The sequence below is a fragment of the Ambystoma mexicanum genome, chromosome 6p (genome assembly GCF_040938575.1).
Source record: "Ambystoma mexicanum isolate Mex_15411 chromosome 6p, UKY_AmexF1_1, whole genome shotgun sequence".
NCBI lineage: Eukaryota > Metazoa > Chordata > Amphibia > Caudata > Ambystomatidae > Ambystoma > Ambystoma mexicanum.
This window is the reverse complement of record NC_090935.1, coordinates 76,082,690-76,226,868: the sequence shown is the minus strand read 5'-3', so window position 1 is coordinate 76,226,868 and position 144,179 is coordinate 76,082,690. Positions and strand designations below refer to the sequence as shown.

The 144,179-nt window shown below is 43.6% G+C and overlaps 1 protein-coding gene across 1 annotated transcript; it reads left to right on the top strand.

Annotated features, from left to right (window-relative positions):
• Window positions 1-54,999: 54,999 nt before the first annotated feature.
• LOC138510673 (vomeronasal type-2 receptor 116-like) lies at window positions 55,000-133,954 on the top strand. Its single transcript, XM_069626453.1, has 7 exons — window positions 55,000-55,754; window positions 60,316-60,368; window positions 60,772-60,831; window positions 72,332-72,576; window positions 92,271-92,488; window positions 98,534-98,667; window positions 133,053-133,954. Exons 1-7 carry the CDS (start codon window positions 55,000-55,002, stop codon window positions 133,952-133,954), a joined length of 2,367 nt encoding a protein of 788 aa, XP_069482554.1.
• The last annotated feature ends 10,225 nt before the right edge of the window (window positions 133,955-144,179 follow it).

Below are 144,179 nucleotides of genomic sequence, written 5' to 3'. Positions count from 1 at the left end.
GAAAGATATTAGATGTGATCTATGGCTGTGATATGGTGCAGTGGTTGTGGCTAGGGCCTAGAGTCATGGGTATATAGCCTACGGCCTACGGCCTGTGGCCACTCACCAAAGACTATAACCCCTGGCCACAACCACCGCACCATATCACACCCATACTACCTTATAACTTCAGTACTTATATCTTCGGTCTTGGGTGCATGGCATTCGGCCATGCACCCAAGATGCTAGGTTGTGCACACAACCACTGTATCAGATCACACCCCTGATGACTTATAACATCCGTGCTTATATCACACCCATTGTGGCTTATAACTTCAGTACTTATAACTTTGGTCTTCATGCACCCAAGACTCTAGGTCATGGACACAACCACCACAGTATATCAAACCCATGGTGCCTTATAACTTCACTCCTTATAGCATATCACACCTATTGTGGCGTATAGTTTTACTACTTATGACTTTGGTCTTGGGTGCATGGCCAACACTCTAGGTCCTGACCACAACCACTGCAGCATATCACACCCATTGTGGCTTATAACTTCACTACTTATAACTTTGGTCTTGGGTGCATGGCCTTATCACACCCATTGTGGCTTACAACTTCACTAATTATAACTTTCATCTTGGGTGCATGGCCTTCGACGCACATCACACCTCACTCCAGCCAATCGGCGGACACATCGCATATCCGCGGACATGATGCCAGCCCATTTCCCAATTGGAGTCCTGCCCGCGGAGCGAACAGGGGAGTGTCTCCGCGGAGACACTCCCCTGTTCGCTGTAGATATCACTAAATTGTTTAGACCTACTTTTTGGTCATTTTATAGAAAACCACTGAACGGATTGTCACCAAATTTACAAAAGCATGCTTTCGGGACCAAGTCCCTGCTCCTGCTGCAAATTTGGTGAAAATCCATCCAGCAGTTCAGGCTGTAGGCATGCACAAAGTTTTTCCCCCATGCAGTCTATGGGAAAAAAAGACTTTTGGGACCACCCCTATAACTTTTCCCCCCCTGGACCAAACCTCACCAAACGCTTTGCAAAAAATGTCAGATTGGGCCATGTACTTGTTTTGCAAAGTTTGGCGAGGATTCGTCCAGGGGGAGCGGAGTTATAAGCTCCCCAAAATGTGTTCTTCCTATGGAAACAGCAACTTACGTGGCTGTGTAATTCAGTGAAAAAAAAAACTTTGTTAAAGGGACATTATGGTTAAGTTGCACTACTCACACCCTATCACCTTTACTGACAAAATTATGACAGTCCTATTAAAAACCTATTCAATTCACTGATACAAAAACATTGTTAAAGGGACGCTATCGTTCAGTTGCCCTTGGAAACACCTATCAAATTCAATGCAACAATCACTTCAAAGGGACTTTGCAGTAATAAACTATCCATACTATGGTTACAAGTACAACTGAAAAACCCCATAAATGTGCAAGTTATGTTAAGCTAAGCAACCACTAACACCCATGACATCAAAGATGACATCACAAATGTCATTAATGATATCACTGATATTTATTGTGACTCAGTGCTCTGTAGGGGAGAGCAACTTCACAGTGCTTTCGAGGCTTTGGTCCGGGAGCATGACAAGGAGTGTCCCCTACCCTAGTAAGGTGCACCTACCATCTTTCACTCTCCACTTGCATTTTCATATCCCTGTGGTTGAGAGCTTTTGCCAAACCTCCCTCCATTACTTTCCTTCTGTAGTGTGTCTTAAAACAACAGGAAACAGGCAAAACAATCAGAAGGAGAGGGAAAAAGGCACTTTTCAGAGCCACCTTTAAGTGTTCAAAAATAGAATTTCAGTGAAAGCTTGCAGGCTGGCCCACAGCCTATAAGCTCCGCATACATGGTGGTGAGCAATGCGTGGCACCATGCCATCCAAAACATTGCACACATTCCCAAAATGAAGTGGTGGCTCTGAAAAGAGCCTTTATGTGATGTTTTTGTTTGTAAGGTTGGTAGTAGTGAACACCCATTGGGGAAATGCTTGCTAAACTTGCAGCAAGCACCACACTGCATTTTGGATATTACGTAGGAACAGCTCATTGCCAGCATTAGTCAGATGAACTCCATCTGAACGAAAAAGTACTACAAAACATAATGTTATCATTGTGGAAGGAGAACATGCCAAAGTCTTGCAGAAAGGCGCAAATAGCCTTGTTCACATTGCGCTGCGCTTTCTCGGTTTGTGGCCCACATGCGGAATAATGCAGCCACATCTGTCAGCAATGCGAGAAAAAATGATCTGCAACTTTGGAAACATTTCCATGAGGTGGAGAAATGTCTCCTTCATGGCAAACTTCAGTGAGCTGCTGCTAACATGTCCTAAACAATTGCCTCCACAATGAAGAAAAATAATGTGTGGGTGATCAAACGTCACCAAACTGGCACAAAGAGGACCCACATGGAGCCACTTCATCCCACGTATTGCATACCAGTGCACATCGACATTATGGAACCCAAAGTGTGCAGCCAGTGCACAGCGTTCAGCATAAACCTTTAACCTGTGGATCGGCGAGTCGTCCAAAAGCCATAAAGTCTGCCTACTGAACGGCACAGCCATAACCATAGCCACGTACACTCCTATTAGCAGACACACCTTCTTGAACAATCTGTTTTTACACAGCACACCCATGAAATGTTATTGACCAATCCACATGCCTGGACAGTACCATTTCCATGCCAGCTACCCTGCAAAACCCCAGACATATCACGTGTGCACCTTCAAATGCTATGGCTTTCCCGAACATTTTGTTGTGTTTGGGGAGGAGGGGAGCGGAAACACATTTGAAGCAGGATAGAGAATGCCCTCTATGTTGCTAGTTTCAAAATCTTTTTCCTTTGATATGTGTAGGGGATTGCTCTATGCTTGTGCTCCTTATATTTTTACACAACCTTCTGTAAAGTACCTTCTACATTGTAGAACACAAGACTTTCAATGGGGGCAAAACAAAAAAAAATCAGCCCCATTGATAAATGGCACATTAGAAGCACTAAGGTTCTCATGGGCACAGAAGAACATCCCAGCATGGAACAGAAGAAGCAGACATATAATGATGCGATAATCTGCAGTCCCTTTTCCATGGCAAGCACTTTAAGAAGGACAGCATGTAGTATGTGTGCTTTCCGAACTACCTTAGGGGCCGTGCCCTTGTAAAGCAGGGATATGCCTTCTTCCCATTCCAGTAGTCTTGGTGCAGCACTCCCTCATTGGCTACTGTTAAACGGTTACAGACGCATCCACCAATCACATCCAAGATTTCTCCATCGAACGCTATCATCTCTCTTGAACACTTCTTACTAACCGTTACACATGCACAGTAGAAGTGTCCTATAAATCAAAAGCACCTGCACTGGAAAGTATTGTAAAACAATCTACGAGTTCTGCAGCCACATTCATCGACACCGCCACCCATCACCACATCATGCAGGTACCACAACTTTTTTCACAGTACATTTGCAACTGTGTTATAAGTCTATCGCACCTTGGTACGAAGCACTAAGTGTCCAAAAAGTAGTACAAATGCATACTGCCATTTGTCCCACCACCTACCATAATATGGCTTCTACCGTGGTAGGTGCTGCCACTGTTCTCATTTTCCCATACAGCCATTGTTATATGCAAACGGTTACTCTATGCTTGTTTTCAGTAAATTGTATGATGGTCTCCCCCATTAGCACACCTCCTAAAAAAAATCACACAGAAAACGATCACTGAAGGTATCCCACGAAACTAACCCAAGTGCATACATTGCATGCATGACAACAGCTTGCCTGCCACATACCTTGCACACTTTGTAGATTGCAACATTACTGAATACAGAAAAACATGTATGTGCGCATGGACAACAGTACCATTCATAAATGTGCATATGGAAATGAAAAACCGAAAGCAATTGCTCCACTCATGCAGCAAGGACATACATGTAGAAAAGTGCATTCAAAAACACAAAAACATTCTCTTTTGCAATCTGTACATATTTCCCAACCTTTTTCTCATCCCTCCACAATGAGAAGGACTCAATTTTATAAGTGTATAGTCCTACAGCAATACACACACTTGCTAAATAGGACGTCATACAATACACTTTCAAATAACCCACCTCTCCCTTACCAAACATGGTGATGCTCCCAACTCCCCATTCACATGCTCACCCATCCATTTACACACAGCCACTTTCTCTTCCTGCCAAGACTTTTCCCTACACTTTGGAAGAATGTATTGTACAAATGCAATTAGCATGCCATTAGCCAACATATGTTCTTACCATCTTCTTAAACAGGTGCAGTACCCACCTCTCTCCCGAAAGCCACTGGCATGTGCAATGTAAACTACAACCTGCAATAAACCTACTCTCACCAAGCAGCAAAGTAAGTACTATACCATCATAGAGTTTTACGTCTTACTGTGAGAGTGCACTATTCTTCCATTGAAGAATACAGATTTGCAGCAACCCACCAGTATGTACTGCATTGTTACTTGGGACACCTCTGCAGGTGCTCACTGTTTATTATGTCATTACCATTACACTAATACCCAGATCATAAAATCATGTCCCCAACCGAAATGTAGAGGCCATTACACAGTCACACACTTCCCATTTCAACATCTCCAAACCCACACTTCCCTTTCTTCTCCAACAGGTACCACACAATGCCTACCAAACAGCAACCTTGTAGGAACCAACACAGACATAGAGCCACACAACCTAAAAGCACAGAAATTAGCCATCCACTGCAAACACAACGTGTACAGATAGTTGCAAGAGAAGTGCAAATACAGTCATCAACCAAAAGGGATGGACTTACCAGTAAAGAAACTATAATTCCTCTGGCAAAATGTGAGATTGAAAGGAAAACCAATACAAAGAGTGCAACTCGCACTACTGCTAACAGAGCGTGTGCCAATCGTAATATAACCATAAGCAAGCATTCCCAAAAAAGTATTTAAAAAAAATGATCCAGCACAGAGTCCTTCAGAACCTCCGACATAGAGGGCATACATCACATGCAACCGTGAAAAGTTACTTCAGAAAAGTAATCTTGGAAGCTCTTGTAGACAGTGCAATGATCGTAAAATGAAAATTGTTTATAATAAGTTTAAACAGAATGAAACCACTAACAACATTAATTGGTAAACAACTTCGAAACAAACGCAATTTCAGCATAGATGCCTTTGGCCAGATCTTTCCAGGTGAGTGGAGTCACACCACCACCACAGCGTCTATACTTCAATGAAGAATCATACAAACAAGAGCAAAGCATAGGAGTAGACAAGGGTATGAGAAGATACACAACACCATAATGGAAGAAGATACAATGCTTTCACAAATATCCCCATAAAACTTAGACTCTCCATTCCACCAAACCAAGACGCCTCACATACAAATGGCCTTGCACAACCATGTGTAATGTTTACCGATGCTCATTCAAATATTTGCAGCAGTTCCTCAATCTCTATGTGAAAGGCAATGAGAAAATAAAAATAAAAATACTGCAAAGTATGGACTACTGTCCAGTGCACAACGCTGCAGAAATACAAGGACATTCCTTAGCCTGTATTTCTGGACCTACTTGCAAAAGCACCTTCCACCATATCAAAATGTTAGCAACCCACCATTCAACTGTCAGAAATCTTCTTTACAAACCGTACTATGCAAGAAGTCCAGCTTTAGCACTGCAACATTTAAATGATATTTTCCTACATGGTACAGCCAAGCAAGTGCTTCAAGAAATAGAGCACATCGAAATTAAATATTTTGGAACTGAAGAGCGCTTACAAACTCCAGCATTTTCAGACAACAGCAGTGACATCATTGCAGATGTCATGTTTTTGTGTCACACATACAAAAAAGAAATACTAAAGTACAAAAGCACATCTGCTGAAATGTCAAACCTTGTATGTTTGTGGTGTCTTAGAACTTTCTATAGACAGAGCACCAAAATTATAGTTATAATGCACAAAATAGAGGACAATGAGGAACCCCAAGGGTTTCAATTAGCTCTGTACCTTACAGCTGAAAACAAATATGAAATTACTAACACCTGCATACTGTGCACATACTGCACTGCAAAACTAGACAATAACCAAATGCCTTCATGGGCAATCAGTAATAATTTGGAAGTATTTCCATTCCCAAACACACTGCAGCAGCTTAATTTGTATGAGAACATTATAATTCAAACAGTGCACCCATTTCAAGCAATAATACGACTGCAACCAAAAACCTCGCCTCCCACTGAATTACTAAGAGGCATTTGTGGGAAAGTAGTTTATTTGCCATTAGATCTGAAAGAAAATGTAGACACTCTACACATGCAAAGGCCACTAGACGAATCTTTGATTATCTTCCCCCAGAAGCTCACTGTCTCTCTAAACTGGACTATTGCAACAGCATCTTTCTAAATCTGCCTGCTTCTACTCTGTGCCATCTGCAACTCATCCAGAACAGGACTATGAGACTTGTTCTTGGCCTCAAGCCCAGGGATCGTATCTCTCCAGGACTGAAATCTCTGCACTGGCTCCCAGTGGCTGCGAGGATTAAGTTCAAAAGCCTGTGCATCGTCCACAAGGCCTTCTGGGGCCTGGGGCCTCATTACATTCAACTAGCTCTTCCTAAATATCTTCCTTCTCGAGCTCTTCACTCATCTGCCTCCAACTCCCTCAGGGTCAGTCACTTCTCCAAGCAAAAAGTTGGAGGTAGATCTCTCTCTCGGCTGGTGCCTCCCACTGGTACAGCCTCCCTGCTTTCCTTAAACTTGAGCAGAACCATCTCCGGTTCCAGAAACATCTCAGAACCTTTTCTCTTTGCTTCTGCTTTCTCTCTTCCTCTCCTCTGCTGACCTCCTGGCTGATACAGGCACTGTACTGGACACCCTCTGATCCCGGGACCAGGTCCCTCTCCCACCAGAGTCACACACCTGCACTGCCGACCTGGAAACCACCGCACTTGGAGACTGTCCTGTATGTCTACAGTCCCCCACCAGACCTCGATAGTTTATGTCTGCACTTACACATGCACTTGCCACATGCTGGCCACTTTTTTACTTATTGTTATTATCTATTGCCATCCACTGCACTTTCCCTCCTCCCTTCCCATGCACTTGCTCGATCTGAATGACAAATGACCTAGAAGGATCGTTGTATCTCCCCCTTATTCCCCTCCCTTGCCTCGTCGCACCTTGAAACACTTGTGTATCGGCTTGTTATAAATGCCATATCATATCATATCATATCACATCGTATCATATCTTGGTAAATGGTGTACCTAAACATGACAAAAGAATGTGGCAGCAACAAGTGGTCTTAAACAAAGTTAGAGAAGCCTTGCAGTCCCTTAAAAAAAAACAATGAATACTACAAAGAAAACCTGAGAGAAACTACTGAAATCATTCAAGACTCCTCAACAACTGGACAATTTCAACATCTAGATCCTACTGCTGCCTCGAATATTTTAGATCACGATACAATTTGACCACTGCACTCCAAAGACACCATGGACAATGCACTAGAAACATATCAAATGTGGCAAGCGAAAGGAGCGCCAATCAGTATATGGGAAAAATGTGTAGAAGCACAAGCCTTTTATCTACTCTTCCCAACTGGAAAACGTGGAATATATGATAAAAGATGTACACAAAGTAGTTGTACACACATTGAAACTGGTTCCCATTTTCAAAACATGTTGGCTACACAGTTACTTCAAAAGGTGCAAGACAAGGATGAAGTTTTACAGTCAAGCATTACAAATTTCTTGGCAAACATGCATGGTACAAAATAATAGTACTGGTTCCGATGGCACACAGATGTATGGTGTATGTAATGCAACCTTGGCCCACGCACATGGTTTGACACTTTAAGTTGTGCAGAGTATTCATGGGAAGACTTGACCAGTTTCCTACGCATAGCAAACAAAAACAAAACAGACGTAGACATAAAAACACCAGGAGAACTGTGCTCTCTTGGTCCTGTAAATGTTTCACAGTACTTCCATCATCGCTTCCTTGCCATGCTGCACTTCATTTGCAATAAAGCACTTCCTCCCCTCTGAGAAGTACAGCACTTTTTTTGGAGAAAGGAGTATCACGCCAGAGGAGCACTGCACATCTACATGCTTCTGTGGATTAAAAATGCTCCTAAATTTGGTGAGGACAGTGATGAAACTGTTTTGCAGTTCATTCACAAATATGTCACTTCAGAAAGTACACGTAGTGACCAACGTGCACACATTTTGCAGTTCCAAAGACACAAGTATGGCAAGTACTGTTGCAGCAAATATAAGAACAGAGGCAAATACTACACTAAATGCTGCTTTGGTTTTCCTAGACCAGTTTCAGCAACAGGGCAAGTAAACAGCTTCATATCTTCCATTCGACACAGTGTCAAAGGGAAATCTCCTAAGAACGCATACATACATACTATATAAACAGGAGCAAAGCATCAAAGTACATCAATGATTACAATGCAATAATTGCCCTCTTTTGGAATGCTAATGTTGATGTACAGTACATAACAGACAATTCCACTGCAGTTGGACGATATGTCACAGCATACTTAACCAAAGCAGAGAAAACAGAGCTCAAAGACCTCTGGGATGACATACCATCTGACAAAACACTGGCACAAAAAGTGTAAAGCTGTGGCATAAAAATGTTGTCCCATAGAGAATGTGGCTGCTACGAAGCCACAGATCGTTTCACCGGCATTGCCTTACATGAGAAATCTGAAAACATATTGTGGCTAAGCCTTGGTCCTGCCGCATCCAGAAAGCAGTACTAAAATTGTACAAAGACATACAAACAATAGCCAAAAACGATCCAACAGTCAGTACATTTTGGAAAATAACTTACTCTCCTTACAGGTGCGGCGTAAGAAGTTGCGGTTTGTTACAGAATAATGCCTCTGGTTGTTAATCAGGTAAGTCTATGGTGGAGAGGTTGTATTTGTTGGCTCTCTCGGCTCACCTTATGTTTCTTTTGTCCCCTAGATGGTAGAATTCGGCGGCGAAAATGATGGAGGCTGCGCTGGATCGAAAAATGCTGTGTGGACTGGTGAGTATGGCGCGGCTCTGCAGCTGGTGATGCGACGCGTGTAGAATAAAGTCCTTTTCAAGTTCGAAGATGTGATGGATCCGGAATTCAGGTAAGGATTGAAATAATATCTGTTTTCTAACCTTTCCTTCTTTCCTTCTTCTTTCTTCTATTGCTAGGAGCTCTGGATTCGAGATGGGCGTGGCTGAATACTGGATGCTGACTGCAGGCACGATGAGCGTTACGCTGCTGGATGCAGAATAACATGAAGCATGTGCTGCTGTTTGGGCGTGGTTTAAATAGTCTCCAAAGTAGTTCCAGGTAAGAAGTCCCTAGAACCACACCCGAGTAAATAATAGTCCCTGTAGTAAAATAGTCCCATCCAGGCCTCACTTTGGCTTGGATTCATATGCAGCATGGTCTGCATGAGGTAAGTAAAGTCTATGAGCCTGGCGCCTAAGGCACCAGAACTGAACCCAGACATCCCCCAGCGGGGCTGCTGGGGTTTTATTAAATATCTGGATGCCTGCTCCCGGGGCTGATGGGCTTGATCCGGATGCCCGGGGGTAGGCATCATCACAGCCCGCACTGCTGGGGGTTGGGGTGCAGGGGGTCATGAGTGGGGGCCTTCTGGCAGGTGCCCCGCACTGCTGGGGGGTTGCGGTGCAGGGGGAGGACATGAGTTGGTGATCAGTAGTGCAAGCTGACATGTGGCTTGGCTGGAGGACATGCCCATGGTGGATGGGCTGCCTGCGGGACATGACCAGGGGTGCAGGCTAGTCCCCTGTGGTGTGAGCTGCCTGCAGGGGCCATGGAGGGTGTAGAGGGAACACCTGGGAGGACCCGCACTGCCAATTCATGTGTAGGACTCCCTTTGCACCCCAGTAATACACGTACCCCACTCGCACAGGCCCTTTCGCGTGTGAAACTTCCAGCGCACCCCAGTAATACACGTACCCCACTCGCACAGGCCCTTTCGCATGTGAAACTTCCCGCGCACCCCAGTAATACACGTATCCCACTCGCACAGGCCCTTTCGCGTGTGAAACTTCCCATGCACCCAAGTAATACACATACCCCACTTGCACAGGCCCTTTCATGTGTGAAACTTCCCGCAAACCCCAGTAATACATGTACCCCACTCGCACAGGCCCTTTTGCATGTGAAACTTCCCGCGCACCCCAGTAATACACGTACCCCACTCGCACAGGCCATTTCGTGTGTGAAACTTCCTGCGCACCCTAGTAATACACATAACCCATTCTCACAGGCCCTTTCGTGTGTGAAACTTCCCACGTACCACAGTAATACACGTACCCCACTCGCACAGGCTCTTTTGCGTGTGAAACGTCCTGCGAACCACAGTAATACATGTACCCCACTCACACAGGCCCTTTCGCGTGTGAAACTTCCTGCGCACCCTAGTAATACACGTTCCCCGCTTGCCATGCTGGTACAGGGTTAGCGCAGCCCTTTGTGCTGGATTGGGGATTTTGATGGCTTTTCCCTGTGCGAGGGGCGTTCTTGGGGGTGTAACTGGCGCTGCTGCAGGGTCGCTGCGCCACTGTGCGTCACGGCTGGTTTTGGTAGCTAAAATCCATGAATACGCTGTGCGCGGAAATGGATTTTAGCACACGCGGCTGGCGCAGAGAGTCGCACGCGCACACTGTGTGCCAGCTGCGTGCCCCACTTGTGCGCTTAATTCTATGAATTACCCCCTCAGTTTGTCAACATCCAGAAGTTAAAAAGATAGAACGCACAACAACTTGATTCTTTCTTTTCAAATGCATGTATGCACACAGAGAACAGTTTTCTCTGTCGCTAGCTCATGTAGTAACTATTCATAAATCGCAAGGCCTAACCTTAGAGCAAGCATTGATTGACATTGGCAGCACAGTCTTTAAAGAAGGCATAAGTTACATAGCACTGTCAGGGCTACATACACTGGAAGGACTATATCTAGTCAATTTTAATGCAATTGATGTCAGCGCTGACATTCCTTGCATCAAAGAGTACAATACACTATGTGCACTGTACACACCCCATTTGAACAAATACCCTGATCCTCACAAACCCAAAGGATTCAAAAGAAAGCTAATTTTATCAGAAGTTATGAATGATTTCACAACAGTACCACCAAAGAAATTGAAATCAGCTCATACCACACCAACTACCAAAAGCACAGAGAAAAGGAATAAAAATGGCAACACATAACCAACACCAACTACACATGCACAGACAAGTGCCTCTTCAAACAAAACAGCTGCATTTCCTTCAAAATACTCAGACACAGAAGTACCTGGTCCATTCAAATTTTCCAATGCAACAGGTGTTATTTGCTATGGAAATGTAACAATAAATGTTCTATTCCAAATGCCAGCAATTCTTGAAAACATGTATTCAAATGGCTCTGAACAGTTGTGTTTACAAATGATCGTCCTTCAAAGAAATGTAGTAAGTAATCCTGACAACAGTTACAGTGTCTCAGGAAAAAGGCAGGAATTTGACTACTGTGTTGGAATGATGACATTCACGTTAAACAGACAAGTCGGTCCACAGTAATTTTTAATTTACTTACTTCAAATACTGGAAAGGAAAAACATACTCATAAACACAATCTTTCAAATTTACTACATGAGGAAACATACATGCAGTATCTGCAACCATATCGTTGAAGAACAAGTCCCTAACAAACGCTGTGTGTATTTACCCATACCCAACTGTGATTCCATTCCATTTCAGCAACTGGTGCAAAATGTGTACGTCATGCAAATCTGATAATCATTCAACACTAAATATGCACTCCCATAGTCAATATGTAATTGCAATGCTCTTAAAATACAATGCAGACGAAACCACAAACAACTGCAAACGTACTGCCTTAACACATGGGCAGGTATCACTTGGCAAGAAAATCTTCACAACAGTAGCCATAATCTACCACACATGAGACACAACCAGTGCAGGCCACTATGTCGCATACTCATACTCATAAAGCAATACTCATGGTGACAATGTAATGATACTTCCATTACTCTAAAGCAGAGATTACCTGCAAATCGTGTAAATGCCTACTTAACATTCTTGAAGCCAAAATGTAGTCATTGATGTACAAACCGACAATACCCTACTCCCCAGCACCCACAGGTACCTTTGTAATTGCACAAAAAAAGATTTACCTTCTGCACTATGGACCGGAAACAATGTACTAGACAGCAAGTATTGAAGAAAAGCATTAAAGTATGTGTGCAGCAATTTTGTCCCCACTGAACCCAATGAGAATACGCAGACAAACAATACGTCAACAAAAAAGACACTGCCAGTATTTTCCATATGATACCCAAAACAGAAAGAACTATATATGAGGGTTCAAAACTATCCTCATTAACCTCTGACAGCACCAAGTACGCAAATGAGTCAACACCTGTCTAAAAATACCCATAAAAACTCAATACTATCAGTATGTAAACCCATAATGGTACACCACCACTTCAGAATGTAGAAAAATGTGAAAGTAGCAACAGGAATGCCCAACCTTCTAAACATACCCTGTAGGAATGGCACACTGTAAACAGTTAGAATATGCCACTTGGTATCTAACTGTAACCAGAATACTACAATGTTACTTGCAGCATCAAAGCAACCCAAATCAGCCTTGAGCAACGACTGTGCTACAAACATATCCTCAAACACTTCCACAGTATGAACATTTGCAGTGCGCCAACAGGTACGTAACTGCCCTCACAATTCTGCACCACCACGGTACAATGGCACAATACTTGGAAAACAACACAAGCCACCAAACGCGTAAAGATACAGTGCTACAAAAAGGAAGCAGCCAAACATTTTCAAAGCATCAACTGCTATGTAAGGGCACCCATACTACCAACATGAACAGATCACAACTTGTAACCCATTGCAATTCCTCCTACTTCAATAGCACACCTTTACAGTTGCTATAAGCTCTGCAAACATCACAGCTATTCATTGAGCACCATAAGGGTAAAGAAATGTAGAAGTTTTCCTTTTAATCCAGCATGGATTTTCTTTTCCCACAGGCCCAATGAATATGCAAAGAAACACAGGAACTGCGCACATTGCACAGTACACTTGTTCAAAGCATAGTACTTATGAAGTACTAATTATGAGGGTCCACAAAGTGAATACATTTATCCAGTCTTGTGGATTGGAAAGTAAGGAAATACCTGCTCTAACATGTTATGTTCTCTTTTCCCACAATAATGCATCAACGAGTACTACAACATTTCACATCCCATACACAATAAACAGCACTGGCCCTCACAATACAAAGAGTACCTATGAAATTACTGGTATCATACTTTACTATAATATCCATAGTGTAATGTGTGCACATATTTCCACCATCCAGAGAGCAATGCAACAATGTACACTGCACACCTATATTAAACTACGCTGCTTGTGACTATGCCCTACACGCTTCACTACACCCCATACAGGGTAGGGGCTACAGCCATGCCCTGAATATTGTACACCCTTCCCACAACTACCCCAGCACAGTACACCCATGAATACAAACATCTATCCACTTACCACAAACAGCACACATAACACAGCCACCTACCCCTAACCCAGTGCAATTCACATTGCGTGGCATTACTTCCAAACAATAGGTAACCTCTTTCCTAAATACACTGCTCACTAAGCCTATAATACGTCAACACAATCAATACACTATTGCACACTAACCTGCCCGATAATCTGCACAATCACAACAATGCAAACTGACATATACATCCATATGTCTTACGTAATTGTCCTATGTGCTGCAACTTTTGCATCCTCACATACCACTGGCACCATGTACACCAGTAGGTCATCATTATTGTTATGTGCACCATGTTAATAGGACATATAAAACAGAAATTTAACTGGAACACATGCTACATAGCTCAGCAGCCATATTTCACACTAAACGTTACTCTTTTCACTTTCACACTTCTGCTTCACGTCCTCAATGTTTAATTGAAACACCATTTCCAAACCACACCCCCCTTACAATGTTTGAAGAAGGCATGAAGTAATTGCTTTTCTTTGCTGAACAACAGCCCCAAACATCTTCATGTTGTAAGACACCAAACTCCATATGATGGCCCAGCCACCGACATATGCGGGCCCATCGCGCACACAGTCTGCCATTGTACACTGTTGCCTCGTAAGACACTGCACATATACATATTCCTTAGGGACTGTATAGATACATTTTATATATGTTGCCATATGTGCATTCAGGGCAGCTTATCTATGGCATCATCACCCCTCCTTGTACAATATTTTAACTTCAACGTAACAACACTACCAACATTCAGCGACACATGGTAAAAGAGAAACACGTTTGTTAGGGAGAATTCTCCAAATGGCTAATTTCCATTACCTACTGAGTCCCTCAGCAGCTTTGCTGGATTTTTAGGATTTTTTTTTTCACCATGTTAAGAATGTGATCCTTTTTTCCCACTCTTACATGTGTTTTGCTGTGTGTGTTTAACATGTTTGTGTTCATAGACTGTGGAGCTTCACCTACTGCATAGCCATCATCTTTTTACTGTGTGTTACACAGCACTTACAGTGCAGTGACACAGGGTTGTTTTTTTCAGACTTCCCACTCAGACTCCCTGTTCTGTGACTGACTACTGTCTCCCAGAACATGTAAAGTTGCCATTGACTTTATTAGTCTTTTTAAAACACATACCCAGTACAACCTATTTTACATAGAGTGCTGGAAAGGGTTAATAGTTATCCCTATTTGTCTGTCTCTCATGGAACATTGTTTTGTTCCCTATTCATTAAGATTTGGCTGGCAGCAGTGGTAACTACCAGATTTCTCCTACTGTGGTTATATTAAATAGCCTTGGTATTAATTTAGGCTATCTTGGTAGCCTCAAACTTAAACCCGCTGGACTATATCTGTTTTCATTTAGTTTCAGCTGGATTTATTCACCATTTCTTTTTGTAAAAGTCTTTCTCATGATTTACTCTGCGTGCCAAACCATATTTGGTTCCTTTGTTCACCATCCTGCACAGAAGCCCTCCTTAGGGGCCTGAAAGTCTGGGTAGGAAGGATGTGAGGGAGGGGCTTCAGGTCCCCTGCCATGGGTTCTCTTGGTAACCCAAGTCCAACTTCTGAGTGATTGGCTAGGTGAATGTCCAGCCAGGACAGCCACCGTGAGGTGTGATTGACAGCCAGGCTGTGCGAATGGGGGAAAACTGCATATAAAACAGGTCTCTGGGACTGAGAAGGCAGAGTTGCCACTGGATCGAGAGAACCGAAGTGTAGCTAACAGAAGGAGACCCCTACTACAACTGAACCTCTCGGTGAAGCCCTGCTGCAGGTCCGAATCTTCAGACTTCGACAGCAGGGAAGATCTGTAAGGAATCTTCTCCCCTTGAGCTGGTAGGATCAACCAGTTCACCAAACTGCAACCCAGGCCTCCCTCCTATGGTTGAATTTGCTGTGCACAGCTACAGTGAACCACATAGCTAGGAGGACCAGACCCTGCTAGGGTTTTAAGGAGAGCACCTTTTATGTGTTGCTTTGCTCTGTTACTGGTTTCTTCCCTGGGCAGTGCAGGGCCCTCCAGTCTTCCTAATCCGTGTCAGTCTAACAGTCGCTTCAGGAACCGTGAGCCTGCAGGACCTGCCAGGAACGTCCGCCTCAGCTACAGCCTTGATCTCCATTTAAGCTACTGTTAAAATCTGGTTGTGCTTTTCGTCCGACCGCAGTGAAATTGTTTAAAATCTTTCGCCAATCCGAGGGCTTTTCCATCTCTATTCTTTAAAGTAACTTTTCACCTGACCAACTTCGTTCTGAACTCTTGGCAAAGACTTAACCGTGAACTACCCTGAACTGTGTGATCCTCTTCATAGACTTTGGTCCATTGACTTTGGGTCAGGGCCCTTGCTTTGATTTCCTCACTGTAGTTCCTTTTTCTAGGTTGCTCCGCTTACTTACTTGTTGGTGCTGCTCAACTCTTGCCTAACTTTGTCTTTCCCTCCCTTTTAAATTGCTGGAGTGCCATTTTGCTCACACTTCATTTTGAGCTTAACTTGTCCAGAATCTATTGGAGGTGGTGTGTAGTGTATTAAGATTGTGATTTTTAAACTGCTTTACCTTAGTGAAAGGTTTTATAACTGATGTGTAAACAAATGTATATTCTTTTACTCAGAAACCTTGAGTCAGTGTATGTTTGAATCATAGTAATTGCTGTCCTTTGTCTAACTATTGATACTGCTCACTTTACTCTTGAGATAAATGTGGCTGCTCAGCCACCGCTACCACTTTACTGTGTAGTACAGGCTTGTACCAAAAGTGAATCTGTACCGTCACTTGTAGTCTTAATTGTGTGTGGTGTTCCCAAAGGGTACTTCATATAATTCTGCCTAACAAGGTTGCCGCCTGGATTTTTCGGCCATGGTCTCCGAAAAGCAAAACCTAACATACCATTCCTTCAACACAACAAATGCGCAACAGCACAACACAACAAATGCTTAGTAGCGGAGCACACCACATGGGTAGGATACAGGAACTGTGAAGACAACAGTTTCTTGTGAGATATTGAGGGACTTAAGCAAAGAATAAGTCTAGGGGAAAGGAGCACAACCCTAGCATTTGGAGTCACATATTTTGGAACTGTATTTTGTATCAATTTTTTTATCAGTGAGACTGGGAACGTTTCTGTTGTTCTGAAAGCACAACACAAGAAAAGAACATCATTGCACAGTTATGCTATATTATTAGTGGTAGGGACAGTAGTAGGTTTTTGGACAAGGCAGTGACAGGCGTTTTAGTTTTGGACTTCCTGACAATTTCATTAGATTCCTTTGAGGCAGGGAAACTGCTCTTAGATTTAGGGATAGAGAAGCATTTTTCCAGCCCTCTTACTATCAATGCAAGTCTAGATCCAAAAACATACCAGCATTGTGTCTGAGCCTTACTTCTGCACCCTTACACTTGGAAACAGGCATTTGCAAGCAATATTAATGATAAATAGTTATATTGGTAAGGATGTGTTATTTATATAGCGCTTTTGCCAAAGTGCTTTTCAATCAAAATATTTACATCCAATATCACACAATTGAAGTTGATACTAATTTATCAACTTTGAAAAGTTGAAACGGTGAGTTGTCCTTACCAGAACTCAAACCTGTGACCTGCAAATCACACACATCACTGCACCGAGTGCTCATCCCATTGAGCTATCTCACCAGTTCTATTATCGAAATATGAAAAGCAATATGATAAGACAACTGTCTAGGGTACTGCAAGTAAAGATTGGGACAAATAGCAATTTAGAGCCAGTTGGAGAAAAGTAAGTACAATATTAGAAAACAATTAAGACACTCACAATTGAACCTGGGTCAGGTCCCTAGTTCTTAAGCATTTCTGCTTGAATGCCCAAATTTCACCAGTTCCCCAATATTCACTTTGCAGAGAGTTAGGTGGATTTACTATGTTTTGTTAGGAACAAGAGTTGTCAAGGTCAATGGTTGCATGTAAGTGTTCCAGAAACTGTAAAAAAAAGTTAAGTAAAGTTCTTGAAGGCTTCTATCCCAATCTGAATTAGGTATGAACACTCACCCCATTAATCTGATTTCTTCATCAACACTTAACCACTTAAAGGGTATGTGAATCTGCTGCGCCCACTTACCTTTTGGCTTTGTTTGGTTGAGGGAGGTCCTAGGCCCACAGATGCACAGGTAATTTTCATGGTCAGATTTAGGACTTGCTAGATAGCTGTTGCAGGATCTGATGATACAGTGCAGCAGAATGGACAACTCAATACCCTTAGAACGACAGGATGAACACCTCCATGGATCAGAGACCTCAGGAAAGCTCCAGCATGTGGAAGAACATAGATTGCAGCAGTGATCACTGCAATGCGGCAGATGACAGGTGTTCCTTTTGGTGAAAACAATGGAACAAGCCCTGCATGGCTTCTGAATGGTCACGGAGGCTGAAGCTAAAGGGAAAAGTGTCTTGTTCCAGAAGTTGAAGATCTGCAACGTTACGGTTTTGAACTCATAATGGCGACTGGTGCAGCAAGGTGCCCAGGAGATATCTGGTCAATCCACCAAGTTGTGCAGGTAAAGACTCATTAATTACAGGCTGTTTCCACTCGTCTAGGGGTCAAGCACCAACCAGGGCCTAGAGAAGAACAGAAAGGCTGCTGGAGTCCTCCTTCTATCCCGGATGTGTGCTGGAGTTGTTCCCAATCCCACCAATGTTAAGGATCTGCACCCGCCAAACTGACATGGATAGTCCAATCATGGAAAGCCTCTAACAAACAAATCTGCATAGCAACAGACACACTTAGGCTAGCCCCGCCCCCTCACTTTGCCCGAGAAAGCAGGATGTTTGCCTGGGGAATGGATTTCCATGTATGGCCATTCTAGACATCAGAAAGAAGGCCATGGTACAAAATGCTAAAATGCTAAAGGACAGGCACACATTTTGTGGCACCGACTTTTTAGAGAGTATATGGTACTGTAAATGGCATTATGCTGTAAAATGCAAATGCAAATACACAGTCAAAAAATATCTGCTACCATCAGCCCATCTTGGACACATTGGGCCTCATTAGGACCCTGGCGCTCCCGTAATGAACGGTGCCGGTACGGGACCGGCACCGTTCATTACGGGAAGCCCTATTACGAGGCCTGCTAGCAGGTCCCGCTTTTCATGTCTGGTCTGACCAGAGGTGTAAAGCGGGACCCGCTAGCAGGCCAGGATGCTAACAACGGGCCCGTCACTAACAGGCCCATTGTTAGCATCCTCCCCATTCCCATTGAGCCCTATAGGGCTCAAATGGAAATGGGGATTCATTTTTACTGGGTGCAAGAAAAGGGAAATTACCGGGTCCGCCAAGGTCGGCATAACCCGGTTATTGCCCTTTTCTTTGACCCAGTAAAACATAATTACCGTGGCAGCCGTGTCCTTAATAAAGGCACGGCTACCACCAGGGTCTTAATGAGGCCCATTGAGACGGCAATAGAAATGTTGCGAAAGGAAAATGTCTAGGGACACAAATTATTCCCAACGCACTTCATGGTAAGGTGTGCGTGTTCATTGTAAAAATGATTAACATTCTTTCATTAAGGGAGATAAGGTCTCCAAGTTCTGGTAGGCCTAGGGAATGATACATCTCTCCATAAGAAGTAAGCAAAGCCAAGGTAAGTAAGGCTGTTGGCTTTACTAACCTCCAAAAAGTCAGGTAAGCATGAAGACCATAGCACTGAGGACTGTGGGAGGAAGTAGCAAAAACAACCCATTTCCTTTCGCCCCTAATTATTAGTTGCCTCTGCAAGTGATATATCATGAAAGCGGCAAGTGGAAAATGCTGCATGCGGTAAAACATTTATATTTACCCCAGCTGGACTTTTGATGCAAATGTCTTCTACAATTCCAACCCATAATTGATTCAAAACAAATTGTATTTGTCATCAATCAGTCAGTCTTTATTAGGAGGTGGTTTTCTCCATTAACAGTTAAAACCACACAAAACAAGTGTATAATTAATAAATCCATGCTGAAAACCATAGGAAATGACAGACAGTGTACCAAGCAGTGGCCTGCCTTGATATAGCTCATGCTACAAATATGTGTAAACTGTTCAGAAAAGGTATGTAATTGCAATTCAGTATAAAACAAAGTGCATCACAATAAAACAAGAAAGGGTTTAAAAATTCCCAACCAGGTCAGGATAGCTTGTACAAAACAGTACAAAATGGCTGATATTCTAAAACGATCCTGTGTTACAGTAATCTTTTTAATCTAGCGGAGAGACTGTTCCCAATCTATTGTCCACTTTAATGTTCAGCCTTGTCATCAGTACCAATCTCCTACATTCTGCAGATTTTGTATTACACTAGCAAAGGTACCCATTCTCCTAACGCGTTCTGTAGACAGACATGATAACACTCTGTTCAATTGTTGAAAAACAATGATCCTGAATGTTGTTGTTCCGATTTGCTTATCGCTTGATGTGCTTTGCACACTAAGGTAAACTGCACTGAGAATGGGCGTGTGTGACTGTCTAGCATACACCGGAGCAGGGGTTGAGGGGAGGATAGAGTTGGTGTGTTGCTGCATACTGGGACCCACTTTGCTCTCTCCTCACCTGTTGCCTCATCCTGGCATGTGTAGATTATTGCGGTGCATTGCAGCACAATTATTCCCGGAACCGTGCATCCTATGACCTTGAAACATGATGAGACCTCAAGTTTTGCTCCTCATGACGGGATCGGTCCTTCTACGACCATATTGGTGTTTTGCCAATTTCAGGCAACTGTCTCATGTGTGAAGGTGCTGAATTCAGGGGTAAAGGGTGGGGTGTCCTAACGTTATGTAGCCAGTCACGTCTGGAGGGTCCTAACAGATAACTATGCAACATTTGGTGCAGATTGGTGACACGGTGTGAAATTGTATAAGGAACAATGCTTCGCCGAGCCACAAACCTACAAACAAATTTAGAGTTTTGCTGGAAACTGGGGAAAAGGGTGGGGTGTCCAAATGTCATGTAGCAAGTATTGTCCAGAGGGTCCTAACAAGTAACTATGCACAATTCTGTTCAGATTGGTGAAACAATGTGGATTTGTATTAGGAACAACTTTTTGCCACAAACCCAGCTACCCTCAAAAAATCACTTTAATGAATATATATATATATATATATATATATATATATATATATATATATATATATATATATATATATATATATGCTGTAGCGTCCATGTAGTTATGGTTAAGTTGGTGTTTCCATAGGAAGAGCATTTTTTGGGTGGCTTATAACTTCGCTCCCTCTGGACGAATCTGCAACAAACTTTGCAAAAAAAAAGAATGTGGCCCACTCTGAATTTTTTTGCAAAGTGTGGAGAGGTTTGGTCCGGGGGGGCAAAGTTATAGGGGGGTCCCAAAACTTGTGTTTTTTCCCATAGACATAATGGGAAAAAACTTTGCGCACGCCTACAGCCCAAACCGCTGGACAGATTTACACCAAATTTGCAGCAGGAGCGGGGGCTTGGTCCCGAAAGCGTGCTTTTGCACATTTGGTGTAAATCCGTACAGTAGTTTTTTTAAAAATGACCAAAAGGCAAAAAATGTGTGATATCTCCGTTCGCTCCGCGGACAGTGCCCTGATTGGCCAAGCGGCTTGCGCGATGTCCGCGGACATCCAACGTGTTCGCTGATTGGACGGGGTGAGGTGTGGAGCGCGTCAGATTTTTGGTGGCGCCCGACATCTTGCATTCGCAGACGACCGCGGAGAGCGAGGTGAAACTTGGTTTAAAAATTGTATTTAGTGGAGTGTGTTGGTGTGTAAGAGTGTTTGGGGAGGGTGGGGGAGTATGAGATAGGTGCAATGTTGTATTTTTTTATGTGCTAGACGCTTCTGTTGTGTTCGATTTGTCTGCGGACAACACGGCTGTTCTGAAATGTTTGTAAATAAACAGAATGGATTTGGTGTCAAGTTGAAAGTGTTCGAAGAAGACGCGAGGGGTCCTGGATTGTTCGCAGGGGTTGTCCTGAAGACGTTGCCTGTATTGTTCATTGTCAAGCTGAAAGTGTTCTAAGAACACTTGTGGTGTCCTGAAATGTTCGTACATAAAGAAAATGGGGGTGTCCTGATGACACTGTCCGTATCGTCCTCTGGCAAGTTGAATGTGTTCTAGGAACTTCCTTGTGTCCGCGGACATTAAAATGGTTGAAATGCTTGAATCTATGGGTGTGATATGCTGGGCCATTTGGCCATGCACCCAAGACTCTATGCCCTGGCCACAAGCACCGCAGCATATCACACTCATAGTGGCTTATAACTTTGAGTCAAAAACAAATTTATAAGGAACATTGTTATAAGTCAGTTTGGGTCTGATATGCTGTGATGGTTGTATTTATCATGTTATACTTACTATTTGGTTTAGTAACGGGAGTCCATGTTTTTCTTGTTCATTTCTGTGAATAAAGAAAATAGCATGTTAGTATTAGTATTTTATAAAGACTTATTACATTGTACAATCACATTTTCTTTTTTTTGACCCTCATATTTAGTAGATAACAAACCAGCGTACTGTGCAATTTGCTCAGTTTCTGTGTTTGTTGCTAAAATCATTGGGTCTGTGGGAGAAAAACAATCCATGTTAGATTAAAACAAAAACGTTTTCTGTTATAATACAGTTTATTTGTTTGTTTGTTTTCAGTGTTTACTTGTTTCTGGATAATGCTTTATACATTGGATTGTTCCAGTTTTTGGGAGCAGTAAGATATTAGTTATTTGTTTGGATATTGTAAAATTTTGGAGCAGTTAGATACCAGTAGGCATATTCTAATTGTTTATTTTTTTATATAATTTCGTGGTATTGCTTTATCTATTTGGATATTTCTGTTGGGGCAGTTAGATACCAATTGGCGTATTCTTACTGTCTATTTTTTGCTCTATTTGAGTGGTATTAATTTATCTGATTAGTTGTTGTAGCATCTTTGGGCAGTTAGATAGCTTTTGGAATATTATGACAGTTTATATTTTTTACTACAAGTGTACTTACGGTTTAAGTACAGTTTAGTTATCAAATTTTGGTTTTAAGAACATTAAATAAGCGTTTGTAAGATTTGCTGGTAATCTCTGCTTTAGAGTAACGGTACTATCATTACATTCAAACCATCCACATTTCTTTCTTAATAAATGCAGTGTAGTGCCCTGAGTTGGTTGTGGCTCTTGCGTGGTAGATTATACCTATTGTTGTGAAGGTTTCCCTACCAAGTGATATTTGACCATGTGTGAATCCAGTGAGCTTGCAGTTTTTTTTTGTACCATCTGCATTTTAACGTAGAAGCGTTAGTATTACGTATGTACTATGTGTTTGTATTACTAACGTGGAGCGATTATCTGAATTGCAGGTCGAACATAATCTACCGTGGTTTGTACAAGTTGCTGAAATGGAACGGATTCACAATTAGGTATTGATATATACACAAAGCGCTCATTGGGGATTTGTTCTTGTGTCACATTGTTGTAGTGAGTGCATGTATGTTTCCACATGTATGAAATCAGGAAGATGTCATTTATAGGTATGTTTTTGTTTTCTAGTACTAATAGTAAGTACATTAGAAATTCTTGTGGATCTTCCTGTGAGTTTATAGTGAATTTCACCATTCCAGCACAGTAGTCCAATTGTTGTCTTATTCCATAAACACTAAACATGTTGTCAGGATTCTTTGCTGCATTTGTGTGAAGTACTAACATTTGCAAACACAATGGGTCTGCACTGTGTAAGTAAATGTTCTCAACAATTGGTGGTAATTGAAATAGAATATTCATTGCTACATTTGCGTAGCAACTTACACCAACTATATTTGAGAGTTTAAATGGACCAGGTAGTGCTGTATCTGACTGCTTTTTTTGGAGTTTGTCTTCCTTCTTTGAAGAAGTACCTGGTTTACTTTCCCTAATTGATTTTTTTTTGCTTGTGACACTTGATGACGTATTACTTTCTTTTACTCTCATTGGAGGATTTGCAGTGACATCCTGTTGCTTTTCTGTTTGATTTATTTTTCTTTTATAATGTTTTACTTTTTGTGGAACAGAATATGTGTTTAGATGGGGAGTGTATAGTGAACAAAGTCTATTGTATTCTAAAATGCAAGGAATATCAGCGTTTATTTTACTTGCATCAAAGTTGATTAGAAATAGACCGTCGAGTGTACGTAAGCGTGATAGTGCTATGTAGCTCACGCCTTCTTTAAAGACTGTGTTACCAATGTCTATCATTGCTTTGTCTAGGGTAAGACCTCGTGATTTATGAATGGTGACTGCGTATGCAAGAGTTAGAGAAAATTGTTCTCTGCATACATACATGTCTTTGAAGAGAAAAAATCGACTTGTTGAGTGTCCTATTCTTTTAACTTCTGAAAGTCAACAACTGTACCCAGTGCTCCATTAACTCCTTGGTCCACGTCAAGGTAACGTTTCTGCATTACTCTGCAGTTTAAGGATAATTTCAATATCCAGCTGTGTTTGAGATTGATGTTTCTAAACTATTTAGTCTTGCTGTGTCTTGGTTACACATGGGTAGTGTCATTCCATGTACATCTAGTTTGTCTGTGGCGCTAATTTCCATTATTGGTTGCAATTCTTTACTTAACATGATTTCATCGAATTTGAAACAGCTTGCAAAAGAGTTGGCATTAAGGCCATACAATTGACATTGTTGTGGGCTAATTGTTCCATAACATCTGTAGCACATGCATTATCACCATAAAGTGCATGAATGTGCCGGGTTTTCAATATTGCTTCTACTTCTTTAGAAAGTATAGGAAATCTGACACTTTTTAAGATGTTGGCATAAGTGAGATCTGCAGATTGGCGCATGTTTTCTGTTAATTCTCTGTATTGGAAATGTTGCCAAAGGTTGACATTTCCAATGCTGCCAACAGTTTTATGGCAGAGTTTGTGTCCTAATGTTTTAAAAATAGGCTCACCTTTTACTGGTGTCAATTGAAGAAGATCTCCAAAAACAATAATGTGTTTTCCTGCAAAGAGCTCTTGATAGTTTGTTTTGAGTACTTCCAGTAATCTGAGGTGAATCAAAGCCAACATTAGGTTGGACACCATGCTCACTTCATCTATTAGTAGCATTTCCATTTGTTTCAATACTCTGCGTAGTTCCACTGCAGAAAGTTTGTAATAATCCAATTTGTTTTGGTGTTCTACTGGCAGGAGTAGTAATTGGTGTAAAGTGATACCACCTATGTTGTAGGCAGCTAAATGTGTGGGGGCAGTGACAACAGCTGACAGTTTGTTGTTTGTCAATTGTTGAAGGAACTTACTGATAATTTTGATTAGGAATGTTTTGCCAGAACCAGCTTCACCACTGAAATACAATAGTATAGGTTTGTAATTTTGATACGTGCATTCTTTGTTTTCATGTTGTACACCATGTGCAATTTCTTTTGTTACTTCTTGAAAAATGCTACGTTGCTCATTTTTTAGCTTTCATTGTAGTATAGTTAAGTCGTCTTTATCTTCATACTGACACATGGTGTTTACTACGTCTATCATAGCTAATTCTGCCTCATTTGTTATTAGTGGGTCTCCCAGTGGTTCCTGGCTTCCTGTGACATAAGGTTGACTACTGTCCGGAGTGTCCTTATCTAGTTGGGCCTGGAGTTCTTCTTCGTGTTGACTGTTCATTGTGCAACATTGTTTTGTACTGTGCAAGGTTTACATCAGTTATACTGCTTTCATTTGCTTTGAAAGCGTCTTCATATGAGTCATAGTTATCTAGCATTTCTTCTTCTTTTCTCCATGGTTTAAAGAGTTGTAGCAGGGACATGTAATATACTTCTTTATGTTGAGGAGTCTTTAATGACAATTTGATTTTGGTGAGTTTTACTAAGCTGCCTTTACAGTTTGTCACTTTGTATTTACAGTTTTCTTCATCAGGTTTTATATTATTTTTGTATGTGTAGTTTTGGGCATGGTATAGACTCATGGTTTCCAAAGTGGTACTCCTGTTTGGGTAGTATGTGTCCAATAAATTATTTTTTAAAATGTCTTGGCTGTTGTTTCTATATCTTCATAAGATTTTAGAACTCTTTTTCTAGATTTAGCTGGGCCATACTATATTTGCAGATTTACCATACAATGCAGTACCAGTTAATCGATCAGCTGCTTCATAGGATCCACATTCTCTATGGGACAGCATTTTCATGCCCAAGCTATATCATTTCTGAGACACTGTTTTATCTGATGACAGGTCATTCCAGAGATCTTGGAGCTCTGTCTTTTCTGATTTGGTTAAGTATGCTGTGACATATCGTGCAACTACAGTAGAATTGTCTGCAATGTACTGCACGTCTATGTTTGCATTCCGTAAGTGGGCAACGATTGCATTGTAATCATTGATATATTTTTCTTCTTCTTTTCTTTTTATGCAATATGTATTTTTAAGTGACTTACCTTTAACACTATGTCTAACTGAAGACATGAGGTTGTTCACTTGACCTGTATTTGTAACTGGTCTAGGGAAACCAAATCGGCATTTGGTGTAGTATTTCCCTTTGTTTTTGTATTTGCGACGACAATATTTGCCACATTTGTGTCTTTGGAATTGTAACATTTTTGCATGAAGATCACTATTTGCGGATTCTGATGGCATTTCACAAGTGACATATTTTTCAATAAACTGTAAAACAGTGGCATCACTGTCTTGACCAAATTTAGGAGCATCTTTAATCCATAAAAGCATGCAGATATGTGGTGCTCCTCTGGCTTGGTATTCTTTTCTCCAAAAAAAGTGTTGCAATTCTCCAAGGGGAGGAACAGTGTTGTTACAAATAAAATGTAGCATAGCAATGAAGCGATGGTGAAAATATCTTGAAACATTAACAGGATCCTGTGAACAAAGTTCTCCAGGTGTTAGTATATCTATGTTTGTTTTGTTTTCGTTTGATATGCGTAGGAAAGAATGTACATTTTCCCATGCATTTTCTGCACAACTTAATGTAACAAACCAAGTGGGTGTGCCAAGGTTTCTGATCATACAACGTACATCTCCATGACGTCAAAACCCGTATTCTTTAGTACCACGCATATTTGCTAATAGATTTGTAAGATTTGCTTGTAAAACCTCATCTTTTTGTTGAACTTTTTGTAATAGTTGTGTAGCTGTCATATTTTGAAAGTGTGATCCTGATTTTAATATGTGTGCAACTCTGTAACTAAGTTGTTAGTTCACTTTCAAAGAGTAGGTGGAATACGTCTTCCACATTTTGTCAAAATCTGGGATCTTCAGAATACATTCGTAATGAGCGATATTCTGATGCTGATATTTGCATAGGTCTATCATTGTATCTTCCTCCTTTGCCAGTAGGAAAGAGTAGAGGAAAAGCACGTGCTTCTATACTTTTTTCCCATATGCTGAATTTGTGATCCTTTTGTTTGACACATTTGGTACGTTTCCAGTGCATCTTCTATGGTGTCATTATAGTGCAATGGATGAATTGTATAATGGTCTAAAGTGTTTTATATTGTTGCAGGATCTAGGAGCTCAAATTGACCAGCTTCTTGTTTTTCTTGAATTATTTCAGTTGTATCTTTCAAGTTTTCTTCAATATTAATTTCTTTGTAATATTCATTATTCTCTTTAAGATATTGCAGGGCTTCTCTAACTTTTTTAATTTTTTTTTGCCTTTTGTAGGTACTCCATTTACCACGATAATTAAATATTGCTGCACATTTTCTTTTAGATCTAATGGTAAATACACTACTTTTCCACAAATACCTTTTACTAATTCAGAAGGAGGTAATTTTGCAGTTTTTGGTTGAAGGCGTATTATTGCTTGAAATGGGTGCACTGTTTGAATTATGATGCTCTCATATAAATTAAGTTGTTGAAGGGGTTTTGGTAGTGGATATAATTCCAAGTTATTTGTGATAGCACATGAAGGAGTTTGGTTGTTGTCAAGTTTTGTAGTGCAGTAACTGCAAAGTATTATGGGGTCAGTTATTTCGTATTTGTTTTCTGCTATACGGTAGAGAGCTAATTCAAACCATTTAGAATCTTCATTGTCTTCTATTTTGTATGATAGGTCTACAGTTTTTGTGTTACTTTTATAAAAAGTTCTGCGGCAACATACACACACATGGTTTGGTACTTCAGCTAAAGTACTTTCACATATTAGTATTTCTTTTTTGTATGTGTGTAGTGAAAGGTTGCCATGTGCAGATTTGTTTCGAAGTTGGTTTACAGCTAATTCATCTTGTAAGTGGGTTTCACTTCCAAAATATTTTGTCTGGATATAATTGATTTCTTCTAATAGGTCTTTTGCTGTACCATGTAGAAGAATGTTATTTAAATTGGCTAGTGCTAAAGCAGGACTTCTAGCACAGTACAGTTCATACACTAGATTTCTTATACTTGCATAATGTGCTGATATCCTTCTGATATCATGGAAGGGTGTTTTGCAAGTAGTTCCTGTAATATAGGCCAATGAATGTCCTTGTAGTCCTGTGTACTTGCGTACTGGACAAAGCATCCATATTGTGCAGTAGTTTAATTTTGATTTTGTCTTTGCTTTTCACATATTGATTGAGGAATTGGCGTAAAGACTTGAACATTTTTTTGGGAATGTTACACATTGACGTGCATGGCCATTTGTACACTAGATGTTCTGATTCAGTTGAAATGGAGGGGTAAAATCTACGTTTTTAGGGCATATTTTTGTAAGGAGTACTTCTTATTAACTTTTTCATAACCTGCTATGTATGGCAATTGTATTTGTTTGCTTTTGTTTGTAGGCTTCTTCATTAAAGTATGGTTCTGTGCTTGTAGTGTGACTCCATTCACCTCCACAGATATTTAAGAAGTTATTTCTGTTGACATTTCGTTTATTGAGAAGTCTTTTTTGTAATTTAGTTATTCGTTTTGTTAGTGGTTTCATTCTGTTTAAAACTAAAATAAATAACTTTCTTTTGAGAAGAAGTGCACTGTCTATCAATGCTTCTGAGATTACTTTACTACGGTAGGTTTTAAGGGTTGTGCATGATTTCTCTCCTGTTTTTATAAGATTTTGAAGGACTTTGTGACGGAACATTTTGGCTAAAATACTTTTCTTGGTATGCTTACTTTGTACTATATCAAGATGTATAGAAGAAGTTTTATTTGTAGTGATAGGTGATTTTCTGTTAATTGTTTTTTGGGGTGTTTTACTTTTTGATAGAGGAGGCAAAGTTTTTGTACTAGAAACTTCTTCTGTTTCACTACATGACTGTATTAGCTGTTGTGTTTCAACTTTTTTTTACAAATTCTGCTATAGATGGATGTTTATGTTGGAGAGTTTTCTTTTCATTTGCTCTACTTCTGCGTTCCTTTCTACGGAGTTGCTTTTTTGGTAGGCATGCTTTAGGGTCTGTTGAAAAAAATACAGAGGGTATGGGTTGGGGTGTTCTGCAATGCATGTGTGTTGTGTGCATGAGTGTTTGAGTGAGATGATAAAGATGTGTGTAATGGTGTGTGATTGTGCATTGGGAAGTACAACTACTAGGGATGGATATTCTTGAATTAATGTTTTACTAAACTGGGGTTCAGATGAAAGAAAAAAGTAAGGCAGTGGTGTGGAGAAGTATAAATAGTATATCTAAAGCTATACAATTGTAACAGTTGTTTCTTCTACAACATATATATTCTAGCGGCTGAGTTGGGTAATTTGTGTAGCAAAAATAGGAATTTGTGGGCCATTCTGCCAGTAAATCACTGTTTAAGATGGGAGGAGTTTTGGTCAGAATGGTGCAAAATGTCTTTTTTTAGGCACAGAAGTAGCATAAATTAACCTTAGAGTGTGTTTGAGTAATAATTCAAATATTATGGTAACAATCTACTTACTTTTTTTCTAAAACGAGCAGTTTGCTTCTTAGTTGTTCTTTGTAATTCAAATTCGGCTGCTTATTTTCGGGAGAATGGTCTTCACTGCAATTGTAAAAGAAAGAAATTAGTAATTCGGTTTGTATATAGCACTGTTTTTAATTTAGACATAGATTTTTCAAATTGAAATGCTCAGCGCCTTCCTCAAAACCATTAAAACTATGTTATGACTAACTGTAGGAAAGAAAATATCTTTACCATGGCTTGTCAAAATCATAATGTACCACTGTATACCACTATTCCTGTAACTAAGCTTTTCCATGTAATAGTGAGTCCATATGATAGCCTGATTTTCCACGTAAGAGGGAGTCAATGTCAAAGCCTGCTTGTCCTGTATAAATATAAGTAATTATATAAACTAAAAAAATTAAAACCAAGTAGGTGTTTGTACAAATAATATTCTTTGAGATTTGATGATAGAGTGTGCATGTAATTTTGTTTGATCATGTGTAGTCTATATATTTTATTTAAAAAATGTTAGTTTAACATTATTTGCGTGTGTGTGTGTGTACGAAGAAATTAAACGGTATAAAGGTTTGTAAGTCACAGTTCATTTTAGGAGAATGAAAAAATGATCATAGATTAATTTTACAGATTATACAAGGTAAAAGTCGGTTAGAAAATGTGTTCATGTACTGTATAGAAAATATGCATACCTGTAGTTTGTGTTCATGCATATGGATATGGACGAAGCTGCAAGTAGAAATCTTGGAGACCTGTCTAGTATTTCTCGTAGATCGTGCTTGCCAATGGTATGAGACTTGTAGTCCGAGAGATTCACCATACATTTGCAGTGCTGATCTATGATGATGCAGTTACATGTAGAGGTGTTGGATTTGATTGGTGGATGGTCCTGTGATTTCTTAGCTACATCCAATGAGGGAATGGCACATAGAGTGAAGTGGAAATGGTAGAAGGGCTGTCCAGGTTACGATATGTTCGCGGACATGGCAGTAGTTCTAGGACACTGTGTATTACATTCGGGGAATTTGGGGTGGGGAGGCATGCAAATGAGATTGAATGTAGCAAGGGATTGGTCAGTAAAGTTTAGTGAGTGTGTTGTGCTAGGAGAGGTTTTCTCAAATATTCTTTTTGCTGAGAGAAGAACAGATAGCTATGGCTGAGTGTTTTAAAAAACAGATTGTGTGGATTTTGGGAGACTCGTGGATACATTGGTTGAAGGTACATGCAGAAAGCTGTGGAGTATCTATAGATCTTGGATTCCCACATGTGGAAGTGCATTGGCATGGAGTACGTGGAATGAAGTGGTTGGACTTGCTACCTCTCTGTGCTACTTTGGAGACAAAGCATCATCCAGACATAATTGTAATTCATTGTGGAGGGAACAGTTTAGGACATGTGTCTGGAATTCTTTGCAATTTGCAATGAAAGAAGGACTTGGGAAGGTCATGGACATGTTTCCAAATTCTCAAGTATTTTTTTCACGGATTGCGCAGAGACAAATGTGGCTGCGTTCTTCTTCATTTGGTCCACAAATGGAGAAGGCAGGGCGCAATGTCAATAAGGCTTATTGTGCTTTTCTAAGAGATGTTGGCATGTCCTCTTTTCACAATGAAAATATTATGTTTCGTAGCACATACATTTTTCGCAGAGATGGAGTCCATTTTACTTATGCTGCCAATCAGATTTTTCTGAGAAATGTACAAAATGCATTGCAACCTTTTTTGGAGTTACAGCATCCATTTTGTAGTAGGTGTTGAGCATTCAAAGTTTTTCAAACACAAACAAACACCACCAAAAGGCTCTTTTCAGAGCCACCACTTCCTCCCAGACAAAACTGCAATGGTTATGATAGGGCAGCACCCCAAAATTTTAGATGTTCGCGGACTGTCCGAGGACTTCTAAAAAATACACAAGGCCCTGCTTCATTTATTTTCACTTCTATTTTTAAACTGTCAAAGGTGGCTCTGAAAAGAGCCTTTCATTTATTTATTTTTATATATATTTTTTGAGGTTTCTACACAAGACACACTAGGAGAGGAGGGAAAGAGAGGGTAAGGGGGAGATACCAACCACGGGGACAAGAAAGGGGGGGTGGAGAGAGGAAGATGTAGAGTGGGCCTTACTTAGGTAGTGAGCAAGTCTTCTTGTGCTCTGAGACCAGAGTCTCAAAAGCACTTTGAAGTCTCTGCCCCCTGCAGAGTACTTCATCACAGTACATACACACAACTGTGACCCTCGCTGTCCCACAGGAGTGTTGCTTGTGGTGACAGGATCGGAAACAGAGGATGTAGTAGAGGAAGTCAACCTACTATGCTCAACGCAAGGTACAACCTTGTGAACGGCCCCTGCGTCGAACAACTTTAGGTGTTGCTTCATAGTAATTGTACCAAAGCTGTACGAACCAGGCATCCCGCGACTCAGTACCATTTTGCACTGGTTGCAGGTGAGTTGGTTCGCATGCGCCTTCCTCTTCATCCTCCTTTGCATCCTCACTCCTGTTCCCCTCTTCAGGCCCTTGGGGAGGTGTTGGTGGTGGAGGAGGTGGGGGTGGGGGTAGTGGTGAGGCAGACGTAGCACCAGGTGGCAGTAGTGCAGCCATGGATGCCATCAGGTTTCAGAAATAAATCTGGAAAATTGGCAGCAGAAAGGCACTGTGTTATGTAAGATAGCCAGCAACACAATGAGGATGAGCTCTGGGTTATGGCCTTATAGGTGTGCTTGTGTGCAGTTCGCAGACACCCATGCTGTCCGTGGACAGATCAAACACCAAAAAAGGTTCAAAAAGTATGTAGAAACACAGGATTACTGACTGGGACTTGTGCTATGGTCATTTATTATTGAAAAATATTGTGGATTGCCTGAAAAGGTAGTTTTAAATTGTTCGGGGACACAAACAGTGTCCACAGTCAGAACACACGGTCAGCGTGGGCGCGGTCACATGATAGCTTCGCGAAGGGAATCGGTGTCCGGGACACCAAATGCACATGAACTGTTTTGCGCATGCGCGTTGGTGTTCTACGGACACTGTTCGGGTCCTGAAATTAATTAAAAGTGTGACACAAGCGAAACGAACAGTTACGAACAGGCGTTTGTTCTTAGAACAGTTTCAATCCGCTTGCATACAATACAGACAGGCATAGCGTCCTCGGGACACCCCCATTTTGTTTATTTACAAACATGTCAGGACACCGCGTGTGTTCTTAGAATAGTTACAACTCGCTTGCGAACAATACGGACAGTGTCCTCAGGACAGCCCCATTTTCTTTATTTACGAACATTTCAGGATATTGCCTGTGTTCTTAGAACAGTTTCAACCTGCCTATGAACAGCACGGACAGGTCTAGCATCCTCAGAACACCCCATTTTGATTATTTACGCACTTTTCAGGACACCGCGTGTGTTAGTTTGATTACAGAGATCTCGGACACCGAATGTGTTCTTAGAACAGATTGGACTTGTTTGCGAACATTACAGACAGGCATAATGTTCTTAAAACATCTCCATTTTGGTTAATTGCGGATATCCCGGACATCTCGTGTGTTCTTAGAACAGTTTCAACTTGCTAGCGAACAGTACGGACAGGTATAGTGTTCTTAGGACACCTCCATTTTCATTTCGTCACAGACATTCTGGACACCCGTGCTGTCAACGGACATCTGAACTGCTTTTTTTTTAAAATAAAACAAGAAATGAATTAGGACACAATATAATAATTTTACTTCATCATATACGGATGTTAAATTTATGACAGAGAAGGTGAAGCAGAAACTGAGACAAACAAAGGAGAATTGGGGGTTTCAAGAGGATTCATATGAGGTGAAGAAGGGATGGAAGTCTCATCAAAACGTTTTGGTTAATGGAGAGGGTTTGGGGATAATTGACTGGGATATGGTGAGGGGGGACAGGTACATGTGGGACAATGGTATCTAGTTTTTTATTTCAAGTGATACTCCACAAAAAATTTTAAATTGTTGAAATTTGCCATGAGTAGGTCCATTTTTTCTTCCATGTGCTGGAGAGTCTTATCCAATATTTCTTTTTGTTTGCTATTTTCAATGTTTGTATGGTATGTACAAAAAACATTTATATGTTTAATGTATATATAATAATAGTTATTAATTGGTTTATATAGAAAAATGTCTACCATTAGGTTCACTATCTTCAGACATTTCCTCATGTGGGAAATGCTCCTCTAGCCACTCCAGCGTACTAGACATTTATGTGAGAAAAAAAATATCACTTTTTTTGTATCTAATACAGAAAGTTTAGAAAAAATGCAGTAAACTTACTAGCTTCTGGTAAGGTGTGTTCTTACTGGTCTGTAGATCTGCTGTTGCTCTTAGTTGTGGAGTTTCTGTGAGGTAATCATGTTGGAAGCCTGTCTTTCTTCTTTTGGTATATTCCATTTTAGAACATATCTTATTTAAATGAATAGTTAATGTGTTATATATATGGGTTACACTTCTTATGTATTACTACATATAATGTGTGTGTGTGTGTGCCGGTTTATGAATGTGTACAAAGTTCATATGTTATGATAAAACAATTAAACATACCCCCAGACTTTTTAGGTAGTGTTGCTGTTGTCCGCATATGTCCGCAAACATAATAAGAGTTCACAGACATCATATTCAGTAGAGGGGGTTCAGTATGTTCCATGTACATAAAGTCAGAGATATTATTTTTAAGTTGTGCTACTAAAAACCTATGAAATTCAGTAAATAATACTTTGTTAAAGGGACGTTATGGTTAAGTTGCGCTACTAAAAGCCTATGAAATTCATTAAAAAAACTTTGTTAAAGGGACGTTATGGTTAAGCTGCACTACTAAAAAACCTATGAAATTTAGTAAAAAAATCTTTGTTAAAGGGACGTTATGGTTAACGTGCACTACTAAAAACCTATGAAATTCAGTAAAAAAACTTTGGTAAAGGGACGTTATGGTTCCAAGTAAAACCGAAAAACCTCTGAAATTCGCCAGTTATGGTAAGCTAAGCAACCATAACTTGCACCACCACGGTGCACTGCTGAGACTAACACCCAGGACATCAAAGATAACATAACATCACAAATGTCATTGATATTTTGGGGGACGCTCATTTTCAAGTCTCCTTACAAAACTTCATATGCATACCCATTGGCCTGGCATTAATTGAGTGTTAGGGCTGTCTGCCTCAGCAGTGTTTGTATCAGTTTCATTTTCCCAATTAACAGGTGGTGCAACCTGTTTTGCTATGCTCCTTACTGCACGTGTGAGTTGTGTCAGGTAATCTTTGAACTCCTCACCCAATACAGTGGCTGTTCTATGTGCATCAGATGCTCTGCTAATTGGAGATATTGGGGTTTGCATGTGACTCCATGTTACTATCCTGTTAGCAGACAAGTGGTGGTGCTTACTTGGCTGTGTACATAATTGAAACAATGCCAGGGGTAGGCAGTACTCCCAATTTTTCTTAAGGGTCTTAAACAATTTGACAGCCTCCCTTTAAGGAGACCTTTGATTTTTTCGACATCGCTGTTTGCTTGCGGGTGATAAATGGAACATAAGGTGTGTTTTATCCTAGCAGGGATGTCACTTCCTTGAATAGTTCTTTTACAAAATGTGTCCTGTTGTCGGAGCGTATGATGTCACAGATGCTCCATCGTGGGAAAACCTCTCTTACCAAAAACTTTGCTGCACATTTCACATATGGGTAAGCACAGGGTCCTGCTTCCACCCAGCGAGAAAAGGGGCAGACCACCACAAGAAGATATCTTGCTCCATTGCACCTCTCTCCCATGTCTGCATAATCAATATGCAGTTCATGGAAGGGTCCGATTGAGCGGGGCAATGTTCCTCACAAAGTTCTCAAAGTTATTCCAGAGTTGTATGTTTGACATGTTATACATTCTACTGTCAGCTGTTATTTGTTACTTTGCTGAATGTGCTTGGGAGTGCAACTGCTGAAAGGCAATCTGTAATAGCTCCAAGGGCATCACAACCTTTCCTGTGCTTTCTTTTCGCCATAGGAGGTCTGTCGCTGATTGTGTGACCCCCTTTTTAACCACATTTCTTGTTCTTCTGTTGGGGCTCTTTTCTGTAGATCTATTATTTGTGAAACTGGCATGGAGTTATATCCCACCTCTCTCTCCTCCTGTGCATTTCTTTTTAGTACATACTGTTTGAGGCTTTTGAAAATATGCTGCCTGTTTCACAGCGGCATCTACTGCCGTGTTTCCCAATGATATGACATTATTGTTATTAGTGTGGGCTTGGCACTTCAGTACGGCCACTACAGAGGGTTCTGCTTCTGCTTCTACGAGTTCTATTAGGAGTTCTGCATGCTGCACTGGGGATCCATCTGCCCTTCTGAAACCTTTCCTTCCCCACCTTGACAACCCACTGTGTACTGTTGTGGCCATGTATGCCAAATCAGAATACATTGTCACTGCATACTCTTTTGCCGCGTGTAATGCTTCAATTAATGCTACAAGTTCTGTGCTGAAAAATGCATTGGTAACCATTTCTGTATGATCGTCTCATACTACCCATTGTCTAATCTCATAACTGCTACTCCGACATGTTTCTCCCCTGTCTCTGGTCAAACTGAAGCTGATCCATCCACAAAATATACCTCACCTTCCTCAAGTGCGTTCTCGTTTGCTTTGGAAATGTTGTCACCCTCCCCCTGGTATGTGGCACAATCATGATTATGCATGTCCTACACTGTGCATGGCTCTGTGATGAATGTGGCTGGGTTTACTGTTTTGCAGCACACTATGTGAATGTTTGAGCTAGAGAGTATAATTGTATGCTGTTGCCCTTTGCGTGGTGAGTGAGGACTTTGTACTCTCTAGTATTGCGAATAAAGAGTGCTCAGCAAACATCTTTACTGAGCACCCCATCACAATGGTGGCACTTTTTTCAATTGCAAAGGCATCGGCTGCGAGAGCCTGTTTGCATGCAAAGTGACCGTGCATCATAGCGTCTAGTGTGCTGCTGTAGTAGGCCATGATTTGTACCCTAGGGATGTTTTTTGTGTCAGGACTGCTGTCATAAGTTTTCCATCACAGTGTGAGAAAATGGTAAAATTCATGTTCATAATCTGGGGTAGCTAGAACTGGAGCAGTGGATATTAGCTATTTTAATTCGTTAAAGGTTGTGTTCATCTCTTGTGTCCAGGTAATTGCTGAGTTTTCTTTCTGTGCTTCGTTTAAGGCCTGCAATAAAGGCCTTGTGTATGCTGCGTCATTTAATATCCATGCTCAGCAGTAATTGCATATGTCTAGAAACTTCTTCATGTCCTTGACTGAAGTCGCTCTCACTGCTGCTGCTCTGTCTGGGAGTATTTGTTTGCCATCTTTGGATATCAATTGTCCTAAGTACAGGACTTCTGTTAAGCAATACTGCAACCTCTCTCTATCCACCCTGTACCCTTATTGTGCCAATAGATTTAAAAATGTGATTGAGATTTTTCTGCACTGTTCCTCACTTTCACCACATATTAGAAGATCGTCTACATATAGTATTACTGGGCTTTTGACATCAATGTTACCAAGATCTTCACGTAGTATTCTGTTAAACATGCTTGGGCTCTTGCAGTGTCCCTGGCTTAGCCTGCATGCTCAAATATTTCACCCACAGGGTAAAGGCAGTCAAGTATTGTGAGTTTGGATCCAGTGGTAATGCATTTTTCAAGTCTACCACTGTGAAGCATGTGGCCGATTTTGGAATGCTGCACAAAATGGATGCAGGATTTGGCACCAGGGAAAAACTCCTTCTGTACGATGTTGTTAAGTGGACGGAAGTCCTGTATCATCCTCTAAGCCCCGCCCTTTGCTTTTTTGATAGAATAAATGACCGTATTACAAGGGGAATTTGGTGTCACAATGATACCCTGTTGTAACAAGGCATGTATGGTCTCTTTTATCCCCTCTTCCACTTTCTTGACGGGGGTATTGTTTCACTCGGGGTAGCACTGCACCAGTCTTGAGTTTTATTTTAACAGGTATTACTTTTTGTAAGAGCCCTACATCATGGGATTGGTTGTCCAAATTTTGGCAGGCACCTGTTGAATGTCTTCATCAAAAAATGTTGGGGGTGCACTGACAATAGCATGAGGGGATTTGTTACTTGTCTGTGCTGAAGCATTATGTTGCAGGGCATGCAAATTTCCATTATTATCTCTTCATCATTGTCATTGTTTGCCACTCGCATCCATGCATGTCCAAGCCTATCACTGCAACACTTTGAGCTGACACTTGCACACCATGCAAATCTAGGGACAATGTGGACCTAGGTACCACCTCGGGCAGCCACGGGGCAGAAGACAAAATCAGAAGGCACTCTCCATTCTTGTTGTGTTATCTCGAGAACTACTCTTGCAAAAACCTGTATTCCATACACAAACATGTCACCATCAATAGGCACGCCCCGAACAGCTATTTCATTTGCTGTTGTGTTGATTAGCAGCATCACTCTAAGTGGTCATTTTCCCGGTGTTGACCACACTATACCTCTATCAGTAAAAGAGATTGTCATGTTGAGCTTGCTAAAAACATCCCTACTCTGCAAATTTATTGGTAAGCTTTTATGGTACAACAGGGTGCTCGCACTTTCTTCCCACCTACCGTTATTTACAAATCTTTAGTCCATGGAACTGTGATCACAGTCCCAGAAAAACCTTGCCTCTCCAACTTTCGGTCCGACAGCAGAAACCGGCCTTCCATTAGACACGATTTTTCTGCCCGAGTCCAAATAAAGATGAACTGTCTATTTTCTATCTATGCCCCTACCAGTGATTCCTTATCTGGAAGTAGGGTACTTGACAGGATTAGTCACGTAAGTGCTCTCTGTGGGCCGTCCTAGTCTGGATGTGTGTTTGTCCCTAAGAAAGAAAAAACACTTTCCCTAACCATGGTCTTTCCCCTGAATGATGCCGGTGTGCCATTAGCAGTGGTAGCAAAAGGGTTGCTATATGTGTTTATCATTTGGTGCTGTTGCACTAATCACTGCTGCATTCCTTGTGGCAGTGCTCTCTGCTCTTGTGTGTGGTGAGTGTCAACATGTTCCTCTTACCTGTATCCATCCATGGGTAATCCATAGGGGCTACCCGGGTGGGGGTGACCATACTGCTGCTCATTATTCATCCCGGTGCATTTGGATAGTACGCCATGGAATGGACGCGACATTCCCTCACGAAGTGGCTCCATCTACCACATGACCAACATACTCTATGTCCCCCCTCTGGGTCCCTGTCCTTCGTACCCTCCTCTCTGTTGTCGGTACCCACCTCTTCCAGGTCTTCCTTGCCACTGGGGCCCTTCATACTGCTCCTCTCCAGCCCATTGCTCTTGTCTGTTTGCTGCCCAAGTGGCTGCCATTCTTGCTTGTATTAACACTGGCCCCTCCTCGCCGTCTCGGTGTCTCTCAGTGGGGAGGGCGGCTGTTACTGCCGCGACCTTCACCAATTTATTTTTGACAAGTTTTGCTTTGTCTGCTAATCCTTTCTGTGCAATTTCCTTCTCACTTTCTTTGATCCTTCTACAGTGATGTACTATAACGCTCTGTATTTCTGGCCAATTCTTTGGCTTCTATGCCAGCAATTTTATCAAGGGCCTTCTGTACCTCCTTCAGGAGGCCTCTTTTGATAATAAAGTAAAAGATGGAGGTAGACTGGTCCCAGGCGGTATCCATCTCCGCCCTCCACATATGCTGAACTCGAAGAATGCATTGTGCAGCATCTTCATCGTCCCTGATTGTGCATTGCATTACTGAGTGTAAATCAGGGGTGTCAGGGAAGGTTCTCAGCTATGCATCCCAAACCTGTGCCCTCACATTATTAAATGAAGCTCCATCATGACGGTCATACTCTACTGTCACTCCTGGGAACCCTGCCTTCACCCACACTCCATTTCGCTTGGTTGCCCACTGCTGACACTAACAAGCTTTTGACATCTCCTATTGCTAATTCGACCCCTGCAGTGTTCTTATGAAGGGCATATATCCATTTACTCACACCCCAGAGAGCGGGGGTAGCGTCTTTAACAAGTTGGCTTTATCCATTAAAGCCCAGGGTACGTAGTGGGACCTCCCCTTTCCTTTAATTAGCTTTGTTCCTTTTTTCTTTGCTAGCGCAATTTTCCCTGTACTGTTTCTCAACCTTCCATGTCACCCTTCTTCCTCCCCCTCGTCACTCGGTAGTGTTTGCCGCAGCAGTGACATGCCACCTACTCTGGCCCCTGCTTCATATTCATCAAGGTCACTCCAACATTCCTCTTCCCTGTCAGATGTCACACTCACGGAGTCTGGCAGTCAGTCCAGTCTGCCCAGAAACTCTGGTGGCTTAATTTGGTTTTCCTAGAGGAGCTTCAGCTACTGTGTTCCAGTCCTCTTTCTTTGGCAACTATATAGAGCATCTTACCACGCAGAGCGCGGCGCGGAGTCCGGCAGTGAGTCCAGTCTGCCCAGTCCGCCTCAGAGCGCCCTAGAACGCTAAAGACGATGGAAATGTCTCCAGGTGGTGCGGAGACACCACAACTGGGCGTAGGAGCACACAAGCAAAATCGTCTACAACAGCTACAGAAGCAGCACTCCAAATCGGGAAAATGCAAGGTAAGCGAGCAATGCCTTATTACCGATGTGCTGCTGCGGAAAGATGACTCGCAAGCATTTGACTCTACATCCTTGGAGAATGCGTGCTCGCTTCCGAAAGGAATCGACGAAAGACTGTGTATCACACAAGCAGACATGACCGATACGTTGGCGGTATCAGCTGAATCTGCTGAGGCCGAGGCTGAGGTTGTCGAAGCCACCGTCGACTACTCAGCGCACGCAGGCAAAGCGGCTCCTGCCACTGAGGTTATTGTCACTGAAATCGATGCGGCTCACCAATCGATTGCAAAAACTCAGCTGCAGCCAACATTGAAGCCAAAGTTGACTTCTGATTTAAGTGCAATCACGGAACATCTATTACAATGTGAAAGTAAACACTTAATGTGTGAACCGATAAATCATCCCCAACTCATTTTAGAAGACCCGTTGGGGCCTCCTCCTACAGCATATTTAGACGCATCAGAAACTTTTTCGTTTTATATAGCTGATGCCGACCTGCTGGCAATGCGGTCCCCGTCAGTTGGAAGCCTGAAAACACCTGTATTGCAAACTTGTCCCAAGCAGTCTGACACATGACAAAAAAAATGTGGCACAGCATGGTCACATTAACACACAGGTACACCAAAAAATTACTACGCAGACTATATTGGGGCTTGACACCCAAGTGGGTGCTTTACAATTGAGTGCTACAGAATTAAAATTACCATGCACCTCAAATAACGATGTCGGAAACGCACCGATCAATGAGAAAAATCCACCGACATCTTATGCATTGGAAATAAAAGACAATACAGTGTCTTTGCTAAGACCGCTGCCGACTTCTAATACAAGCACTTCAATGCCTCATGATATTGCTGCTCGCGAAGCATGGCTGACTGCCCGCCTAAAAGCAGACTTTAATCTTATGCGTGAACGTCTAAATGACAGTTTTTTAATCAATCACGATAACAGGCGAACCCCAGCCTGCAAAGTAAGCACCCAGCGGAAAGAAGCAAACCATCTATTCCACAAAGCTGTAGACCCGCTTAATCCAAGTGCAGCAGAGGGTGCTTTCAACCTGGACGTGCTGGATGACTCCCAGCAAAAAAATCAATGGAAACAGAGAACAGACAAAGAAAATTCTGAGGAATCAGAACTAGGTCAAAATGAATACCATCTTTCAGGAAGAGGACAGTTTGAAACTGGTGCAAGTAAAGCAGTAGATAAATACACAAATACGAAAGGAAACATGTCTATCGCAGCTGGAATTCAGATTTATAACAATGTCCTAGCAGCAACATCAATAGCACTAATGCCATTCATGAAACTGTACGAAACACTGAATGATACAGTATGAGATCAAAACTCAATTTTGGCACTGCTAAACAACAAATTGACGGCACTGGAAAAATGTAATGAGCAGCTAAGTAGTCGTTTAGACTTAGAAGCTGCATCCACACACCAATAACAAGAAGGGAGTCCCATGAAAAAATAGATCTTGCTGAGGCTCTTGTGGAATGTACCAAGTGGATTAGGCATAATGTTGCTGTTCAACCTTGTGGCAACATAATGAGAGAGTCTTGTACTTGCAATTACGACAACACCGACCAAGGCACGAAGCCACCCACCAATGTGCGACTTGACCATCTTCTGTTGCCATTTAATGAAACCGAGCTAAAAGCTGCAGAAAAAGAGATCAGTGGTTCAAAAATCATGAGTATGATTAATATAACCAAGAAACATGTAATCGTTCCCACCTCCGTCACTGTGACAACCAATGAAACAAAATCTACAGAAAGCTCTTCAACTTTAACAGATGCCCATATCACCACAACTACAAACAATGTGGCAACCTCTGCAAATTATGGAACAGCAGCGACTGATATGAATTCAATTTCGCCGACTGGTTCTTCAAACAATGTAACATTAACAGAAAAAAAAAACTCTTTTGACATATTCTCCGGAACGGCAAAATCAATAAACTTAACAAAGACTAGGGCCATGCCGAAGGCAAAACAATCTAATACCTTGAAAACATCCAGGAAAGGTCCGGCACCAAAACGACCACGTACAAATGAGGCCAAAAAATTCATAAGGAACATGACCACGCCTCCACGCCCTGAAGCAGTAAAAGCCCTAACAGTGCCAAAAAGATCTGATGACCAAATCATTGATAACAACCAATCAAATGATAAAGTCGGCAACCTTAATGAAACTTCAAAACGTAGACGTGACGACATCAGTCCATCTGTTGATGATTCAATAGATCTTTGTGATTTATCTACTTATACAGTTGATGAGGAGAATGAACTAGAAGGCGACTCACAAGCGAGGGGTGATCTGACAAAGAAAAGTGATGGGACAAAACAATTTACCTTTAATGAGAGAATTGTGCAACATGAACGTTACCCATTGGGCCCAGTCGGAGTTCGGTCGTTGGGACGCGAAAAGGATCAAGCAGCGTTTTCTAATGACAGATCTGATACACAATGCAAACGTTCCAGAGCGCCTGAAAAGCCAGCATTGAAACTGAACCCTAAATATACAAATGCGCAAACGAGAAATCTAAATCAACAAATCACTCAAAGCAGAGTTGAGCAACATATGCCAGCTAATGGAAAACATCTTAGAAGACATAAACAAAATAAATCTAAATAGAGCCAATGTGATGAGATTGCTGCATAACGTACCTGCATTGCGAAACATCCGATCGGATGATATCGGAATTGTGGAATACAAAAACGAATCAAGATCGGACTGGGTAATTCTGCATATGAGGTCCAAAACTGTAGCGAGATCACTACTTGATGCAAAGGATGACTTATTGTTCTTTGGCTTCAATCTAACAACTGCAATAGAACAACAACCCTCTCCTAACTTGACCATCGAAAAAGGCCAGCACCAAATGTCGAACATTACAAAAAGGGAAGTTTTGAGGAAGCAACTTAAACATCCGTTGACGTATGCCACTGAGACTATCAGACGAAGAAGCAACGTATAGGATGAGGCAGGGTCAAGTTGCATGACCCAATTGTTAACGTCATGGAACACCAGAGGTTTCGCCCATTTATTCCAAGAAGGAAAACCCCAAGAAATTAAAAGCCTGTTCATCTGCCTGCAAGAAACTTGGCTCAGAAAAACGCCTTCTTGCGACGGCTATACTATTTATCCAAAGGAGGCCGGCAAAAATCAAATGGGCCGTCCTTTCTCTGGCTTACTTGCAATGATAAAAAATTCCTTGGAATGGGAAGTGATTGGAACCCAAAATCCGAATTTATTCGTACAAGCGATCACTCTTCAATCCTCAACCCACAATCAACAGGGAAATAAACAAAAACAACAGCTTCTGTTGTTAAACACCTATTGGAATCCAGCAATTATTTCTGACGTAGATTACCTGACGTCAGTAACTATGCAGATAGACAGCTGCTATACATTGTTCGTCACGCCACTCATACTAATTTGTGGAGATTTAAATTATACTATTTATATTCGACAAAACAAAAGAACGTAATCTGAATGACATGCAAAACATTCCAACTGAAGGTTCTGTTCGTGGTACGAAATGGGCCTATGAATTAGCAATACTAAATTGTGCACTGTTGAATGGATGTACCAGAGGTGACATTCCTGCCGCTGCAACGTGGCACCGCAGCGGCATAAACAAAACCCTAGATTACATCTGGCTGTCTGAGAATTTACATGCTCTAATCTCAGACCTACACGTGAAAAAATCCTCCACAAGCGACCATAATGCACTTATTCTATCTTGGCATACAAGCAACACAAGAATTCAGTCAAGTTATACTGCACAACTGGACTTTAATAATACTCAAAACCGGTTGCGAATAAACAGTAAGCAGATTGACACATTGACATCGGATTTTATTCACACATGTTCTACTAACCTATATGTAGAATATGCATCTCTACTAAAACAGTATACCAAGACAAATAAGAGGACAATCAGAGATTACACCCATCCCTCTAGTCCTGAATTATGTGAATTAAAAAAATCATTAGCTAGAGATTTGAAAAAACTGAAGGCAATTGGCGGCATCAACTTGTCACAGCAAATAGCCACAAGGCGTCAACGGTATCGAAATTGGATACATTCTTTTAACAACATACCTGACCAGGAACAAGGAGAATTAATGTTGCGCCTCCTAATTCAAAAAGACAGCACTAACATATGGAAGATAATAAATAGTGGCCATTTAAAACAAACAAACTCTCTAGCCAATGGTGTGAACGCAGCCACTTGGATGAAACATTACAACACAGTATTCAACAATGATAAGGCCGACGACATTCAAAAGTCCATAATGGAAGCGTGCAACTGGGATGTCTTTGAATCAGTTGAGGAAATTACACAAGCAATTCAAAACCTGAAATCATCACAAGCTGCAGGCCCCGACCGGGTCTCAAACGTCATGCTAAAAATGAACAAAGGAAAGTGGGTACAATTCATCAAAGTCCTATTTGACCAAATTGCCCAAACATCAAAGATCCCTGATTCTTGGACTAAAGCGAGCATAGTCCCTGTGTTTAAAAGAGGAAATCGAGAAGACCCAGCAAATTATCGGCCCATAGCATTGCTAGACACTATGGGGAAGATATTCGCAACATTCCTGCAAAAGAAAACCTCAAAATGGGCAGAAAAGAATGTGATCTATGACGTGAGACAAACTGTGTTCACTAAAGGTGTCGGTGTAGAACTCAATCTGCTGCTATTAAATCTGGCTAAATTAGATGCATTGAAACATAAAAAAGATTGTTTTGGGCTTTCAATGATCTAAAACAAGCTTTTGATAGCATCAATTGCAACCTCCTGTGGCAGAAACTGAAGATGTGGGGCTGCCCAAACGAGCTACTATCACTGTTGATGGCTCTAAACGCTAATACTAGCATTTGCGTGCGCCTAAATGCAGAAGGCGAATTATCAGACGAAATAAAAACCACAAATGGTGTAAAACTGGGTTGCCCCCTTGCAGCCCTGTTGTTTAAACTTTTCATTGCCGATCTGCCTGAGGCTCTTTCACTAACACAGTGTTTTCCTCCGAAAATAAATGGAACTCATGTAAGCCATATAATCTATGCTGACGATGTAGTGTTGCTCAACAGCACCGACATAGGCTTACAAAGAACACTGGCAGCTTTACAGTCCTTCTTAACGGCAAACCACCCATTGATAAACATGAAGAAATCTCAAGTGATGGCCTTTGGACGAACACTAAATCAAAAAAAGCGAGATTCAACTGCAAAATAGACAATGGCCCTCATTACGACCCTGGCGGAAAGTGACTGACCGGAGCGCCACAGCGTAAATAGCGTTTCCGCCATTGCACGAAGGAGCAAAGTGCGGCCCATTCCGACCCATCGGGCACGAGCACCACGCCATGGCGGAAGTGCAAAGTCCGCGATGGCGGAAATGACCCCAAAACGGCCCACACCGCCGCCGTACGGCGCCCTAGGTGCAATACCGCCACCCCTCCTAGCGGTCACCGCAGTGTGCGCCCACCGGAAAGTACGGTGACCGGAAATATACGGAAACGGAAGTTAAAACATGGGCCCGGAACGGGAAACATCCCGGCGTACACCTATAAAAACACTAAAACCACACCACCACTAAAAACACTACCCCGAGACACACCCCAACCCGTCATCCACCCTAGCGAAACCAAGAAAAATGGGAAAAGTAGCGAAGAAAGCGTGCGACCGCAAGCGGCAGGTCCACTTCTCCCGTGAGGAACTCACCGTGCTAACAGAGACCCTCCAGGAGAATGCTGCTGTCGTCTTCTCGACGCAAATGACCAGAACGGCACTTGCAAACAAGAAGACCATATGGGCTCTTGTGGCACAGCGGGTAAGTGCGGTGGGGACCGCACCCCGCACCCCACAGCAATGCCGCAAACGATGGGACGACCTGCGGATACGCGTCCGCAGCATACTGTCTGCCAACCGCAACATTGCCACAGCCACCGGGGGAGGTCCTGAATCACCCATCAAGTTGACCCCCTGGGAAGAAATCTGTGCCTCCACCATCGGAATGGAGAGCATAGAGGGAGTCGGAGGGATGGAGAAAGGAGTGCAGACATCCGAAGATTCAGGTAGGTGGCCCAGATAAAACAATGCCAAATCCACACAGTCCATCCATGTGAAGTACCATGCGTCCACATAGTGCAACAGAAACACATGTCCAGGAGAACGTCCACACACATCGGCCTGATAGCGCACGTTAAAACCCACAATAAATACATAAATAATTAAAAACCCCTAATACACGCACTACACGTGCAGCAGGCACACCCAAACTGCAGGCTGCCAAACAACTGCACCCTCACTCCACACACAAATGAAAGCACCTCCAAGGCCCCGACCCAAATCACCCTCAGGTACCACCCCAAAGCATGTGATACAATGCCATTCCAATTCCCACAGACCCATCAATAACCCTCGCCCTCCTTTACTCCACCACAGGGTCCGATCCAAACGACGAGCTACAGGACACCCCTACCAGCACACCTGCAAAGAGGGCCAAGACCAACGGCCAGAGACCCTCCACCTCAGCTGCACGCATCAAGACACGGCAGCAGCACAAATCAGGTGGCAGCACAGAGGAGGGAACATCAACAGGCACCCCAGCAGCCAGCATGGCCACAACACCACCACCACAGGTCCCCCCAATGGATGCCACAGAAGGCACTGCCTCTGGTGGCAGCAGCACCATAGGTGACACCCCATTGATGGCAGCATGCTCGGACACAGAAAACGGGGATGTCGAAGTCAGATCCATCCATGACCTGTCCCAATCCCCCTGTCTGTCCCATCCCGTACAACATGAGGATACCACGCAGGTGCAGCCACAAGACGACGACTGGCCATCCCCCACAAGCCCTGTGGCAAGGCAACATGAGGACAACAGCCCCTCTGTGACACCCCCGCAAATGGCCATGGCCCAGCAGAGGCAACAGTCCCTCGACAAGTTAATCGTCCAACAGCAGCAAATGGCCACACTCCTCAAGGACCATGCCGAAGAATGTGGGGGCACTAAGGCAGACATAGAAACATCAACTGAGACACTTAGGGCAGAAATGGAGAGAGGTACAGAGACGCTAAGGGCACAAATGGAGAGTAGCACCGAGAGCCTGAGAGTCCAAATGGAGAGAAGCACCGAGAGCCTGAGGGGGGAACTGCATGCGACGTCCAAAGACGTATGTGCCGAACTTGCCGCAGTGCGCCGTGTGCTCACTGAGCTCTCGCAAACCCTTAGGGACATGCATGGACGTGAGCAGGCAGAGACATCATCCGTTGCAAGTTCCGTCCAGGGCAGCCCCCAACGTAGATCTGGAAGGAACCTGCGCTCCACAGGCAGGGGTGCCCCTGATACCCGCAGAGGGGGCTGGCAATAGCGACAGCCCACTGACAATGAGCATCTTTGGACACTGGTGTTCGGGGGGGAGGTAGGAGGGTGGAGGGGGTGTGTTGGGCTCACTTGGGTGGCGGGTCGATAGGGTGTTCAACATGATATCACATATGCCATAAAAAGTGCACGATCAACCAATGAGATGTGTGGACATTGATCTTTGTGTACTAGGCCATCATAGGCGTACAGTCCATATTGTGCATGTCCCAGACACACGCAGTGCCACGAGTCCCGTGTCCATGTATCAGCCACCAGGCGTGAGTGCTAGAAGCATACATCAATGAGATGCTGACGAATGTCACGGGCCTCCGGGGCCTCGCAGACTCCATGAGGTGCTGCCACATCCCCCCCTCATCATGACCATCATCAGGTGCTTGCAGTTCTGCGTCAGGGGGCATGGGCACATTTCTACGTACGCACATGTTGTGGAGCATGACACATGCCATCACCATCTTTGCAACCTTCTCATGGCGGTACAGGAGTGCCCCGCCAGACCTGCTGAGGCAGCGGAAACGGGTCTTCAGTAGGCCGAATGCCTGTTCTATGACTACACGGGTACGTGAGTGGGCATGGTTGTAGTCCTCCTCATGCTGGTCCCGTGGGTTCCGGACTGGTGTGAGGAGCCATCTCTTCAGTGGGTATCCAGCATCACCTGTATGTGGACGAGAAACGTATGATGTGGAATGCCATTGATACGTACGCACACCCCCCGCCCCTTCCTGCCAGGTCATTGCCAATTCACATACCCCACATCATCATGCATGTAATGAGACTCACCGAGTAGCCAGGATCTGTTCCCTGCGTGTCGCTCCATGTAGCGTGGTATTCTAGAGTTCCTCAAGACCATAGAATCATGGGTTGATCCAGGGAATCGGGCACAACAATGTGTAATGATCCTGTTGGAGTCACACACCATTTGTACATTCAGGGAATGAAATTGTTTCCGGTTGCGGTACTGGGCCTCCATGGTATGTGGGACGACCAATTCCACATGGGTGCAGTCGATGGCACCAATGCAACCCGGTATGCCGGATAGTGCATGGAATCCCACTTTTGTGTTGGTAATTTCCTGCTCCGAGCGTGGTAGAGAGATGTAGTCGTCTGCGTGCTGCAGGAGGGCATCGAGCACTTGCAATAGTGTCCGTGAGAACAGTGGCTGAGAAATGCCGTGCAACTGTCCGACTGTGTGCTGGTAGGTGCCTGTGGCCAGGAAGTGGAGTACAGACACCACCTTCAGTAGGGGTGGGATGGCGGTTGGGCTATCAATCATGCTGACAAGGTCAGCCTGTGTCATGTCCACAATGGCGGCTATGGTGTCCCGGTCCAAACGGTAGAGGGTGTGGATCTGCTCATCAGTGAGGTTGAATGGATGTGCTCGGAGGCGTGGGATTGCGGGCTGCCTGCGTGGTGGTAGTGGCTGTGCTGGCGGCCCTTGCTGGCCCTGCCTTGGCCTCCTCCTCCTCCTGCGTCTCCTCCATGCGGCTGGTTGTAAATGGTGTTCGTCTTCTTCTTGGAGTCGGAGCACTTGCAGTGCTATCAGGTCCCCCAGGGCCAACATCGCGAGTCCTGCCGGTAGCATTTCGGTGTGGTTGTGGGAGGAGGCTGGCTGTGCAATTTATGTGTTTTCAGGCTGTATGGCCTCCACCTGTGGTGATTAATTCCACCTGTGCAAACTGCTCTCCCCTTTGGCCGAGCACGTCCCGCGCACAACGCTGCAAATCGGGGAATGGTATCTTGCTATTGCAATCATGTATTTGTACCCGATGGCCGTGTAAGATTGGTTGATATGTTCATTCTGCTGTGGTCCCATTGTTTCCCATGCTATCTGTGCAGTCGCGAACAGACTTGTGAAGGGTCAGTGGAACGTAGTACTCGAGTAACGGTGGGCCCTCATGCATCACTGTACCGAGTTGCCACGACGGGCGGGGCGTCCCATTTGTGGGTGAAGGCAGTTGCCATTTTCACACACAGCCGCACTCGATTGAATAATTAGTGATTTCAAACGGCCACAGATGCCTTTTCGACGTGATGTTGCAAATGAGGAATTCGAAGGGCGGCGCTTTCGGTTTCCAGCTAGCGGCGAGGAGATGCCCACAGGTCTGACTGCAAATATAACATTCTATTGTTCAGTGTCCTTGAGACAGGGCCCATGGCGAGGGAGCAATGATTGATATGAATAGTTTGGGATGCGCAATAGCTACGTGGGAGATGAGGCCGGCCGTTCCCAGATACATGTTACTTCACAACACTGGAATTACGGCCTGGGGCACTGTGGATTTAGCAGGCTGCATAACGCACAGACTCAATGGATGTTTCTAATGTCATGTGAGTAAATAATCAGGCGTTTTGGTCCCGGGATGGGGGAATGATGAATGGATGCATGGGCAGGTGATTTGATACAGAGTTTGCCATGTACAGGGCTTCTCGGGATCTTTCCGCCTCACCTACGCTATGTGATGCAGGGCTGCCTTAGTGGGACCATCGTCTATCTGGCCTTGTTGAGCCCTCCCTGTCTCGAGGCGCACTCAGACACTTGTGTCCATGCACGTTGACATTCCCATCTGATGGAATCTGTTTTGACAGAAGCATGCACAGGTACACTCATCTGTGATGGTGTTTGCACCTCGATATAGATGGTTATGAGTCGCAAGTGGTTTTGGGGTGGTGATGATCCTTTTGAGTGGGCTAGCATGCATATGGCTGTGGATTTCGTGTGATCATTGAAGTGAGTTGTTTGAATGTAGTTCTGATGGCCATTCTGTTCTTTTTCTTTTCTTTTGGTTGACAGGTATCTCCTCCCCTTTTGCCACTGCCATCTGTATGCCACTCCTGCAGATGGGGTTTACTCCCGACACCTGCTGCTTCGTGTTAATCAGTGGAGCAGCATTACGATCTTATGGGACGATCGCCAATGGCCCACATGCCCTTACGCAGTACTGGTGGCTCGGAGCAACATTTCGGCCTTTCAGCTGGACTAGTGCCTCCCCATTGGGACGGCCCTGCGGTTCTGTGCGCTTCCATGTTGCCTTTTCGTACGTGATTGTGGCTCTGTGTACCATGGGGGAACAGGGCGACACACAGGTAGTGGCTGGTCATTTCTTGCGGATGCAGCCCACGATGGTGATTAGTGCTTTGGAGTTCATGGCCTGATGGCTGTATGGGCTTGGTGACTTTGATGTGCATTAAATTTCTATTCTGATTTGGCCCGTGTAGCGTTTTTCTTTGCAAGTGATGTGGCATATGCCGATTTGGGGGGCGATGTGTTGTGAGGAGATCTGCATTGTGTTCCAACTTCGGGGTTTAGTTGCGTGGTACTGTGCTGGGCGCGTTTGCCTACGAAGCCCAGTGAGGTCAGGGATGGGGGCTGCCAATATGACTGTTTGAATGTTGTCATGCTCAGGGGCGGGGGATTGGGTTTTGTGTAACAGATGCCGGTCAGCCAGGTGGACTGGTGGAATGATGTGATTCTCGGAATATTGCTGGTCTCAGGTGCCTGTGTTAGCATGCGTTTCTTGGTAGGGGACTGTGGTCATGTCCATTGGGATGGCTTCTGTATTCGTGCCATCTGTGCCCTGCAGCTCCCATTGGCACCTCTTGTGTTTCTTTTGTTCGTTGCCATGCATGGGTGACTTGTACATTTCAATGGTTGCATTGTGACTTCATTGCACCTACGGGGAGTTGTACTTTGTGGGCAGGGAGCGGTGTACAGGCACTCAGTGGGGCCGTTTACGGTTGATTCGCGATGCCGTGCTTCTCGCCATGGCGGAATGGTACATTACGCCATGCCTGATGGCGTTAGGTACATGTCCGCTAGGGTCGGAATTGGCGTACCCTTGCGCCATGGTGGTGTTTGCGGTTTGGCATGGCGCGCGCGCGCGTGCTTGGTGCAGTTAGCGTTGGCGTTCACTACGGTGTCGCTAATGGCTTCGTACTTTGCGGTGACGGGTCATAGTCGCACCGAGCGCTATTCGATGGCGGTATTGCATTTCCGCCATCGTTTTTCGATTTCCGCCAGGGTCGTAATGAGGGCCAATGAGTTACTGTCCAGAACAGATGCCACTCGATATTTGGGCGTCTACTTTAATATATCTATTAGAGAATGGAATTGGACCAACGAAATCATCTCGCGCATACGAATGTTTGCCTTGCAAGGATGAAAACTGCACACAAACTACGGGAAATTTTCACTTCAACCAGTGGTAACTTTTTACCTGCAAAAAGTGACACCAGCAGTATGTTTCAGCAGTGAAACAGAGTGGAACATCAGTGCAAGCCTCTGGACACAACTAGAGGGCTGGTTTTGGCGCAAAGTTCTCCACCTGCCACAATGCATCTCAATGGTGGCATTGAAGCACAAATTGGGTCTCGACTCCCTACATTCCATAGTACTGTGGAAATCCATTGCATTGTTAAGGAAAATTAGATTATCTCCAGCATCACAGGCATATTCAATCCTGGCAAACAAGAACTATGACACATCTGCCTCTTTAATAAACAGCTGGGAAGAGAAACTATTAGACATTTTGGAGGAAGCAAACATTAAAAATGTCTTTGGTCATAAAGATACCGCAATTGGCAAAAGTCAAATTCAAACAATGGAAGTGGATTAAAAATGCGGAAAAGCGAGTCGCATTAACCTCAGGAATAGATCTTGGCCTGAGTGCGCAACAAATGGGTGTACTGCCAAAGTATTTGGCTAAATTTCCATCTAACTATCACCGGAATCAATTCCTGCGGCTACGCCTCAACCTTTATAACACAAAGAGCGGCTGATGAGAATAAAAGACCCAATAACTATGAACGATAAGTGTCGCTTTTGCAAGAAGGAGCCTGAATCCGTAAAACATCTAATAATTGAATGTCCGCAGATCAACGGTCAACGTTCCCTGCATCTTGAACGTTATGCCCCTAAAAATGGCAACATGGCGGAATGGTGGCCCCACCTGATTATGGGAACAAATGTGCAGCTAACCTGTAACGTGATTAACTTCATGGACAAGATACTACCACGACAATTGTAAATACTCGAACTCTTGACTAACCCACGCCTGCAAAGTGGAGAAGTGCAATGCATAATGACGTGGGTTGTGGGAATGGGATTGGAAATGGGAATGACAAAAAGTTTGTTTTCTTTTACAAAACTAAAAGTCTATAAAAAAAAATAAAAAAAAGATGTCACATTTCCTTGTCCCGTACTCACCAGCTGGTCTTCTCACACTACTTGTATCACCTTAACGAGTGCACTATCAATGTGAAATAGGAAGTCCCCTGACTTCCACTCATCCTCTGCTATACACGCGGGGGTATTTGATGAGGACTCTGCTGCTCTGAGAGCGCTCTGCCAATGATACAGGAACATCACATTTTAACCACAATACACCTCATCCATGACGAATTCTATAAGTGTTACTTGGTGCCACTTCATTGGCTTATTTGGATGGTACAGTATGGAGTATGGTGTGACGATGCTGTTTGATTGGCTGGTGCTGAACTTGTTGCTTCTTGTGGCATGGGGGTCAGCTGGGATCATCTAGAAGGGGTGAAGGTCAGGTTGAGTCCACATAGTTGATTATTGACTAATCTAAACTTCACAGTGACTACTGACATGCAATAATTGATGTAAAACATAAAATGTATACCAGAGTGTAGGATCAACTATAAATTGTGCACATTCCTGACCTAGGCCTCAGCCTCAGTGGGGGCAGGGGCTTATCTGAAAGTGTCATTCTAAGGTTTATTCGCCTGGTGCCTCATGGTTCAAACGAGTCGATTGATAGGTGTTAGCCTATGGAGAATATATGATCATGCCGGAATAGTTATATGGTGCCAATCGAGGGTGGTCCATGGAGAAGGATCCCACCAACTGCTACATGAAAGGGATGCAATGGAGCGAAGGTTATACAGGCAATAATTCCTAAAGGTGGGGGCCGAAGGAACAGGGGCATGTTTTGTGGAGATAGATGAGATTTGCGTGCTAGGCCCCAGCCTGGTCACACACAGGACAGTGATCTCAGAGGAAGGAGAAGAATACAGTGTTAGTTTGCAACAATTTGTGCCCAAGCTTCCGTGAGAACTGGACAGCCGTGGTGCAGAAAGGAGAGGAGGAGGAGGGGGTGCTTGGGCTTAGCTGTGTGCGGCGCTGGGAGCGGGGAGAAAGAGCTTATTAGCAATCTTCGTGCAGCCTAGTAAAAAGATAGAGTTGGGAACAACACAAAGATGGAGTCCGGGGACGTACACAATGAGGTTGCTATGCGTCAGTAGCCCGTACATAGGGACGTCTCCAGCAATTTAATGAGCATAGAATTCATTTCATATGGAATATAGGGGGGATAAAAGGACCCTTCCTCCATTACAATTTTCCATTTTTAGAGAAAAGTGAACCTAGGTAGCAATATACCTCAACTACCTCAATCTGTTCTCTCTTAAGTGCCCAATAGTATCCAGTTCTACCTTTCCCAAAGACCAGTACCTTGGTCTTCATCCTGTTCATCTTTAGGAAATTAGCTGTTAAATATTCCTCAGAATAAGAGAGCATTGCATTGCAGCTTTCCTTTCCCAGTGCCAGATCAAGTAAAGCTGGCTCACTGGCAAACAATGGGCTCCAAAGTGGGTGCCCTGCAATGGAGGGGGCTGCGGGGGTTGACCTTAGATCCTACTACCACACAATCAAAGTCAGGAAGAAGCACCATAAATAGCAGTGGGGATAAAGCACACCCTTGCTTCACCCTCTGGTGTGCACCCTCCTGCCTGCAACATCCTACTGGAATACAAGGTACATACAGATACATACTTGTCCATCAGATGGGTTGAGCTACTTTATGCAGCACCGGTGGCCATGGTTAAAACGGGAAGGATAGTTTCGGGCCCCTGGGATATCCAAAGAGGGACCAGACAAGGATGTCCGCTATCACCCATGCTCTATATATTGGGCCTGGAGCCGATAGCTATGTACATTAGAAAACAGTTTTTTGATGCTGGAATCACAGTGGGAGGAGTACATCATGTGGTGTCACTGTACGCCGATGATGTGTTTTTATACTTACGGGACCCGCATCTGAATGTTCCGGTGGTGTTGGACATGCTGGAGAGGTTCAAAAGGTTTCTCAGGGATATCTTTCAGCAGGGATCCTGCATATTCCTGCTAGCGGGACTGGCGGGGAAGCCAGAAAATGAGCTCCCAGAGGTGGGGTTCAGGCGGCAGGATCATTTAGATACCTGAGAGTGAACATTTGGCACACCCCGGGTCTGATGCATGAGGATAACACTAAATTGGCATTAAAGGGGCTCAGAAAAGCTACAGGGTTTTGGTCCATACTCCCGCTATTGGTGATGGGCAGGGTAGCTATAACTAAAATGATAGTTTAACCGAGATTTTTGTATTTCTTTCACACTATTACATCCCAGACTGATTTAATCACATTGCACGCTAGAGAAGCTGTTGAGGGAGCTACTGTGGGGCACTGCGAGTCATAGACTGGCTTTATCCACTCTGTCGCTGCCATATAAGGAGGCAGGGGTCCTCAGGGCAACTCATTCATGTGGCCAAATGGCTGGCAGAGGAGGTCACTTCGGAAACAAGGCTAATAGAACGACTGGTGGCTCCTGCGCACCTGAAGGAAATACTCTGAATGTGACCCTGATGATTGTGACTCTGGGTAAGAAGGTTTGGAGCAGGGCTCTAAAACTATCAAAAGCTGACTGTCCATATTCCCCCGAGAGCCCATTGGCAGCAGAGGTCTGTGCAAACAGGGAGGACCTAGTAAACATGAGACTATGGGACGGGTTTGGTGTTTACACATGGGGCGATGTTTACGAAGAGGGGGCTTTCACAGAATTCGAGTCCTTGACTGAAAAGGATGGGCTGCCCGGAGGTCAATTTCTATTGTACTACAAGATCAGAAATACAGCGAAGGACACTTGGAAAGATTGTCCAGAAGAACCAGAAATAGATCCGGTGCTGACGGTATTACATTATCTCGGGGATGGGTGGAAACCAGTGTCTAGGATCCATAACCAACTAGTGAACAAACCCAACCCCAGAGGTAGAGCAGTGAAACATAAATGGGAAACCGATATAAGCATCGACATAACGGAAAACAAATGGGCCAGAGCCCTGGCATATCCCCGAGTGGTCTCTAGAAACACCAGATTTAGTTTGATTCAAGACAAAGTTCTATACAGGAGACATATGACCCCGGGCAGAATCTCTAAGTTTAATAGAAAGGCTACCTCACAGTGCCCTGCACATGTTTTGGGCTTGCACAAAGACACGCTGCTTCTGGAGCAAGATAGAAGAGGCTTGTAAGAAAGCTAGGGTGGTGAGATATGAATGGACACCGAAAGAATGTCTCCTGGGAACACTCCCGAGGGTCAGTAAATACAGACACGTAATTAAAATCATGGACATGGCAAGTATATTAGCAAAAACATCCATTGCAATGGCGTGGAAATCAGCGGTGGGCCTCAGTATGGAAGGTGATACAAGAGCATTAGACGAGTGCTGAGACTAGAGTGTGGGGCGAAGGGGTCTCCAAAGCTGTGGGTGAAGCAAGCCCAGCATACGAAGCATGGAAGGCACTAATTTGGGATATGTTCCACTCCCCGGACGATAAACCCCTGTGAAAACAAGAGAGTAGGACTCTAGCCTGCATCACTAATTCGGGATATGTTCCACTCCCCGGACGATAAACCCCTGTGAAAACAAGAGACTTGGACTCTAGCCTGCAGCAGAGACATCCCTGCTTAAGAGCTGGTCAAGTGACCCAGCCCACCCCCCCCAACACGAGAAGCGCTGTTACACTATTGATACCTTACTATCGCACTTGCTGAAGTACTGAATCATTGGATAACATGTGAAGACCAGTTGGTTAAATGTTGTTTGTGTATGTTCACAAGTTGCATCATATATGTCATACACTATTGGTGAATCATACCATTTGTTGTAATGCCTAATGAAAATGCCAATAAAAATATTTTAAAATAAAAAAATCAAAAAAATCACCAGCTGGTCCCACTGTGTCACTATATGCTCCAGTTCATTCCTCTTTAATAGTTTATTGTAATTCTTCTTCAATTTAAATAGCCACCCTGCATGAGTGCTCCTATCCTTGGCTGAATTGAAGATTAGACTATTCGCAGTCCTACACTCCCTGTCAAACCAAGCAGCATCCCTTCCTCGAGTGGGTTTGGGACAGTGTGTATTGCTATTTGCAGGGCCATGTTTTAAGTGGTGCTAGGGTGTTCAAGAAAGGTCCCCATGATCAAAAAAGAGAGGGGGGTGTAATAAAATATATGGGAGTGTTTTAACTGTTGCAAAAATGTATATAATGTGTCAATTTATAGGGTTCAATGAGACTTCAGTTCATATGGCTCAATAGAGTCATCTATCTGCTCCCCGGACGATTGCACAATAAACCTGCTTTACTTACAAAATGTGCACTCGCTTCTGAGGTGGTAGGCCCATATTGGGTTAAGGTGATTAGGGGCCTGGCCATACAAATTTGGCAACCATGAAGGGAGCATAGTCTTTCTGAGACTTTGGGGGGTCTCCTGTCCACACAACTCGGCTGCTGTACTTCTCTGCATGGACCAGTCTTCTGTGCACAGTGAAAAAGATAGGTATGCAGGCAGAATTTTGTTTACAGGTCCATCTGTTCCCTGTAGGTGTGGTGTTGTGGCCTAGCTGCGCAGGATGACTTGACAAAGCACCACATCAGAGCGATTCGGGGTCACGCGGGTGCACTTTTGGGGGGTAAAGTGTTAGGCAACGTTTGTATGCACACAATTAGGACTACAGGTGTAAGCAAAACCAACCTTTGGTATAAGTCTGTACCACACAGTTTTTTGTTAGTGAGCTGAGCAGCCAGGCTTATCTCAATAGGGTATGTGAGATTGTAAGGTTGTTAAACAAAGGTCTACAATAACAAGTATTCAGACAGACACTTATATTTCTTGGTAAAACACTTATTGATTTATTACACAATTATTCATAAAGCATTCACTGAGTGAGGCAATCAATATCACACAAAAATGATACTACAGTACTGATTACTAAGCAGTTGAGCTCCATTGAAGTTGGAGCAAAATAGTATTGAAGTAGGAGCAAAAAGGCATAAGTTGATGAAACGAATATTACACAGTTACTTTAAAACAGTGCAAATAGTTGAGTCCACCAGAGGAGTTGATTCAATGCAATAGGTAGGCCAAAGTCAATAGGCTAGTGTCTTGTATAAGTAAAAATGGTTCAGGTATGTAAAACGGAGAAGTCTTTGCCACGGTCTTAGAAGTAGTTCACGGAAGAAAGGTTTGTATGTCGGGTCACAAGCTGACTAGGCCTGCAGGTTGCCAAAGTTCAACAAACTTTCACGGTGAGAGGTAAGCTCTCTCGGTCGGGTTTTCACAATGCCTTATATTGAAGAAAAAGATGCAGCTGAAGACTCTGTTCATGGCAGTTCCTGTGGATCTCGCTGTTCCTGTGCCTTAGTCGTGGGGACAAGAGGAGGGACGTCGGGGGACTCCGGCACTGCATGGGATAGATCACAAAGCTGGCAAAATGGTAAATCTTTGATTCCTGTTGCTGTTCTTCAAGCACACAAGCTGGTGTCCTTCTCCCTGGTTAATCCTAACCAGCTCTGAGAATGGTATTCCGAGTTGATTGGTCCCACCAACACAAAGGAAGAAGTCATCCTTGAAGGGGCTTCTCTGTTGAGGTGAACTTGGCAATTTGGACCTGCAGCAGGACTCCACCGGGCAAACCATTGGTCCAGTAGTTGCAGCAGCTGTCCTCTTCCAGCTCGTCTTTGGTTAATTCGCTCCAGTGGTCGACTCTGCTTTTCAGTCCAAGAGACTTGCCTTTTAAACAGTTTTCTCCTATTCATTCCAGCCTAGCTGCTACTCACCCAGCAGGGTGGCTGTCCTTGCTGGACAATCAGCCAGCCATTCATGCCAGAGTACATTTGGATCTCCTAGGAGACTAAGCACAGGGAGTTTTGGGCACCTCTCTCACTTCCTGCCCACCCCAGACACTCAGGCGCCAGATTCGGTCTTCAGTCCTAAAGCCCGCAAAAGGCATAAGAACAAACGGACCAAACCTGGTTTGGCGCACAGAGACAAACTCTAGGAGGACCTTTCCAAAAGGAAATGTCAAAAAAAGAACACAGGACCTGTTTAAACAAAAGGGGCTCAGGCTCCATCTTGAAAAACATGGCTCCCATGATTTTTAGCTACCGGTATTCGCGGTTGGGAAAAATCATGGTAGTTTGTTGTAAAACCACTGCCACCTGCCATTTCTATATGAAAGGGTAGCATTTGACTGTTACATGAGTTTCTAGACATAGGGGATATTAGGTAACCCCTCCAGCACACTATTGTAAGATAGTTTGTGCTGGGTCTAGGAATTTAAAAAGACTAGTAAAGTCAATTTAACTTTACATTCTCTGGGAAACAGTAGTTTATCCCAGAGAAGGTATTTAAACCTTGGCACAACCTAAAAGGCTTCCCTGTGTCACTGCACTGAAGGAAACTGAGCTATAATGAAAATAGGAGTAAAAGATTAATGTTTCTTTGATTTAAGGGGTTTGGTAAGGGTACACTTGGAGTGCATGGGTGAAGTTAGTTAAGGTTACAGAGGTTGAAAGGGTGAATGTTTTGGAGGAGTGAGTGAACTGTTTTGCGTTGTAAGTCCTTTGCAAATATTTTTACCTGGTTTGTTATTTTAGAGGCGTGATGTGGTATTCCACCCAGCACTGCCATTGTGAGGTTTGTCCTGATACCCTTCAGTTTGCTTGTCTGGTTGGCTGGAGCCCTCACCTAGTGGTGGGGAGGTATGTTATGAAAAGATCAACTGTTTACACTTTCCTCAAGTATACCCTTGACATCTTCATACTGGATTGACTATGCAGGTGCAGCTGTTGCCTCCCTTTTCTTGGTTAGTCGAAGTAGTCAAGGGGAAACTTCCTGTAATCATGGAAAAAGAGAGTGTTGTTGAGAAGACTGTACTAGTGATGATGAGAGCATTGCGCCCCTCCTGTGCTGGGTCTGTGGCTCAGTGGACTAATGCGTCCACTACAAGGACATGTGTTTGACTTCATGGTTGCTGGTTCGAATTCTGACAGTTTCACTCACCCTGTCACCCTTCCGATGTTGATAAAATGAGCAATATTATGTTGGGTAACAATAAACATCTGTTATTAGCGCTAAGTTGATACTTCGTGGGTGAATGTGTGCTTTACAAATGTGCCTGTTATGTTTTGTTCAAGTGAAGGAGATATCTTGGATAAATTGGCCGTTGTGTGTTTTTTGATAAGGTGATCTCTTTGGATATGAATAAGAAGTAGAATTAAAACAAGAAGCTGAGCGAGGTGATTGTGGTAAAAGTGAGTACAGTGAGTGTAACGCTCACCTGATTCCCACGGAGGCGCTGGTCCCGGCTGAACTGTTATAGTCTCTTCAATTGAGAAGCGTAGAGCTCGGATGACTCTCTGGAATGGGCTTCCTCTTATTGACCATCTGGCTTGCAGGGTAAGGTTTCTGCAGGCGGAATAAAAAAGGGTTAATGACCGTTTGGCTGGACTTCCTCCTCACTAATCGCCAACTCTCCGAAAGTCCAGTGTCATGGTGAGCTCTCACCTTAGGCGTATAAATGCTGGGCTCTCCATCCTGCGACTCATGCAAGGGTGCGTGGGTTCCAGTTACGTCACTGGAGGTCCTCAAAGTCTTTTGTGGCCTTAGAAGTGGCACAGGTGCTGAGATGCCAAAAGGTGATGCCGCCGTTACTGCACGAGCGGATGCCAGTAGGTATAACGAGTTTATAGTCTTGAAGAGATGGACACCTTTAATGAAGTCTTTTCATTGTCTTTTTCAGGTGCCTGGATGCTGAGGGCGTGGTCACTGAGAGGGCGACACATGCGGTTGTACGTAGGTATGGGAATTTCAATGACACCTCAATAACGTCCCTTGTTTTCTGTTTTCAGGTCTTGAGATGTTGCGGGCGTTGTTCGTCCGTTGCCGTTGCACGTGCGAAGTACGTGAGTATAATGATCTGTGACCTTATTATAGCACCTCTAACAATGTTCTTTTCTTATTTGCAGGTGTCGGGACCTTGCAGGCTTTTTCCCAGTCGCGGATGCACGTGGGCAAACACGTAAGTGTTAGGCTTTCTTGCAGTCTTTAATGGCACCTAAATAATGTCTTTTCTTGTTTTCAGGTGCCGGGCTGCTGCGGTTGAAGAGATCGTAATACGCGCACAAAAGCAGGTAAGAAAAGTAAATGCGGCCGCCTTCACCCGATTCCTACTTAACAATGTTCTTTGTCTTGACAGGTGCCGTAAGGTTGCTGAACAGAAGGCCGCGAAGAATCCGTGAAAGCACAGATGGATCAGGTAAGCGAGCGCGGCTGCGAACGTGTTGCAACTTGCTAACCTAATGTTTCTTTTGCTTGCAGGTTCTGCCGGTGTCTGGATTCCTGGATGGTAAGTATAGTTCTCGTGTCTTTCTTCCACAGATTGCTGAGCTGAAGCTGGAGATGTCACTGGAATGCTGGAGCTGACTCGGTGAGCGTCCTGCTGCAGATGCAGAATAACGCGAAGCACGTTTTCCCAATCGGGTGTGGTTTAAATAGTGTTGGAGTGATTGGGTGTCTTCTTCCTCAGCCTTGCCTAGGTAAAATAGTTCCTGTGTTCCAGAGCTAAGGAGTGGCACCAGCCCCACCCAGGTAAGAAAGTAGTCCCAGTTCAGGGAATAGTTCCTCCCAGCAGAAGGCTGGGGACTTCATCCTGCCAGCATTTGCAAAGGTGAGTATGCAGCATGGTCTGCTACAGGTAGGTCCACCCAAGCACCTTTGCAAGAATTATGAGCCCGGCGCCCCTGTCGCCGGGACTGAGGTTCCTTATGAGCCTGGCACCAGAGGCGCCAGGACATGGTCCAAAGGGCCCCAATAGGGGTTTGCTGGAGCTGGGGACGAGGGTCGTGAGCCTGCTTCCGGGGATGCTGGGCTTGACTTGGCTTCTCGGGAGCAGTGCTCATGACAGTGAGTGATTGTTGGTATCGACTAAGCTACTGGGAAGGGTAAAGAAGGGGGTTCTTTGGGGGAAAGGTGCAGCTTTGGTGTTATTTTTTGTGAAATTAGAATGGAGTATGGAGACTCAGCTGAATCATTTGTGTCAGGTGCTGCCTGGTTATAAGGCCACAATACTAAAAGACCATTGAGAATGGCTGCGGAAAACTAAGGACAAAATACTCAATTCTTGGCCTATGGAGAGGGGATATTCGATAACCAGCATACTTTTTCACATAGGAGGCATAAGGTTTCAAAATTAGAGAAGCAGTTGAACATCTTAGAGATCTGGAGGATGTATGAAAAGGGCAGGAAGGCCCACAGTGTTAAAGTCTCAGAGGAGGGGATGGAAAAGAAAGGTGCAGGGAATCATTCCATACTCCCCCCCCCATTTGGGTGCTATCCTTTATCGCCTGCAGAAAGGTACATAGACCCCGGGTTTGAACCTCCATTTTCCCCAGCGGCCACTCCATTAGTTGCGAGACGGACACAGGTAACGGCTCCATCGGAAATGATTCCTAGAAAATAGGACAGCAAGGAAAAGGGTTACAGAAATGCTGAGAACGGGGAGTGGAAAGGGAATAACTCCACTGACTGCTAGATTAGCACAGAGATTAAGGGTGGAAGAACAAGCAAGAGTGAGGCTGGCAGCTAGAAGAGTGAATGAAGGATTGAAAATGAGGGAGAAGAAGAAGTTTAGGACTTTTCCTTCTAGGATAGAGGATAGGATAGTCTGGGAAGGGTGGTAGAGACACAGGAGTGAAACAAATAAAAGAAGCGCCAAGGTCAGCAGAGGAAGAGTAAATGCTGCTATGGCAGCAAAGAAATGAAGAGCGGGAAGTGAAGAAGCAGGCAAAGGATTTAGCGGAAGGAAGGTGGAGGTATGGGCAAGTTCTTGTTAGGTTGGAAAACGTGTTATCAAGGAGGTCAATGTGGACATGAAGAACAGAAATATTGCCATGAGTACAGGATTTGAGCAGGGAGGATGAGAGCCAGTGCCCTAGGGTAGTGCTGAATATGCATCCATGTATGTAGAGGTGTCAGGGGTAGGCATAATAGGAGTAGGAGACAAAGTGAAATGAGAGATTTGGGTGATGCACCAGTAAAAGTGGGTGTAGCTCAGTTTCCATTATTCCAGACGGGTGTGGGAAAGGTGTATTATGTCCTGTGGTCACACATGGACCGGAATAACTTGATGAAGACACTCCCTTGCCTCACTGCCGGGGCGGGGAAATGGATTTATGCATTTGAGAAACAAACTGCCGGCCTCATGTTGGCCATAGGTGTAAACTGAAAGGTGCAGGAACACCCCATGCTCTGGACCAGGGTATTATTGTACCAAAGTATACTGAACAATTGTCCAGAGGATGGTTTTATTTTACAAAAGTATCAACATTTATTTACTAAGATACAATTATTTTTCACAAAGAATTAACCATAAATAATTCCACACATTAAATTGCATGAATGTTGCAGGAGAGCATAATATACCAAGACTTGTGGGGCAAAGAATACCATCATTCACAAAAAATCATTCACACATGTTATGACTCACATCAATGACACTCATTCATCCACAAATTATTAAAAATTGAAACATACAATTGGTTCAATATTTATGTAGTCAAATTAACTAGTTATCCCTACATAATCTTGCTATTGGTGACATAAAGAGCTTATTAATGGCCCTAATGGGGGAGCGGTCAGATCAGCTTTGGAGAAGATTGGGGGATCCAGGAGTTCAATTGGAAACAAATGCCCTCGATGGAGCAGCTTTTAATAATTACAGGGAGCAGGTATGGGGTGACTTGCGGATTATGTATCCCGATAGCCCTACTCTCCTCATTTCCAGTGCTATGCTGATAACACACAGCTTTCTTTCAAACTACCCTCTACTACCTTTGCTATTTCCGCTCTCATCCCTGATTGTATGTCCACCAATCAGGCATGGTGTGCAGCCACAGCTCTCCAATAAGATGGAGATCCTCCTCATTGGACACCTGTGCCCTCCTTTCCTCCTACTCTCTGGCCACCCTCTCTGGGGCCTCTACATCTGCCATCCTGTGAAGCCAAAAAGCTTGGGGTCATCTTTGACACACTCATTCCTTCACCCCTCAAATCACTTCCAGCTCCAGCTCCTCAGAGGCATTCTCCCTTTCCTCATCTTCCCCCAGAAGCTCAATGTCTCCAGAGCTCTAGTCCTCTAGGCTGGACTACAACAGCCTCTTTCGCAATCTCCCTCTTTCCTCCCTACACCCCTCCAACTAATCCAGACTAGGGTGTCAAGGCTTATACTTGCCCTTAAGCCCAAGAACTGTATCTCTCCAGCCCTAAAAGCTATTCACTGGCTCCTGGTGGCTGTAAGTATCACATTTAAAACTCTGCATCATCCACAAGGTTCTCTGAGACTTGGCACCACACTATCTCCAACTCCCCCTCCCTAAATACTCCCCTACTAGAGCCCTCTGCCCCTCTAACTCCAACTCTTTGTCAAACGCTTCTGCAAGCAGAGAATGGGGGCAGGTCTCTCTCCTCAGCTGGCACCTCCTTTTGGAACAGCCTCCCTGCTCCTCTCAGACTTGACTCAGACCTCCAAATGTTCTGGAAACTGCTCAACACTCTGCTCGTCTCTACCTCTTTCTCTCTTCCCCTTCCCTGCTAATCCCCCCACTGCTTCTGAGACCGGTGGTCTGGTCCTCATGAATCTCACAGAATACCAGGCCCTCTTACCCAGTCAACAGCAGCACCTCCCCCCATTGCACTGCCCCAGTGGGCCCCTGCCTGACAGCTCTATATCCCACCCTTGAGAGTCACCCATACTAGCACTTAGTCTGAAGACTCATCCTGGCTCCCCTTAGCACTTCCCTCTCTGACCCCCACCAGCACTTGTCCATGTCTTGCCCCCTCAGCCATCCCTATCTCCTCCCCTTCTTCACTGCACTTGCTTGTCCGAATACCACAAGACCTAGTAGGACCACAACTGTGCATATACTATTTATGCCAATGTTGTTTCTCTCTCTTGTTCTATTTTCATTTAGCCTTGTGGTGCTTTGAAACACAATTCTGATGTATAGTGCCTAACAAATCCTCAATAAAATAAATGTAAAAAAATATAAATTCAATTTTAGCCAAAACAATGAAATTGGATGATGATCCTGCTGCAGGAGGACAGAGACTGGAGAAGAGTGGGATAACAATGGGATGCTTTCTTACCACATGCTAAAGAAGGGACTTCAGAAGGAAGTCCAGCACAATTTAGATAAACTGGTAAGGATCGAGGCCTAGAGTTGGCCGGAAATTCAAGCACACATTGTGCATTTTTGTATAGAACTTTCACAAAAGACAGAAGCCAAGCTTGTTACGAAAAGGGTCAGTAATAACCAACTCCATGGAGGGACAGCATGGACAATTGGGACAACAGGGACAGGGTGAATCGGGTATGACTCAGGGTTGGATGGATCTGTAAGCCCCCGGTCCAAGGCAAATGAGAGTTTTTCCGAGGAGCAGGTGAGGAACTCCGTGAGGAAGTGGGTCATTTGGAGGTTTGGAGGAATAGGGCCCAGTTTAATGGGCCAATGGGAAATCATTATGGAGGTTTTCATGGAATTCAGTTTTGGTTGTGCAGAAGGTTGGGACACATGTCAAGATATTGTCGAAACAGGTCAAAGTATTTTATTTTAACATGGGTTGAACAGAACCCAGCAAGTGTTGATGCACAGACCTATGGGGTCCCACCAACCATGCCAGCACATGCACTGGTACAGGCATGGGAGAGAAATGCATTACCCCAAGGTACGGTTGCTCCTTACACAGGAGCAAGTGCTTTTTCACTAATATGTACCAGAGATAGGACAGACCACAGGGGTCTCTGATGTGTCCAGTGCTGTCCGTTATCATTGATCCAGAAGAGGAACCCTGGATAGGTGTGCAGGTAGGTGACCTAATGTTTTCATTCATGGTCCACACATGGGCTACAAAATCTTGTATTAAGGAATATGAGTTCCCCTTGGTAGGCAAAATGATGGACACACAGGGATTCTCTGGGGCTACCCTGTCAGTTCCTTACACTGAAGATCAACTTTTCAAGATAGGTACACAAAATCTATCTGCTCCTTTGTTGTACAGATATCCCGGCAACATTCTGGGTAGAGATCTCTTGAGCAAGTTGTGGATGTTGATTGCATTCATGTAGCAAGGTATAGTATGCCGGTTCCATGTAATAATGCCCCATGCAAAATATTGCCATGCAAAAAAATGGCCGAAAAATTGCTGTTTTTTGTGGGGACAGTATTACATGGAACATGCGGGGGACACCCCTGCAACCACCAAACCCTTTTTTATTTTTCATAGGGAGTGGGGGCCACTCTTGCATACCCCGTGCCCCTGTCCCTTTATATATGGTCACCTATAAAATGTTGCCATGACCTTTTCCCGGTGACATTATATACAGTGACCATATATATAGGGGTATTATTACCTGATACCAGTATGTCCAACTCCAGATTTGTATCTGGTGAGAGAAGCAGCGTGTTTGCATGCATATTGTGGTGATAGCCCGATCAGGGGGGTGCCTGTACATTCAACTTTTTATGGCCTGTTGTGTCACAGGAAGTTACTCCAGGCACCATTGTTACAATTCTTTTAGAGGCAGTAGTGATCAAGATGAACAGGATGGTTCTCTAAGGCACAGATGAGGAATGCAGAGAGTGCCGCATAGGGCTGTGCATCAATCCGCCACCAATCAAAATCCCAGCCCACGCCACTGAAATTCATGATCTTATATTAGACTCTCACCTAGACATTCTAGTCATCACCGAATCCTGGTTGCACCAAGCTTCAGGCCCTCTGCTCTCAATTGCAATCCCTCCTGACTATACTATAACCAGAGCAGATAGGACACACTCCCAGGGAGGCGCGGTTGCTATCATTGCTAAAACCAACCTCCATTTAAGAGCATGCACTATCGACAGTCCTGATGGCTACGAACTACTGCACACTAAATTGCCCATTAATGATAAAACTACCATTAACTTCATAGTCATATACAGAGCACCAAATACAAATAGCCAGCCTGAACTGGACATCCCCCTCGTACTCACCCCACTCATCAAACCAAACACTAAATGTATCCTCCTTGGAGATATTAACCTGGGCTTCAATGACAGCAATGATACCAAAGCAGAAGCCCTCTATGTTGATCTTAAGGACATGAGTTTCAAACAAATAGTCAATGGCCCTACCCATATTAAGGGTAGAACCCTAGATTGGATCCTCACGCATAACTCCACCAACAACATTGATTCCATCTCCCAATCAGTTGGACGGACCACTCCATCATCCAGTTTACCCTTATCATTGACAAACCCCCCTCGCTGTACAAAAAACTACACACACCCACGAAGTTAGAAACCTCCGTAAACTCACACCTGACAACATCAATCCTCTGCTCACCCCTGTCACCTAGCAGTCATCTACAAAAACTGTCTCACCTCCACAATCAATGAAATAGCACCACTAACCACTAAAACAAAACGCACAGACAAAAGGTCATGCTTCTGGTTTAACGAGGCCTTGGTTGCCCTCAGAAGAAGGAAACGTGCACTAGAACATACCTATAGGAAAAACCCTACACTTGAATCAAAAAATGCCTTTCTCCTATCAAATAATAATTACAAATCAGCCATAATCGCAACCAAAGTGAATGCCTACAACACAAGGATCAGCAACACTGCATCCGACTCAAAAGAACTATTCTCCATATTAAGAGAATTGGTAAATCATATCCCAGTCACAAACCCCACCAAACCAAGTAAAGATTGGTGTACCACCATACAAAATGCTTTAGCCTCCAAAATCAAACTGCTACAATCCAAAATCGCCACCAAAAAAGATGTACTAGTTAGTAAACGCCCTAATGACAAACATACTCTCAACACTGATGGTACCACCAGCCCCCCTTTTCCTTCACACCAGTCTCCCAAGAGTCAGTCTACAACACAATCTCCAAACTCAAAGCTTCTAACTACAAAGGAGATTCAGTCGCAGCACAAATAGTCAAATCTTGCGCCCACACCCTCACTCCCATCATCACCAACTTCGTGAACTTCTCCTTCAAAGCCAATCTGGTCCCAGCCAGCATCAAAGAAGCATGGGTTACGCCATTACTAAAAAATAACCTCTAGACCCGACTGTTCCCACTAATTACCGCCCAATAATGATAGTTCCATTGTTACCTAAAATCATTGACAAAATAGCGTATAACCAAGTCCAATCTCATTTAGAAAACCACCATCTCCTCGGAGCACGACAGTCTGGATTCAGGCCTAACCATAGTACAGAAATAGCCCTATTGGATCTTAAAATCCAGATGGACACCATTAGAGACTCAGGCAAACTAGGTATCTTTCTCTTATTAGACCTCTCTGCAGTATTCGATCTCGTGGACCATGATAAACTCTGCAACACCCTAGCCAAGGATTTCAACTTCTCCATGGATGCCACCCTGTGGATTAAATCCTTTTTAGCTGACCGTACATCCAGAGTCGCTATAGGCAAGGAAGCTGCTGACCCCATCCCCATCCCTATAGGAGTACCCGAAGGTTCTTGCCTCTCTCCTACACTATATAATGCTTATACGAAACTTCTCTTCCCAGCATTAGACAATATGGGTGTCATCTACACCAACTTCGCGGATGATACCCAGATCCTCATCCCGCTGTCAGGAAACTACACCCAAAACACACTACTTATCAATAACATCTATGCAATCATCCAAAATTGGATGGCTCTAAATAGCCTCTGTCTAAACGATGAGAAGAACGAGATCCTTATAGTGGGATCACAGTCTAAAATCAGTGCCCCCCACGCTGATTAAACCTCTGTTAACATCGATGGTACCATGATACCTGTCTTGAAACAAGTAAAAATCTTAGGTGTTTACTTGGATGCTAATCTAACAATGAATGAACACATTAGCAGCCTCTCATCAACCACCTCCTACACAGCAAAACTAATTGCCTTAAGTAGACAATTTCTCACCTCCGCCAACTGCATCACCCTGGCTGGAGCTCTTATAGTGTCCCGACTTGACTACTGTAATGTATTACTACTAGGCACTTCCAAAACTAATATAAAAAAAACTACAACTCATACAAAATAAAGCCCTAAGAGCAGCTGTCGGCATAAGGAAATCCGACCACATTTCTAAGATTAGAAGAGAGCATCACTGGGTACCAATTGCTGAGAGAATTATCTTCAAAACCATGTGCATTTCCTACAAATGCCAAAAGGGCTCAGGTCCCATATACCTTAACAATGTTCTGCACAAAAAATCTGTTTTAAGAACACTCAGATCTCACAACCAGCAACTACTGGAAATCCCTTGCTTCAAGAACACCAAAGCGGGTGGCAGTAGCTTCAAACACTTAGCCCCTAAAACCCTGGAACTCCCTTCCCAATAGCATTAAAGAAGTGAGTTCCCTTGCTGTCTTCAAAAAATCTCTCAAAACATGGCTTTTTCAAATAACATGAGGTCCAACTACCGCTGATTTTAGGCATCTGTAAATATAACTGTAACCTTCTCTCTTGCATAATCTTGCAAACTATGCATATTGTGTTCCCCATTGTATAAGAAAGAATGTCTAGAATGTTTTCAGTTTTAACTCAATGTTTAACCATGCACCTATTATGTATGCAAAATGTAAATAAGTATCTATGTAATCTCGCCGTGATACCCGTGGGTCTGGGTGTGTAACAAATGTAATAAAATAAAAATAAAATTAATAATCCAACCTTATCGCACACTTAAGATACAGGAGATATGGTCTTTGGTATTGGGGTGCCTTTCCAGACAGCAATAGAGCAAAGGGAAGTACCACACACCATGATCATCGTTAGAAATACATCGCCACATTGGAAGGACAATTTGGGAAAGGTCCCGGACCATTTCTGGACCAGCAATCCTCATGATGTGTGGCTGCTAAAGAGTGTTGGCGTGGTGCATATAAAATTGAAACCTGCAATATTCCCATAGGTTAACCAGTACCCCATGTCTAGAGAGGCAGACAAAGGGATGTAGTAGTCCATTAAGGCATAATACAACCTTATGTGTCCCCGTGTAACACAGCCATTTATCCTGTGAAGAAAGCAAAGGGCTCCAGTTGGAGGATAACATTGTTGATGCAGAATTTACGGTCGTACTGAATCCTGCCACCATTCTCTGTAACAACCCTAATCGGCTACCCACTTCACAGTGAGTGATTTAAAAAATGCATTTTTCTCAGTCCCGTTACACCCTGATTCTCAGTACCCCACAGTGTTTACATATCCTGGTTAGAGATTTGAACACACAAGGTTGCCCCAGGGGCACTGTGAATCTCTGAGTGTCTGCGTCAAATGGATTTGGGGAATTTACATGTGTCCAGTACCGTAATTCAGTACATGGATGATTTTTTCATCTATTAGCAATTCAGAGGAGCAGTGTCAAGGAGATTCAATAACGTTGCTCACCCTGCTTGTGGAGAAGCAGTACAAAGTGGACAAAGAACAATTTCAGTACTGCCAGACAGAGGTAGTTTATTTGGAGCAAGTGATATCGCCATCACAGTTCAGAATACACCTCAGCCAGTCACAGTGAAACAAATGCAGCAGTTATTGGGTCTCTGTCATTTAGAACACGGATCTTTGATTCTAGTTACATGAGACCCTTACTGCAGGGGCTTAAGGAAGTGCAGCAGGTGAAGGGTCCGATAGAGGGGACTGAAGAAATGGCAACTTTCTTTAGAGAACTCAAGGTGGCGATTAGCAATCCTCCAGCCTTGGTAACCCCGAATTACAAGAAACCATTTTATTTGTTTTCACATTCGAATGGGCAGTTGATGACCGCAGTCCTGACCCAGCAAATATTCAGGTCCCCTTCTATAGCATCTCCAAATTGGTTAAAATTTAGGGCCAAATCCTGCTCTGCATCTCTGCACTTGGGGTTGCTGGGTCTTCACCCTCCACTGGATCTAATCTTCTGAGTCTACACTGGTGTCACCTGAAGTGGATTGAAATCTTCTGTATACGTGTGGATAGACACAAATATACATGACCTTCCCTATTCTTTCCTATGGAGCACTTCTCTCAACTCTGGAACTTCTACAAGTGACACTGAAAGGTACTTGCCTGGTCTGTGCCAAGACTTCTGATATATTAGGGATTTTTAAATTTGTATATTACACTCCTGTCCAGGATATACTTATTTATTTATTGCATTTGTTAAACACCCAAGCCCAGCGGAATAACAACATTAGTTACATACGAATACTTGTGACAAACAGTTTGGTTACGAGACAGAAAAAATAAATAAAAACAGTATATAAGATACAAGGTGAAATTTGGACATTAGTCAAATTTGTCAAAGAGCCACGTTTTGATCATTTTCTTGAAACATTGGTGAGATTGCTTGCTTCTAATCTGTGCCGGCAGAGTGATCCAAAGAGATAGTGCGGCTATGGGGAAGCTGGAACTACCCGTCCTTTTACTCTTATAGCGAGGAAAATTCAAACGTGTGCTAGTTCAAAATCTTAAAATTTGAGGTAGGACCTTTTGGGTCACACTGTAATTCAAGTAGTCGGGGCATCCTTCTGTATGCACTTGTGGGTCGTGGTAAGGGTTTACTTCTTTTCTGATGTGGGAGATGTGATCCTTGTGTTTTAGACCAAGTGCTGCACGTAACGCTTTGTACTGGAGCAACTGCAATCTGGAAAGGCTTGTTGTCGTGGTGCCCAATAAGAGAATGTTGCAGTAGTTTAGTTTTGAAAGGATCAAGGCACATGCTAATGTTAAACAGTTCTGGGGTGAGAGTAATTGTCGAATGAGTGATATGAGTTTTGTGCTGTAGGCTGTGGAAGATGAAAGGGCGTTTATATGCCTAGTCATGGATACATTGGAATCGAGGTAGACGTCTAGCATTTATACCTGTTTCAGGACTGGGTTGGTGGTGCCATCGATGTTTATGGTGGAATAGCTGATATCTAATGATTTAAGGCGAACAGGGGAGCCCACAATGAGAATTTTGGTTTTCTCATTGTGACGACATAGGCTATGGGTGGCCATCCAGTTTTGGATGATCGCGTAGATCTTATTGATGGTGGCAGTGTATTGTTTGTAGTCCTCCGTAATGGATATCAATATCTGTGTGTCATCTGCAAAATTTGTGTCGATAATGCCCATGGCGTCTAATGCTGTGAATAGTAGTTTTGTGAATATATATTAGAGACGGTGGGTGAGAGGCAGAGCCTTTAGAGACACCCAACGGTACTGCAATAGGGTCTGCTTCCTCATCACCAATGAACACTCTAATGGTACATTCAGATAGGAACAATTTGATCCAGAAAGTGGCTTCTGGGGAGAAGTGGAAATATTGGGTGAGAGCAAGACACATCTTGTCATGGTCTACCAAATCAAATGCAGCGGACAGGTCAAGTAAAAGTAAGATGCTTATGTTACCAGAGTCTCGAATATTATCCATCTGGATTTTTAGATCCAGTAGTGCTGTTCCTGTGCTGGGTTTGGGATGAAAGCCTGATTGTCTGGCATTGTATCATCCTTGCCTGATTCTCCTTGACCTCTCAGTAGCATTTGACACAGTAGACCACCAGACACTCACCAACAATCTACATCGCTGCATGACGATCAGCAAGATTGTCCTCAGCTGGTTCAACTTGTACCTTGCTAATCACCACCAGTTTATACAAATGTATTCCTCCAGATCACCAACTCAACAAATCTCCTATGGAGTCCTGCAAGAATCCATCCTCTCCCCTGTGATTTTCAATCTTTAGATGGAACCGAGTTGGAACCTCCACACAACATCCACATCCACCAATACAAAGATGATATGCAGCTCTACCTAAAGATATCCTCTATCAAAGACATCCACAGGCTCAAGTCCTGCCTCTTAGTGATCCAGTCATGGATGTCAAGTTCTTACCTGAAGCTCATCCCCTCCGAAACTGACTTCCTACTGTTGACCAACAACACCGAAAACCTGGACATACAGACATGGCTCCCTGCTATTCACGTTGAGGTTTTCACACCCCAGCTGACAATCTGTACCAAGCCCCTTGGGTTCGACATCGAAGGACACCTCTCCTTCAAACAACACATAGCAAGGAAGATACAAACACATTGGTACCAACTTTCTCTCCTGTGTAACACCAAGTCCTTCATCCCAGACAACTGCTTTATATCTGCTGTCCAAGTCTTGGTCCTCTCCTACCTGGATGGTGGCAATGCCCATATGGAAGACCTTCCAGCGACTACTCTGACACCACTGAGATGTGTGCTGCAGCATGACTCATCACAGGACTCCACACGTTCGACCACACCACCCCGACCCTTATCAAACTGCACTGGATCCCACTGCTCTCATCGTCAAATCTAATTGCACAGAAACAGAGTTTCCCTTTCACTTTTAAGAGCACTCCCTCAGCTGAAAAAAAAACTGCGGAGGGAGTGCTCGTAGTCTACTGGGCTGGCTCCTCCATAATGGATGAGAGGGGGTAAATACCTGGTGGGTCAACTCCCCTCACCCATTATGGATGAGCCGCCCTTGAATGTCAAAGGATGCAGTTACTTTCAAGGAAGTTAGCATGCTTGCAGTATAATAGCCCATGTTGACTAAGAGGTCTGATGGGCTTTTTTCCTTTTATTGGACAATAGTATTATGACTTCCAAAGTCACTTTCCTTGTCTTGAAAAGAATCTGAGTCCATTGGAGTCATGTCTATCTTTGTCATAGGCATAGTTCTTGGAACTCATTTTTTAACTCCTGAAATTAAAGGGCGGGGGGGTGGAGTGCAGATACCAATAGAGCTGCAAAAGGAGCCAGCTGGCTAATACGCCTCCTCCCAATGAAGGCTGCAACATGTAGGAAACAGTAATCCAGTATTCCAGAGGGCATCAAAGATCAGCACAATTGGGTTCTAATACTAATGTTCATATGTTAGAAAGGTGCAGTTGGATGTTAAAGAAAAAATAATTATCCTGCATTTAAATATGGCCGGACCCTGATTAAGTAGTCCAATGAATATATTGTTAGCGATAGTATTTATAGTCTTCTGTCAATTGTAATGATATGTGGCACCTAGCTAAGAATTGCAAGAGCAGTTCGTAAATGTCCCACAAAGCATCTTCAAGCACAGCCAAATGAGCCCCTCCCCCACATTTGCTTTGATCATCCCCCTGTGTGGCCCAAAACACTTCAGTGTCTGCCACAGGCCACCAAAAGAACAGGACTTCCCATCGGTATACTCCACTGCATACCAGATAAGAGGACATATGTACAGTAGTTGTTGTGTGTGCCGTATAAGTCGCTGTGGCGGCAAGAGGTTTAACTCAAATATTAATTCCTGATGCATCAGCAAAGGTTCGGACTGTAGGGCAGATCAGTGAGGCCTCCTCCAAAGCCCAAAATCAACACAGATGCGGCCATGACTGCTATGTTATTTGATTACTTTGCTCCTGCACTATTAACATTATGAGTGATATATCAGTATTCCCATAATTTGGTGGAGGATTTCAACCAAGATACACACTACAATAAAATGTCCCACATGCAGATTTTATATGTGAAATCTAACAATTGCATAGTAAGAATATGACTGAAGAGGGCAGACAAATAACAACAAATAACTCTTTTATTATGCCCACATTGGGCTGAAGACTATAAGGCGGAAAACCACTGAATTTACATAATTACAAAACCAACATTTCATACAATTCTAACATAGACCTTGGCCAGAAATGAGCGACACAATTATGCGGGATGGTGTATGTCTCTCGGTTACTTGAAAAGATGGCTTTTCAATTTTTTACAGAAACTGATGAGGTTGGCGTCTAATCTCAGATTTAGAGGTAGGCTATGCCACTTGCCAGCAGCCACTGTTGGAAAAGTGCTACCTAATCTGTTCATTCTCTTAAATGTGGGTCCTGCAATATGGCCAGTTATTTTCGATCTAAGTGTGCGGCCTGGCACGTAACGTGAGATTTTGGATTTGAGGTAAGCCGCAGCTTGCCCATAGAGACACTTATGCACCAGGGTCATTGTTTCCACTTTAAGTCAATGCAATTGTTTCCTTGAATTGCTAATATGGTCAGATTTCGTTTTCTGCTTGATAATTTGGACTGCATCGTTCTGAATGTATTGGAGTTTGGTGATACATGTTTGCTTGCACCAAGCATTAAAACGTTCCCATAATCAAGTCATGAGAGGATGATTGCTCTAGCCAAAGTGGCACAATTCTCCTCACTTAAAAGTGGTTTGATTGCTCTTAAGAGTCTTAAATAGTATGAGCAGGTCTTGCTCACATATGAGGCCTAGGCATCCATACTCATGGAGGACTCAAGATACACCCCCAAGATCTTGACCTTGCTCTTAACTGGTATGGGAGATCATTAATGAGGAAGGACTCATATTGGGCTATTAGTTTGGATCGAGCTTGGGTGGACCCAAAAACCATTAGCTCGGTTTTATTGCCATATAGGCAAAGCCAATTATGGTCTATCCAAGATTCAATGTTTTTATAGATAGTCTTGATGGCATCACTGTCTTTCTCATAATCTCCACTCAGCTCTAATACCAGCTGAGTGACGTCAGCGTTATTAGTGAAATAAACATCAATGTTATCTAAAATTTCACAAAGAAGACGTAAGTATAGATTAAAGAGAAGAGGGGATATGGTTGCTCTTCGAGGCACTACACAAAGTATGTCCATTATGTGGGAGAAATGATCTCCACCGTGAACCTTGGATTTACATTTGGTTGGGAATGATATCAGCCAAGTGGTTGCTTCCTCTGACAGTTAGCCACTCTCTCCAAGGCATGTTGGATCGGGTCGTGGTCAATAAAATCAAAGTCTGTGTTTGAGTCAAGGAGGACGAGAATGCCAGTCTTCCCTTTGTCCACTATGTTCATCATATGCGCCTGGAGATCTAACAGAGCAGTTTCCGTACTATGAGATACTCGAAAGCCAGATTGTTTATAGTGCAGAATCTCATTTTCTTCTACATAGGCCTGTAGTTGACGAGTGGCCACCTTATCCATAAATTTGAGGACAAAATTGCAGTTAGTTATTGGTCTTAAGTTGTTTGGATCTCTATGATCCAGATTCAATTTCTTCAACAGAGGGGTAACAGTGACAGTCTTAATGCTAGCAGGGACTTTGTTTACCCGAAGTGAGGTATTTATTATTTGTGTTAGCACTGGTGCATAAATATCTGCATTGTGCAAAATCATTGTTGGAGGTAGGATATTCTCAGCACAGGCTGATGGTTTCATAGTGGCAAGGGTTTTCACAGTATCTTCTACGGTAATCTCTTGGAAATTAAAAGTTTTGCTGAGGTGTGGTACTAATAGGTGGCTGGACGAAAGTTGGCTCAGTTCTTTGAGCACCAGTGATTAGTTTGTGAGCTTTATTGATCTTGCTGATCTTATTGAAAAACACTGACTGGGCTTTATTGCAGTCTTCCTGAGATTGGGTGAAAGTAGTTTTTATGGCTGTGGGCTTTTCGATAGATTTTAATATGTCGAAAAGTGTACCAGTAGCATTGGAAGCTGAATTTATTTGGTAATTGAAAAAGTATTTCTTTGCCAAGATAATGCCTTTCTTATAGGCTTTTTCAGATTCCATCCAACTATCTTTCTTAGTTGCTGATGGTTCTTTTAGCCAGCTCCTTTCCCTTTTTTTTCCTTTTTTGTATCTCTAGAACCGAGTTAAACCATGTTTTGTGTGTATTATTAGTTCTAATCAGTTTATATGTAAGTGGTGCTTTAGTGTCCACTAATAAGATGAAAAAAACGGACAATATGTTTTCACACATGTACTCTTCCTTGTGTGCGTCCATGATATCCTTAATACACAATTCCAGATCGCCCCTTGCAATTTTCTTGTAATTGCGGCTTAGGATCTTCTTTGTGTCATTGGGGCTGTTCTGTTTAGGGACAGAGGAGTCAGATTAAACTTTACTCTAAAATGGTCTGTCCACATACAAGGTGTTGTGCAGTAGTTTCTTGTTTCCAAATTTTGGGCGACAACCCAGACTAGCTGGTGCCCATTGGTCATGGTTCATGACCTGAAAATGTATGTTGTTGAGTGCTTTTTCCAGCTTTATAGCTTCTTTGTCGTTATTGTTTCCTCTCCATCGGTTAATATCGCCCATTACCAGGGTGGCAGTATTAGGGCTTTGGAGCACATTAAGTTGTTGGACTAATTCCATATTGAAATCTGTTTTGAGAGATGGCGGTCTATAAACTGGAATTATGTTTATAGTGCTGTTATTAGTTGGTGAAAGTTTCAAGTGTAAGACTTCACATCCAGAACCATCCGTGGTGGATGGATAAGTGTGGCCAGAGTCCTTAATAATAATAGCTACACCACCTCCCAACCCAATCTCTCCATTTATATAATGTATGTGAGAGCCTTCGGGAACTGCCTTGGAACAAGTAGATCCAATTGGGTCCAGTAACCATGTTTCTGTGATGCACAATATATCCAGGTCTTCTTCAATAATGAGGTTGTGGATGCATTCAGCATGTTTGTTCAGCGATCTCGTGTTTAATAAACTCCATTTAAGTTTGTTAATCCTATTTACTGGTTTATTAATTTCTTGGCATTCATGGTTAACTATTCTCTTCTTTCTCTTGACTCCTTTTATTTATGTATGGTGAGTTGTATATTTTATATTGTCTCCTATAGAGGATGGAAACCCCTGTGTCAAGTTAAAACTATTGTCATCTGAACATGTTTTAATTTGTTCAGATCTCTGCTTTTTGGTCTGCTGGACTGTTTCTGCAGCTTGTAGAACTCTAAGATCTGAGAGAAGTTGTCCCATTTTAATGGTGACCATACATTTATCTACCTCTAATAAGGTTTTATGAGAATGTGGCATTCTATCATTAGATGGCGTGCAGTTAGACTGGGAGAGTATCCCTAAGGGATTCAACCGTATTCGCTACCTGTGTTTTATAAAGGGCGATAGAATAGCTCCATGATCCACATTGGGAGGGCCAACAGATAGCACATTTGTCAAAGGCAGGGATACATTAGATAGAGGGCAACATTCCATAACTTCTTCCCTCAGGCTCTGTAATCAACTATTAGAGCAGTTCCTTGTGGTGGTGATTGCTGCAAGGACTTCCATAATTCCCATAGCGGTAATGACACTACTGTAGCACCTCAGTTCGACATGTCCCAGACACTGACCGGCACAGACTGGCTAAACTCATCCGCGCCGGCGCCTTCGTGCCCGGTTTGAATTAAAGAGCGCAAAGGAAAACTACCAGGCCAGTGGGAACAGTAGTTCTTTTGTAAAAAGACTACGTGAGTGAACACAGGAACTGCTTTAAATCACACGAAGAGGCACTAGGAAGGGATGAGGTAAAGAATACTAAAGTGCAATCAGCACTGCAATAAAATGTATTTAAAATTCAATAAGCACAATAAAAGAATGCTAAAATACAAAAATGTGTTCAGACACAGGAAATATCAGAATAGTTTAACAGTGATAGCAGCACAGATTATGACCACAATAAATCAATCAATGTTGGGGCACTCTGTATTCAGCTTAGCTTTGCATCATTAGAATTTTTACTACGTGGGTAGATGAAAGCTCTGTGTATTCATCTAGTTATCGTCTGGGACAAAAATAATTGTTCAGTTTTTAGTTTCGAGTCCTCAGAACAGCCGGTTCTTACAGTTTCTGCTACCACCATCCTATGCTCCCTTCTTTCCTGGCCTTGGCTGCCTGGTGTTCTTCAACCAGAAGTGAAAAGAACAGCTTTTAATAAACAAATAGGTCTCCAGCAATAGTTTACATATTGTGCAGCTTCAAATGGGGGCTTGTCTTAAAATTGTGATACCCTAGCTCAAAGTTACAGACACAACTCAACAAAGGAATGTTCTTATATATTCCTTATTCAGCTATAAATGCCATAATTAATTGCCTTTCTGTGTCGGCTGTGTAATCAGCAACTCAAGGCTCACTTTGGGGTAGCAGAACTAGTTCCCTGAAGTGTGGCAAAACTAACTCTACACTACTTGTGTCCACAATCTTCAAAGCAACATGGAAGCTATATAACCACTGAGGCATAAGAACCTTTACTGAAAGTGTTTTCTTATTCTATATTTTTCGGTTCTTGCTTGGGAGGTCTCTGAGATATTTGTGATGTAGCACCTGCCCTACCTGCACAATCACATTCCCTCCTCTGGTTTAGTTACTAACCAATAAATGTTTGGTCATCATTCTGTCATAGGCATCTTTTGGAATCCATACTCTACACACTCCCTTCAGGCTAAATCCATGTGCTATGCACTCCTCCTATGTTCATGTCATAAAACAATACTTCCCATGTCCATCAAAATCTACCTAATTCTGCACAAAATTTCCAGGGCCTGCGGGAGGGCTGAAACGTGTGCTGTGGGGCCAATCAGGTATTCAATTCTGACCATGCAGTGTTCCTTTTCACCATTCCATGTATCTGTTTGCATATGGACATGCATCGAGAGGGGAGTGGCACCAGAAGAACTAAGTGTAAGTGATAACATTTGTGATTGTGCGTTTTTCTTCCCCACCTCTTTAAAATACCCGAAAACAATCTGTAGGATGCAAAGGCATCTGATTAACACAATGAGGAGAGGAACAAGCACCTTAAAGATCTTGCCCATCCAGGCTGACACCCAGAAGCACATCAGGTAATACTAATCTTCATCTTTCACTGACCTATTCTCCTCCATAGTAGTGCGTAACGCATGTAAGGCACTTACAGCATGAGTCAGGGTGCCATTTGCTAATCATTTGCTGGTGGGAGCGTGCAGCAACTTGTGCTTCTTTTCACACATACACCCCCCCTTCCATAGAAGTGATGAGGTCAAGCATGCATTTATTTTGGAGAGTGGTCAATATAACAGCCCTAAGCACCTCCTTGATGGCATTGAAACCTTTCTCATTTGCCACATCTTGTATGCCAGGTGCGAGAAGGGAAGTGAAAAAGACAGCAGCTTTGCTGAACAGGTGCTACTTGGTGGGAATTTATACCAATCTATTAAAAGATGATTGCTAGAAATAATTCTCACGCTCGTACCTTTGTAATGTCAAAGATCGACAGGTTTGCATCTTAAAATTCATGTAATTAATGACAGGATGGTCAGTGATTTCCAAAATGTGACTTTGTGGCACCACAAGCGATGGTGAGTGTAACATGGTTGGTGAACATGAACCACTCCAGTTCAGCAGGAGCTGTGTATAGCGTGGGTACCATGGGGCCAACAAGGTTCCATCAGGCCTGCAGTTTCCAGTCATATTCCTTCTATGTCCATTGTACGCTTACACCCTATATTCCTGCCCATGTTCACTGTTCCATTGTATCGAAAACATAGTGAGGGGTGGCTAAGCCTCTGTTTGTAAAATCTTTCTTTCTTCACATCGATCCAGGTAAGTAATTTGTGGTATTCTCTCCACACAGCAATACATATATCATTAAGGTGTGTAACTGTTTATTTTTCCAGTCCTAGCATTGCCTCTGCTCTGCATTCCATTAACCCATCTTCCCATTTCCCTCAGTGAAAATACTCCCCTATGATATTTAGCTGTGGTCTCATCCAACAAGAAGGCATCATCTTTCCTTCCAAATCTGTACATTTTTTGACGGTCTGTGTCCAGAAATTCACTTCTCCCCTATGTGTGCCCTGTAGTTTGTTGTGTATTGAAATATTTGTGGATATTAATCTATCTGCAATTTTCTTAAATTTGATAAAATCATTGATAAAAATGTAATCTTCCTTTTCTACCCATTGTGTGTGCCCCCGATGTCCCCAAATTAATCCTTTTGTCTTACATAATGTTACTTGTTCCATACAGTATGCCACAGAGACTGGCACCTCTTGCTGAATGAACAGCCTTTTTTATTGTCCGAGAGTCATGGACCCAGGCAGAGATAATCCTAGTACACAAAAAGGGTTGCATAGATTTGCTAGTAATTATAGACCTGTATCTCTACTACATGATGTGGGAAAATAAATGCCAAAGTACCCTTGGGTTATCTTACTAGTTGGATTGCAGACAATGCAGCGATCCATTGCTTGCAAGCAGGTGTCCAAGATAGGACTATGAAGCAAATATGACTCCAAAATGCAGCAACTTTCCACAGGTTACATCTGGTAAGATGTGGTTCACTATATTAACTATAGCCTAAAAAAAGCCAGGAAGGCTCATTTAATAAGGCAACATATGGTTGTGATGTCATCTTTGATGTCCTGGGTGTTAGTCTTAGCAATGCACGGTTGTGGCGCGAGTTATGGTTGCTTAGCTTACCATAATTGGTGAATTTCAGGGTTTTTTCGGTATTACTTGGAACCATAACGTCCCTTTAACAACGTTTTTTTAATGAATTTCATAGGTTTTTAGTAGCGCAACTTAACCATAATGTCCCTTTAACAAAGTTTTTTTACTGAATTTCATAGGTACTTAGTAGCGCAACTTAACCATAACATCCCTTTATCAAAGTTATTTTACTGAATATACGTTTTCATAGTGTCAATTTGATAGATGTTTACTACGATTCCCTTACTTTATATGCATGTAACATAGAACATACCGAACACCCCGCTAATGATTTTGATGTCTGTGAACGGTCACGGACGACATCAACACTACCCAAACACTCAGGGGGTATCTGAAATTGTTATATCATACCAAATAAACATTGCACAAGTTCAAAAAGCAGCACATAAACACATTACATATAATAATAAATAAGCAGTGGAACCTACACATCAACCATCCATTTAAATACCATATGTAATAAAATGAATTATACCATAACAAAAAAGATATGCCTCCAACATAATTACCTCACAGAAACTGCAGAGCTAGAAGCAACAGTAGACCTACACAACACTACGAATGCAATTTACCAGAAACTAGCAAGTAAACTTCATTTTTCTTATATATTTGTAAATTTTTTGTATAAGGTACAGTACAATTAATATATTTCTGTTTTTCACACAGAAATGTGCAGTAATTTGGAGTGGCTTGAGGCCAATTTTACACATGAGGAAATGTCTGAAGACAGGGATAATAATGGTAGACACTGCTCTATATAAGCAAATTAATAATATTAATAATCATGACTTTATGTGCACTTAACATATATATATATATATTTATTTTCGACAGACCATACAAACATTGAAAATATTACACCAAAAGACACATTGGAAAAGACTCTGGAATGCATGGAACAGAAAATAGACATGCTCAAGGAACATTTCAATGGTTGGAAAGAGTTAGTGGAGGACCACATAAAAGAAAAAATTAAGTCCCATTGTCCCACCTATACCTGTGCTCCCTCTCCATTTCCCAGTGAACTATCCCCAAATTCTCAACACCAAGATAAAGGTTTTGATGAGACTTCCATCCCTTTATCCTCTCCCATCCATCCTCACCAAACCCCTAATTCTCCTGTATTTGTATGAGTTTCTGCTTCCCCCTCTCTTTCATAAATTGTGTATATGTATATAATAAAAAAATGTTATGTTTCTTTTAATGAAATTCCCTGTGTCTTATATTTTTTTTTTAAAGCAGTTAAAATGTTTGCGGTCAGCGCGCCTGTCCGGCCTGTCCGTAATTAACAAAATGTGGATGTCCTAAGGACACAACACATGTCCGTCCCATTTGCAATCAAGATGGAACTGTTCTTAGAACACACCAGCTGTCCGGGATGTCCGTAAATTAACAAAATGGGGGTGTCCTAAGGACACTATACCTCTCCGTACCATTCGCAACCAAGATGGAACTGTTATTAGAACACACCAGGTGTCCAGGATGTCCGTAAATGAACAAAATGGTGGTGTCCTAAGGACACTGTACCTGTCCGTACTGTTCGCAACCAAGATAGAACTGTTCGTAGAACACACGCGGTGTCCGGGATGTCCGTAGTCAAACAAAATGGAGGTGTCCTAAGGACACTATACCTGGCCGTACAGTCTGCAGAACATCTACGCACATGCGCACCACACCTGTAAGTCCTGCGAACAACGTGCTTGTCCGTAACTGTCCGTCTCACTTGTGTCACACTTTTAATTAGTTTCAGGACCCGAACACTGTCCGTAGAACACCCGCGCGCATTCGCACAACTGTTTCTGTGCATTTGGTGTCCTGTGGACACCCGTTCCCTTCGCGGACGTGTTCCCGACGTCAACATGTGACCGCACCCACGCTGAGCGTGTGTCCTAATTTGTGGACTCTGTCCGGTTCCCCAACATTTTAAAAGAACTTATTCAGACAATCCATTTACAGTAAAAATTCACCATTTCACATGTCCCAGACAATGGCCCTGGCTTTCCACATACTTTTTGTAACATTTTGAAAGCTTTTGAGTGTTCGATATGGTCGCGAGATGCACCCCCTCACCCCTATAAAAGGCCACACACCAGAGCTGATCTTCGTTTTACTTATGGCTATTGCAGATTGACTTTTGCTGCCTTTGCTGCTCTTGCTGAGATTATCTCATCAACCCTAATGGCATCCATGGCTGCTGTTGCTACATCTGCCTCAGCACCACCCCCAAACCCGCCACCACCACCACCTCCCCAAGGGCCTGCAGAAGGGAACACGCGTGAGGATGTAGAGAACGAGGGTGAAGAGGATGAAGAGAATGAGGTCGAGCAACTCCCTACTACCAGCACTCGCCGGGAGTCTTGGGTGTGGTGCTTGGTTACCGTTTATGGTAATGTACCAAAAGCATGTGCGAACAAGGTCACCTGTAACCAGTGCAAATTGGTGCTGAGTCGTGGAAGACATGGTTCATACAGCTTTGGTACAACATCCATGAAGCGGCACCTAACTTCGTTCCACACTGCGGACATTCGCAAGGTTGTACCTTGTGATAAACGTAGAAGGCTGAGTTCCTCTACAGCATCCTCCCTTTCTGCTCCTCTCACCACAAGATACACACCTGTGGGAGAGCGCACACCTCCAGCTGCTTCACAGGCCATTCGCGATGCTGTTGACCCTTACCTCTTGAGGGTTCCAATATTGTGTGTGTACTGTGACGCAGTACTCTGCAAGGGGGAGAGTCTTCGAAGTGCTTTTCGAGACTACGGTCACGGACCACCAGAAGACCTGCTACTTACCTAAATAAGGCCCACCCTACATCTTCCTCTCTCCACCTGCCCTTTCTTATCCCTGTGGTTGGTGTCCCTTCCTTAACCTCCTTTCCCCTCCTCTCTTAGCGTGTTGTGTGTAAAAAAGCAAAAAATATATAAAACAACAAAAATCCAAAAAAGGCTCTTTTCAGAGCCACCTTTCACAATAAAAGTGTCAAATAAACAGTGCAGGGCCCTGCACATTTTTTGAAGTCCACGGACAGTCCTAGGAAAGAGAACATTTTGGGGTGCCGCCCTAGCAAAACCAATCCACTTTTCTCTGGCAGGAAGTGGTGGCTCTGAAAAGAGCCTTTTGGTGGTGTTTTTGTGTGTTTGAAAAACTTGGAATCGTCAACATCTACTGCAAAATAGATGACTATAATTCCAAAAAAGGTTGCAATGCATTTTGTACATTTCTCAGAAAAATCTGATTGCCAACGTATGTAACATGGACTCCATCTCTGCGAAAAATGTATGTGCTACGAAACATTATATTTTCATTGTGAAAAGAAGACATGCCAACATCTCTTAGAAAGGCACACATAGCCTCATTGACATTGCGCCTCGGTTTCTCCATTTGTGGACCAAATGAAGAGGAACGCAGCCACATTTGTCTTTGCGCAATACGAGAAAAAATTACTTGGGAATTTGGAAACATGTCCATGACCTTCTCAAGTCCTTCTTTAATTGCAAATTGCAAAGAAATTCCAGACACATGTCATAAACTGTTCCCTCCACAATGAATTATAATTATGTCTGGATGATGCTCTGTCACTAAAGTAGTACAGAGAGGTACCAAGTCCAGCCACTTCATTCCACTCACTCCATGTCAGTGCACTTCCACATGAGGGAATCCAAGATCTGCAGCTACTCCACAACGTTCTGCATGCACCTCGAACCAATGTATGCATGAGTCTCCCAAAATCCAGATAATCTTTTTTTCGAAAACACACAGCCATAGCTATCTGTTCTTCTCTCAGGAAAAAGAAGTTCTCACAAAATCACTCCTTACACAACATACCCACTAAACTTTACTGACCAATCCCTAGCTCCGCTCATTCTCATTTGTATGCCTCTCCACCCCATTATCCCTGTATGTAATACGCGCTGTCTGCAGACCACCGCCATGTCCGCAGACATATCGAAGATCTGAGTGTGGTGAATGTACATTTAAATAGTGTGCCCCATTTCCCTGTTTTTTTGGGGGGGGGGTTTGCAGATGCCTGACAGACACCTGTTATTTTGTATTTTTTGGGAGTTTTTTTCTTCTTACTTTACAACTAAAATCTTCACATAACCTTCACCAAAGCAATCCATACATTCCAAAACAGCATGGCATTTCCCAAAAAAGATAAAGAAATACCATCTTCTTCAAAATAAACAGCATTATTTGAATCAATATTCTCATTGTTACAGAAAACATACCAGCTCTAAGCATGAAAGCATGCATGAGTCGATTGATTACACACCTAGCAATGTTTTGCAGAGGACAAAAAACAGAATATTGTCCCATATTGCCCAGGGTAGTAATCCAGAAAAAATGACTTTCGCATTTGGAAGGATGTTCATTAATGCTTGAACCAACTGTTCCAAATCTGCCAACAAAGTAGGGGCACTCATGTAGCCCAAATGGAAAGCACCATAGTGCAAAACTACCCGATGAGGACTGTTCATCCTACGCATATCTTCACAAACTTGGAGAATTGCCTCTACATTGCAATCAGGCACAGCGCTCCACACCACGTGCACCCCTTTAACATCGGAATTGTTTGCCACATGCCTGCATTGAGAATACTGCTGTAAACCATGGACAAACACATCTCCGAGCATCAACACCCTGACTTTCTCCACCTCTGCCATCTTCACTACACACACTCTCTTTCAACACAAATCCACAACGTCAACATCTTTTTGGCTGATTCCTACAGTCCCCGTTCCATACTGGATTTGCTGGAAAACCCTGGATGTGGCACGCCCTACCCGCACACAGCCGTGGTGTCTACGTGGCGTGTAACTCTTAGCCAGCCCTTCTACCCTTTCCACATCACTCTCGGTGCCATTCCCTCATTGGATACAGCTAAGCAGTCACACAACCATCCACCAATCACATCCAAGACCTCTACATATAACTCCATCATCACAGTTCTGCACTTCAAAGGTACTGTTGATCACTCTGAGTACAAGTCTCATATCATTGGAAAGCACCTACTACAAAAACTACTGTACAAGTCTCGAAGATTTCTATTTACAGCTCCATGCATATCCACATGCATGATTACAAACTACAGGTGTGCATATTTTATTCCGAGTACATGTACAACTCTTATGAATCCATATAAACAGAGTAATGCCACTAAACCTGCATAGCCTATACATACATGCCAACTCTCCTGATTTAAGCGCGAGACTCCCGATTGTTCATAGAAAAATCACACTATTTTTTACTGTCTTCCGCATAACCTATACATACATGCCAACCCTCCCAATTTAGGCGCGAGACTCCCGATTTTTCATTAAAAAATTGCACAATTTTTTACCGTCTACCAAATAAATTAATGTTAATCCCAATGCAATCCTATGAGAAAAATAAATGTTCCCGATTGCTGTGCTGAAATCTCACTCTATGGGGCTCCCAATTGTTGGCATGTCTATCTATAAAATTAACTTATTGAAATGTTTCCCATCTACTATAATCAACTATCACTTCCAAATCTGTCTGCTATCTACAACACAGCTTTAAAAAACCAAGTGAATTTCATGCACTTAAAATTCTACTAATTTGCAAAGCATGTTGAACTAACATATTGTAAATAAAATATAAATGCTGCACATAGTCAAATGAAATACATGCATACACTATGTTCAGATATCAAACAATAATACTACCACAAAAACATGAAAATGAACGTCTACATTAACATCAGTGCTATAAACACACAGCATTACTAACTTCTTTCTTGTACAATTGTAGTGAAGACCACCCTCCTGAAAATCAGCAGCATCTAAACTACAAACAACATATCCGAAGAAACCTGCTCTTTCCACAAAAAACACGTAAGTACAATACTACCTTAACATTCTTACTCTTCCTCAAAGACACTGTGTGGTTCATTCATGTAATATGCGCACAAAAAAACAGCGGCAAATCCCCATTTATTAAACAGAGATTAGCAGGCAGAATGGCACACAAATCCTGTTTTTTTGGAACACAAATAACATACTCAACCCTTCGAATGTTAGTACTACAAAACAAATAACTGTTTTATTTTTATACCATTACGTTTACTATTAATGCTTCTCCTCACCACTAGCTCACTTTCTACTCTCATCTGAACCGCAGTTTAGTAACACACAAATAGAAGAATAGCCTTCCCAACTCATTGTAACTGCCCAATTCACAATCACACACCACCACATACATCTTTCACACAGCACACATACATTGCTGAACGGCCCAACCCGTACCTTCTTTTTTTTTTCACCTGACCCCAAAGAATGCCTACCAAAAAGCGACTCCGTAGAAAGCAACACAGAAATAGAGCAAATGAAATAAAAAAGTGTCCAAAATAAGCTCTCTACTAGAGTTTGTACAAAATATTCAAACAAAACAGCTAATACAGTCATTTAGCGAAACAAAACAAGCTTCTAGTACAGAAATGTTGCCTCCTCTATCAAAATGTAATACAAAACAAAAAATGCTTAACAAGAATTCAGCTACCGCTACTGCTAAAACTGCTCCTATGAATCTTGATATACCAGCAATTAACCATACCAAAAAAAGTATTTTAGGAAAAATGTTCCGCCACAGAGTCCTTCAGAATCTTATAAAAACAGGAGAGAAATCATGCCCAACCCTTAAAACCTACTGTAGAAAATGAATCCTAGAAGCTCCGGAAGACAGTGCAATCCTTCGCAAAAGAAAGTTATTTATTTTAGTTTTAAACAGGATGAAACCATTAACAAAACTAACTACTAAACTACAAAAAAAACTTCTCAATAAATGGAATGTCAACAAAAATAACTTCTTAAATATCTGAGGAGGTGAATGGAGTCACACCACAACCACAGAACCATATTTTAATGAAGAAGCATACAAACAAAACCAAACAAACACAATTGCCATCCATAGCAGTGGTAGAGGTTATGAAAAAATTAATAATACCATAATGGAACAAGAAATACTGCTTACAAAAATACCCCCAGAAAACTCAGAATTACCTCTCCATTCATAGGCGCGTTACAAATGCCATATCATATCATATCATTTCCAATACACAGAATTAACAGAAAACATGCGCCAATCTGCAGACCTCACTTACGCCAGCATTTTAAAAAGTATTAGAGTTGGTGTACCATCTCAAGAAGCACAAGCAATATTAAAAACCCGGCAGATCCATGCACTTATTGGTGATAACTCATGTGCTACTGAGTGGAACTATTACCGCAATTGTATGCCGACTCTTGCAAGCTGTTCCCAATTCAATGAAGCAATATAGAAAAATGAAATGCAACCAATAATTGAAATTTGCTCCACAAACTAGACATACATGGTATTACACTACCCATGTGTCAACAAGCCACCACACGACTAAATAGATTAGAAAATTCTATCTCCAACACAGCTGGTTTGGAGAAAATATTAAAATTATCCTTAAACTATAGAGTAATGCTTAAACGTAACCTTGACGTGGAGCAAGGTCTAGTTAATGGAGCACTGGGTACAGTTGTTGGCTTTCAAACATACCCACGTGACAACAAAATTCAGTTTGTCAATATTCTCTTTGACAAACTTTCAGAAGTCAAAAGGATAGGGTGCTCAAGATCTTGTTTCCTTCTCTTCAAAGACATGTATGTACACAGAGAACAATTTTCTCTAACTCTAGCATATGCAGTCACCAGTCATAAATCACACGGTTTTACCCTAGACAAAGCATTGATAGATATTGGTAACACAGTCTTTAAAGAAGGTATGAGCTATGTAGTACTATCACACTTACGTACATTTGACGGTCTATTTCTAATCAACTTTGATGCAAGTAAAATAAACGCTGATATTCCTTGCATTTTAGAATACAATAGACTTTGTTCACTATACACTCCCCATCTAAAACATATCCTGTTCCACAAAAAGGAAAACGTAAAAGAAAACTAATTAAAACAGAAATGCAACAGGATCTGACTGCAAATCCTCCAAAGAGAGTAAAAGAAGCTAATACATCATCACTTGCCACAACCAAAGAAGAATGTATTACTCAAAGTAACTCAGGTACTTCTTCAAAAAAGCAACACACACTCAAAAAAATGACTTGGACACATAACTATCTGGTCCATTCAAAGTTTCAAATATAACTGGTGTAAATTGCTACACAAATGTAGAAATGAATATTCTATTTCAATTGCCACCAATTGTTGACAACATTTACTTACACAGTACAGACCAATTGTGTTTGCAAATGTTAGAAACGCAACAAACAATCCTGACAACACGTATAGTGTTCATGGAATAAGACAAGAATTGGACTACTGTGCTGGAATGTTGACATTCACTATAAACCTACAAGTAGATCCACAATAATTTCTAATGTACTTACTACAAGTACTGGAAAACAAAAACATCCCTATAAATGAAATTTTCCAGATTTCATATATGTGGAAACATACATGCACTCTCTGCAACAATGTGACACAGGAACAAGCGCTTCATGTATGTATCCATACCTAATTGTGAATCTGTTCCATTTCATAAACTTGTACTAAATGCAAACCATGGTAGATTATGTACTACCTGCAATTCAGATAATCGCTCCACCTTACTAATTCAAACACATAGTTACTACGTAATACTTATGCTTCTACGTTACAATGCAGATGGTACCAAAAACAACTGCAAGCTGACTGGATTCACACATGGTCAAGTATTACTTGGTAAGAAAACCTTCACAACAATAGGTATAATCTACCACGCAGGAGCCACAACCAATGCAGGTCACTACACTGCATATATAAAAAAGAATTGTGGATGGTTCAAATGTAATGATAGTACCATTACTCTAAAGCAGAGATTACCAGCACATTTTACAAACACGTATTTAATCTTCTGAAAACCAAAATTTTATAACTAATCTGTACTTAAACATTAACAAATGTTCAATTAAAAAACTATAAACTGTTTGAATACGCCAACAGGTATCTAACTGCCCCAAGATTCCATAACAACCAAACAGATAAATGAATACCACTAAATTATATCAAAAAATAGTTAGAATACGCCAACAGGTATCTAACTGCTCCAGAAATCTGCAACAAGCCAACCGATAGGACATTAGCCAGAAACAACAAGTGAACACTGAAAACAATCAAAGAAATAGACTGTAGCATAATAAAAACAGTTTTTTTTTTAATCCAACATGGATTTTTTTTCCCACAGACCTAATGATTTGAAAAACAAACACAGAAACCGAGCAAATTGCACAGTATACTGGTTTGTAAACTACATATGAGGGTAAAAAAAAGCTGAAATATCTATTATGCAATGTAATAAATCTTTATAATATACATACACTAACATGCTCGTTTCTTTTATCACAGAAATTGAAAAAGAATATGTACTCCAGTTACCAAACTCATGAAAAAAAATATATCCATTCTCAACAAATCAAACAGTAAGTACATTCTAATAGAACACATAAATACTGCTGCATAACAGAACCATTGAAGCAAACATCTAACCATACACCACAATACAAAATGTTCACTTCCATGGATATGTTATAATACAGTGCTTGTTACCAAACTCTACAATCTTAATAACATGATGTAGCCAAAACTTCACATACAAACTGTACACATCAAACAGTACAGAAACTGTATATTTCAAATATGTGATAGATATTCGATTCTATGGGTGTGATCTATGGGTGTGATATGCTGCGGTGGTTGTGATCAGGGCCTAGAGTCTTGGGTGTGTGGACTACGGCCTACGGCCTGCGGCCATAAACCCAAGACTCTAGGCTCTGATCACAACCACCGCAGCATATCACACCCACAACCACTGCAGCATATCACACCCATGCTGACTTATAACTTCAGTGCTTATAACTTCAGTCTTGGGTGCGTGGCCTTCGGCCTTCGGCCATGCACCCAAGACTCTACACCCTGCCCACAACCACCACAGCATATCACACCCATGGTGCCTTACAACTTCAGTACTTATAACTTAGGTCTTGGGGGCATGGCCTCATGCACCCAATACTCTAAGCTCGGGCCACAACCACTTCAGCATATCACACCCACAACCACCACAGCATATCACACCCATGGCCCTGGCCACAAGCACCGCAGCATATCACACCCATGGTGGCTTATAACTCAGTATCACACCCATAGAATCAAACATTTTAACTGCGGCATATAGACAATTTTAATGTCCGCTGACACCACACATGTCCTTAGTACAGTTTAAACTTGCCTGCACAGAGCATGGACAGGGATACTATCCTTAGGACACCCCTCATTTTCACTAATTACGAACATCCCGGACAGTGCGGGCATGGCGAATACATCAGTAGCACCTGCCATCTAAACAAATACAGTATTTCACCCATCACTTACTCCCCAAACCTCCCCAACCAATCTTGCACACCAAAACACTCCCCAAAACTGCATTTTTCCTCTGTTTGCCGCCATGCTGTTGGCGGATCCAAGATGGCGGGAGCATCAGAACAATCTTACGCACATCACGCCTCACTCCAGCCAATCGGCGGACACGTTGCGTGTCCGCGGACATGATGTGAGCAAATGAGCCAATCAGTGTCCTGCCCGTGGAGCGAACAGGGAAGTGTCTCAGCGGAGCGGACATAGATATCACTAATTTTTTTAGACCTACTTTTTGATTGTTTTAAAGAAAACTACTACTTTCGGGTCCAAGCCTCTGCTCCTGCTGCAAATTTGGTGAAATTCCATCCAGCGGTTTGGGCTGTAGGCGTGCGCAAAGTTTTTCCCCCATTCAGTCTATGGGAAAAATATAAATTTTGGGACCACCTCACCAAACTTTACAAAAAAATACAAAATTGCAAAGTTTGGTGTGGATTCGTCCAGGGAGAGCGAAGTTATAAGCCACCCAAAAAGTGCTCTTCACATTGGATTAGCAATTTAACCATAACTATTTAACCATAACTACACAGCCACTAGCGTGGCTGTGTAATATCTTGGTATATATCTATATATCGTGGTATAATAAGTTCTGTAAACACCACATTTTGATTAGACCAAACTGCAATATGCCAATAACTGAAAGATCACTCTTGTATTAGTTATCTTTTCTATAGTAGAAGATTGACACCTTCTTGGTCCTGTAGCTTAAGACCTGCCGATCAATTAATAACGGAGAAGATTGTCAATAATATGCTGGCTTTCAAGGAAATCTTGTTGCCAGAGTTAACAGAAAATCAAAGACCTAATGAAATATTTTTCTAGATAAACCTAAACGCTAACTTAAGTTAGTATTAATCACACCCTTCACCCAAATGTTCTAGTGGATGATGGATCATTAGTTTGAATTCACTTTTCCATTTTATCAGCTGAACAGGTACCTCCGGGATCTACACTCCAAGACACCTGCTGGAGATGAGTTATCGTTTGATGAGAAAGGGGATGTGCCGGCTGAGTATGATATTATGAACTCGGTTTACTTTCCTAATGGATCCATAAAAAACATTAAAGTTGGACGTTATGACTCTGGGGCTCCATCAGGCCATCAACTCTACATCAAAGACAGCTCCATCCTATGGCACTCTAAGGGGGGCATCATGAACAAGGTGAGCATGAACTGTTGCTTCTCATACACCAGCATGTTATCACCTATATACTTTTGTACGTATTGTATATGATTCGTGCCCTTACCTTATGTATAATAATAATTTGGCATTTTATATAGCTACAAACCCTCAGGTATCTGAGCACTGCTTATTATTACCCATGGTGTGTGGTGCGCATTTATCGACCTCGGAAGGATGAAAGGCTGGGTTTGGCCCTGGCCAGGATTCGAACCTGCGTTAGCAAGCTCTGCACCAATGTCAAAGCGAGTAGAGAAAGGCTGGGTTTGGCCCTGGCCAGGATTCGAACCTGCGTTAGCAAGCTCTGCACCAATGTCAAAGCGAGCACTCTACTCGCTGTGCCACTTGACCAGCTATCTTTGATTAGCACAACATAGAGGACAATACAGGGTTTTTCAGCCTATCAGTTCATGGCATGGCAGTCCATAACTAAATGGTATTTCACTGCAGTTCACTGAATTGTGGCACTTGTTTACATTTACATCTTTTTTAATTCCATATGGTGCACACCTTTCTATACAGCTGGATGCAGATTGTGTCATGTCAAATACATATGTAAAACATGTCAACACAGATCCACTGCAGAGGAAAATGTAAATATTGCATATGAGTGCCTTTTCTGTTGCTGTGATAGTATGCAGAAGATGATAAAGAAACTTCTTGGACTTATGTTGTTTCCACATTGACAACACTCATTTGGATGTATTGCTGACTTTTATATTAGAACGAAAAATGTTTTTAACCAATAGGAATGCAGTATGTGGTAAAAGCATGATTGATTGTGATTGTTGTCTTAAATCCCTTTGTTCTATACATAAATAATACATTCACAAGGAAATACATTTTTCTCCAATAGTTTACAAACCTAAAAAGCCACTGCAGCCTTCTGGTAACTCCACCATAGTAGAAATCCTGCAGAGGTTGTAGATTAGTATCAATACAGTATTTCGTGGAGTGAATGTCTTGGGGCAGTATTTGCCTAGTGGATTTAGTTTTATTTTGCATTTTTGCTGGTAGGGGTGCCACAGTTTGATCTGGATAGCTAATCATTTAGCGGATAAAATCTTATACTCAATTTCTAATAACTCCTCTACTAAGGAGAAATGTGCACAGATTGAAATGAGGCTTATAGGATGATTGTAACCAAATTGCAGACAATCCCAAAGTGTAACAGGCACACTACTTTTCCTACTTCACAATCTTATTACTGCTCTTGCCAAAAGCAGTTTCCTCCCCTGCATTTGTGTTCCCCTTAGGCAGTAGGATGGGCTGCCTAATTCCAGGAGAAGCAGTTTGTAGAGATGTGTGGGGCAGGAACCTGTGGTATATCCCAACTTTTGTCAAGTGTTTACTAGAAGGGAGCCATAAATAACAACATGGTTAGCCTACTCCTTGTGCAATGGGTGCGACCCCTCTGCCACCTCCTATCCCTCTTCCTCACATGTATGTTCCTATACTCCTCCTCCTGCCCCGCATCTGTCTCCTTCTGTACCAACTGCTGCTGCACCTCTGCCTCTTCCACTAATCCACCTTCCTGCTTCCCTACATCCACCACCTCTTGTTGCACCTCTTGCTGCTCTTTATACCCAACCATCTCCTCCTTCTGCCCTGTTTCTACCTCCTGAGGTTCCAGCTCCTGCTGTCCTTCATCCTCCAGCCAACCATCTGCATCTCCATGGGCTATCTCGCGCTTATTCAACACATCCACATCCTCACACACGTCTTCCTGTTTCCCTAAATCCACCACCTTGAGTTGCACCTCTTGCTGCTCTTTATACCCATCCATCTCCTCCTTCTGCCCTGTTTCTACCTCCTGAGGTTCCAGCTCCTGCTGTCCTTCGTCCTCCTGCCAACCATCTGCATCTCCATGGGCTATCTCGCGCTTATTCAACACATCCACATCCTCACACACGTCTTCCTCTTTCCCTACATCCACCACCTCTTGTTGCACCTCTTGCTGCTCTTTATACCCAACCATCTCCTCCTTCTGCCCTGTTTCTACCTCCTGAGGTTCCAGCTCCTGCTGTCCTTGATCCTCCTGCCAGCCATCTGCATCTCCATGGGCTATCTCGCGCTTATTCAACACATCCACATCCTCACACACGTCTTCCTCTTTCCCTACATCCACCACCTTGAGTTGCACCTCTTGCTGCTCTTTATACGCATCCATCTTCTCCTGTCCTGTTTCTATCTCTTCATGTTTCACCTCCTGCTGTCCTTCGTCCTCCTGCCTCCCATCTCCATGGTCTATCTCACACTTTCTCAACACATCAACATCCTCCTTCTCTCAGATGATATCCTTTCTTGAGCGCCAGTCACTTCTGTTTTTGAATAAATCACAATGTCCAGTTTTTCTCATCATTTCCTATTTATTTCTTGTATTTTGCTTTCCAGTTTTCCAACTTAATGAGTATGTTACTGACAACAGTATGGCTTGCCTGGGGAAAGAAGGAATGATGTGATGTCATGTGGAGTGTTGATGCTTGAGTGTTGTAATGTATGGGTGAAGGCTCTAGCCTGGTCAGTTGGTTAGCCCTCGGCCTGTGTGATGGGACGCCAGTGTTATTGTCCTACATCTAACTTGAATGTAACTTATGAAAGTACTTGTGAAGATACCTGTGTAGACGGTAATAAAGCTAACCAGACATCTTAAGAAGGCTGCTTCATTTCAGTTACTTAATCTTGTGCTTTCACAGATTTCACAGTATTATTTTACTATTTCACTTTTCTTTCTCTCTACACTTATGAAGACTTACTACTTGTGAAGATACCTGTGTAGGCGGTAATAAAGCTAACAAGACATCTTAAGAAGGCTGCTTCATTTCAGTTACTTAATCTTGTGCTTTCACAGATTTCACAGTATTATTTTACTATTTCACTTTTCTTTCTCTCTACACTTGTTTCATCATTGTTTTAACATGGACCTTCAGAAAAGAATCTTTCTTGGTTATTCACCCATAATTATGGTTCCTTTTTACTACAGTTCTTATTTGTAGATTAGTTATGATTACTCACCCTATTCTTAATTCTTAATTCTGTATGGTCTTTTTTAAGTGGAGTAGATAGGTATATGTTGTCACATCCTCAAGCACCTCACACTCCTCTTCCTTTTTCCCTACATCGCCACCTCTTGTGGGACCTCTTACTGCTCTGTATACACATCCATCTCCTCCTGCCCTGTTTCTACCTCTTCATGTTCCACCTCTGGCCCTCCTGCTTCTGCCCCATCATCTCCATCTTCCCTTGTTCCACATCCAGCTCTTTATTGTGCTTCAGCAGCTGCCCCCCAATCTTTGCTGCAACCGGTCCTCACTTGTTGCAGCCACTATCTCCTTCTGCAAAGTCATCATCCCCCTCCTTCAGTGACCTACCTATGCCTAGTCCTACCACATCAGTTGAGTGACTGGCCCGAATGACCACATAATACTGTGTGGCTCCTTCCTTTCTACCTCCTCTTCACATCTGTTACGTTTCAGTTCTCTACCATATGACAAACCAAGGCCACCACTGGCCACAGAACTGTCCAGAGCACCTTTACAATCTCTCAAATGTTGTCACATATTCATTAAATACTCAGACAAGGATCCAGCCTCAATTTCAATGGCCTTTGCATACTCTGCAACCATATATTTGCCAACCTGCACTGACCTTTCAAGAAATCCCCTCTTTGTCTATCCTCTCCTAAGATGCTCTCAAAATAAACACAGCTGGAAAGAAGTGCAGATAAGTAAAGAAAGTATATCCTGTAAGTGTATAGGGGAACGAGTGTCACTGAGGAGTTCACAGGTGGTTTGTTTAATTTCTGGGATGTTGAAGCCAGGAAAGGAACGGGAAAGTACTTTCTTTTTTGTGTTTTGGATGAAGTGGGGAGGGTAAAAGAAAGGGTTAAAACATGATAAGAAATACTTTCTCACCAAATGAGACACAAATAGCTCAACATTGTTTAAATGGCTAAACCATAAGCTCTCCTGCTCTCTTCTAGTGAGGGTCTACCCTGTTTCTCACTCGAATAGCCAAACAGCACCCACAAGAAACAGCAAATGAGCTGCATCTTATAATCGACAATCGAATTATCCTATGGATGCAAGACTTTAATAGGTCTACCAAACCCTAAACAGAGGTTTGGTGAATCAGTTTGGGAGTTTGGTGAGGTAGATGTTCATCGAGGGTTAGCGATGGTAGTAGCTGGAAACAGAAAATGTGGACAGCACTAAACATATCTTAAATACATCTTCAATTATTACAATATGTACATATCTATGCAGACATGCAACCCTGGAGTCCAGCGGTGATGGTGGCTGTGAATAATTGTGGGGGGTAGTAACAGTCTAAGGCAATTCACTGAGGGGACAGAAGGTCGTTTTTTAAGACATTGGGCCTCATTACGAGGAATGTGGTAGGGTATTAACGGCACCCGAAGAGCTGCTGGCTCCATTAACCCCCTACCGCCCCATTACAAGGTCTGCTCAGGGGTCCCACTAAGGACGCCTGGTAAAACCAGGCGTCCTTAGCAGGTCCCGCGAGCAGACCAGGATGCTAACAATGGGCCAGTCATGAACGGGCCCGTTGTTATCATCCTCCCCATTCCCATTGAGCCCTATGGGGGGTCAAATGGGAATGGGGATGTACCGGGTCTGGCTTCCTTGAATGGGAAAATACTGGGCCCTCCAAGGTTGGAATGGCTCGGTATTTCCCCATTCAGCAAACCCGGACCCAGTACCCGGTATGAGGGTAGCCATGCCTGACAAATGCTGCTGTATCTTCCTAAATCCATAGAGGTCCACAGCTCTCTGCATCACAGTTGATCCACATATATTTGAGTCTTTTACAGTGGCATGTCAGAAAACACAGTGGCAGATAGTGCAAGGAATGTTATCCCACATGAGTGGACATTGAAGAAGCTGGTATGGCCTGAAGAAACATGCACCAACGAGACCATCCCCCATGCATGGAATGGCCTTTGGCATGTGGAAAAACCTCTGGTCTCTGATCCTCAACGCTCTTCAACCTTCATTTATTTTAGGACTTTACTGCAAAAAAATGGTTCTTCTACTTCCCATGGCACGCCAGTTACTGAACAGAGGACCTTCAGTAAGGATTCTACATGACTATGATACTCAAATCATTTAAGACACCAATGCCTGTTGCATGCCAGGCCTATGCGTGCTTGATATGTTTCCACGCATATACTCTTGCTCATCTGCTAGCTTGCCACATTGTGAACTTGTGACACGTATTGCTGTTCAGCTGCTGTTCTCTAACCCAACAAGATTCTATAACCTGACATGTGCTTATCTGCTGCTTTAACTTCAAAGCACACAGTCTAGTTGGCATTGCTTGCTATGCAAGACATCTAAGCATGCATTCAAACAGCATGTGCAATTGCTATGTTACGCTATCTTCCTGGCAGGTAGCCCGACACATTGGCAAACTAAAGACTGGTCTGCATTGGCTTGGTGCTTGTAGTGGGTTAATAATACTTCTATTAATAACCTCCCGTACGAACCACCCTTTGTGCCTGGGTACTTGCAGAGTGTTTCAAATTGCCCACAGGGCAACATGGAGGGAACATGGGATGAAACACATTAAAATACAAAAATGTATTAAATACAGTGGAGGGAAAAAAAGGACGAACCTCCTGTGCCTTGTGAGAATTCAGAACATGCAAGTGCAGCAAGGAAGCAATATAAGGGCTGTACTCTATAACATGGCCTCGAGCTGGAGCTTTAGTAGCCTTCAATGGATACATGTTGCCACTTTCATGCAAACCTTGATTGTCATTGGCTCATACATAAGTCGGTGGGTGGGGCTGTCTTGAAGCCTTCACAAGTGCTGAACTTTCTTTCAAGTAAATCAGAAAGGCTGGGTGTTCCCATGCCAAGTACAAGAGAATGTTCACACATTTCCAAGTGTTTATTCATTTGCTAGTGCCAATCTTTTCCTGAAATGGCTTGTGCTGTTCTCCTATAAAGGTGTCCACCTTTTCTCCAGTGTTTCAATGTTCCTTTTTCAACACAGGCTCCTCGCTCTGTCTGCAGTGAGAGCTGCCGTCCAGGGTACAGAAAAGCTCCTATAAAGCAGATGCCCACCTGCTGCTTTGACTGTGTGCCGTGTGCCGAAGGAGAGTTTTCAAACAGCACCGGTGAGTGATGTCTTTGCAGCTGTTACTGTTCTGTTCACAGGGGTGAAATACTATGAGCACACTGTGAGTCAATGACACATACGTTATACTATGTGCACACTTTTACCAAAGGTTTCTATGATTGTGAAGACCCTTTTGAAGGGGAACCCACTCTCTGAATAAGATGGAATCACTGTTGAATCTTCTCACCCTTAAATTCCACTTTTTGTGATTACAGAAACTGGGATCTTCCTTCATGTTTCTGCTACACTAGAAGCCCTCCACACTGACTCTGCTGCCATCTCCCACTCTCTCTAACCTGTTGGGAAGGACTGTGGTGTGGGGTTCCTCATCAATATGTCCCTCAATACTATCCCTTTACCCCTATTACAGCAACTGTTCCTCATTTGAATATGCCACAATTCAACTCCTCCATCCTCCTCCTTCTTTCCTGGTCTGAACCCCTCTCCTTGAGTAAACTTCCTACTGACATCCCCATTGTCGTGCTGCGGGACTTTAACCTTCCATACGCCACAGCAGACACCTGCCTCTTTTGTCTCGTTCCCCTAGTCATGCCTCTTCCATTCACTATGGTTTTCTCACTTTCGTTATGCACTCATGACTCCATTTGACCGACACTATCCTGCACACACATTCACACCTTCCCATCCCCTTCCCATGGATCACATCTGAAATTCAGACTCTCAGAACAAAAAGGCAATGCGACCTAAAAAGCTGGTACAGATTATGAACACTTCCCTACTCCTAGCCTACATACAATTACTTGCTGCCCCTACCTCTGCACTGGACTGAAATGCTCCTCCTTCACACACCTAATGACCTACATTTACAGTTATCCCACAAAACGTTCGTCCGCCCTCTGATCTTTGCCCACACCTACATTTCTTCTAATGGCTGTAATATTAATGCGTCTCTCACAGCCCTCCTCTTTCTCTCCCCAACCTTTCTTCTGTTCACTACCTCTCTCCCTCTACCGCATCTGCTTCCAAATACTTCTCCCCTACCTCCACTATTGAATTAGCAGACATTCTATGCTGTAACAACCATGTTACACTCCTATCAATCCTTTTACTGCCCAAATGTTCATAATCTCAGTCTCATATCTCTGTGAGCTCTTTAACCTCTCTCTCTGCTGGACTCCTGCCTTCTTCAAATCTGCAACTGTCTTACTCCTATTGAAGAAACCCTCTGCTGACCCAAACATCCCGGCCAACTGTCGCCCAGTTTCTATCCTTCCCCATTTTTCCTTGTTCTTTTGTCTTTGAGCAGGTGGTCTTCAACCGGATCACTGAGTAGCTTGAGGAAAATGACCTGACAATCTAGTTCAATATGGCTTCTGTAGTAAACACTCAGATGAGGCTGCACTCATGCATGTCTCCAACATTCTCTCTAATGTTCACCACTCCAAACTCTCTTCTATACTCATCATTTGGAATTTTCTGCCGTTTTTGACATTGCTGATCATTCCTCTCTCATCCTCACCCTCCAGGACCTTGGGTTTCAGAAGGCTGCTCTTGTTTGGGACCGGTTTATAGTCATAAAGTCAAATGAAATAATATCGAAAGTCATAATGTCTAAAACAAAAAATTGAAAAAAAAATCTCGAATTTTATTTTTGGTTGTTTTTTGTTCGAAATGGGGGGTTCCCCTCAACCCACCTTTTTTTTTTTTTTGTTTTACCCCTTTTTTTTACCCCCGGAACCCCAAAAAAAAATGTAAATTAAAAAATTAAAAAATTGATATTTGTTTTCAACATTATTGTTTAGACATTTTTGCAATTCGATATTATTTTTTTGACATTATGACGGCATACCGTTGGACCCCTCCTTCTTGGAAGGTCAATCCTTTAAAATCTGTTGGGACTCACAAACCTCTGACCCCAACCCTCTCCCTGTTGGCATCTCCCAAGGATCAATCATTGGACCACTGTGCTTCACTGTCCCTGCCCCTCTCTCTGCTCTTGTTTCTTCTTTTAATCGTTCTTTTCACTTTTAAGCCGATGATAGTCACATCTTCTTTTCCTCCTTCAGTGACACCTTACATTCTGCTGTCTCTAACTTCCTCTCTGCAGCACAAGATTAAATGTCCACATATTTTCTTCACCTCAGTTCTTTCAAAACAGAGTTTCTATTATTTCCGTCCACTACAATGCCTTCCACAGTTTTTCCCCATCCCTTTCTTCCCCCTTCCCTTCTCTCCCTTTGCTTGAAATCTGGGTGTAATGTTTAATCCCTCTTTTTACTTTTCCCAACACATTACGTCTACTGCTCAATCCTGTCACCATGCTCTTTTTCACCTCTACCATGCTGACACGTTCTCTCTTTTCAGGCGACCAAGCTTCTTCTTTTCTATCTGGTCTTCTCTTGTATTGATTACTGCTCTGCTCTTCTCCATGGTCTTCCTGCTTCTTATACCCTTCCTCTTCCCTCTGTCTGTAACGCCTCTGTTTGTCTCCTCTTCTCTTTCTTCTCGATCTTCTATTGCACCCTTTCTACTCTCTATATCTCTTCTCCCTTTTTGAATCTTGTCTTCTTTATCATTTTCTCTCATTGTCTTCAATTGCATCCATGGTCTCGCTCCTCTTTACCTCACTTTGCATATCTCATTTTATTCTCCTCCCCGGGCCCTCTGTCCCCAGTTAGAGTTTCCTCTCTCTGTCCCTGAAACCCCTCTGCACAGCCTCTCATTTCCATTCATTTGACCTCATTGCTCCCAAACATTCGAACATTCTCCCTCTCTCATTCCTTCTACTCTCTCTGTATCTCCCAGAACAATCTTAAAACCCATCTTCTATTTGCGTGTTCCAACAATTAAACTCTATCCCCTCCATGCTCTTATGTTCGGATTTACCTGGAATGTATTTTCTCTATGATTGTTCTGTTTTTAATCTTGCGTTTTTGGGGAAAAGCGCCATACAAATTAAATAAAAATACAAATACAAACACAAATACTATGATCTAATGTTGGCACACTGGCATATTGCTCTGTAAAGGCGTGTGTGAGGTAGACTCTATCCATCTGGGAAACCTAGCATGGGAAAGTCAATGTCTTGGGCCAAAATAGTGAATTTTCAGAAATCGCAAGCTTGTTTTGGGGCAAAATATGAGTTTGTTTATAAACAATGAAATGCTGGTATTTGGAGGTCAAAGATAGAGGGGGTATTAGTAAATGAAAATCCTGTGCCATACGATAGAAACTTTGGGCTGGTGAAAGAGTGATTAGTACTAGCAATAGGGCAGAAAAATGGCATTGTTTCCTAGTCCCAAACCTTAATCTTTGAGCAAAAATGATTTGAAAGAATGTGTTTTGCACTAACAGAACAGTCGCCCTATTGCAATTGCACTGGTGCAAAGATTCTCATGGTATGCTTTCCTGAAAACCTCAAACCTGTAGCAATGACCTCACACCTGAGCTCTGTGCTGAAGGAGACTATAGACATGAAAGTGCTTATAAAAGTGTTACGATTGCCTTAAAGTGTTTCTCTTCTGGTGGACATATTTCAGAGCAAGGAAATGGTACCTTAGGCTTACAGCACAAAATAGGTAATCTCACATGACATGAGCCTAAGTGTAAGTGTAATAATCTGCATGCAGCCGCTCTGAGAGTCTACTTCCCACCTATAGAATGATTACTGGCAGGAGCTGGCACACTATCTATCCACTGCATATGCCTCAGGGTAAGTGTGATAATCTGCAGGCAGCCCACTCTGAGAGTCTATACAATGATTACTGACAGGAGCTGGCACACTATCTAACCACTGCATATGCCTCAGGGTAAGTGTGATAATCTGCAGGCAGCCCACTCTGAGAGTTTATGCAATGATTACTGACAGGAGCTGGCACACTATCTAACCACTGCATATGCCTCAGGGTAAGTGTGATAATCTGCAGGCAGCCCACTCTGAGAGTCTACTTCCCACCTATACAATGATTACTGGCAGGATCTGGAACACTATCTATCCACTGGATATGCCTAAGGGTAAGTGTGATAATCTGCAGGCAGCCCACTCTGAGAGTCTATGCAATGATTACGGACAGGATCTGGCACACTATCTATCCACTGCATATGCCTAAGGGTAAGTGTGATAATCTGCAGGCAGCCCACTCTGAGAGTCTATCCAATGATTACGAACAGGATCTGGCACACTATCTATCCACTGCATATGCCTAAAGGTAAGTGTGATAATCTGCAGGCAGCCCACTCTGAGAGTCTATGCAATGATTATGGAAAGGAGCTGGCACACTATCTAACCACTGCATATGCCTAAAGGTAAGTGTGATAATCTGCAGGCAGCCCACTCTGAGAGTCTATGCAATGATTACTGACAGGAGCTGGCACACTATCTAACCACTGCATATGCCTCAGGGTAAGTGTGATAATCTGCAGGCAGCCCACTCTGAGAGTCTATGCAATGATTACGGACAGGATCTGGCACACTATCTATCCACTGCATTTGCCTAAGGGCAAGTGTGATAATCTGCAGGCAGCCCACTCTGAGAGTCTATCCAATGATTACGAACAGGATCTGGCACACTATCCATCCACTGCATATGCCTAAGGGTAAGTGTGATAATCTGCAGGCAGCCCACTCTGAGAGTCTATGCAATGATTACTGACAGGAGCTGGCACATTATCTAACCACTGCATATGCCTCAGGGTAAGTGTGATAATCTGCAGGCATCCCACATCCCACCTATACAATGATTACTGGCAAGATCTGGCACACTATCCATCCACTGCATATGCCTAAGGGTAAGTGTGATAATCTGCAGGCAGCCCACTCTGAGAGTCTATGCAATGATTACAGACAGGATCTGGCACACTATCTATCCACTGCATATGCCGGTAATCTGCAGGCAGCCCACTCTGAGAGTCTATCCAATGATTACAGACAGGATCTGACACACTATCTATCCACTGCATATGCCTCAGGGTAAGTGTGATAATCTGCAGGCAGCCCACTCTGAGAGTCTATGCAATGATTACTGACAGGAGCTGGCACATTATCTAACCACTGCATATGCCTCAGGGTAAGTGTGATAATCTGCAGGCATCCCACATCCCACCTATACAAAGATTACTGGCAAGATCTGGCACACTATCCATCCACTGCATATGCCTAAGGGTAAGTGTGATAATCTGCAGGCAGCCCACTCTGAGAGTCTATGCAATGATTACGGACAGGATCTGGCACACTATCTATCCACTGCATATGCCGGTAATCTGCAGGCAGCCCACTCTGAGAGTCTATCCAATGATTACAGACAGGATCTGACACACTATCTATCCACTGCATATGCCTCAGGGTAAGTGTGATAATCTGCAGGCAGCCCACTCTGAGAGTCTATGCAATGATTACGGACAGGATCTGGCACACTATCTATCCACTGCATATGCCTAAGGGTAAGTGTGATAATCTGCAGGCAGCCCACTCTGAGAGTCTATCCAATGATTACGAACAGGATCTGGCGCACTATCTATCCACTGCATATGCCTAAGGGTAAGTGTGATAATCTGCAGGCAGCCCACTCTGAGAGTCTATGCAATGATTACTGACAGGAGCTGGCACACTATCTAACCACTGCATATGCCTAAGGGTAAGTGTGATAATCTGCAGGCAGCCCACTCTGAAGGCTATCCAAAGATTACGAACAGGATCTGGCGCACTATCTATCCACTGCATATGCCTAAGGGTAAGTGTGATAATCTGCAGGCAGCCCACTCTGAGAGTCTATGCAATGATTACTGACAGGAGCTGGCACACTATCTAACCACTGCATATGCCTAAGTGTAAGTGTGATAATCTGCAGGCATCCCACTCTGAGACTCTATATAATGATTACTGGCAGGAGCTGGTACACTATCTATCCACTGCATGTGCCTAAATGTAATAATCTGCAGGCATCCCACTCTGAGAGTCTACTTCCCACCTACACAATGATCACTGGTAGGAGCTGGCACACTGTCTATCCACTGCATATGCCTAAGGGTAAGTGTGATAATCTGCAGGTAGCCCACCCTGAGACTCTATACAATGATCACTGGCAGGAGCTGGTGCACAATCTATCCACTGCATTTGCCTAAGTGTAAGTGTAATAATCTGCAGGCACCACACTGTGAAAGTCTATACAATGATCAGTGGCATGTACCTGTTTGGCCTCTGGAAATGCTTTTTGCTGATCCGCGCATTTCACTGGGTAACACGCGCAGCTGCTCAGCTGATCAGGACTGGTTGCTTCTCTTCTGACTCTACCAGTACCTGCTCCGGCTCAGACAAATGTTTCTCTCGACAAAAGTCTGATTCTGAATCAACTGGAGAAAGTAGTACTCAGCTAGTAGCTCTATTCATTTAAGTAGGAAAAATAAAAGCGGTAGCATTTACATTTGTATTTGATGTATTTGTGCAGTTTTGTAACACGCCACACCGTAGACAATTTGTCTCAGAGAGCCTGTAAAGTGTAGGGCATGGAAAAGTGGGGGTAATAGATGTAGGTCAGTGGGAGAAGGAGGAAGCTAAGGTAACCGTTCACAGCAAGATAGACATTGCATTCTAGAACCCCAGTTACAATATGTGTGTCATTATTCACTATCTGATCATTATATGGTATCATATTGTATTTATTGAAGGTTGGGGGGCCATTTTGACAGTTCAACAAAAATGTACAAAGAAATAAAATAGAAAACAAAATAGGACGCAGAGGCAGACTCAGAATAGGGTGCCTTTATGATAGCATCAGAGTAGCTGGGAATGAATAGGTAGCTATTGAGGAGGGAAAGTGATGGAACATTAACATGGGCCATGGATGAGGACACCCACACTGCAAATGCACTTAGTATAGGTCTAGAGCAACAGACACTGAGCATAAGAATGGGGCAGCCGTGTTTGGGTGGTCTACAGTTAGATGCGGATGCTGGGGGAGCTCTGATGAGGACACACACACTTCAAATGCACTTAGAATAGGTCGAGAACCTCTGTCAGTCAGCATAAGAATGGGGCAGTGTGGTCTGGGTGGACTATACTGAGAAGAGGAGGGAGGGAGAACTCTGTTGCAAGACAGATGATGTTGCTTGCTTCTAGTCTTGACATATTCAACACATAAAATAGGTTTGATATTTGGGTGAGGGTGTTCTAGAGGAGCGTGGCAAGTAAGACGTAGTGGAAGTGGGAGGAGGCATGGAAGGGTCAGGAGAAAGCGTTAAGGATGGAGGAGGACTGTAGCTTGTATGTCTAATGCTTGACAAGTGCTCGACCGCACAAGTGGTCAAATATATTGGCTCCCCCCTCAACTACTCACCCCGAATGGCTGCCTATGAGTAAGAGTATATGCAACCGCTCGACCGACCTAATCTAAAATAATCCTAACGGCTCCCATTGTGCCTTTTCCCTCTCCCCAATCACTCGCCCTGTTTTCTCTCTCTCATGGGTGTTTTCCCTTGTACCCCTTTTCCTGCCTCCCGTCTCGCTCCACACACACTCCCTCATCCACTACCCCTGTGCTGCACCACTCTACCTTTGCCCCAGATCACCTGTGTGCATACCCCACAATCATTCCCCTATTCCTAGCAGATCAGTACCCACACACCTAACACACATACACCCACAATGCTTTCCCCATTCCAATCCCTCTCCACCTTCCAATCATACCCACACCACATAACTCCCATCCCAACCACCGCCTTACATTCTAGGTTTTAGTCTCTGCTTGTCTGCAAGTGGTCGATCAGTTGGACATGTCGACCTGTTTGATAAGTCTTCAATTTCAAACAGGCGACCACTAGCTGACAAAATGGTTTTAGCATCAAGCATATGGGGGGGGGGAGTCAACCAATGGAGCTAATACCAGGATTGTAGAGTGTGGGTTGTAAGGGTGAATGTAGAGAAATGCAGTCAGAGTCATCTTGACTCTGGGCATCACAGAAGACCGTGCATGTATTTGGAGCCACATTAAGTTTGTTAAAGAGCAAGCAATTTTGTATTAAGACCCAGCTGACTTGGTCATGGTATTGTGAAGAATCAGACATGATTCCCCCCCGGAAACCTGTTTTGGGGCCCTTTTCATGCAGCCAGTATGTCATGACCCTCGCCCAAAACCCCCTCTGGCAAACCCATTGGCCAGGTGGAGTCAGGACTCGGGCCTCTAGAGCCTGGCATCCTCTTCAAAAGCCCTCATGGGGCCAGGCTATTACACCATGAACAACAATGTGCTTGGGAACTACTTTATTGTATTGTCAGCCAACATGGAGGCATCCACATGGCTTGGTTCCTAAGAACCAAGCTATGCGGTTTAGTGTTTTGGGTGTGGCAGGCCTGGAACTACTTTCCCTGGTACTACTTTACCTGGGCTATCTAAACCACACCCTGACAGCAGAACATGCTTCGTGTTACTTTGCAGCTTCCAACGTGATGCTCACCGTGTCCAGCTATTCCCTCGAACCTCAGAGAAGCAGAACCTGCAAGGAGACAAAAGGAACATCATTAGCAGCAGCATCTTACCTGCAGTCTTCATCTTTAAACACTTGCAGCTATTGAAAACAGATTCCTCGTATCTGCACGCCTCCCGGACAGAATGACCTGAAAGAGGAAGATAGAGACATTTACAAATTACGAACTGCTAAAAAGGCTTACCTGGCTGGTCGCCTCTCGGCTGGCACCACTCCAGACATTCCACTCACGCTGAAGAATACGGCGACCTACAAGGAAGGAAAACATAGGTTAGCAAAGGCAAAACATCACAGCGCTGCACATAGCGCTTACTTACCGCATCATAGCGCTCTTAATGCACCATCAATTACCAGCGGGCTCCGCATACCTAAGGGAAAAAAATGAGCCATTTTAAACAAAGAAAGGCATGCAGAATAGCAACAAAACTAAAGAACAGCAATAAGACCTACCTAAACAATATCAAACGGGACGGCGTCAGTGAAGTAAATGGACCACACTCCCCCATGAAAGACAACGCGCCCCTGCAAAGAAGGCAGGACGGAGAGATAATTCTACCACAAGGTGAGGAGAGGGCGCCAGAGGGACTGAAAGCATACGGGGGTGGAGGGACGATACTTACCCCAGTTGGTCAGTCTTGAACACAGTCCTCCTATATTTTCAGGCAGAACCTTCCCCGCAGTCCACATCAGGGCAAAGCTGAGAAGCATACCAGCGAGTAACTCAGCTGGGTGGTGTCCCTGTGGATACCAGATGAGTGTAACAAAACACAAAGCCTACCATAACAAATCCACCTGGGCGCCATGGAGACATCAGAAATGGACCAATTGGCCCAATTACTATGAGAGCTTCGTGCTGAGGTTCATTCTGCCCGACAAGAGACTAATGCCCTCCAGAGAGACCTAATAGTGACCAAAGAACGCACTGAAGAGATTAGCAGGCAATACTTGCAATCACAGGCAGGACAGACGCCTCTACCTGGAAGCAATCCAACAATGCAAAACCCCACCATACCACCCACTCCGGTACAGATCACGTTACCTGGAACAGTGCCCCTGGCACCACCAGAAAGGTTCTCAGGCGACCCACGGAAGTATGCAGCATTCATCAATCAGTACCGCCTTCATTTTCTTTGTAGACCTGGAGCATTTCCAAATGACCAAGCTCGGGTAGCTTTTGTCTTATCATACCTGAGTGGTAGTGCAGCAGATTGGTTGGTGCCGTTCCCCACGACAATCCTCTATTACATGACTTTGGGGGGTTCCAGAGAGAAATGGAAAAACTTTTTGCTCGCCATACCCAGGAACAAGCAGTAGACAATGAACTCTTGTCCCTCCGACAGGGAAATCAGGACTTGTTACCGTACATTGCTACCTTCAACAGACTGGTTGCCGAAGCTAGGTGGCCAGAAAACAAAAGAACCACGTTATTCCATCGAGGCTTATGAGGTGAATTAAAGGACGTCTTAGCCCAGGTGGTTGATCCACCCAGAGACTGTGCAGAATTCATAAATCTGGTCATGCAGCTAGACCACCGGTTGCAGGACCGAAAGGAAGACTGGTCTAAGACGGACCCTCGGACCGTGTATGTTCGACCAAGGGAAAACACACCCCGTGTACCTAAAAAATGCTGTAGAACCCATGCAGATTGGAGGGATATGGCCTCCTCTAACAAAACAAGAGTGGGACAAAAGAAGACAACAACAGCTTTGTTTGTATCGTGGGAAACCAGGACATTTCCTGAAGGACTGTCCAGTAAAACCCCCAAGAAGAACAGTCGGGGCCACAGAGAAGGATGGAGCTAAGGAATCAGGAAACTACCAAGCTCGACAAATGTAGAGGTCAGTTTGTTGAGTGAGAGGAAAGAGTTGCTGACCTCGCACTTTGCAAAACCATTGATCTTAATTAACCACCAACATTCATCAAGAATGCATGCCGTTGAAGCATACATCGATAGCGGAGCAGCTGGAAATTATATTGATCAAGAACAGGCAACAGAGATGGGGCTTCCTTTGTGTTCTAAGCCAACTATGGACAAGGTAACCACCATGGATGGGACAGAAGTCGCTTCCGGACCAGTAACCTAGTGCACAGCCAGGGTAACCTTGCTGTGTCAGGACGGACATCGGGAGTCTATTTCATTCGATCTCATCAAGGCACCTCAGTTCAGACTAATACTAGGGATGCCATGGTTGGTTTCTCACAACCCTTTGATAGACTGGCAGGCACGAAAATTAACCTACCCGGTGACTGCTCCCCTGCCTGCTATTACCAAGAGGAGAAACCCGACATCTGTATCCCCATGACTCCCGGAGCGACAGTATCAACTCTGGAAGCAACTAATACCTTGCCAAGTGAATACCATGATTTCCAGGATGTTTTCTGAAAGGACCAAGCCAATACATTGCTGCCGCACAGGCCCTATGACTATCAGAGCGACCTTGTTCCTGGTGCACACATCCCTTGCGGCAGGATCTAAGCTCTCACAGAAACAGAAAACCTTCATTTGAAATCCTATTTAGACCAGTACCTTGCAAACGGATTTATCCATCCTTCGAAGTTCCCCGCAGCCAGTCCTTTGTTCTTCGTACCGAAAAAGGAAGGAGACTTGAAAACCTGTATTGACTACCGCGCATTGAACCAGATCACTGTGAAGAAACGCTACCCCTTGCTACTTATCCCTGAGATGCTAGACCAAGTTAAAGATTCCCAGATTTATACCAAATTGGAACTTCGAGGAGCGTACCACCTGGTCCGAGTCATAAAAGGAGATGAATGGAAAACCACCTCCGTACTAAGTACGGCTTGTTTGAATATCAAGTCATGCCCTTCGGGTTATGCAACGCTCCTGCGGCATTTCAATATTTCATGAATGACGTCTTAAGGTAGTTAATTGATGTGTGCGCCTTAGTGTACATAGAGGACATCTTAGTATACTCAGCCTCGGAACAAGATCATGTCGGGCACGTTCGGTCAGTCCTCACCAAGCTCCGTCAACATCGCTTGTTTGCAAAGCTTGAAAAATGTTTTTTTCACGTCACCGAAGTAGAATTTCTTGGTTTTAGCCTTACTCCAGGAGGCATCAGAATGGACGTGCACAAGGTAGATGCCATTTTGAAATGGCCTTCTCCGACGTCTCTGAAAGGGGCACAAATCATGCTCGGCTTTGCAAACTTCTACCGCCGGTTCATCCCAGACTTCTCTCGGGTTGTGCACCCAATCACAATACTATTACGAAAAAATAATAAAAAGTTAGCTTGGACCGAAGAAGCAGAAGAAGCCTTTCAGGAACTTAAACAAAGGTTTACCTCTGCTCCAATCCTGTGACATCCTCGTCCAGACCTCCCTTATGTCGTTGAAACTGATGCATCCAGTCTCGCAATGGGGGATGTCCTTTCACAGCGAGATTCGGATACCGGCCAGCTACATCCTGTGGCCCTCTGGTTGAAAAAGTTCTCACCTCCAGAGATTAATTATGCCATCACGGACAAGGAACTCCTGGCTATCAAATCTGCCTTTAAAGCCTGGAGGCACTACCTTCTGGGGGCCAGACACACCATTACAGTCATCACAGACCACTGAAACCTGCAATAGCTCAAATCAGCCAAGGCCCAGTCCTCGTACCAATTACGGTGGGCCCTTTTCTTTGCCGAATATAATTATGTAATCACATTTCGACTAGGGGTCAGAAACAGAAAGGCTGATGCCTTATCCCGCATGGGCATAGATGAAATAGTATATACAACTCCGGACCCAGTACCTATTATACCTGAAGACAAACTCTTGGGTAACATGACAGCCTTAACACAAGCAGAACTACCAAAAGAAATACAACGGGCAATGAATCCTGATGCCTACCTCGCATGGCAAACTCAAGGAGAACAATATACCATCAAGGACCACCTAACCTTTTTTAGGGATCGCTTATATGTACCAAAGAAGGAATTACAACAGCATATTATTTAAAACTATCATGATTCACTGATCGAAGGGCATCCTGGGATCGCCAAAACCCTAGCTAAGGTGAAAGAGAACTTTTGGTGGCCTACCTGGCGTAAGGACATCATTCATTATATTCAGTCCTGCGGTGTCTGCGCACAAAATAAAATACAGAAACAAAAAACATCTGGTCTCCTACAACCATTGGACATTCTTCCAGCTCCATGGCACACTCTTTCCCTTGACTTCATCACTGATCTACCTCCAAGCCAAGGGTTCAACACCATCCTTGTAGTTGTGGACTTATTCTCGAAGATGGCCAATTTTATTCCTCTCAAATTTCTCCCAGACGCAGCCACATTAGCAAAAGTGTTCCTGGAGGGCATGGTTAAGCTACATGGCTTCCCTTCAGTTCTGGTCTCTGATCGAGGCAGCCAGTTTGTTTCAAACTTCTGGAAAAAATGCTGTGCAATGGCGCAGATCGACGTTCGGCTTTCCACCAGTCACCTTCCCCAAACGGGCGGCCAAACCGAGAGAACCAATCAGACACTCGAGCAATATATACGGTGCATGCTGCACTACGAACAAAGGAATTGGAAAGACCTACTATGGATAGCTAAATATGCATATAACAATTCCTTGCATTCAAGCACGGGACAAACGCCCTTCTATACCCTTCATGGCAGACCTCCACGTACCTCTGAACTAGACCTTCCAGCCAGCTTGGAAATGCCAGCGGTAAAGACTCTACACACAACCATTACTCAGGCTTCCAAAAGGGCAAAGGAACACCTTATTCATGCCAAAGAAAAACAAAAGAGATTCGCCGACCAACACCGGAAAAAGGCCCCTGATTATCAAGTAGGAGACAAAATTTGGTTAGCCGCTAAATTCGTACCCATCAAGGAAACCCGGACCTTTCATCCCAGATTCTTAGAACCCTATACCATTAAGGCAATTATCAACCCAGCAGCCGTGAAACTGGGTTTACCACCTAATCTACACATCCACCCGGTATTCCATGTGTCCCTCCTGAAACCAATGCAACCCGGCACACAGATTGGGACACTACCTAAGCCCATACTTGTTGACGGAGAACCAGAATTTGTAGTCAAAGATATCTCTAAATACTCTAGGACCAAGCTATATTATCTCGTCAATTGGAAAGGATTTGGACTACAATCCATCCACAGATCCTGGGAGCCCAGTGAGAATATCCACGCACCACGTCTAATCAGGAAATTCCATCGGAACTTCCCAACAAAACCTGGGTAGACAGAAGGAACACAATGGGAGGGGCCTTAGGGGGGAGTGCTGTCACAACCCTCACCCAAAACCCCCTCTGGCAAACCCATTGGCCAGGTGGAATCAGGACTCGGGCCTCTAGAGCTTGGCATCCTCTTCAAAAGCCCTCGTGGGGCCAGTCCTGGCCCTATGGCGCCAGGCTCATATACCATGAACAACAATGTGCTTTGGAACTACTTTATTGTATTGTCAGCCAACATGGAGGCCTCCACATAGCTTGGTTGCTAAGAACCACTAAGAACCAAGCTGTGTGGTCTAGTGTTTTGGGTGTGGCAAGCGTGGAACTCTGGAACTACTTTCCCTGGTACTACTTTACCAAGGCTATATAAACCACACCCTGACAGCAGAACATGCTTTGTGTTACTTTGCAGCTTGCAGCGTGATGCTCACCATTTCTAGCTATTCCCTCGAACCTCAGAGAAGCAGAACCTGCAAGGGGACAAAAGGAACATCATTAGCAGCAGCATCATACCTGCAGTCTTCACCTTTAAACACTCGCAGCTACTGAAAACAGCTTCCTCTAATCTGCACTCCTCCCGAACAGAACGACCTAAAAGAGGAAGATAGAGACATTTACAAATTACGAACTGCTCAAAAGGCTTACCTGGCTGGTCGCCTCTTGGCTGGCACCACTCCGGACATTCCACTCGCGCTGAAGAACACTGCGACCTACAAGGAAGGAAAACACAGGTTAGCAAAGGCAAGACTTTGCAGCGCTGTGCATACTTACTGCATCATAGCGCTCTTAATGCACCTTCATTTACCAGCGGGGCTCAACCAAGCCAGTTCGCCGTGCTGAAGCTCTGCATACCTAAGCAAGAAAAAAGAGACATTTTAAACAAAGAAAGGCATGCAGAATAGCAATAAAACGAAATAACAGCAATAAGACCTACCAGAACAATATGAAACGGGCCGGCGTCAGTGAAGTAACTGGACCGCACTCGCCCATGAAAGACAATGCGCCCTGCAAAGAAGGCAGGATGGAGAGCATGCCTAATTCTACCGCAAGGTGAGGAGAGGGCGCCAGAGGGACTGAAAGCATACAGGGGTGGAGGGAGGATACTTACCCCAGTCGGTCAGTCTTGAACACAGTCCTTTATTTTCAGGCAGAACCTTCCCCGCAGACCATATCAGGGCAAAGCTGAGAAGCATACCAGCGAGTAACCCAGCTGGGTGGCGTCCCTGTGGATACCAGGTGAGCGTAACACAGAGAAAGGCAGACGCTTCCTGATCCTGACCCAGGGGTGGGGGGGCTAGGTGAACTGTGGGTGGATCACACATGGGGGGAAACAGACCAGGAAGACTGGGACAACCCCCTCTTTAACTTTCCCCATAATCTCACACTTTTGATGGCTTTTTGCCAAGTAGCAGAAGTTGAAAGAACTAACTTTGTTAAAGGGAACAGGTCTCGGAATTCCAAAAGGACTGAGATGAGGAAGCAGGCTGAAGAGGCTTAGTAGGGAACGGGGCTCAACAGCTAACAACTGAATGAACCTGGGAGGCATACAAGGCCCCCTCAGGTGCAATCAGAAGGAAGGAGTGTAAGGAGCTGGAACATTGGCTGGAGTGCAGGCTGCAGGAATGGAAGCAGAAGGAAAGCACAAGGATGGCAAATCAAGCAGAAGTGGGGGAAAACAAGGGACACCGGAACGTGGAGACAGCAGATTTCACCTGCATGTTCTGAGAGAGTGCTGTCATCACAAACTCTGAAGTGCAGTGGCTGTACAGCAGACAACATGCTGAACAAACGTTTTTGAGGGGACGGCTCATTGGATGGAGGCGGTGTCGCCCAGAGGAGAGTGATTGGTTATAGAGTGATTTCCGGGCTGAGGATTCTCAGCCTGATGATGGGAAATATTCAGGAGAAACTCTCACTACAACAAGAGGTGACCCCATATAAGGACAGAATCCAGCGTCCCTAGCGAACAACCATCACCCACTCGATAAATGTTACTATAGATAATACCTGTATAAAGTTGGGTGAACATTAGCACTTGCTACACTAATTAAGCCGTGGACACTGGCAGGGGTATGGACAAGAGAGTTGTGAATGAAGGCAGACGCCGCTCCTGGACATAAGTGCAAGCGTTAGCATTGCAACATTGTTAGGCAGAATCATATGCAGTACCCTTTGGAAACACCACACAAAATTAAGACTACAAGTGCAAGTACAAATTCACCTTTAGTACAAGCCTGTACTACACAGTAAAGTGGTAGCGATGGCTGAGCAGCTAGACTTATCTCAAGAGTAAGTGAGCAGAATCAGAAGTTCGACAAAGGACAGCAATAACTACAGTTCAAACAAACACAGATTCAAGGTTTCTAAGTAAAGGAATATACATTTATTCACACCATCAGTTATGAAACAGTTCACTAATATAAAGCAGCAGAAAATCACAATCTTAATACACTACACAACACCCAATCAATTCTGGACAAGTTAAGCTAAAAAATGAATTGAGATCAAAATGGCACTCCAGCAATTTAAAAAGGGAGGGAAAGAACAAGGTTATCAAAAATCAACAACACCAACAAGTGATAGGCAGGGCAATCTAGAAAAGGCTTACTACAACTAGGATTCAAGTCAATAGACCTGGGCCAATGTTAATTGTTCAGAGTCTTTGCAGAGGATCACACAGATCAGAGTAGTTCGCAGTTAAGTCTTTGCCAAGAGTTCAAAACGAAGTTGGTTGGAGGAAAAGTTATTCGAAAGAGTAGAGAAGGAGAAGACTTTGGAGAGGCGAAAGATTTAAAACACTTTCACCGCGGTCGGACGGAATGAATACCCGATTTGAACAGTACCTTAGATGAAGAAGAATGCTGTAGCCGAGGCAGTATTCCTGGCAGATCCTGCAGGCCCACAGTTCCTGAAGCGACTGTCAGACTGACAAGTAGCAGGAAGACTGGAGGGTCCTGCGCTGCCCAGTGAAGAAACCAGCAGCAGAGCAAAGCATCAAATAAAAGGTGCGCTCCTTAAAAGCACAAAGGGACTCTCTCTCACTGGCTATCCAGTTTCCTCTAGCAGAGCAAATTTGGCCAGGCTAAAGAGTATGTCCAAGGTCTTTGTGAGCTGGTTGGTCCCACCAAACTCAGGGGGAGAAGACTTCTTGTGGATCTCCTCTGTCGTTGAAGTTTCAGACGATTCGGACCCTTAGTAGGGCTTCACCGGGATGTCCAGTAGTTGCAGCAGTCGTCTTCCTTCAGCTTCTTTTGGCTCTCTCGATCCAGTGGCAACTTTGCCTTCCAAGTCCCAGAGACCTGCTTTTAAGCAGTTTTCCCTATTCACACAGCCTGGCTGTCAATCAAACATCAGAGTGGCTGTCCTGGCAGGACAGCCCCCTGTTCAATCAAACTAGAGTGTGACTTGGGTCTCCGAGGAGACCCTGTGCAGGGAGCCTCAAACCCCTCCCTCACATCCTGTCCACCCAGACACTCAGGCCCATAAGGAGGGCTTCTGTGCAGAAGGCCATCAAAGGACGGTGAACAAAGGAACCAAATCTGGTTTGGCGCGCAGAGTACAACACGAGAAAGACCTTTGCAAAAAAAATAGCGAATAAATCACACCAGGACCAAATAAAATTAAAAGGGGTCGAGTGGATTAAAGTTCGAGGCTACCACCATAGCCTCTAACAGTACCGCGGCTATTTTCACAGCTCGCGGTAACATAAAAATGGTAGAAGCCACTGCCACCAGCCAAATCTTATTGAAAGGAGAACAAAATAATATTCCTTGAGAAACAGACAAAAAGGGATAACCATTAACCCTTCCAATACTCTATGGAAGATAGTTTGTACTGGGCCTGTAAATTTAAAAAGACTAGTAAAGTACATGGCTTCTATGGTTCTGGAAGACAGTAGTCAGTGCCAGAAAATGGAGTATAATAGTGGGAAGTCTAAAAAGACAACCCTTTGTCACTGCACTAAAGGTGCTGTGTGGCACAAAGTTAAACAATGATGCCTATGGAGCAGGTGAGACTCCATAGTTAATGAGCACAAAATGTATAACAAACTGCAAAAACACATGTAAGAGTGGGAGAAAAGGCTCACACTCTTACCAGGTGAAAAACAGAAATCCTAGACACCTAGCAAAGCTTCTGAAGGACTCAGTAGGTAAGGGACATTAGCCATTCTGGATAATTCTTCCTAACAGACATACCAAAGGGGGTAGGAGCGGTAACATGAATGAGCAACCGAATAAGATGATAAATGCCGAGCAGGCCTCAACACATGGAGGGAGTAAACCCAGGCTTACCAATGCTGCCATACTACTAGATTAGGAAAGCTTTCTGGGCTAGACTGCAAGGGACGCACATACGCATGCACGCCCCGCATACAAACAGGGTCCACGTAGGCAACTGGTTGCCCAACTTGGGCAAGGTTATGCATATGAAAGGATCCCATATTGGAAAGGGACCGTGAGTGTCGTACAGCCCCTGAGCTGGTCATAGACATGGAGACGCCCCCACCCTCCACATGATCAGAAATACAGAAATTCAGCGCCTCACTTCCAGACAGGAAAGCTAACTAACCAACCCACTAACAACTTCACCCTCTCCATACACCTCTCAAATTCTAACCAAACACAACCACATTCTCACAACACAACAATATGCACAAACTCCACTACACTGCAACAACAAAACAAAGCACACACAGACCCACATAACAGCACACAACGTCTTTCGACAGAATAACACGCCAAGCCCAGCCAACGGAATTCCAGGTTGAGGCGCCAACAGAACATCACTGCTCTCTTGCACTTTTCCAGCTCATCCCCACTAACTCCCCTCCTACCCTCCTCTCCTTCAGAACCACAAGGGGACCACTCCGGTGGTGATGCTGTGCAGTACAAATATACTTTAAAATTAACATTAACATTAACATGAGGGCCTGATTTCCGTGTTTGCCGAGCTGTTGGCATGTCGGCGACTGAGACAAGAAGCAATTGTCAAGCCGAGGTTCTCGGGAGTAAAGGAGACTCCCAAAACAAGTGGGCGTACCAGACACACCTGTTTAGGAGAATGGTGTGGGTCCTCAGTGACCCAGAAGTTGTAGAAGTTGTACTAGAAGTCGGGAAAGCGGTGCGACCCGAAGAGCAAGTGTTTCAGAAACCGGTGAGTGAGGCATGGTATTCTAAAACATTGTGCAAGCCTTGCCAATAACAGTAACCAGCTCCTTAGCCACTCGTGTAAGACTTAAAGCGAGTAGAAGTTGGAAGTTGGTGGTTATGCTAAAAAGCTTTTTAACAATGGAATTGTAACACACATACATTAGGCCAAGTGCTTCTTACTTGCATAGGAAGTAAAATGCTTCTAATACCCATTGTTCCACTATTAGAAGGCTGTTCCTATTCAAAGAGGGTTCGCGTGTTGCCAATTATGGAGAGTGAATGCTGTACGACCATTTCTGAACAATCTTGACTATACTAAATTTATAATCTTTACAGTTGGAAAACTAAATTGAAGAGTGGTTGAGTGTTCCTTATTGTAATTCCCAAGGAGGCATGAACTCTATTCTTTGCTTCTATGAGAATACAATGACAAACCCACATTCAAAGCTTGAAAACAACATCAAAGAGTGATGGTGTGTGTCTAATTGTTGTTTCTACCGAAAGACTGAACCTTATACCTTATAAAGTGAAATACCTTACATTGGATGATTGAAGAAGACACCAATCATTGCCTGAAGCCAAGAGGTACCCCATACTAATTGTGAAGCTGACCATTCCTCAAAGCTTGAAGATATCCAGCAAGACTGTGATGTTTTTAGCAGCTAAGTGGCCTCCACCCACAAGTGTACAACTATTACCATAGGCTAAGAGAATGGCACCAATGTTTCTGGATATCTTTTGGACTGAAAGCTGACAGAAAGGGTGCAGGTAAAGTTAAGGAGGGGGAATTCGCTGTTTGTGAGAATATTTTGAAGCAGACTCCACCTGGAATTCCCAAGACTGTGGAGACCAGAGAGAGGTGAGTCTTGAAGGCAAGCACATGTTATCAATTTTGACAGTTAGACAAGAGAGGCTAAAAGGCTGCCTCTTTGAAGAACGCAGTTTGGAGGAACAGTGCCTTGCCTACCTGAAGAGGTTGAAGTATTTCCAAAGTCTGTCTAAAAGTCATCGAAGTTGCGGCAGTAGTCCAAAGTATTGCAACTCAAGAGGTATATTTGGTTGTAAGTAGATGCTACATTGCAGTTGTCGAAAGCAAGGTGATGTACTGTGGGACAAAGGTGACTTATAAGGTAGAACATGAAGAAATATAGTTGTTGAAGTAGAAGCGGTAGTATTAAGATGTAATCCTGACAAATATATAATTTAGAGTGTTGAAACCATAATTCAAAGGATCCTAACTGTTAACCAAGAACAATGTACCATTAATAGTGTGGATATTGCATTTTCTTCTGCACTGTGGCAAATCTTCCTGTGGGATTGACAACACTGTGTTGCCAGGATTGCCATTGGGGCTATTTTGCTTGGAGTAAAAAGTGGAAAACTGCATCCAAAAGAGGAGATTTGATGCTAGTGGAACTTCTGTTATAAGGAGACAGGACAGGGTGAAGACATTTCCTTTCCAAGGTTGAACATATTGGTGAAGTGACTTTAAATCCTGGGGAAGGGAAATCACCTGGGACCTTAGAAGGTAATTTAGGAAATGTACATATTATACATGTTATGTTGAATTGCCATAACTTTTCTTTATGTGTTTGTTGTTTATTGTGAGGGCAGCCATTCTGTGTTACTGACCAGTCACAGTGTGCAGTGTTGGGAAGGATCAGGGAAGGTTTTGGAGGGCGTAATTTGCTGGACTCAAGATTCTTTTAAGGGGAGAGAAGCAGAGATAAAGAAGTAAGCTTGAGCAGTAAACACGTGAGGACAAGAGTAGAGAACAATATTTCTATTGACTTGTAGATAAGATGGAGTGATTTTCCAAATGTTGATGCAGTTGACTCTCACAGTCTTGGACAAGGCCACAATGAACTGCTGAAGTCCAAGGGCACACATTTCAACCCTTGATGAATAAAGGATGATTCTCAGAGGTAAAGAGATGAGAGATTGAGATTCGCATTGGAGGCGGCAGAAATATTATTTCTATTTTATAGAAGTTTGTCAACAAGTGCAGCACCATTCAGAACAAGATGGATATTTAGCTCTTAGGAATGTTTTCAGAGGATGCTTTGGTGAAGAATGGAAAATAGTAGAAGATCTGAGAATCATGAGCAAAGGGGCAGGAGTAAAAGCCGACAACAGAGTTCTATTGACTCAGCAGGCTGGTGTAGAGCATGAACAGACTCCTGTGTGACGTCCGCAGGAAGAGGTGTGGACCAGATGTGCTAAAGTTAGCTCCAGGAGATGGAGAATGAGGTGCTCTGAGAGGTAAGGTGCAATCAATCTATGTGCAGTGCCCTTGTAGTCAAGGTAATATAGGTTTTGGAAGAGGGGGTTGGTCTACAGTATCAAAGGCTGCAGGGAAATTAGTATTAGAATTGAATAGAGGTAGGAGCTTTGAAACAAGACTAGCATTAGGAGGCTTTTCTTCCCACTTCTGATGGCAACGTTACCCATTAGATTAGTTAATTGCCATTGTGTGCAAATCTCCCGATTATCGACAGTAGCTTGGTGGAACCAGGCGGCCTATGTGCATTGAATGGAAATGTATATATCTGTAAAGGCAGTTGGTCTGGAGTAAAGGTCTAAAACCTGGAGCCTGTTCGAGGAGGTAGGTGTGTGCTCTTAATGTTTGAGGTGCGCATAACTATATGGATTTGCAGAATGAAGGATTGGTAGGAGTTCAGCAGAGATTGTAGGGGTGATGTTTGAGAGGGAATGGTTAATAAGAGCTAGAGATAACGCGATAGTTAGTGGGAGAGATAGAAGAGTTTGAGAATTTTTTCACATATTTGTGTGATAATGGTGGAGAATTCCAAGGCAAACCCACATGCTAAGAGTAAAGAGGATAGGGAATGGTTATTAGTAAGCGAGAACATACCTGGAGGGGCATGGAGAGCTTGTGGCGATGGGGGGTGGGATAGATGATATGATGTTAGTGATGTAGGATGATTTGACAGAGTTAGGAATAGTGGTATGGTCAAGTAGACAGAATTTGTGAGGAGCATGGAAAGTGAGGGAGTAATTGCTGCGCCACTGGAATAGGAGGAGCGTCATGATGTCCTCAGTTGAGAGTGAGGGTGAGAGAGAGAAAGGATCAAGCAGGATAGTTATGGTCAAAGAAGGTGTCAAGTGTGTAAATGAACTCAGTGAACACCAGATGAAAGGAGTGCGCAAGCGGAAGCGAGAGGGCTTGGAGGGAGGACTTGCCTTGGGATCAGGTCTGTACTTCCTCTTGGTGATAGTTGAAAAGAGAGTGGGTATGAGTGTGGAGGGTACTAAGATTGTGAAATGTATGAGTAAATAATCAAATGGAGGTGGGTCACTTTTCGACTTACACTACAGGAAAGAAATCCACTGAAAATAGTCATGATTAGAATACGAAATAAAATCCTGCCAGTGGATCTGGGAAACTGCATGTTTATGGATGCCACTACAGATACTGATACTTCCCATGTATTAGCTGCTTGTTATGGAAAATATTTTATCAATGCAACTTTTAGTCACAACGTTGTCCTAGATATTGTTAAGAATGTCATTGTTACTTCCTTTCTAAAAAAGCCTGGTAAAAGATCCAAAGGTATTTAGCAATCTGAGTCCCATAACAAATGCTCCTTTCTTATTGCAAATTCTAGACAAGATTGCAACAATGCACTTTCAGAGACACTGGATCAATCAAATATCTTTCATCCAAAGCAATCAGGCTTTCAATCCAATTATGGAACTGAGAGTGCATTACTTGTTTTGCAGACCCAAATTTTAGCCATTGTTGACAGAAGACAGGTCTGCTGAAGTGCCTTGACTCATCAGTAGCCTCTGATGCTCTTGAACAAACTAGCCCTGATGGCAATCCTGGCAACAAGGCACTCTCACCGAGAATGGATGGGCTTCTACAGAAGCGATTGATTGGATTAGTTCCTTCTTAGCTCATAGAAAGTCATAGAGTTTGCTGGGGCAATGCAGTGTCAGACCCGGCATTAATCACATGTGGAGTGCCTCAATGTGCTTTTCACCTGCACTTTTTAATGTTTACAGTCGATCTTTGTATGATCTGTTGGAGAATATGGGTACCCAGTTCTCAAATTATGCTGATGATACTCAGCTTCTGATTCAACTGAGTAGAAACTATATCAGCGATGTGAAAAAGATCTCCAACATTTACAGCTGCATACAGGCCTGGATGCCAACACATTGGTTAGGCCTCAACCGTTCAAAAACAGAGCTTCTTATATTTAGTTCTCTTCATACAAGGGCTAAATTAGATCCTCAGTATTCAAGTCTTCTATCAAGGTATTGGATAAAGTGAAAACCCCTGGGGTTATTTTTGAGTCCCTGCTTGGTGAAGATGCACATGTAGATAGTCCCGTCAAGAAAGCACAATATCATTTGAGGTTCCTCCGGCTAGTCAAAACCTATGTATCGCCTAAAAATTGTTAATCATGTCAATCATGTCAAGATTAGATTATTGTAATGCGTTCTGAATGGTGCAAGAAAAAACTGTATTAGTAAACTTGCATCGTTAGGAGTGTGACTAAGAGAGAATAGATCTATGTATATAGAAGAGAACGTCATTGGCCACCAGTAGCACCTCAAATTATTTTAAAATGAACACCTTGACCCCCTCGTATCTTAGAGAGGGATTGGTCCAACATACCACAGTAAAATCTTCACAGCTATGTAACTCTATGTATTTAACCTGTCCTAGAGCCAAGAGTGCAAAAGGGGGCAGTTATTTGTTCGTGCTTCAGGCGACAAATTGACAGCAGAACTACGTAAGAGAATTTGCTCATCTTTCGTAAACGTCTCAAAACCATGTTATTTAACAAAATAATGTTTTGTCCTGGTCTTCTTATGATTGTACATGTGTTTTCGGGAGCCATGATGCCCGTGGGCTGCATCACATAATAAATAAATAAATAAATAAAAAGGACAGAGTGGAGTGTGAAGGAAATGAAGATGAGATCAAGCATGCTTACACCACTGTAACCTATGGAGGTTATGAAGGCTTGCAAAGGGTGATTAGAGAGAGAGTACAGCCAGATTGTAATTGACACACCTTCAGATCTGATGGGATGGCCGAAGCCACTCATCATGACCACAGGAGTATTGGCTTGGAAGGAATCAAGTAGAAGCTATAGGTTATATTGCAGGTGCTGTTTGGATTCTAGATATGCAGGATGTTGAGAGGGGTGTGAAAGCTGTCTTAAAAGGAGTGCCTAAAGGCAGGAGACGTGAAGCAGGTATTGTGATCTTGCTCATCATGAGACCAATGGTGACTTCTTTTTTGGAGGGTTGATGAGATCAGGAAAGGTAGGTAAAATTGCAGTGTAGTACAGCTAGGATTGCATTGTCGTGAGGGAAGGTCTATCATTCAGTGGTGGCCATTTCAGAGAGTTTAGGATTGTGATAGTGAGGTGGTCAGCGATAAAGACGTTTTATTGCAGATGGAATGGCCTTTCCAAAGCCCCAGGGTTTGGTCAGTTGGGGCAAATCCGGTTACTGCGAGGGTGAGGGTGTGGGTGTGGATGATGGATGGCAGACACAACAGATCAGGTTGACATAAGGAAAGTGTGGGTGAGAGGAGGAGACAGGTGAAATTTAGGAGTGTTCATGATAGGAATGTGGAGAGCCGGTGAGAGCGGAGTAGTGTGACAAAGCAGGGGGTTACGCCCTGATTGAGAAGTAAAAAGAGGACAATGAGAAGCCGAAGGTTAGATATGCACATGAAGATATGTGTCAAGTGGCTGGGTAACTTCAATGCAAACACAATTCATAGCTCGTTCAGGATGCATTAGGCCATAGGAGACCAACATGCAACTATGCTATCATATCAATCAAAACGTGAAGGGTCATAATGCAAGTGAAATTCACAAAGCAATCAGTGTGAGTAGGGACATAATTGAACAAAATGCAAGCACATGTAACAGACTGCTCATTGGGGCAGAAAGAGGTCACCCATGGCAGGGGAACTTGCATTGTCAAAGGCAGAGCGACAGGACCCTAAGCCTCAACAGCCCACAAATTGGCAAAACAATCAAGCCTATTTCAGAGCAACCATTTTCAGGGACATCAGGCTGTGGGAACACCAAGGAGAAGGAAAGCTAATAGTAAACTATGGTGTTCCAGCAATGAGGCCTCTGGCTGCTCCAGATATGGTAGTTTACAGGTTTGGGTTAGCTTGAACAAAAGGAGGCCTGTCCAGCTTTGTAGGTCCTGCTGTATAGTAGCAATAAAATAAGGATGGAGCCCCAGAGGCGAGCATTGGCAATGCACGAAGGTGCGTATTGAGCCAAGTCTTTTCCCTTCCATGCGGTTCCAAGATCATTCAACTGAGAAGACTAAGCAAAACTGGCCTATGCTTTGTGGCCTTCTCAATTTCAGGTGCTCACTATCCAATGTATTCAACATACAAGCATATCTGAGCTACATACAATGAAAGTAAAGAGAAAACAAGGCGTGCAGTAAAACATGAAGGTTGGAAATTGAGGATGAAATTAATGGGTTCAATGTTGTCAATACAGCTATGGATGTATGGAGGGATCTGGAAGCAGAAACACACGAACACGGGGGCATTAATAAAAACAAAATGGTAGTAAAAGAAACATAAATGTGAAATATATATTAAGTGAACATACAAAGTGCTGTGACCAAGCGAGAGATGTGTAAAAAGCTTTGATGCTACATGGTGTGCTCATGCTCAAGTTAATGTGATCTAGGCGATGTGCTCCCACGTACTGAGAATGAATGGGGGAGGGGCTCAGTTCTACATTCACATCACTACAAACAGGCCCATTTGTGACTATTTTGTTGAATGATGGTGGCTGTGGATTACTTATCCACAATGCACTATTATACAATCTTGTGTTTGCCACTTTCTTTTCTGGCCAATGTTACAAACCAGGACTTGTTCCACCTTCTCTCCTAGCCATGCTAAGATATTACTCCAGAAAGATTCAAAGTTTGCATTTTGTCATTTTGGGAAATTTGGGATAATTATGTTTTATTGGTCTTTCAATGTTTTTGACTTCTCTTATGCTGGTATCATTCTTTTCTCAAATACTCTATGTTCCCAGTGGAAGTTATTGTTATTTAATAAAGAGTCAGTATGTCATTTCAACTAGAAATGCCATAGAAAGTGAAACATAACATATGGTTTAGGCAATTCCAGGGAAGGTTCTCTTTGCAATAAGTACAGGATGACGTAGACTGGGTGTTAATGGGTAATATGTGGACAAGGACCTAGAACCTGGATGTGAGGACAACACATACATGTTGTGATATTAGAACCAAGTGCCAAAATTTATATAATGGCAATACATATTGCCAGTAAAGTGTGATCAATTACCTGTAAATAAACAATAGTTTGTTTAATACAATTGCATCTATTTTTAGACATTAAGCTCCCTGCAAATTACTTAACAAACCCCCTGATAGCTTTTGATTTCAGCTGAAGTCACATAGGAGTTCTGCAGTTGGCAGCTGTAACAATGGATTTATCTTATTGGCAGAAACTTAGGAAAATGCACACCACAGCTGTCCTTGACGAAGTATGACGTGGCTCACTATCTGAATCTGTTCATTACATATTAAGGTACTGCTTTTATCACACAATGTGCAATACTTTTGTCATGATGCCCCAGGACTTTTTTTGGAAAATGAATGGGCTCAGTCTGGAACCAGCTTTCATTCATCAACAAATACCCTTTGAACTGTTTGATGAACTGTACAAAATGTTGTTATTGGGGGGGCTGAGAAAAATGTATTTTGTAAAATGTCTGTTGTCTTACTCTTCCCGTCCCTAGGACTCCATAAGGTCCCCCCCCTTACTCTTAGATAGATAAATAGATAGATAGATAGATAGATAGATAGATAGATAGATAGATAGATAGATAGATAGATAGATAGATAGATCGATAGATATAGATTAATCTTCCTAGTCCCACAACCCCATTATCCCCACCTAATCCATTGTTCTCCTAGTGTCCCATTATCCTGACTAACTCTTCCTCATTCCAGTATCCTCTTCACATTGATTCATTCTTGTTTTCCCAAGTACACCCTTAGCACCACATCACTCTTTGTCATCCCTGTACCTTGCCTTCCCTGTTCTGGCAATTCATCACATGCCCCCGGAGCCAAAAAGGCAAAGGTTCGCCCTTATAAGGGTCAGACTCACCCTCAAGGTGGGTAAAAAACTGTTACAACACACGTCTTTGATTTGATGTGGCATTTATAACCCACATGTATACAAGTGTTTCTAGGCACGTCAAGACAAGGAGGGGAAACACAGGGAAGACAAAATAACAATTGTGCTAGGCCTTGTGTCATGCAGATCATGCAAGTGCGGGGAAGATGGAAGGGGGGAAGTGACAGAGGGAGGGGAAGGGGGAAGTGCAGTTAACTCACAAGTGCACCCATTGGGTGGCTCATAAGTGCAGAGAGAAGGGACTGTAGGGTTGCAGATACAGACCCATAATTTCTGAGGAGTGCAGAAGTGAAAAGGAAAGTCTCGAGTTGCTTTCAGAACCATAGGTGGTTCTGCTCAAGTTTGAGAGAGGCAGGAAGGCTGTTCCAGAGAGAGGCCCCAGCCGAAGGGATTGATCTGCCCCCAACTCTCTGCTTGGAGGAGTGTCTGACCCTCAGAGAGTTGGAGGTGAATGAGCAGAGAACTCGAGAGGGAAGATGTTTTGGAAGAGAAAGTTGGAGGTAAAGCAGTCCCAGTCCACGGAAAGCCTTGTGGATGATGCAGAAGGTCTTGAGCTTCATCCTTGCAGGCACAGGGAGCCAGTGAAGAGATTTCAGAGCTGGAGAGATACAACCTCTGAGTTTGAAGCCAAGGACAAGTCTTGCAGTCCTGTTCTGGATAAGTTGTAAAGGTCGAAGAGTAGAGGAAGGAAGATTTAGAAAGAGGCTGTTGCAATAGTCCATCCTAAAGAGGATCAGAGCTCTGGAGACAGTGAGCTGATGGGTGAAAGGGAGAGAAGGAAGAATACGTCTGAGGAGGTGAAGCTGATAGTTTCACTTCTTAGAGATGTCAGAGATGTGAGGAGAAAAGGAGAGGGGAAAGACGAAGATGTCACCAGGGTTTTTAGCATCACAGGAAGGAGCAGGAAGAGGGCCCAGAGTGGGCGGCGAGAGTGAGAGAGGAAAGGAGGGAGCGGGTGTCCCAAGGAGGAGGATCTCGGTTTTACTGCCATTAAGGCAGAGATCAATAGCGGTACACCATTCCTGAATTGCATCCAGACAGTCTGGTATGAGAGAAGAAGCAGAGAAGGCTGAGCGGAGCCTGAAAGAGAGCTGAGTGCCATCAGCATAACATTGAAAATTGGAGCAGAAAGTAGTGATGTAGTGGGCAAGAGGTGCCAGCTAGTGGTTGAAGAGCAAGGGAGAGAGGTTAGACCCCTGAAAAACACCACAAGTAGACAGAGAGAGAAATATATAATAGAGGAAAGACCCCAGTTGGACCAGCGAGGGTCGGTCGGTGAGAATAGAGGTCAACCATGCAGTAATACTAAGGTTGTTGCGGAGGCGATTGCACAGGATGGCATGGTTGACATTGTCAAAAGCAGAGAATAGATCAAGGAGAATGAGGACATAAGGGAGGTTAGGTCAAGATTGGAGAGCAAGTCTTCATGGGTGTTCAGGAGAACAGTTTCCGTGTGAAGACCAACATTAGAATGGGACTATTTACTTGGGACTATTTAACTTGGGGGGTTCAGCCAACATGGAGGCACACACATAGCTCAGTTACAAGGAACTCAGCTATGCGGTCTAGTCTTTTGGGTGTGACAGGCATGGGACTACTTTACCTGGACTACTTTGGGTGTGGCACGCCTGAGACTGTTTTACCTTGACTACTTTACCTGTCTTCAATCCATCGCTGACTTCAGTGCCACTCACCTGAAGGTATGAACTCCATCATCCGGCACCGCATGCATCCTGGAATACCATAATCTGTAAAGAAGAGAAAGAAAGACAAGATTAGTAAGCGTTTACTCATGTTTCCTCCTGAATGAAGAAAGCCACACAATTCTTACCTGCGTAGGCATCTCCTGGTCAGTATCATTGCTGGAACATTAAGGCACTCGGCGAAGAGCATCGCAACCTGCAAGGAGAGACAAGACACAGGTTAGCAATATACAAGGCAAAACTGCACCGCGCATCGCATATTACTCACCGGACAGCATTGCACACTCCGTGCTTTGACCTACCAGCCCATGCTCATCTTCAAACTGCATGACAACACCAAAATACCTTTCCATACCTAAAAGCAAAGAAGCAAGACTTTATTATTCAAACTAAGAGGAACATAAGAACTACATATAAAGACTGTAAATCAGCAAATCTACGGAGTCACAGCAGGCCTGGATTCCCACAGGGGGGCTTGCACCAGTGAAGTAACTTGGTCGCTGCTCGCCCCCACATCTACGCGCCCCTGCCACGAGGAGCAGGACGGTGAATCCACCTTTCACAATATTAAGGTGTGGGGAAGGCCCAGGCGGGAGGAAGGAGTTGAGGCCAAGGGAGGTGGGAAAACATAAAGACAATCTGGTAGTGATTCCAGCTCTCCTATATTGCAAGCCCATCTTTAACCAGAGGCCTTACCAAGGGACCGGGAGAGGGTTTGAGAGTGAAAATCATCCAACCAGGGCTGGGTGGTGTCCCTGAGGATACCAGGTGAGCGCAACAGTTCCAGTGGCAAAGGAGTGATTGCAGAAATCCAAGGCCATGTATACTTTCATTGACTTGGTCCTTTTAATGTCAACACTTTTGCTTTTTCAGGTAGGGCACTCATCTAGGCTTAGTTGTCAGACCACACAGTGCAGCCATTACAGGTCACGCAACCAATAACCCTTTCTTTGATGTTTTTCATCAATATTGCTCCAGTGCATGGTCCCCTCAGTCTAGCTGGTGCAGTTGACACACCACTCAGTCCACTCATTATAGGTCACACAACCAATACCCCTTTCCAACAATTATCCACTTCTTTCCTTTGACAATGGTATGTATTTCTTTTATCAGGATTATTTTCTTCCAACAATGTATTTTGGCTAGCTCATCCACCATTCACTTGATTACACTTTTGATACTTCTATGGCGCTTGCCAATACAAGTTACCCATGAACCTTTCAGTTCCTTCACCACTTGGCTTGTGTAAATACGTATTTCTCTTCTCACATCCTTCTTCGCACTTTACTTGCTTTGGCAACAACTGTATTTCATTCAATTAATTCTGTGGTATTTGCTACCTACACAATGCTGCTTTAATTCCATTCAAAAGATGTTCATTATTTGCTTTGTCTCAGTGCAGCATTCAGAAGTGAGTATTCAATCATACTCCTTATTTGCTTTAATTCTGTACAGTATTCAATAATTCTTTCAGTTTCTTTGGTATTCCAAACTAATGTTTCACCCTTGAAACCACCTTCAGTTAATTTCAAGATTATAATCACTTGCTTCAATATTCAAAAGTGCTCATGACAGTTTCCAAAATGTGAAATATTCAGGAAAGGTTTATTGCCGGGTTTCAGAGCGCCCCGGTATGACAGTTCCCCATCTTCTCTCACCATCTCCAGGCAGCAGCTCCTGACGGTTTCGTTCCTTTCCTCGCTTTGCCTTTCTAGTTTCCACAGTCTTCGCTCTTGCGGAGGCGGGGAGAGCGGCACTCGATCCCCCGGTGGTTCGTGGCAACCGGAGTGCCTTGCCGCCATACATGTCCTTCTTACGCCCGACAGGGATGATGTGTAGGACTGCCTCCCCCCGATTCTTGCCTGACACGGCTTACCCCGCTTGCGTCTCTTGCTCCTGTGTCTCCAGTCCACCAGCTTCCGGCTCCAGCCAGTTCTAGCTCCAGCCTGCTCTGCGACTCCCTTTATTGTTAACAGCCTGCATGTTTATAGCCACTTGACTTACTAAGTGATCACAGATAGTGGTCATTTAGCCCAATTGCCTGACCATAGTTAAAACGGTCATGCCTAGCTTTTCCATCTAAACTCCTCTGTAGCCCTCTTCTTTGCCTCAGTACCAGAGTGGTATTTGGGGAGAGTTGCATACAAGAAATTATTCACAACTCTGAAAGTTCATTTTGATAAGGGAATGAGGGGTACCATGTCTCACCTAAGGTTACCTTCCCGGTCCCAAGGACCCTCCACCCAGGTGATCATCCCTCGCTTCTCCACCCTTTTGGGTAACAATTCAAAGCAATGGCCTTTCCCTGGCCACCTGAGAAGAGAATCCAGGAGCAGTGGGTATAAAGATCTACTGAGGTTCTTCACAATACCTGATTACCCAGCCTCACTCTTCCTCATCAAAGTTCCCCATTTGTCTTCCCTCACCCTTCCTCATTGAGGTTCCCCATTAGCCCTGCTTCCCTCTTCCTTGTCCCAGGGTCCCATGATCCATGCCCCCCACTGCCTTGCTCTGTACCCCATTAGAAATCTGTTGCATTATCCTGGCTCCCAGTAAGCACTGTGCAGCTAATACCACACTGCGATATAACCCACTCTAGTCCCGAAGAATACGACACAATCAAATGCGTTGCATAACCCAGTCAACCAAACTCTCGGGCGTATCCTTTATTTCATTGAGATACAAAAGAGAAAATAAATAAGAAAATCATTTCTTTCCTCCTTCATACAAAATATATTACCAAAAAGGGCAGAATGAATTGTAACAAAAGCGCACATCTGCACATTTCTTTTTACTATTAGGTTTCACATTAGCCGTGGGTTCCATCTGATGAAATTTTCAAAAACAAACAACTAATACTGTGAAAAAAGAAAAAAAACTTCATTAGTTGGTCGATAAATCGTCCTTCCCTTTTAGATAGTCAGCACACAACTGCCTACAATTTTGGAAAGTTACTCTTTTCTGGAGGAAAACAGGCTGTGACTGACAGCATGCATTTTCATCGGAAGGAATATTACAAATGTGGGCGTGAAGATGCACATGTTCAGTATTAGAAAGAATCATCTCACTCAAATGTGGGCCTGTGTGTGTTGTATTGGTCCCTCTTCCTGGAACCCTGTTTCCCTACCTGTGTCTTCTCCCAATACCCTGTTTGAAATGTATTGCATTATGAATTTCCCATTACCCCTTAGTCCCCCTTTCTTGTCCCAGTACCCCCATTAGATTTGTCTAGCTCTTCTTTTTTCCATTACTCATTACTCCAATTAACCCTTGTACAAGGACCCCATTATTACTGTCTCACTTGTCATTAGTCCCAGGACCACATTTTCCTGTCCGTATTCTTTCTGGTCTCAATGTCAGTTGCATTGAAACGGTCTCCCTCTGCCACATCGTGATACTCCATTAGTAATCAGTTTAATTATCCCACCTCACTGTTCCTCATCCCAAGAAACCCATTACCCCATCTACCTCTTCCTCATCCCACTATCCCATTAGTAATTTTTTGCTTTACCTCACCCTTCCTGTTCCTTCACACTATACCTGATTACCTGTGCATCACTCTTGCTGATTCCAGTGCTCGATTTCCCTTTTCTACCTCTTTATTTGTCACAGTACACCATTATCCGAAGATCCCCACATTAGTATTCATCTTCCCCATACTTCATTATGCCGCCTCTCTCTCTCTTCTCTCAGTACTACCACCTTGTTCTTCTTCTTTGCAGAACCCCATTACATTGCCTACATATTCCTACCCATTCGGCTTGTTTCTTATCTCTGTACCCCATTACAACCCCTCACACTTCCTCAACTAAATTAGCACAGCCTCACTCTTCCTCCTCCGGGCACCACATTACCGTGCCACCGTCATCCCAGTATCCCTTTATCATCACCACCATCTGCCTCGTCTCACTATTCCATTACCCCTGATTCAATCTTCAATTTCCTGGTACCTCATAAGCTCCCCCCTTCCTCACAGTATCCCATTCGTAATCTACTGCATCAACCCCCCATTATGCCCACCTCCCTCTCTTTCGTCCTGGCAACCTGTTAGTAATATGGTGCCTCGCCCCTGATTTTCCTTGATCACCCAGAATTCAATGTATCCCTGCCTCATTCTTCCTTGACACTGCTCCCCATTACCTTTGCATCAATCTTCCTTTTCCAGTACCCTTTAACCCCACCAAAGAGTGAGGCATAAAGAGAAGCAAGATCATGGAGAACAGTATGGCAGAGATGGGGAAAGACAAGTTGGAGGATGGAGAAGTAGAAGTGGGAGAGGCAGCCAAATCAGCAGGTGCAGCATGGAGAGAGACATATATAGATTAGTATTAAGGAGGGGGAGACGTGTGCGAGGAGAGAGGGGAGTGGTGGCAAGTGAACAATATCTGTGGAGTGGTTTATTTACAGGGAACATGAGAGTCTTGAATTCCCTTACGTAGTCCTGGAGGCAGACAGATAGAGAAGGACACTGCCCCTAGGCCCTCCTTTAAGAAAGGGAACACACAAGACAGTAGAGATCACCTGGCATAAGTCGGGCCAAGTTTGGTTATCGTAAGTCGGGAGCACGGACGCATGTGCTAGGGGGGTGGGAAAAACACTTTGTTCGAGGATTCGGCAAAGTGAAAGAGTTAAACATGGCCTTTGATAGGGAAAGGTTTGAGGTGTCCCAGGACCTTTGGCTCTTCATGATTGTTCCGATTCAGGCTACTGTATTCCTTCCTCTCTGAGGGAGGCAATAGCTGTTGCCATGTTAGGCCATAGACAAATCTCACACACTCATTCTTAATAACAAAGTCTGGACATTGGGCCTCCTACTGCAACTGCACAGGGATTTCCGGACATGACTCCCTATAATCACCAACACATCCCACATAGTCAGCTCTTAAACACAGGCAGACAGCATTATCTTTGGTGTAACCTAACCCTAAGGGATCAGCGGTCCCATGGTTTCATTTTTGGTACTCGCATTCCTGCTAATTGTTTTGATGTATACAGAGTGTGTATAAATGCTCAGAAGCACAGAAGAAACCATTGCACAAAATGCCCCCAGAGTAGAGGTTGTAGCATCATTTTCACGTTTGACCAAGCCTGCAATTGCAGAGGCACAGTAATGGGTGATTATGTTGCTCCTTCCTCTGTCAGTCCACCACCACCTGCAGGAATTGGATTTTGATTAGTTATGCAAATGTTCTCTCTCTTCCTTTATCATCTTTATTTCATCTATTCAGTCCCCCACTTCCATGTTATCTAAAACCTGGCTCTTGCAAGCAACTGTAAAGGTGTAACTGGTGCTTCCGAAAACACCGACAAGAAGATAGATGCATAAATGTTCATGAAAAAACATAATTCTGTAACACTGAAGTATACATGCACTCAAATTGTGAGGGGGACCTAATTACTTATTAAATGTGCTGCTACTTGTGCACATGTAATGCCTCCTTACTCCTATGTTGGGCATATACAATACAAGTAGAAATAATAGTGTGTGTTTTTATGCTACCTTCCTTTAATAGTAGTAACTACTAACTGTTTTCAGCATCTTATACAAAGTTCTTTGCAGTGAATGTGTAACTCACTGAGCTATCTTAGTAGATCCCTTGTGGACCTGAATTGTAATGCAAACAAAGCCAGCGATTTCAGATTAAAATAAATGTTGCATCCTGTAAAAAGATCTTCATTTGGTTTTTGCAGATATGGTAAACTGCCTGAAATGTCCTGAGGACCAGTCGTCCAACCTTTGGAAGGATGGATGCATTAATAAGGTCATTGTTTACCTCTCCTACTATGATAGCCTGGGCATGGGCTTGGCCTTTGTAGCTGTTGTCTTGTCTATAATAACAGCTGGAGTGCTGGGAATATTTCTCCGATACCGGGACACACCGATAGTGAAGGCTAATAACAGGGATCTCAGCTACACATTGCTTCTCTCCCTGGTGTTGACATTTCTCTGTTCCCTCTTATTCATTGGACGTCCTGCAAAATTGCCATGTCTGATCCAACAAACTGCATTTGGAATTATCTTCACTGTTGCTGTGTCTTGTGTACTATCAAAAACAATCACTGTTGTCATTGCCTTTAATGCCACCAGACCTGGGAGCAGATTGAGCAGATGGCTGGGGTCCCGGGTGTCTGGCTCTATGGTTCTCTTTTGCACTCTGGGGGAAGTACTCATTTGTCTCTGTTGGCTGTTGACCTCGCCACCTCACCCTCACACTGACATGCAGTCTGAAACTGGGAAGATGATCCTGCAGTGTGTTGAGGGCTCTAGCACTGCCTTCTATGCTGTCATTGGTTACATGGGACTGCTGGCCTTTGCCAGTTTCATAGTGGCTTTCCTCGCCAGGAACCTCCCTGACAGATTCAATGAGGCCCAGCTCATCACATTCAGCATGCTGGTGTTCTGCAGTGTCTGGGTATCTTTCGTCCCAGCCTATCTCAGTACTAAGGGCAGGTACATGGTAGCCGTGGAGATCTTTGCAATGCTGGCTTCCAGTGCTGGGCTGCTGGGCTGTATCTTCATTCCCAAATGTTACATTATTCTGCTCAGACCAGACATAAACACCAAAGAATATGGAAATTCGAAGAATAACTGATAGTGACCTACAATTATATTGTGTTTTATTATATGTGTGTAGTGACCAGAGGTAAAATGTGTCTGTCTAAAATTGAGAGGGTCTCTAGCTTCAATTAATGTGTGATTTGGGGTCTGGAAAATGGATTAGAGTGGACCAGTTTGAAAAGTGGGATCATCCTTGAGTAGACAATTGGAAAGAACATTGAGGTTCAGCAAACTTTTGCAAGGAACAAGTACTTTCACCACTATTGAGATGCATACAATGCAATCCTGCTCGCCACACTTTAATGAGATGACTTTTGGGGGTTTGAAACATTGGGCAAGTTACTATCAAATATGAATGTTTTTCTAGAAAGCAAACTTGCACTACCAAAAAATAATGTGCTATTCATTTATTTAAACTTGTCTACAGTGCTGGCCCTGACCAGAGCATCTTGGAGCACTTAACAAACTTTGATGGATGGAGGTGAAAGGAAGTTTGACATTTGTATTGCAGGGTAGGAATATCAGGATAGACAACATGATAGTGGCAGAGGGGATTTGGCTGGATTAGGTGGGGGAAGGGGTATGTTTGAGGATTTTGCAAATTTACAAAGGGAAGAGGTGGAGCAAATATAGGGGATTTAGGGCATTCCAGGCTCCAATGCCTCATGACCCATTTCTGTGTGCAAATCACCTTGCAGTGTGGTATGTGTAGGACACACATTTGTCTTGGCTTGACTAGTGTTTGTGTGGGTGATGAACTTGAATTTGTTATAATGGTTCTAACGGTACTTGTGGTGGAACGCTTCTTAGATGTTGCAGAGACCTTTAAAGGTAATTCTTTGTGGTTTTGTGAACTCGTGGAACTGGCTGGAAGTGATTTAGTGTGATACACATTTTGGCAGATCTGAATAATGAGTCTTGATGCTGTGTTCTGTACAGTTTGGAAAAGGCAAGAGTGTTGCTGGGGAGTCCAGTCAGGAGGACTTTTTTATAGTTCAGTTTGAGAGGCATAAGTGTCTGACCTGCATTGAGGAGGTTTTGTGGGACAAATATGTGGTTTATCTTGCAGAGGAAGTGGAGCTGAAGGTTGGGTGCATTGGTGACCACAGCTATGTGGTTTGTGAAGGAGATGTGAAGATTGATGTATCCATGTATGTATGTATCAAATTTTATAAACCTGCACCCTGGAGCTGTGTGAGCTGTTGGAAATAAAGTTGAGCCAAGATTGTAAGAGGCCCCTTCCACTTTTAAGGAAGTCCTATATTTGCTCCTGACCGCATGATTTGGTGCGCGCTTCCGGAGGTGCACTCGGAAGTGTACTTTTCACTGACCTGCACCCTGGAGCTGTGTGAGCTGTTGGAAAATGAAGATGAACCAAGATTGTAAGAGGCCCCTCCCACTTTTAAGGAAGTCCTATATTTGCTCCTGTCTGCACACATCAGGAAGTGTACTCAGGAGTGTATTGTTCGCTGACCTCCACCCTGGAGCTATGTGAGCTTTTGGAAAACGAAGTTGAGCCAAGGTGGACATTATTCTCCCCAACTCTGGACTTGCGCTTTTGCAATATTAGGCTATCACCTAGTAGTATGTCACTACAACGGACCCTAATAAAGTGCCTTTTTCTTATTGTGAATTTAGATTGTAAGAGGCCCCTCCCACTTTTAAGGAAGTCCTACATTTGCTCCTGACCGCGCCCATCGGGAAATGCACTCAGAAGTGTACTGTTCGCTGTTTGTTGATTGAGCAGTCGAGCAGGGTTTGTGCCTGTTCCTGTAAGCACACATATATCCTCCTCCCCTGCCTTGAATGCAGCAATATTCTACTCGGAGGGAAACAGTTTTCTGTCCCAAGCAGTGTCTGTAGTCGTTACTCTGTCAGGTATTCTATTTTACTACCATCTCGCTATTTATGTGTTCCAGTATTTGTAATGCGTGTTGAGGTGATAACTTGCGATTAGCTGTTAACAAAGAAAACAAAGTACTCATGAAATTCACTGAACTATATTCGTCCCGTTCCCGACATAAATGTGTTACCTTAACACTTTGAACAGTGTGATTACTGCTTCCCTGTATGGTATACTCCCTCCTCTACTTCTTCCTCCTCCCCCGCCCTACTGCCCCTCCACTGCTCGACCCTTCCTGTTCCACCTCCCTGTGTATATCTGGCTTATAGTAGTAGACGGTTTTACTGGAGCCCTGTACCAGCACAATGGCAGCACAGAACATAAATATAGATGTGAATATGGCGAATATGGTGATTGTGGAGAAAACCATTAGTGACAATACTATGAGTATTGGAGAGGGTGAGAGTGTGAAAGCGATAGAAATAGGTACACCTAAAGCCAAACACAAAGAGATAGTGCCAATTGCATAGACCATTGTATCGCATAGACCATTGTATCGAATACAAATCAAAATGAGACTAAGACAACATTAATAACTAAATTCTATTCTAAAAGCGGGAGTATACATACCCCACCATCTGTGCTGCAATGTTTAGAAGCAAATGGGGAGGAACTTGCTGTGCAGGAGATAGTGGCTGCCCTGAACAAATAGCTACAATGCATTGGCACGAAACTATTGGAAAAGGTCTTTGGGCCTCGTTACGACCCAGGCGGTAAGTTACCACCTGGGTCGTACCCTTACCACCATGGTGTAAACTATGTTTACACCATGGTGGATGGCAGATTTACCGCCCCATTCCAAGGTGAGTGGGGCGGTAAATCCCCATTTCCCATTTTACCCTTCCCCATTCCCATTTTTGCCCCATAGGGCATAATGGGAGTGGGGAAGGTGCTAATTACGCCACCGTAAATTACGGTGGCGTAATTAGCACCATGGTCCCTTAGCGACATGGATTTTACCGCCTGCAAAAAGCAGGTGTTAAAATCACCATGGCGCTAAGGGACCTGGGACCTTGTAATCAGGCGTTAAGGGTCGGCGCCGTTTACGGCACCGTTAACCCCTTAACGCCTGACTCGTAATGAGGCCCTTTGTCTCCATCAGCTGCAGTACCAATGCGACCCTAACATAGTGTGATGTACCTGATCTGTGCATGTGCACTAACTTACTGGACAAGGTTTTTAGCTCGACTGGTAGTAGTCCTACTGCAGTCACAACTGGGCTCAGTATTTCTGATTTGAACCCTTGTTGTGAGCCTTTAATGAATGATGAGTCACCTCCTATTTCTCAGTCTCGTGCTAATAATCTGATCACACATCATGTGATGATCCACACAAGTACGTCAGAGTTTGGAGATTGTGTTTCATCTCAATTAACCATCATTAGCCCAAAAAGTAACATAAGTGAAAAGACATCCCCAAGCGACAAAATACTAGCAAACCTTGAGTCTCAATATCAAACAACCTCAACCCCGTTACTCACTTTAGGAGATCAAGTGGAATCTAATGCAAGTGGAGAAGTCGTGGTAGAATCCTATACTGAATGCACTCAAGATGAACGAGCTGCCCGGGTTTTTAACCTGTCCAAAGTATATAAAGCAGACACCAGTATGGGAAGTAATGCCAGTATTACCTCAAAGTCCATGTATGCTGTGCTTGAAAACTTGCTAACTACAGTGTTGGAAAGCTGTGTGAGACTAGAAAACAAAATCAATACACTGTCCTTACTATTACATAAAAGCATTAACAAGGGTAGAAACATACTAAGAGCCTAGGGAACCAAAACATATATAGATAATGCTGAAATAGATATTGTTTAGTTGGAGATACTTGATTGAGGGTTGCACGCATCTCAGGAGCCCTCAGGTGAAGCTGATTGCAATGCTAATATGCCCGGAGTTCGCTAAGAAAGCGTAAAAAGTATAAATCCCTGCCGAGTCAAGAAGGTGAAGCTGAGGCACAACTGACAAAATGGCAAGAGAAAAGATATCAAAAGCCAAGAAAGAAAAAGAAAAATATTTTTTTTCAACCCTTTATGTATAACAACAAGGCCCTAAGAACTAAAGAAACCCCATGTGTAGCGAATGAAGGTGTACTAATTATGACAATTTGTGAATAAGATAATGAGACTACTGATCAAAATGTGACTAGTAAGAAAAGGAACACAGACAAAAATAAAAAGAGGGTCAAAATCAGCATTCATGACAAACAGAGTATCAAATGTATGACAGTCTCAACTGAACCCAATCTATGAATTATGCACATAATGATATGGTCATGCCGGCATATGATGTTGAGAAAGTAAGTGAGAGTAGTAATCAACCCCATATAAAGCGGCTGTGCGTAAAGTTTGGAAAAAGCTAAAGCAAAGGTTGTCTTCAGGTCTAAAGGATGTTGTGTTAGAAGATGTGAAGTGCCTGTTTGAAGGAACCACTGAAACTTCTAGATCTATCAGTGTAGAGGTTTGACGTGGAGATAAGGAAGTGCTTGTGACTGATCATTCGCGTCCTAGCTGTCTTTCTGCCATTAGGCCCACAGATGAAAGAGTAAAAGTGCTGCAACTTCAATATATCAGTGTGCAAGAATGGCACCCTCCCCTCAACAGAACAGCTGTATTGAGAGTATGACATAATGTTGTCCCGCTTAGAAGTATAACAACTGATGATATATTGATAGTAGATCAATTAGATGAATTCAACAAAACCATAACCAACGCCTGGTTTGCCTCTGATCATACTCGGAAATATGATGCCAAACTGTTTCAAGTTGGGTATAAATGTTGGCTTGCACATATTTATACTCTAAAATATAGTGCAGAGACTATATCAATTTACAATGAGAGCAACAAGTGCCATGTGCCAAATCAGAGATCAGATATGACACAGGCGATATGTCCCAACTCCAGACCGGTCTATCTTCCTACGGGCAGTAGCCAAAAATAAATGGTATCAACATTGCACATATGATAGTGAGAAGTCTGATGCCTATTGGCAACGGCTGCCCTCAGCCTTCAAATCACATTTTGTGCAGCCCTGTAGGTAACAATAATTTGGTGTGTTCCTGGGTTTAGAGCTCACTAAAGCACAGTCCATATCCTGACAATATTAGTATCAGCAGTTGAATATGCTTGGCATAGATGCCATTTACCGGTATGCAGAGCGTATATAGATCTTAGTGATGCTTTTGACACGGTCAAGAGGATTCGACTATGTACCAAACTGGTTGCCTGGAAGATTGCTCATGGCCTGCTAACAATGCTTATGCAGTTACACTGTGAAACATCTGTGATAATCCGTTTAAATGCAGATGGACGACTCTCCAGACCTATTTAGACCATCAGAGGGGTAAACAAGGCTGCATAGTGGAGGCAACTCTAGTCGATCTTTATCTAGCAGATTTAGCAGATTTAGCAGACGCGCTATCAGCTTGTGTATTGTCCCTGGTGAAAGTAGGATCTAAGTGCATTGGTTGGCTTGGATATGCTGATGATCTGTTACTTTTGGATCACACACCCTGCGATGTTTACTTCTATATTTAGAGGGTATAAGGAAGTGCAGTAGATGGTGATTGGTCCAGGTACGTGGAGTGTTGGAACTGATGTCAGCAGCACAATTGTGATCAGCTATCCAGTCCAATATGCGACCTTTGGTGTGAGTCGGGTTGTTGACTAGTTGGATACAGCCTAATTCAAGGGGGCTTTGGTGAGGGCTTTGCCTTTCTTGTCTTTAGGAACTTTGAAGCCAAGATTTAAGTCTCCTAAGAGGATTTTGGTCCGGAAGGACATTTCCTTGATTCTGTGAGTCGAATCCGGGGTGCCTCATTATTTTTGCTGATTGGAACCCCACGAGTGGCACTCTGAGGGGCTGCTTAGTGTGGCATCTTGTGGTCTCTTAGTGGGTCCCCATCCCCTTGGTTTCCTGCCACCTCTCTGCCATTTGCATGTTGCCTCGCTTGGCTTGGCAGAGGGTGGTTGTCCCAGCTTGGGCATCTGGGGTGCTTTTTTGAAGTCTGTTGTAACAAGTTTGAGTTGTTGGAGAAAGCGCCAAGCCATCTCCGGGTTGTCGTAAGTGTGCCACTGCTTATCTTAAGTAGTGTTTGTTCTCCGAGGCCTTTAGTGCCTCAAAGATCGGGTTGAAGCTCTTGCGTCGTCTCGAGACTTCCATAGAGTAGTCATTGTAGATCCTTAAAGTCATTCCCTGCCACTTTGATGGGGCTTGCTGCTCTTTAGGCTTTGAGTATGACCATTTTATGTTGAAAGTTGAGCAAACACATAGTTGTTATCGTCGGGCGTTCGTTCGGAGAAGGTTTCGGGATCAGCGCTCTGTGCACCCTCTTAATAGTGATCTCCCATGCATTTTCGATCTTCAGGGCATCGTGGAGGAAGTCCTAGACATATGTCTCTGTGCTGGGCCCTTCTGTGTTCTCAGGGAGGCCCACCACACGCAAGTTATTGCATCAAGTAATTTATTGTTCGTCAATTTTCTCTCCCAGATGGCCCCATCTAGGTCCGCCACCATGATCGTCTGGTTATCTTCTAGGGCGCTGATTCGCTGCTCATTGTCCATGATTCTCTCTGCCTGGGACGCAAGGTGGGTCTATACGTCCTGCAGGTCTCTCTTGATATCCAGTATGGTGGTGTTCGACTCTTGTGTCCGCTGCCCCATTAGCCTCATTTCAGAAAGTATAGTCTGGAGCTGTGTCTGCACATCCATCTCTGACTTTTTGCGGCTGGACCTTCTTAGCAGGTTTTGTTGGGTGGGGTCGGTTAGGTCCTCCGGATTTGGGTTCTGACCTTCCTTGTGCATCACTTTCAGGCAGAATTGTGTGAAACCCTTGAGGCACTCACCCTGGTGACGTGGCGGGGGTGTCCATGATCACTCATCGTTTGGTGTAGGTTACTCTCGCAGGTTGACCTTTGGTGGGCTGAATTACTGTGCCCGATTAAAGTTCTCCTCCCAGGGTCTTTGCTACAGCTGTGTTGAGCAGCCCATCTGGAGGGGTCTGATTGTTTTGCTGTGGGTGTGCACCCCCCTGCTGTGTGTTATGTCCTCCCTGGCACCCTATAGCTCAATTTCTTCCACCCTTGGTTTCCTCGGTTCGTGGTGTCTGCTCCCGCTGTTTGGTTACTGTTGTTTTGAGGCGACTGCATTCGGCCCACCAGGGTGTTTCTGGGACTGTTGTGTGCAGTCCAATGGTGTCGGGGCCTGCACTGTCCCCTAGTCATCCATGTGTGCCCTATGCTCACTGGGGGCCCTGGCCCTTCTTTGGTGGTGGGGGGATGCAGCATCCTTGCCTGTCTTATTCGGGCTGTGTGGTGGCTTATCGTGGTTCACTATTATGGCGGTAGTACTGTGCGGGGGCATCCCAATCATCTGCTGCATTAGGTGCTGCCTGGGGTCGATAATCCCCTGGGGGTCACCATGCCCTGTTTAGTTTGCGGCTCGTTAAGGGGGACCCCGAGGCCCAGACTCTTGGATGCACTTTGGTTATCTTTTTGGTTTGGTGCGCCCATACTCTGTCCCTATTGTTGGAAGATGCAGCCACAGGCATCCCTACGGCAGACTGCTGGATGTGTCTGTGGTGTGTGCGCCACAATATCAGGCACCACTTCCCTTTACCTTCCCCCTGCCGCGAGGTCACGATCACCTAGTGGGATGGGGCATTAGGAGGGTGGGCGCATGATGGGGTCCACTGTGGCAGCGGGTCTTGATTAGCCAGGGGCTCCCTGCCACTGCTCACTGTTGTCCCCCCTCTCTCTATCCCCACCCCCAATCCTCCTCCCAACCCCATGCTTACTTCAATGCAGGCTTCCGTTCGGTCCGGGCATCCCGTACTGCCACACTGTCTCCCAGTGATGGTTCAGGCAACTGTGGGGCTGCGCGCGCCCACTCCGGTGCCCCGGTCCTCCATGGCCCTGTGTTCCTGTGCTGCTGCGAGCAGTTGTAGCCGTGGCCGGAGACTCTCCCTTTCGCCTTGCTTCCGTGGCCTGGCTCCATGGTCGTTTCAAAACCTGCGCTGGGTTTCTTCCTCTGCGCTTCACGCGCACTCCTTGGCCATTTCGGGGTGAGCCATGTTTGGTTGGGTTCCCTGGCTTGCATCCCCTTGCTGCGTTGTGGTGAGTTCGGCTGGTGCCCGCAACCTACTGCTTAGCCTGACTGCTGGTGCCAACGGTTTTGGTGGGCTGTGGTTCGCCTAGTGCTGGGGCTCTGGAATTCTTCGGTTCTACTGCTCCGTTTTGTGGATTATTACAACTCTGTTATCCATGTGGTTCCTGGCTGCATATTCCTTCTTTTTTCACTGCGCTTATCACATTCTAAGGGCCATCTTTCTCAGGCTCTCTAGCGGCCCCCAGCATAATGGTTTTAATCAAAGATCCACCCTGTCTAACAATAAATGTACTTAGGAGTTGAGCAGTTCTCGTACATTTATAGTGTGTTTCTTTCCAATGTTCGGCCCAATTTAACTTATTATCGACAACTATGCCCAAGTATTTGTGGGTGGATACAGTATCTATGGGCTGATTATCAATTTGCCAAACTTTTAAAAAAATGTTCAATCTTTCTGGAGAACATCATTGTTTTTGTTTTACTAATATTGATACGAAGGCCATTTGTCTTTGCAAATTCACTGAGGGCCTCTAGCATGCATTGCAGGCCGCGGGGTGTGTGATCCAAAAGTCTGCTATGACCAGGGAAAAAAACGACTCAACAAAGATAGAATTCTCCCCCTCCTTGAAGCCTCAGCTCTAGCACATCCTATCTAAAAAAAAACCTACAGAACTGGTAGAGCTCTACAACGCCACTCTTAAAGAAGCAGTAGACTCTGTGGCCCCACTGGAAAAAAAAGAGCCAAGCATATTAAAAATGCTAACTCGTGGTTCACCCAAGAATAGCATAGACATAGTGCCAGTCTACCCAGAGGAATCACGTAAAGCTCCTATCAAACTAGTGACACTTAATATACAGGGACTGGGCCACCCAATTAAAATGAGGAGAATGTTCTATAAAATGCAGGATCTCCAGGGAGATATAGTATTCCTTCAAGAAACCCACCTGAAGGTGACAGAATCAAAGAAACTGCAAAAGGGATGGGTGGGCACAGCAATTCACATGCCACACCATGGGAAGCACGGAGTCACCATTCTAATAGTAAAAGGGTCCCTTTTCTTATAAAACACGCCTGCGCAGATTAGCATGGCAGATATGTGCTGGCACAGGGCCTTCTTCACCAACACCCCATCACTCTTCTCAACATATATGCCCCTTCCACAGACATTCGCAGCATGTGCCCAATACATAGGCAACCTAATCAATAATAGGGGGAGACTTAATGATAGCCCTAATTCCCCTCCTCAATGGTAAAGGCATTGCCACAGGACATTCCAGCCCGCCTAAGAAGTGGCCAGCTCACCATTCCCTAATGGCGGATCTCCAACTGGTGGACATCTGGAGAAAAATGCATAGGCAAGATCAAGATTTCACCTTATACTCACACCCACATGATAATTACTCACGCCTGGACTACTGGCTAACCCCAGCCAACACACCCCACAGAGTCTCAGAATGCACAATCCCCGTGACCACCCTGTCCGACCATGCCCTGGTAGTACTGAAGATCACCCCCCCAGATAACGTAAGCAGATCACCCACATGGCGACTGAGTCTGCACATGCTACAATTTCCTGACCTAATAAACCAGCTAGCAGATGACACTGAAGGATTCTGGGAACTCAACTTAGTGCAAAACTACACAGCATATGATTGTTGGGACACCTTCAAAGCACACACGACGGGCCAATGAATATATCACGCTGGGCACATAAGTGCAAGACATAGCGGGAAACCAAAACCAGGCTGACAACGGAACTCCAAAGGGTGGAAAAGTGCCACAAAGAAACTAGGGATAAACAACTACGGCCGCAGCTAAGCAAACTAAGCACCAAAATAAGACAGGAAACCACAGACAGGGTCAGAAATCCTACACCAGTTGGTCGCAGGCATACTACGCTGATGGCGACAAACTAATGAGGCTGCTGGCCCTAGCCCTAGCCCTAAAGCAACGACATGCCGCGCAAACCATCACCACAATCAGGGATAATGAAGGGAATTTGCTAGTGGGCGATGACAAAATCAATGCAAGATTCACAGAATTTTATAAGGACCTACATACAGCATCAAATGCTTGCACAACACGAGATATAGAATCCTTCCTAGATTCAATCGTGATACCAAAGATCCCACTAGACCACAGGGCAGCACTGGATGCTCACATTTTGGCAGCTGAAATTGCAAGCGCGCGCAATAGCGGAGCTGTCCACCGGGAAAGTCTCGGACCGAGAAGGGATTCCCATAGACTTCTA

Bases quoted from the DNA above. Each gene is read 5' to 3' on its own strand.
- LOC138510673 (XM_069626453.1), top strand. From the start codon at position 55,000: ATGGCTGGCAGAGGAGGTCACTTCGGAAACAAGGCTAATAGAACGACT. The intron at 72,577-92,270 runs GTTTTCACACCC...CCATTTTATCAG, and splicing joins TCCCTGCTATTCACGTTGAG to CTGAACAGGTACCTCCGGGA. The intron at 92,489-98,533 runs GGGGGGCATCAT...CAATGTTCCTTT, and splicing joins TCCATCCTATGGCACTCTAA to TTCAACACAGGCTCCTCGCT.